The sequence below is a fragment of the Drosophila gunungcola genome, unplaced genomic scaffold, assembly GCF_025200985.1.
Source record: "Drosophila gunungcola strain Sukarami unplaced genomic scaffold, Dgunungcola_SK_2 000140F, whole genome shotgun sequence".
In the NCBI taxonomy this organism is placed as follows: Eukaryota; Metazoa; Arthropoda; class Insecta; order Diptera; family Drosophilidae; genus Drosophila; species Drosophila gunungcola.
Window position 1 is genome coordinate 26,694 of NW_026453301.1, and position 142,578 is coordinate 169,271.

A 142,578-nucleotide genomic window follows, 5' to 3' on the forward strand; every position below is an offset into this window, starting at 1 on the left:
ACATTTAGTAATGGTTAAATATTTCCGATTTACGGATTAAATTTCATCAAAGTCGGACGACTATATCATATAGCTCTCATAGGAACAATCGGAAAAATAAATGAAAAAAATTATAACTTTTCTGTTTTTTAATTTTTTGTTTAGTTCTTCGACATATAGCAATGGTTAAATATTTCAGAATTATGGTTTAAATTTTATCAAAATCGGACGTCTATATCATATAGCTCCCTTAGAAATAATAAAAATATATAAAATAACTATCAAATAATTGAGCTGCAAATCATCATAGCTTCAATGTTTTTAAACATATACAAAAGTAAATCATAATTTTAATGTTTTCAAAAATGTTTAATTCTTGCAATAGCTGCAAGGGTATATGAACTTCGGCTTGCCGAAGTTTGCTTTCTTTCTTGTTATTTATCAATTCATTTTAGCGCTATATGCTCATTAAGCAGATTTGAAGTTTTTAAATTGCTGATTGTTTTCTTGTGGATAAAAGTAGATTTCGCATTTAAGTTTTGATCCCTGAAGATAGTATTTTTTATATATTTTTAGGCTTTTGTCTTTAATATGCCTTAATCAACCGAATCTGCAGACCATTCATAACTCATGGCCTGGTTATGAAAATAGTCGGATGGACCATATTTTTGCGCATTGATTTTTCACTGTCCGACGAACGCCAAAGGACAAAGATGCCGAAGGTCCTTGCAAGATGGAAAATTTCATGGCAAATTGGCAGCGTGTCCATTGGTCAGCAGCTGCCTCGAAGAAACCTTCCTGGAGGACCACACCGATCTGCTTCAGATTCTGACTTTGATGGAAGACCAAAAGTGATCGGTAAAAGTGATCGAACCCTGACTGATTTGCATTCTCACGATCTGTTTGATCGCATTACGGAGCAGAATGCCCCTGCAAATGAAGTAATTTCATGTAAATTACGAGACAAGCGCCCTGTTTGCCGATCGCTAAACGAGCCATAAAAAATCCACAAGAATAAAGAAAACCCCGAAAAAAACAACACACAGAAAGGGAATGGAAATATAGAAAAAAATCACCCATAAGATATCTCATTAATCTCTGAGGTATTTACCTATATATTGGACTGGGATTTCGGGGTGGGGGCTCTGAGATATAACGATGGGATATGCAAACGCCGTGAGGGTCGAAGAAGTCCACAACAATGATCGCATCTAATAAATTTCCCTTTGATTTCCTATTAAAATCTGTTTGTTCTTGTGGTCAGCTCGCCGAAAAATTCACGCAACGTTGGGTTTTGTTGATGGACGAGGTGGTTGGGGATCCTTAGAGCCAATCCCGGCTTATGACAGTTTTCGGCCACCAGTTTATGAGGACTTCATTAAAAACGATTTAAGATCGCCGCGAGATCGCCGTGGGAAATGTGCCGAAATTCGCAGAATAGTTCGTCTGATGGCACAGAGTAGTTGCGGCAATAGTAATCGTTATGTGGACGTACAGTCCGCGCCGCAAAAAAAGATTAATGATGCAACTGCTCGGAACTGTCAGCAAAAGGTGTTAGTGGCAAGCTGCAGGAGGAAAGCAGGACAACCGCATCCACGATGTGCTCTGCTCAATTTACTAACAAACTTGTCACGCAATGCCACACTCTCCAGGTCATTAATCACTCCAATCAACCCGTCAGGGAGTGGAGTTTCGTTGCCGGGATTGTGGTGTGCCACATAGTGTGGGCTCTACTGTGGTGCTGTGGTGCGGTTTCCACTGCGGTGTGGTGTGGGTCGTCCTGCCTTGACCAGGACCTCGACTGACATTCTAATTAGTGCTCGTTGACAGTTCGCCCCGGAAGTGGACGGTGATCGGTGTGGAAACAACACTCGATTTGAGCGATTCGGGTTCGGATCAGATCGAATCACCAGATCAGGGGGTTCAAGTCGAGGTGCTTGAGTGAGCCATTAAAACCAACTCGTGGGCGGCAGATCGATCGATGGACCTACGGCTGATCGATCGATTGCGATGGGCATTCATCAACCCAGTGGCCAAAGGTGTGGGTTCATCTGCAATCGAAGATTGTTTGCCGATTTCGACAGATCTTTAACCTCAGGACCAAGCATAATGAATTGTCTACAAACGTTTTTGTATTTATTATACATTTCGATAGAAATGGAGATATAACGGATCTGTAACCTTTAATAAATATAATTTTGTCCGAAGTTTATTATCTGCACTGCATTTAGAATATGAAAATATAAAACATATTTTTACAATTTTTCATTTTAAAATGTATTTTTGATTTAAAATAAAATACAGTTAAATCAAATAAGAGCTCTCTTAAACTTATATTTTCCACTTTAATTAACATGTTTTAATATTGAATTTAATGTTATGATTAGTTTTTCCTATAATCTCGAATACTCTTTTACAATGTGCATTCAAAAGTTGTATTCTTATAGAAGAAATTCGGTCTAAAGACTAAGACTAAGACTAAAGACTAAGAATAGGATTGTTGACTAAAATCATAATATTAGTCTTTAAAATCTACCCATTCCCCTTTTATACAACATTTTAAATACGTTTAGATTGTATTGATTAGAGCCTGAACAAATTTCTATAAAAACCCTTTTTGAGGCAGTTCTGTTCTGAGCAAAGAATTTTTCCATTAAAATTTGGGCTTTATTTTTTTTTTTTTTTTGGGCTAAGCCCCACGGCGATGGTCTGGCCTCAAAAACTGCCGAAATTGAGATTCTGCCAAGGATCGCAGGCTGCATCCGCTATGCGATAAATGCGCTTGTGAAGAAAATCAGAGCCTGGGGCCTCGTAAATCAGGCTGCCAAATGTCATTCGGCGACTTGACATGCTGCATAACAAGTTTCTCCGTTTTTTTCCTTGGGTTTTTGGCTAAAAAAGTGAGCTGCATTATTTCGAAACTCCGTAGATTTTTTTTTTTGCGGCTGCTTCGTTTGGTTTTTTTTTTTTTTTTGTTAGCTGCCTGTCAAATTACTTGAGGGCGCCGCAATGTCTGAGAATTATTTGTGGGTACGAGGACGAAAAGGATGCAACTGCAGACACAAGACACGAGGGCCGAAGGATCTGCAGTGCAGACAACTCTTTTTTCGGGTGGATAAACCTTTTTTTTTTTACGGAGTCCGAGGAACCCTGTGAGAAATGCAAATTTGGAAGGAGAAAAGAAACAAAAAAAAAGACGGAAATTTGTTAGGGAATAAGAGTGGAAAAAAGCGCTGCACTAATTTGATTTTTAGGAAATGCAGTCTTGAGAAGGGTGCTGCCCACCCCCAGAGTTTTTTCCTCCTGGCAACAGTAGCAGCAGAAGCAGCAGCAGCAGCAGAAGCAGCAGCACGAAGTCGAAGTCGAAGGACCTTAAAGGACCTCGGAGCAGTGGCTGCCATTTTTTGGTCATTTATCAAATTTCAAGCAAAAGCAGATCAGTGTTTCAGTGTGTGTATCTGTGTGAAGTGAATATCAAAACAAAACAAGGACATCGGAGTCGTTTTCTTGCTCTCTTTGCGGCAAAGTCCTTTTTCGGGGCGCGTCCTGTCGTCCTGACGTCCTGTCAATCAAAAGTCCTCTTCGATTTTTCCCAGGTCCCCTCACTCTCTCTCTCTCTCTCTCTCTCTATCGTTCTATCGTTCTCTCTTCCTCTCTATCTCTTTGTAGGCTTGTCGACTTTCCCACATTTGCATTTCCCTTGTGCAACTTTGGCATGCAAATTTCTCGCAAATCCCCGAAATCCGCAATATTTATCGCTTACATGCCGAAAATCAAGTTTCGCACAAATTAGGCAAATTTCGGGCTTCGGGCCACCCATATATGTCAAGGGGTTTAGGTAGGTTTGTGTCAACCCAAAAAAGGCTAATGCCTAATGCATTCGCAATTAGTTGGCCAAACCCTCAACTCAACTCGACTCGACATTCAAATTGAATTTATAATCGATTTAGATCATTTTTGCAAAGCTGCTAACACACAAATGGCAAATCCACCCCGAATCATCGGAACGTAACCCTTCCATCAGCCAAAACGCTGTCTGTTGTTGTTGCTAATTTCGATTCTAATGAAGCGCGAATTACGAAAACATGGAAATCGTATCAATTACAGAGACAAAGATCAGCCTCAAAATCTGCCCTCGAATCTCAGCCAGCGGCCATGAAAAGCGCAAACATGGTTGAGTTTTTTCGGGCGCTTAGGGAAAGTCTTTTAGCAGGACTTTTGTGCCCTTTCATATGCTATGATTGAATAAAGGTGGGCTGAATCGGATGGCCAAATACCATTTGCTTACCTGGTGGATTAAATATAACAGACAGATTTGTTTTAATACACTTAAAATCTTTAAATCATTCAAATTTAATTTAAGCAATTCCAAGTCGTTTGATTTTATCTTAAATATATATAGAATTACTAATTTGATCTATTTAGGATACGATATGGAAAGCATGCATTTTATAACATGCAAATATTTGTTAAAATAAATAACAACCGAGTAAGGTAACTTATGAGCTGGTACTTCAACTTTGGAACCCTTTTTTTTAAATAACTGTGAGCCCTGAACCCATCAAGAACACAAAGACCTCGTTTGATGGCTCATTAAATATTCTTGTAGCCAACCTCCAAGGAGTCAAGAACTTTCCGTCAACAGTCAGCTGAATAAGCGACCGTCGATACAATGACATAACAGATCCACAGCTGTCCGACTTTTGACTTAAGAAGGACGACTTGAAGAGCTCGAACGGGGGTCTCAGCGGGATTGGGCAACCGTATTCTCAAGTACTCTCAACCGAAGTTTCGGGGAAACGAGGTTTTCCACGAAAACCCGACCAACCAAACTCCCCCGCAATTCTCAATCCTCAATCCACAATCCTCAAGGAATACGCAATGAGAATCGCATTGCCATTATGATGAGCATATTGAATTCTCTTTCGGGTCGAAAAGTTGATGGCCAGCTCGTAAAATGCCAAGATCGACAGCGGACGTCACATAAACATGGCCAACCGGCTGCTAATATAGGGCACGAGTCCTGCAAGGATGCGAGGATCCAGCCAGGATCTGAGCCGGACATCTGGGCAAATATTTACCGAAGCTTCGGCTCGTAAATTGCCGCCTACACACACAATGGCATTTTGGGCCCAAGTACAACTCAAAGTGAAAGTAATGACCGATATATCCCTGGACAGAGACATTAGGCTACTGTTTTTGTAGTCCCGAAAATCTATACTTCTGCTTCTGCTCCGGCTTCTGCTTCTGCTCCTGCTCTTGCTTCTACTCTCTACTCCCTACTCCTGCCGTTTCCATTGGCAATTGTTCCACATTTTGGACAACACACGAGACAAATCTGGGCTAAGACACCTTGCGACGTCGCCGTGTGGGTTTCCTTTCTTTTCCCACTTTTTTTACAGTTCCTCGCCAGCTGTCCGTAGACCGGAGATCATTGTTCAGGATATGGGCAGAGGCAAAAAGCAAAGTCTGGCCAAACAAAAAGGACCCATTCGACAGGGATTTACCTGCTTAGCCGAGCGACTGACTCTATTCTTTCACCGGAAGAGAGAGGAGAGTGTAAGGATGCGAAGGGAAACAGAGAGAGAGATAGAGAGTGATTCCGGAGAATGCTCTTACTTTTCACCCAGCGCCCTCTGGCGGACAGTGGCTGAAACTGAGATCAGCTGAGGTCCTGATGTCCTGAGACATAGAAGAAAATCTATTTGATTTTACTCTCTTAACTGTTTCTCCTTCAAGTAATCACACTTCTTAAAAATAGTGGTTCTAAATATTACCAAATTTGATATATCTCACTGTAATGATTATCTTTTCTTTTCTGGAGTAATATTTATTTCACCTTATCATTTTTTTCAACTTGCTTATGTGAAGTTTTATTATTAACTGTTATGGTGCCTTGCTTGTAATCTCCCCTTCTAAATCTTTGTCTTTATGATACTTGAATATTTTCCCACCAAAAATCCGCACTTGGCTCCCCAATTTGTTTCTTTCCTTATCACTTGCTTGCATATGAATATAATTCCCACACATCTATGATAAGGAACATGAGAAGCTACGTTTGTATTAATATAAGATAGTTTTCGATACAACCATAGCTTCTTATTTCTGTCTTATCTAATCTGTATTATTATTATTTGTGCTTTACATTTTCCCACAGCTGAGATTCCGTTAGACTGAATCGAGGCCAAAGAGAGTTTTGAGCCACTTTTGCGCACTCTACTCTCTTTTTAACGCTCTCTGGTGGTTGGTTTTCCACTTCGTTTGACATCGTGAGGACCTCGTTTTTTTTCGTTCCGCTTCGGGCTTCCAACCGAACCTTTGCCGAAACGTGCGCCTGCGCAAATCATCATTTCCGTTTCTGACCTCGTGCCAAGCAGACACGTGAACTGCGAGCTAAGAAATTCTACAAAATACTTTTGGCTTTAAGAACTTAATTGGCTTATTTTTTTTTTCTGTGCTAAAAATCTACTACAATTTTGTGAGCTACAGTTTTGTAAATATAACCAAATCAGTGCTGTAAATCAAATTTAACCAGAGTATACATCGAGCTGCAGTTATCCAGGCGACCTAGTCGCAAGCAGATCAAGTTACCAGGTAAGTCTACACCCCACAAGTCATACAATCCGTGCCAAGGCAGTGATCGATCCGATACGATCCCTACATTTAGATCGATCGATAGATCGCTCGATAAGCTCGGTTTCCGAAACGGCGGTACACCTGGAAGGGAAAAACAATTACGATCGCACCCATGAGGTAGCCGTGTTTGTCTTTGCTCTAGCTCTAATTTTAATTTAGCCAAAAAAAAAGGAAAGAAGGGACGTAAGTCCCTAACCCCTAAAGACAGTGAGATCCAGATCCAGATTTCGGGGCCCACAAGAAAAAGGGGTGGTGCGTCCTCTAATACATTTAATTTGTTGCTGTGTTGTTTTTTTTTTTCCCCTCAACTTTTTTTTTTTTTCCACCACTACCACCACCCCGAGCTAATCCTCCGGGCACAAGTCACACACACACCGTGCGAAGGATCTTGGGCTGGAAAGAAAATATTTTTTCTGCTCGCCTTTACCGGCTGCCCTTGCTCGTGCAATTTCGCCCGGCTTTTCATCTTATTCTGGGGCTGGGGTGACGTTTATGGATTACACGAAAATCCATTTTCCATCTCACTCTCGGCGATAGACAATGGCCAGAATCTCTGGGACGATCCTTTGAGGAGGCCCCTTTTGGCATTGCCATGGGTATTGGCTTTGGCTTTGCCTTTGCCGATTGCCGCATTTTTGCAAAATGGCATCATTATGCTGGGGCGTAATTGTTGCACGCACACACACGCACAGCTAAAAAGGATCGAGGATCAAGGATCGAGGATAGAGGATCGGCGATCGGCATAGAGCATCCTCGGAAAGACTCCTTTGGGCAACTAGGACCCGCTCAATTTTATGGTTGGCAACCGCAGCGCAGAAATCTGTTAGGGAAATTAGCATAAGTTTAATTTCAATTTAAATGCAAACCTGAAATTCGCAAGGACAGCGGCGAGGCGAAGGAACTCGTTTGCCGCAAGAACAATTTGCAAACTTCCTGCTTTGTCCTGCACTTTGTTTGCTGTTTGCCAGTTCGCCTCCTTCATTTGTTGCCGTTGTTTTGCTGCCTCGAAATTGTCTGGAAGAGTTCCCAAAAACCAAGAACGAAGGACAGCAGAAGAGTGGGAAAGAACGAAACCAGATCGGAACCCGTCGCTCTTATCCCCTTGTTTGGCAGCCAGCTGCTTAGGACCAAGAGCCAAAACCAAGGACCAAGGACCAAGGACCGAGGACCTTTCCGAGCAGACCCGATTTGCCAGCCAGATCCGGGAAATCATCGAGAGAATACTATTCTATATCAGCAACAAGCTATGACCAACAGAAGCGATGAGAAATATCACACGAAAAGTGGCAAATATGTAAATTAAATTTTTCTTGGCTTAACTATGTGGTATATTTCCTATTTGAAAATATAGAAATATGATTTAAACTTATTAACCTCTTAAATAGAACGGTTTTTTTCATAGCTCAGCCAAACTTTGAAAATTTTGAAATTTTAAGTTCATTATTTTCTTGTTTTTATTACCCAAGAAAGAGTGCAATCAAATTATATGAAAATCTGTAATTAAATTGATTTCTCTACTTGACAATTTATTGTTTTCTACAATTTTATGCATTTAAACAAATAGATTTCTATTTCAAATGTATTACATTTTGTATTGCTTATATTATTATCCTGAAACTGGCGATACAATTCGATATTCACTAGTTCCTGAATATTTATAAAAAAAATAGTCTTAAGCGTGCATGGGAAATACTTTTAACTTTTAGATTAACCAATCTATTTTCTCTAAAATGGGTAAAAGTATTCTGATTTTTTTCAATTTCAAGGCTTTGAAAAAAATCTTTAACTAGCTAAAAAATGTTCCAGGAATAAACGGAATACGCAGTGTGTTTTCTCTTTTTATATACAACCCAAATTAGAGTTGAGCAGACTAACCAGGTATTTCCTTTTCCTGTTGTCCTTTTCAGTAGGGACATGCCAACCATGACACGGATGCATCGCCACTCCAGTTCCAGTGCCGTGGTGGAGGAGTCGCGTGGGCGGCGGCGCGGAGTGGGCGTGCCGGGGGCAGGAGACGCCAACAAGGAAAACTTTGGGGTGCACTATGTGAGCAGTCCCTTCGGCAATGCCAGTCTGATTGCCCTGCAGGATCTGAGCAATGTGCACGGAAAGAGTCCGCAGCGCAGGAGTTTCAGCGAGGGCAGTGGTCCCCGGCAGGCCACGCCCCAACTGGCCGCCCTGCGATGTCTGCCCCGAACCACCGGCGGTGCAGTGGGTGGTGGACCAGTTGTGGCTCTCGAAGACTCCCAGCTTTCCTCATCGCGAATGGGTGACACCACGCTGGATCGCATGCTGGATGCCATAATCGAGTCGGCCCGAAAGGAGGTGAGATGTCCAAAGCCAACACTGGGCAACACCACTAGCACCGCCGCCACCATTCTGGTGGATAATGGCGAATGGAGCGAGACCAGTGTCCACGAAATGGAGGTGCGCACACCCACCCACTTGAAGCGGCAGCGGGTGGTGCGGCGCAAGAATCCACACAAGACCCACCAAACTACCACCGCCCAGGCGCAGAGCCACCACCACCAGACCAAAAAAATGGAGCAACTGCAGCTGATCCCAAGCACCAAACGTTGTCTGAGCTTCTCATCCAGCTCCGCTTCGAGTGATTTGGATGAGGATGAGCAGCAGGTGGCCAAGAGGAGTTCGCTGGCCTCCTCCGCCTCCGCCTCCGCCTCCTCCTCATCCTCGGCCACACCCCCCTCCCACAGTAGCGACAGCAACAGTGGGGCTGATTTGGATTTGGAGGCAAGCCAGCGGGGCAGCATCGATGTGAGCATTGCGTACGATGCCAAGGAGCAGCAACTCAATGTACATGGTGAGTTCCAAAATCCTAACTCATTTTCGCTTGCAATTGTTTATAAATCTCTGTGATCTTAAATTCTGTTAAAAAGATGCATACAAGTATTATATCTTTAATATTTTAACATAACCACTGAACATTCTTTAAGAAAATACTCCTAAATTCAATGAAAAATCATAACTAACTTTTTGCATAAAAAGAAAATAAATTGCCTCTTCAAGTTACATTCACCCACATTTCAAAACCCAACAAGGCATATTATTTACCCTTTCCAAGCCTTCAAGCATCTCAATAGAATTTAATATAGCCAGTGAATTGAATTTTATTTCCCAGAATAAACCATTAAAGTAGAAATAGTAGCCAAGGGCAAGGTATAAACCATCCAGACGCAACTCAATTTCGCTAAATAGGATTATCAGGGGAGTCGCTTGGCGGGATTTTAAAATCGCCGCCATTTTAACCGTCAAACTCAAGAGATTCATTACCCAGCTCACCTGCTAATTGCTCCTGCTTTCTCCGCCTTTCTCCGTTGCAGTGATTCGCTGTCGGGACTTGCAGCGTTCCCATGGCAGTGGCAACGGCAGCATAAATGCCTACGTCAAGGTGGCTTTGTCTGGCGGAATGCAAAACCAACCACCCGGCGCACACTCCTCCGGGGGCAGCATGAACTCCGGATACCAGCGCACCGCCGTCCATCGGCACTCGGGTCGTCCGTACTTCGATCAGCGCTTCAGCTTCCCGATTCCCAGTGGCGAGGAGGCCAATGGTCAGCATCTACAGTTGGCCGTGTGGCATAGGGATCGCCATTTAAAGTGAGTACGAGTACGGTCGAAAGCCAAGAAAACAACAAGAAAGTAACACCTAAATTTAAAGAGTGCACGTTGAAAAATACTACTAAAATGTAAGAATTCAAGTCAGTCCTACTTATGTTATTCAGAACTGGCAAGAGTTTTGCAAAAACCCACACACAAACTGGATTCCAATCAATAACCAACTATAATTAAAATTAATACAATTTCGTTACTATCCATAATAATTTTCCAATTCTTAATAGTTATTAAAAATAATTTGTTATTTACCACAACCTTTATAAATTACTAACTATATGTAATGCAATTTCGTTACTATTTAAAAATTTCAATAGGAAATTTTCCTAATCAGATTAAAATGAATATAATGAAATTTCGTTACTATTCAAAATATCAATAAGTAATTTTCCGAATCATAATAGTATTATCATTCAATAAGTCCAGTTAACAGTGCTAGATAGCTATAGAATATGACCAGATTGACCCCCGTTCGATATCCGTTTTTTGCGCGTGCCATCATCGTTCGCCGTTCTTCGTCCTGTTGTAAGTCATTCACCCTTAAACGTTTATCGGTGGCAGTTCTGGAAGGTAATGGATTAGATGTGGGAGGGGGTACTACTCCACAGACAGGCAAAAGACCAAGTCTGGTTAATTGTGGCGCTCTTCCTGGCCTCGTGGCACCTCCAGCGCCTTTCGCATTTCGCCTTTCGCCTTTCGCATGCCTAGTGCATTTCCTGCACATAAACAAGCGCTCGGCCCTCAACCCCTGCATTTTCCAGCCTTCCAGCGCGGGCGCAGTGGATCGGGGACGCCTTTCCAGCGACTTTCCCGGGCTGACCTGCGCCGCTTCGTGCTGCTTCTCGTTTGAAGCGTTTTCCCAGCTCAGTTCCCGTTACTTAGTCCGAGTGGCAAGCTCGCGTTAAAGGCGACAAAAAAAAACGGCGAACGGCAAAACGGCTGGCAACGCTCGAAAAAGCAGGAAATCGAGGCAAAGTAAGCCTTAAACAATAATATAATCCCTGCGGTTCCCAAAAATGTTGTCACAAATATCACACTTTTTGTTTAACTTTTTTTAAAGTGTTGTGTTTAATTAGAGTGCCCAAAAAGTATGCAACGAAAACTTATATAATGGTGTGTGTGTTTTTGTGTGTGTGTGTTTGTGTGAAGCATGGAAAGTGTAGCATAATTTCGGGCATGCTGCTAAACAAATTGCGACCAGGAAGTGGAAGTCCTGCGTGTGCGAGCGTGTGTGTGTGTGCGCGTTTGTGTGTGTTCGTGCCTTGGAGTATCTGTGTGAGGCCTTTCCGCAGCATGCTTCAAAGTTAATTAAAATTCAAGGACATTAAGGAGTTTAGTACTTGGGAAATAATAAAGAAAGTGGTCAAGTCCTAAGTTTAATGCCAAATCGATGCGAGTGGTTAAGGCGATTATGCAATAATCACCAGCTCACGCACACACACACACACCCCTTCCTGCCTTCATTCCTTCCTATCTTATTTTTTTTTTTTTTTTTTGGTTTTTTACTGCCAGCAGCTAATTGAAGTGGCCAACTAACTAAATGTACACCCGGGAACCATATCACCTATTCCATTTTCCTGCCTCACACGCACCTGCCTTTAGTTGCTGGCCATGCATAATTTACCATCCACCTCCGAGTTGTGAAAATAGTCTAGGCCAAAGAGGAACGTTTTAAGTCAATTTACAAAACGACTGGCGGCTGAATAATTTATGGTCAGCTTTTCGGCACAACGAGGAGGTGGTGGAAGTACGAAAACCCAACATTTTTAATGCACCTCCACGACTGACAGTTGCGATTGCACTCGCCCCCAAAAACAAAAAATAAAAACAAAAAAAAAAACATATAAAAACACCCGGACTCCGTACGGAAAATCAATAAAAGTGACCCAAATACGCGCGCCAACTTCAGCTAAAGTGGCCAGTGGAAGAAGCAGCAGACAGAGCCTCAAGCCACTGTCATACGCCCCACTTAGCCACCCACCGTGCCACCCACTCTGCCTCCCACTGAGCCACCCACTGAGCCAGCCACCCAACAAATTGGCCGGGCCAAGCGCATTTCCGGGCCACATGTAGTACGGTTATACGTACTTTGTGGCATGTGGAAATGTGGAATGCGGCAGCAGCTTAGGGCCGCTAATTGATTTATGTCACGTACGACCAGGAAAACTAGGTGCCACGGATTGGATCAGCTGCGGGCGGGCCACCTTCACTCACGTATAAATAGACAATGTCCATCGGACGTTGCAACGTGACGCAAACTGACCGAAATAGGTGGTTCTGGTTTTTGGTATTATCTAAAAGCAATTGCGAGGGGCCAAGGATTTCGGCGGACCAGCAGTTCATTTATATTTTATGGCCGAATTAGTTGTCTCAGTTTGTCAAATGCCTTCAACATGACCATTTGATCAATCATCTGCCGTCAATATTTCAGGGCACCTTGAAAAATTCTCAAAAAGGAGGAAGAATTGAGTTGAATTTTATAGCCGCTCATAGAACTAGCTCTTACAACATGAATATAAATTTTTTAAATCAATAATGGACTTCAATCCATGAGGTTATTAGCATTTAGGCTAATATACCAAGATTTTGTATATATTTAAGTTAAGCAAACTTTTTAAGAATAATCCAGGTAGATAAACGAAACTTATATAAATAAATAATTACTTCTTATTATTTAACAAATAATGAAGGGTGTATTTTAAAAGTCTTTTTTAAGAAGTCTTATTTATTTATTTCCTTGATAAGCACCCCAACTGATTTATTGTTTTTCCATTCATTTTTCAGACGCAGCGAGTTCCTGGGCTGCAGCAGTTTTCCACTGAATGAGCTAGTGCATCCTGAGGCGGGAATTACGGCCGGATCCTACAAATTGCAGGCGCAGGCATGTCCTCCGCCTCCTAATCACCGCCAGAGTCAACCCAAAGTCAACGCAGGCCAGGATCGGAAGCAGGATCAGGATAAGGATCAGGACGAGGACGAGGATCAACTGGAGAACTTTCCCGCAGAAATGGCAGCCGCCGCCACAGTCACGCCCCAAAAACCCGCAGCCACTGGATCCGGATCGGGATCGATTTCGGCTGCTATGCCACTCAACGACGAGGTGATCAGCATCAGCATCGACAGCATGGGCAAGGAGGATCCGCTGCTGCCCCAGCAGCCGCAACAGCCCATGAGGCTGAGCAAGAAGGCACTCCACCAGCGAGACGCCGACGAGAATCTCTTTCTGCGATTCCTCGAGCTGGATCCCCCGGCGGATGGCAATGCGAACAGTACAACCCAGGCGGCACCGACGACGGGCGGCCAATCCTCAGCCTCGAAGGCCAACGAGAGCAATGCCAATCACCTCAACGGATCCACCGGTCGCAGGCAGTCCACCATGCCGAACAGTGCGGGATCCAGCGGAGGTGGAGGAGGAGGAGCTGCCCGCCAGCAGCCAGGTCGAACGCCCTTCACGATGACCAAACGACTCACGCGAACCGAGGAGCGGGGCTTCGGATTCTCCATTGTTTGGACCCATCCGCCGCGCGTGGAAAAGATCGAGGCGGGACTGTCGGCCGACCGCTGTGGCATCCTGCCCGGCGACTATGTGATCTTTGTGGACAAACACAATGTGGTCACGATGCCCGAGGCTGATGTTCTGAATTTGATACGATCGCAGGGCTCGTCCTTGACGTTGGAGATATTCAGAAGGTCAGGCGCGGGCGCCACAACAATCACCACGGACCTGAGCCACCACCAGAGCAATGCCAATGTGAGCGCCAGCAGCAGATTGGGCATGGGCATGGGCATGGGCCTCGGCGTTGGTGTGGGCATGGGTGTGGGCGTGGCGTTGGGCCTGGGCAGCGAGGAGCACACGCTGGCCACCACCACCACCGGTACGACCACCGTGATGAGTCTGCAGCGGACGGCCAGCTCGAGGATCATCCAGCCGGTGGGCAACAGCCTGAGCCGACCGGCCACCGCCTGCTCGGGAACCACCTCCTCCATCGAGGCGGCCAAGAGGAGGCTCCACCTGCCACAGGTCACCTTCAGCAAGGAGGTAGGCAAAGGTGTCTTCGTCTAGGGATCATTTCTATTTATTATTATTTTTTTGCATTTTTCGTGTCTTTGTGTACATACTTATCTGTTAAGTTTTAATGTCTAAGTTATCGTGCCATGCTGGTTATCATTACTATTATCTAATTATTTATCCATTTTTTTTTTGCCTATCCAAGGCCTCTAATTTGTTTGAGAGTCCTTAACGCCCTGCGACCCCACACAACGCTTGACAATAAAATTTTTTTTCCATCCCAAGCTTTTGAGTTTTAATTTTTTATTGGTTTTATACAAAATATATGGGATTTAAGCAAACATTTATTTTTAGCCCTAAACTACAATGCATTTTTTAACAACCATACAGTTTCCTCCTTCAATGTATCAAAATGTAAATGTAATTAAGAAGAGAAATCAAACGTTTTATTTTTAAAATATCACATTTGTTTTTTGTGATTTCTTTTAAAATCATAATTGTATATTTAATAATTGTATAAAGCAGCTGAAAAACATTTCATTAAGTGGGTAGTGCTTTTGTTTCTATTTGTTTCTATTAAGACATTGCTAAATATAAAAGTTGTAAAGCATTTTTAGAAAAATGTTTACCATTTTGTGGCTGCAAAAGACTATGTACCTTTGTTTTTAATATGCTGAATTTAATTTCCCAGCAAAAGAACAATATAATTTTATTCCTTTCTAATGTCTTTTCTTTAAGAAAAAAGATTGTTTATATCGTCTAAAATAGCAAAAATAAATTTTCATTTAAATTTTATATTTAAGGATTTATTATACCTCTAATAATAGCCAACCAAAGTTTTATTTCCTAAGGCGAAGCATTTGTTTGAATATTTTTTGTGCTGCTGAATTTATTACATTGTTTTCATGCTTTTAGTTTAAAATAATACTCTAGAATTCTATTAAAGCCTTTCCTAAGCCGCTAACTGACCCCCTTTGACCCCTCTTAATGCCCCGCAGTCGATTGTGCCCATCACGGACAACCGTCGGCGCTTCCTGCTGCAGCTGATCAGTCGAGAACAGAACTTCACGGCTGCCCTGCACTTCGGAATGGATCGATTTGTGCAGCCGCTGGTGGAGAGGAAGGATTTGATATCGCCGAACGATCATCGCACCTTGTTCCAGAACATCGACGAGCTGCTGCGGATTGCGGAGGACATCCTGGAGCAGCTGTGCAGCAGTGATCAGCAGGATCAGGAGCCGCAAATGAACTTCGCGTCGCGTGTTTACCTCTCGAAGACCACAGCCATTTGTGCTGCGTACAAGAAGTACTGCAATGGAATCAAACGGGCAGACTGCGTTCTGGTGAATAAGTCCCGACAGACGGGGTCCGAGTTCATTGCTTTTATTACGGAACCGGCGGTTCCGCGTAAGAGGCCCGATCTCACCATGTTCATCCATCGACCGCTGCAGCATTTCCGGGAGATCCTCAAGCTGATGCAGTTGCTCGCTGGCAATTGCCATGTGGACACCGAGGAGCACAAGAACTTCAGCACGGTTATCAACGAACTGCAGGCTGCCTATCGCGAGATCACTGTGAGCAGTGGTCTGATGGAGCCGCTGGGCGAAGGTCGTCCTCTGTTAACCCTCCAGGATCTGGAGTCGCGGATGGTCTTCACCAAGTGCAAGCCCTTCACGTTGGCCGTCCAGGGTCGCCAGTGGATCTTTGGCGGCGACTTGTCCCGGGTCGAGGGGCGTTCGGTGAAACCCTACTGGACCCTGCTCTTCAGCGATATCATTGTGTTTGCCAAGGTCAGTCGGGATCGAGTGCTGTTCATCACGGAGGAGCCCATTCCCATTGCCAATGTGGTGGACTCCTGTTTCCACATGCGCAAGAAAAGTGAGTGAGAGTTGGGATTTGTATTGACCCTGACTTGATTGCCCCTACTTACCCCTTGCAGCCACCGAGTTCCGTCTGACAGTGGATCCCAATGGACGTCTGGCGGAGAGTCCCACGGGCTACTGTGCCCCCGATCTCACCCGCACTCCAAAGCGAGGAGCCCGCCGCAAGAGCCTCATTTTGAGGGCACCCTCGTTGGAACTCAAGGCCGTCTGGCAGAATCTGCTCCAGCGTCAGATGTAAGTCATCACTGCAATGGCTACACCAGCCATGAAATACCCATGCTAGTATATTCTTAAAATAATCTATAACGAATATTTTAAGGGGTTTGCCCATGTGAATGCTATAGATTTTTATACAGATGACATTATCGGGGATGCCACAGAAATCATGGCTAAAGAGGTGTCTAAGAGTATGCAACAATATATTTTTAATCGGAATTACGAAACATTCATTCCTATAGACTACGTTGTATTTTTCACTGCCTACTTTTAGACACCTTTATAAATGTTTTTTAATACGAAAACTTTTCTGCTTTATTTCCGTATAATTATAACTTTACTAAGTTTATATTCTTTTAAAGAGGTGGCGAAATTTAAAGTTTTTGCCAAGTTATTGATTTGTATGCAGTTTTGATCACATTTTCCAAAGATTTTTCTAACGATTTTTTTAATGATGATCTTTGATTTTAATTTATTTGCAATAGAAGTTTTTTTTTTTTAAGTTTCATCTATGTTAATATTTTTGAGCATAGGGTAGGGTTACTCCCTAATGAAATTACAAACAGAATGTAGTCACTTATGCCTCAAATATTCCCCCAGATTTCTAGTTAATGCCGCTCTGGGCTCCACGCCTTTGTCCAGTCCCTTGGACTCGCCGGACGTCCTCAACACATTGGTGCCGCTGAGCGATATTGGACTGACCACCGCCTCGATGGGATCGATGAAGCTGCCCTCGCTGGACAGCATCCACCTGAAGCAGCAGCAGAAACAGCAGGTGCGTCTCTTTCGCAGCAAGCGTCTGGACAGCGGCGATTCGTACGAGAATCTTCAGCGGCTGGCCAGTGCGGTGAGGCACCACTGTGCCAGCACCACCACGAGCAGCGCCACCCAGACGCAGTCGCATCCCCAGCCGCCCCTGTGCACCACCTCGCTGCCCTCGCGCACCACCTCGCCGGCCCGAAACAACCACCACCATTCGGGTCACCAAGTGGGTGGTCATGTGGGCTCGGGTTCAGTGCCCAATGGAGTGGGTGGTGGTGGTGGTGGTGGTGATGGCGGTGGTCGTGGTTTGGGTGGGTCGTTTTTGAGCAGCAGCGCCAGCTTGATCCAAACGCAGTCGCAGGTCCACACCCAGACCCAAACCTCCGTGCTGTCCCTGTCCAGTTGCAAGTGCCTAACGGCCATTCCGGAGGTCACTAGTGAACCGCCACCGCCAGCACATCCCTCCCAGAAACTCCTCGAATTCAGCCTGAGTTCGGTGGGTCGTTCGTTCATCGATGAGTCCATTGGTGGCGGAGTGGTCGGTGCTGGTGGTCAGGTGTCGTTGACGACTCCAGAGACGCCCACACCGAATATTTCACCGACCACATCGCAGCCCTGCAATTCGGATGCCTTCTCCAATGATTTCGTGGTGGCAAAAGCACCAAATATTCCACTGGCTGAATTCGGGGGATCCTGGGATCTTCTAGAGCTCGACCTCCAGTTGCACGAGGTCAATTTAGATCCCTGCTACGACACGGATGTGGAGGAGTGCATCTTCCTGGGCGACGAGGAGGTTGTCGAGGGTCAGGGACACAACGAGGACAGTGACGAGGAGGAGGAGGAGGAGGAGGAGGAGGAGGACGAGGACAGCGTGGTGGTGGACGATCCCTTCGGCATGCTGCCCACCAGACCAACGCCGCCGGACTCGCTGGACCTGTGATTTGACTTCTGGCTGCAGTCAGACCCCCCCGTTAACAGCCCTTTGCCGCACAATCTTTGAATCTCGACGAGCTTACTACTCAACTATGTTACCACTGATCTACCCAAGAACCCAACCCCCCCTCTTGATATCTTAATCTTATATCCCGCTCAATCGCCGTTTTGCTCTGCTTTTGCCTCAGCTTTTGGGCCAAGTTTCCCAAACTCACAATCGAAACTCTTTCAGTATAGTGGCAGCATTCTCTCTTTGAAAGATTGGGGATTGACTTTGCCAGGATATCAGAATCAACAGTATAGTGAGATAAATACAAGTGACACCCAAGTAGCGAAAGAAATTAAAGAATATGCCACCTGGATATTAAAATATTTTCAACATTTCGGAGGTGGCACAAAAATTTCTAGAGAATTGAAATTACTATAATGGTTTGCCTATTGTAAACCGTTTGAAGTGATTTCGTACCTCTAGGGATTTCTATTTGCTGCTGTCTAGAGGATTTCCAAGGTAGAGAAAGTTATCCAATTCCTGACATATCTTTAAATGTGAAAGCTTTTTAGATCCAGGCGATAAGCATATGCTTTTAATTGACTCTTAATGCGAGTGAGAAGTGACAATTATCCGTGGAAAATTGTACATAGACATATAGCCATCGCTCTCTACGTGTTTGTATCTCTGTTGTGTATTGTATATACTCGTGTATTGACATCCATACCATATAACCCTCCCCGTAAATGGTATTCGTTCCATCCAAGTCGATTTTGAATCGAGTGTAAATAGCAGTAAACCGTTGGACGACAGCAGAGACGAAGATTCGATGACGATTGTATGTGTGTAACGCTAGTACATAGCTCTTTTTAGTAATATATATATATGCGATTGAAACATTTTTGCCAATCCATCGAGAAAAACCGAAGAAAACTAAACAAAACAAAATGAGAAAAACCCCAAATGAAATTATACTAATGTTAATAATGCTTCCATTTTGTAGCCAAATTGAAAACCTATTGATTACTGTTATTGCTGTTGTTATCCTACATTAGCCTAGTCCTAGTTTAGCTCGACTTTTCCCAAAATCGGATCGGATCCTCATCGTATGCTAAGTTGAACCATTAGCCAAATTTCTTGTAGACTCGCTCGATTACTCGATTTACCTAATTAAGTTAACTCGATTGGCCAGAACAAATTGAATCAAAATCTTAATCAAAGTCCAAATCCAAGTTGTATATATACTTCCCTATATACAGACATTCGTATATATATTTGCATAGTATCAGTATGTGTATCTTGAACTCGAACGAAACTTTGCTCAGTCGGAGGACTTTTGGCTGGATGGCAAACCATATTTGCTACTTTTATGTATCTGAGCGATCTATCGATGTCAATTATCTATGACAAGCACTTTGTTGCCTTTGAAAACCTATCTTCAAGCTAACTACAAACATACATTTACGTATTAGTATATAAATCTGCACTTGATTGTCTTTGCACAGTGGGACGAAGTAAGCCAAAGTGGAAGTAGTTTGTTGGAATATTATTTATAGACATTAACTAGCATTATCTAGAGAACTTTTTAACTTAAACTTTATCGTTTTACCCTTTTTTGATTAGATTTTAATATTTAAGTGTTAGAAAGTTTAGTACTATTCCTATAAAACCCAAAATTTATCATCCATTTACAAAGATTTAAAGTTGAATCACATTTCTTAATGCTCTGCTATTTGGTCCCACAGTGCGGATTCGGTTTTGTGCAATAGCCATCCAGCCAGGAGTTTAAATATAGCAAATACACAGACAGACACACCAACAAAGCAACACCCACACAGATACACCCACACACACACCTGCACACAGACATCTATTGCAAATTTTAACTGATTGTTGAATATCAAGCATACCCCGCGTTGTCTTTTGCGGTTCGGTTTTTGTGTGTGCCTTGAGCAGTAAACAAAAAATAAAGTGTATATTATATATATATATTTATATATATATATATATATATATATATATATGTACTATTTAGATTCATATTCATATTCTGTAAACTTTATGTACGTCTAGAAGTTTTCGATTTATTGTTTTTCGACATTTTACATAACACGAGAGGATCGACAATCGACTATCGATTTATCGAGCCGTTTGAAATTGAGATTGCGAAGAGAAACGATGAATTCAAATAATAATAAAAACCAAATGATTCTTTGACTAAAAACGCTTGTGATGTTATTTTTATTTCACCTAAAAAAAACACTAAGGAAAAGAAAACCAAAAAAAATTTAAACCATCTAGTAACCCACCGAGCACTCACTGAATTACCATATAGATCCTGGTCAATCCTGCGATACAAGGAAAAAACAAAAATCTTTTTCAAACAAAGAAAAAAAAAAGATGAAAACAATCAAGAGCCAAAATTGAAAAATTAAAAATTGTGATGGACTCAATTTTAGTTTTAAGTTCGAATTGCTTCTTCCTATTCTAAAAACTGATTTCAACTTCCATTGCTTATTAGTTGTTTATTGTGTGACTGTACCCGTACCTCTTTACCGTTGTCTTGTGTCTTTTATAAAACTTTTATCGTTTGCAAAGTCCTTTAGTCCCATTTAAACCGAATTTCATTGTAAGCCAAGAGCAAGCGTTTTTAATCAAAGATGGACTGAGATTATTGTTTCCGTTCCGTTTCTCCGCTTCGCAATAAAAAGAGTTGTCTCAGCTAAAATCCAAGCCAACTGCAAGCCAAAAAGCAAAGCAAAGGCGAACACAAAGCAAGGCCCGAGCAAAGCAAAAGCAAAAAGCAAATGAGCCCATCACAAATTTTAATTTGCCAAATGTTAGACGGGTGGCAGTGGGTGGTGCTGGTGGTGCGGTGGTTAGATCAAGGTCAAGGTCTCCGGGTCCAGGTAACGTATTATTTATTTTATCCGACATTTTTTCAGCAGCGCAACAACCATGCCCATGCTAACGCCCACTCCGCCGGAGGAGTAGCCACCGAAAGATCCGCAGATCGATCCCACGGCCACAGCCATGGCGTCCATGGTGGTCACGTGGAGCAGATCGAGCTGCTGATCGACGAGAAGTGCCGCATTCTAAACAAAACGGGCACCCCCAAGTCGAGTGCTCTGCACCTGGCCAACTGGATGAAGGGCCAGCTGGACAAGCAACAGGAGCAGGCCCGCCTTGCAGCCATTGCGCGATCGCAGGAGAACGTGAGTGCCGAGGACGAGCAGCTGATTTTCAACAGCGACAGTGAGCAGGACGAACGGATCACCTACTGGACGCGTCAGCAGCTGGAGAAGCGCACCAAGGAGCTGAATCTGGCCAAGGAGAACGGCGCCCTGTCGGCGAAGCCCAATTTCGGGGGCAAGCGATTGAGCGGCGTGGAGGAGCTGAGCATGAGCGCCACCTCGGATATATACTCCACGTCAGAGGCGGAGGGCGTGACCAGCGTGATCAGTCAGTCGCACAGCACCACATCGGACAGCCAGGTGAGACGGGTGTTTTGTACGCTATTTGTTTGCCCCCAAAAAGTACGCTAGGAAAAACTGGATGGTCCTTCGAGACGGATAGTTACCGTTTTAGAGTTTCTGGCAGACAGATTCAGACACATTTTACTTATGTATGCTAGAAAAAACATGATCCTTTGAGATGGATAGTCACTACTTTAAACATTCAGTACAAAAAAACACATTTCACTTATATGATCTATTGATCCAAGTCCATGCTAACCATGTAAACTTTCTGGGAATCAAAAGACTACCCCCATTTAAAATAGCTGACATTTGATGCTTTAACATCAAATAGGTTTCGCTGCCAATTGCAATAACATTCAAAATTCACTCACTTGTTTAAAGACCTGCCTGCTTACTTGTAGAAGACCACGCTAACCCTGCTTTTTCTCCCTACCAACTTCTTCCCGTTCGCCTGTTATTCTCCACTGCCAGATCACCGTACGCTCGAGCCCCATTGTACTGGACAAGCTGGCCGTCTGCCGCCATTGCCACAAGAATTGCCAGCAGAGCGGACCGGGTGGAGTGCGTCCTGGCGGCGGCCCAGGTGGGGTGAACAACTCCAGTTCCGCGCCCGTCCTGCTCTGCACTTCCCTGAAGGTGCAGCACAGCCAATCCTCGCCGAATCGCTGTTGCAAGCTCAACAATGGCATTCCGGGGGCTGCGGAAATGGTTAGCCCAAGAGCGGGCAATCGAACCGGAACTGGTAGCGTGACCAGCATGTCCAGTAGCACCATTACGGGGGAGCTGTCCTCCAAAGTGGTGGCCAGCAGCAGTCGCCGGGAAACCGGTGACACCGAAAGCGATGTGGCCCAACTGATAACCGACGAAATATCCCAATCCCAATCAGAGGCAACGGATGACAGCGTCGGTGCGATGCCCAACAGTAGCAGCAGTGCCGGCGAAGGTGTCCCACCACCACCAACAGCCAGCAGCAGCGGCGGCAGCGGCATCACCAAACTACGTCATCTAGATCCACCAGTCACAGTCACAGCCTCTTCACCCATGCCCAATGGTCACTGCTCCGCGGGCGGAGGTTCACCCAAGCCGTTGCCACCACCACGTCGCACCCGCATCGTGGCCCAAATGTGCCAGGAACCACTTCGCCCAAAGGCCAACCAGCAGGTCAAGGCCATTGTGACAATTACGGAGACGGCCAGAATAATGCGGAGCAGTCCAACGAGGGGATCAGTGACGGGTTCGGTTTCGGGTTCAGTGAGTGGTGGTGGTGGTGGTGGAGGTGGTGTTGGTGGTAGTGGTGGTTCCCCTGCCAAATATGCCGCCTGCCATTGCCGCTGCACTCCGGAGGACTTTACGCATGCCCAACTCTCGCCGGATAAGATGGAGCACCAGACCTGCAAGCTACTGGAATCACCCAAACAAACGGCCACCAAGCTGCAGCAGCAAAAGCAGGACGATGAGCAATTGTCCCTGATGCTCATCGGTCTGGCTCAATTCGCACCGGCCGCCAAACTTTGTGGCCAGGAGAGGATCGTCGTCAAGGAGGAGATTGGTAGTACACCCACGATAGCTGTGGTCCCACCCACTCCCGACTCGGTGCTCACCAAGACCAGCACTCATGTGTGGGACAACAGCGGCTGCTCCTCGAATGGCTGTGGAACCTCAACCACCAGCACCGCCACCACCACAACGAAACAGCCCCGGCAGGCCATCATTGAGAACATTCCGGAGGATTCGTGTGATGAGAGTCCTTTGGACGAGGATCCACCCTATCGACCCATGAGCAGTGCTCTCCGTCGCTTTGGCACCATGTCCAGCTTAGAGAAACTACCCTCCGACGATCGAATGGACGAGGCCGATGAACTGGACGATGATCTAGAGTCGTATACACCAAATGGCCACGACGATGCCGATAGTCCTCAAAACGCAGGTGAAGATGACGAAGAAGATGCGCGGTCTGATCGAGCACTAGTGCAAAGTGTCAACGATTTGGGGGGGGCCTCGAGCTCATCGGGCGTGAGGGTCAATGGCGAAGTCCTGGCCAGTGGAGCGTGGACAAATCGGGCCGGAGCCTATGTCTCCGACAAGATGTCATTCTTTGAGGAGTCGCGGGCCTTTATAGATAAGTACTTGGGTCGCTGGAACGCCGGAGACTCGCAGCAGCAACAGCAACAGGGAACCGCTTCGGAGACGGACGAGCAAATGGACGAGTGCACCTCGGGAGCCACCAGCGGCGAAGAGGTTTGGGGCACACCCACCAGTGGCGGGGATAACGATGATCAGGACATGCAGCTGATCAATTCGGAGAACACGCATTCGGTGAGTTGTGTATTTCTATCGCCCGCTGTTGAATTAATGAGTACGAACGTATTTGTAGTCGCCCACCAAGTCAAGTACCTCTTTGAATGACGACGATGACACTGAACTGATGATGGACGAGCTGTTGATGGCACCTCCAATGACGGCCAGCACGATTCGGGGATTGCTGCCACGGTATGTAGGTTGAGGAGCAGAAATTCCGGGTTAATTCGGCACTCCGAGAGCCAAAGACACGACCCACCAATAATCACACACAGCTGGTAGAGAAACCCTAGGCAGCCGGACTCTCTAACTGTTGAACAACCATAAAATCGAGTATCTCGATATATATCTACCATATTTAGTATAGCTTAGTCTAGTGCCTCCATTGATCCTATTGTTAATAAGAATACGAATTTTCTTTTTTTCGTGTACTCCTTTGGAAACTTTCTTTTTGTAGCTTTTACAGGTGTTTATTCTTTCGTTTCCATTCGTTTCACACACTCACATACCCACACACGTATGTCACCCAATCCTAAAATCGATTCGAATCAATGTCATATATTGTATTCCTATCTGTAACCTTTATACATATCAATAACTAGTATTGCTCACCTATTTGCGGGCTTGTCTTAGACCTAGCCATAGTCATAGTCAGGTCGATATTAAGGGGAGGGGGTCATATCTCTGTAGCCTATCGCTCTATATTTACATATATTGTATCTACCGACGTATGTACTTATAACTTCAACTAAGTTTTGCTCAATTCAAAATTGATATATCATTTATGCCATCGACACACAATCAACACATCGATCGACTATTGCTAAATTCCAATTGAAATTCGTTTGCATACGCCATACACACGTATTATCGAAATCGTATATCGTATATCGTATCCGTATATCGTATATCGACGTAGACGTCGCCTTGAGCCCCTTTTTGAGGAGGAGACGGAGAGCGACGAAGAGAAGACGCAGCAGGACAGCGATGACATCAAAAAGGTGGGTCGTTATTACAGCAAATCCCAGACACACGTCCCAAAATCGAAATGCCACTGTACAAGTATTTCGTCCCAATCGAAATGCAACCGTGTTCAGTGCTCGCGTTCCGTTCCAATTCCGCATTCCGCTGCATGGCAAACTTCAGCGAACGGCGGTCAACTGTACCGAAGCACCGGCAGGAATTATCTCCCATCTGCTATAAAATTTTAGATATAATCTACTTGCATGTAGCTCTAGTCACTCAATGAACTAACCTTTGAATTGACCTTGGCTTGTCTTTCTATTTTATTTTTACTTTCATAAACCATCGACTGCAACTCGATCATCTTCATCTTCATCGAACAACCATCACCACCATCAATCAATCAATCAATCACGCTAACATGTTTTAACTCTGTATGTGTAAATTGTAATCTTTTTGCCTGTCTGCTCATTGTGTTTTGTAAATCGTTGTTGCTAAATACAAATACTTGTACTTGCATAGAAGGTCGTAGTGAAATTAGTGAAGCTTTAGCCCATCCTGCAATACTGCGAGCTCATCAATATCACACGTCCGGACAGGACTTACGACCAACCGCCACCTCCGAACTAACCCAATCGCTATCGATATCCGATCTGGCCCTCAAAATTCCGTACTGTAAACGAACCAAACGAACCATCACCGACACCACCACCTCCTCATCCACATCCACATCTACATGAACATTAAAGGGCGGCGCCAACCGCTAGCAGGAATCTCTATCCCAACCAGAATTGATTAGTTGAATTCTATTCCCAACAATTGGTAGGGGGAAGCAACGACCAATGGCCACTACCTAGAGGATTTGGCTGGAAGTTCAAGCGACAGCGAGGAGGCGGCGCCACCAGTCCCGCCACCAGTTCCTCGGCCAGTGGTGCCGGATCGGGAGGAGGATCCGTTGGAGGCGGACAACCAGGACTACCAGGAGGATCAGGAGGATACACACTCCAGCGTGGAGCGACTGCATCCGAATCTGGTAACGAGTGCGATGGGGCCGCGTCCCTTGCTCACCACCCGCCTGCTGCCCACCACGGCCATCGATCCTCAGCCGCCGGTGGCCCCGGAGTTTCTGGCCTCATCCTGCGAGTATCTGCTCGATCAGCGCCCCTCGAGCGGATCAGGCCGCGAGTCCGCCGGCGGGATCGGAATAGGGATCGGGATCGGGATCGGGAGCATGCCATCCTCTCGGCCGACGCCTCCCTCTCCGGCGAAGCCAGCAGTGACGACAGCGATGCCGACCGGGATGATGATGATGACGATGACGACGACGACGATGACCACGACAACCACGACGACGACGACAACGACGACGATGACGACGACGCCGAGTCGAGCTCCCTCATCGATTACTACAACAACCAGCAGCGCGAGCGGCACTACGAGCTCCGGCGGCAGAGCCAGCGGCAGGCCTCCGAGATTTGTGCCGCCGCCGCCGCCTCCACGTCGCTTACTCCTCACGCAGACCGATCTAAGCGCTGCCCAGGACAAAACGGTGAGTTCAACCACTTTTAAATCGGTCCAGCACATAGAAGTTAAGTTTTAAGTTAAGTTAAGTTAAAAAAAATTTTAAATAGTATTTAAAAAAAAAAAATATTCAGATTTTAAGTCTTTTTTTTCTCAACCATTTGGAAAAATACTGCATCATTAAAATCACAAAAAACCCAACAAGCCAAGATTAAACGCAGATATGTTTAAGAATTAAACCACACATTTTTAAAGATATACCACTTCGAAAACGGATATCCGTAAGAAAAGTTATGGCATTGAAAGAGCTAGTTAAAGTTCACTTTTCTGCAATGTCATTTTTCATACCATGGAAAACTTAATTAAAATGTAAAAAAAATATATTAAAAATTACAAAGTAATGTAGGTTTATAGAGAATTACATATTAAAGTTTCAGAGGTATGCCGTCTTGAAACCGGATCTAAATTGGTCATGTTATGTAATTTAAAAGTGCAGTTTTGTGTTATTTATAAGAAACCCATTTTTCTGAAATTCTCAATAGGTTGTAATCAAAAACCGACACAAAACTAAAAACGCAACTTTAAATAAAGATGATTAGGTATTGATATTAAAAATGTAGGAGGCGTGCTTCAGCTGTGTGCCGACAAGGGGTTCGCCCACAATCAAAACTAGAACATTAAGCAAACTTGTCTCATATTTTAGGAGCCACCTCGAAGAAAATCTGGCGCTACTGCTGACAGTGGCTCCTCGGCGGCTGTCGTCGACGCCGCCAGTGCTTCGGACCCAATCGCTACCGGGTCAAGGATAATGCCATCAACGCCGAGTACCAGCAGCTCGGCGGCGGCGGTGGGAGTGGCGGTGGTTCCAAAACGACCGTCGTCAACGATAATCGAGACCTGCCTGCTGGGGGCACCCAGGCCCGCCTCAGCCACTTCATCAGCAATAGTCTCGAGGATGGCAAAGCCGATCCGCCAGAGTCCCACCACCGCCAGCACCAGCACCACCACAACCACCACCCACCATCATCCATCGCAGCCGAGGGCGCAGATCAGCCCAGCTGCAGTGGCATCGGCACCACCGCCAGCACCACCACCAGACGCACCCGCTGCCCCAGCGCCCCACGCTGGATGCGGCCTAAGCCCAAGGCTGGAAATGCGGCTGGCCCTCAACCACGACATCCTCGGGGACGAGGACTTGATCTGCTACGAGCCTGGTCCCGATCTAACAACTATTCTGGGGTGAGTGTGCTGCTCTTAAAGACGATGAAAATACAGGGAAACCGATACAAATAATTCGAGCTTTTTTGATAGTCATTGTTAGGCCCTGAATCTTCAAGAAATATTTAACGATCTATAACTTAAAGCTTAAAAAAACATTAATTGTCAAAGACTGTTGCTGTTCCTTATGCTCCCAAAATTTTTATAGCAACAGCACAGTCAAAGAAAAAAAAAAAGCATTGAGAACATTTGAAGTTAAAGATATAGAAGATAGACTATAAATTAATGCTGGCTGTAAACGGTGCAGCAGTCGTGTTTAAGGCATTTTATTTTTGATTATTGAAAAGCTGCTGCATCGTTTACGACGCGCTTGGGTTGCTAAAGAAGTTTTAGATATAGAAGATTGACTATATTTTAAAGCTGGCTGTAAACGGTGCAGCAATTGCGTATAGGGCATTTTATTTTTGATAGGTTAAAAGTGGCTGCATCGTTTACAACCAGCTTGGGTTGCTAAAGCTGGTTAAGAAGTAAAGCTAATCCCCTTTGCAGGCACGACCTCTCCACATTTCATCGTCTGACGGGTCGCGATTTATTGAGTCGTTCAGCCACGAACCGGGTGCAGCCAAAAGAGGCTGTCATATCGTACTCTCAACAACGCAACTCAAAGATGGACACGCCGACGGTGAACCGCCGGCCCCGCCCCCTCTCAGCGGGCGCCTTGAACAGCAGCAACCACAGTCGCAGCAGCAGCAGCCACGGCAGCAGTCCGCTCGCCGGTGGTTTAACCCGTGCCGCCGTCGAGCAAATGGGTCCAATGCAGGTGGTGCAGCCAGGTGGTGGATCTGCTGGTCGAGTCGGCGGCGGGAGCGGAGGCGCCGGCGACAACAGCACCGCCTGCAGCTCCAGCAGAGGAGGGAGCAAATTAGGCGATCTGGAAATCTTAGCGAGACGCGAGAAGATATACTCCATGTCTCAATCGAGGAGTGGCTGTCGAGTCAGGGAGATGACATCCACATCCACAATGTCCGCACCGACGTCGGCCACCATGAACACGGGCACGATCACGACCACGACCACTCTGGTGGCCATGGCTACGGAGATGCGTTCGGGGATGGACTCGGCGAAACGCGACTCTTCCTGGCCCAAACGAGCAGCTGCAGCAGCCTCTCTGACGAGGACGAGGAGTACTACTTCGATGGACGGAGCGGGAGCCATCAGTGCCACAGCCACAACAACAATGACTGAGGAGGCATTCCTCGAGACCGAAGTGGGCAGATCGAAGCGATTGTGAGTATAAAGACCCTCAAAAAAAAAAAAAAAAAAAAAAAAAAAAAAAATATTAAAAACTAAAAATTAGGGAGATAGAGATAATAAACAGATAATTTAACAAACCTCTATGGATATATTTGTTAATTTTATTTGCAAACTAAAAATCTATATTTTGGCCAAACAAATTTATGATTTCTGTATATAATGAGACATTTTTTTAAAATATGAATTACGATTAACATGAAAACATTAAAAAAAAAAACAATGTCGTTAACACGATTGCAGAATGAACTTCATAAAGCGCCGCAACTCTGAGATAACCGCCAGTAGCACCAGCAGCACCCCCAACTTCTCCGACGGCGCCTTTGGCGAACAGCCCCATCCGAGCCATAGCCAGAGTAGCCTTCTTCTCCAGAAGCTGCCGCCGGGTCAGTCGCAGGCTCAGGATTCAGTGGAGATGGCCCAGATGTCGCCGCGCAAGGATAACGTAAGTGAACTATTAGTATCTTAAAACAGTCTATTTGTAACAAGAGATTGTTGCGCTTTACACTTTGCTTTAAAAAATTCGATCTCTTCGATATTATGTACACATGCTTACAACTATCTACTAATCGCTGAACATTTTAACTGGTTTCAGGACAAGCCATCACTGAACCGCCGCCTGTGGAAGCAGATCACCAAACGCCGACGCACCAACTCCGTGTCCCAAATAGTCGCAGGCTAGGGAACTATCACAACCACAACCACCACCACCAACCGTCTATCACCACTTTCCCCTCTGTTACTGTTACTAACTGTGTTCTGTGGGTAGATTTTAGCTAAGCATCTAAAGAACGTCGAATCGCGATGAGCAGTGATCGATGATCGATGATCAATGGTCGATAACCATTTGCACGGGACAGCCCGTCGATAGGCAGTAATCAACTGTAACCATATCACGGTGAACTTAGCGGGCTGTCCCACTGAAAGAACTGGCAAATTGCAAAACCAAACACTTAGTAGTACGTTAAGTTTTTTGATACGACTTTGTAGCTAGCGAATCCCCCGGATCGCAACGATCTCGGGCAGCTCTAGGCGTCCAATTGCGTCCAAAAACGATAAGCGATAAACGATAAATGATAAATGATAAAAAACGATTAAAATCGATTCTCCTGCCAGCAGAGCCAAGGAACCGAGTCCCAGCCAAATCAGATATAGACAACGAATGGCAGTCAGTTGGTAATACTGGGCACACTCACTCACTCCAAAATAGGCAATATAGACATTTTAGACATTTAAAACAAAACACATAACACTTGCAGTCCAGCCAAATGAATTAGGATCTAGCGGAGTTCGTACACTGAATATTTTTAGAGATCATGATTATGTCTTATAGCTTAGCAGTTTCGGGTTTATGTTGCGGGATTGAGACATTGAAATTGCCTTACGTATCCAATGAACTATTGTATGGGTAGCTTAACGTAGTAGTCTTTATACACATAACATTTACAGCCTCAGCAGTTCGTAGTAGTCAGTCGTTAGTTGTCGGTCGTAATACAATTTTTAGTACTTAAATTCCACGTTTTTCTCAACTATTTACAAACGAAACTTTTGCATCAGCTAGATCGTATATATACATAAATATATAGGGAAACTTGGTAGTTCATTTCACATTGAAATTGATATTGAAATCGGAATTAGAATCGGAATCGGAATCTGAATTGAGGAAACGAATAGCACGAAAATTGTTGAATGCAGCGCTGAGCTGGAAAAATGCTAACAAATTATACGAATTAATAACAAACGATCAAGTACATTTATCAGCTTTAATAGAAAATCTAATATATATACATGGATCTAAATAGTTCTAGATATAGTTATATAATTGACATATACGAATTACTTTTGAATAGTGAGTACGCGATCGAGTTATTAGGCATTTATCACTCACATTCACACGAGGCATTCATTGATCCAGCACCGTTTACACCACGTGAGATATTCAGTAATTTACTTTGTAACCTCAGACACACACAATGGACTATAAGTGTATGGCTACCGAGAGGTATACATAAACGTCTACGCCAGCCATACATTGATTTTTTTGGTCGAAATTTGTATTTTAGCAGAGTAGTAGAGTGCAGAAGTGAGTTTCTCTTGAAATTCGATAAGAAATTCAATTATTTAAAGAACAAATTCCAAAGACAAGCATCTAAATAAATTCAATATACAATAAACCAAAATCGAATGCATCACCATTGTGTTTTTTTGTATTTCGTATTACAGTCCCTGGGAGCCTTCATATATTCGTATACGTTCGTATATTTCTAGCGTGCGAAGGCAAAGCTTTCAACGTGATCAACAGCTGAAATTCAATTGAGAACCTTGTGTTTTTATTGACGAAGTTTGTGTACCCTTTCCGATTTTAGATTTTATGATTTTATTCTTGCACTTTCAAATTCTCTGATTTTTGCAACAAAAAGTTTAAGTCTGAAAATAAGGAAATACAGTTTTTTTCATTCCTATCACGATTTTTTTGTAAAGATTCAAAGGTTAATATTTTGTAATTGAATTTTTTATGATATTTTAGATTTCATAAAATTGAAATGTATTTTAAGGTTACATTATTTAAAATGAATATAATTTGATATATTTATTTATTTATTTAGACTTCATATTAAATTTGTGCAAAAAAATTTATATTAATTGAAATGCGAATTTGTTTCAATGGGATTTTAATTTGATTTTTCATTATCTTTATCATTACTATTTTTATTTATATCAGATATCCTTGCAAATTTGTACAAATACCTCTAGATAGCCTATTAACCTTTACCGCTCCTTCAATGGAGCATGCTTCATTTCTCGACTCGAAATTCTGGGTGCAAGGGGAGTCCCCTTTATGGGGAGGGTGCTGCAACAAAAAATGTTGGTCAAATTAATTGTAATTCCCGTGGAGCTGGGTAGCCGGGTAGCCGGGTATTTGGGTAGTTGAGTAGTTGGGTTGGGCCTCCGTGTGCGTGCGCCCGGTTAATGCACATTCCCAAGATCGGGGGATTGGGGAGGTGGCTTGTTTTCGGGGCGGGAGGTAGGCGGTCGGGCAGCTGGTTAGCTGTGTAGGGGGGTGGTTGGGTGGTGGAGCGGTTCAACGGCTCAGCGGCACAGCTCTCCCGCTCTTTGCCGTCGTCAGCTGATGACCGCCGGTGCTACGGAGCAACTGCAGCTGAGCCTCAGCTCCGTCAGTATTCAGCTGAGCGCTTCAGTCGAGAAACGAGTTTCATGCCGAACGGACGCTCTCGCTGCGTCAATTTCTCGCGGTAGAAAACTGGGGGAAAAGAATTCGAATTCGCCAACTTTTGTTTATTTACATACGTTACATGGCTTTTAATTGGCTACGCGCGAGTGTACGACGTGTTCGAAGTGCTCGAGAGTGTGTGCAAAATAATTTGCTTTATTTTTTTTTACACTTTTTTTTACGTTTGAAAGTGCCTACCGAAAAATAACAAAAAAAAAACCACTAAAAAAAATAGAAATAAAAGAAAGATAGATAAATAGATAGAAAAAGAGAGTGTGTGAGAGTGTGTTAACCTGGGTACAGGCATTATGGACCGATGCATGTGAACTGACAGGAAATAGAGCGCCATTAAGCCAACAGCACATCACATCAGAAGGCAGTTAGAACCATGGAAAGACGCGGCCCAAACAGATTTGCTAATTGAGGTCGTTGTCTGGGTAAGTTGTCAGTTTCTTCTGGTCTTCCGTTTTGCAGCAGCTCTGAAAAATTCACTTACGACCACTGCAACACCAGCAGAAATAGTACCACCAACTAACTACGATCTCCGATCGCCAGATAAAACTCCAAAACGGTAAATTATGCCGGTGTGCTGGGGGCAAAAAACTCTCCTGGGCTGCAAAATTCACAAAATTCACACGTTGCACAGTGGGATAAAAGAAAGGGTTTTACATAGGCTAAACATGTCCTTTAAGAGTAGAGCAAGTAAATTCTGTTAGACGGACAATTACAGATTTGTCCGTTTAACGAAAAGATCAAAGTTTTTATGCTCATGAATGTTTTAACTGTGACCTGTACAGTCAAGGATATTGAATTGTTTTGGAATCCTGAATTGCACAGCACAGCAACAACCATTGAAGCATCGACATTTTTTTCCACCTCAGGCGGAGTTTCTTTATTTTTTACTTTCCATTATTTTATTTGAAAACTTCACACGTTCCACTGTTAAATTTCCTGCATCTGCATACGTGCTTTTCAAAGTTTAGCACTCGATATATGTATAGATGTGTATTTGATCAGCCGTATCCGTTAGTTTCTCCGACGGTTTGCTATTCTAGTTTTGTTCTGTTTCGGCAAGGCAACAAATGTTTTGTTTTATTTTGCGATAATAATACCCCGTATTGGGAAAATATTTAACTGGTAGAGCATAACTGTTTTGCTCGCAAGGAATATACCAAAACTACAAATAGTTTTCTAAGCTATAAAACACAATAAACCTAAAACATTTTATTAAGATCTCGAACCCACAGCATGTGATTTCACCTGTATAGGTATACTTTTCTTTGGTGGCTGGGAAATTGCCCCATCTTTAAGTGTTGTGGCCCCAGGGTGCCCTGCAAAAGCGGAAAATCAAAATGACAGATAGTCGGACTTCGTCAGAAGAAAAAGCGTCTGAGTCAGCAGTGAAAGCAGCATATCGGATTGGATTGGCTTGGATTGGATTTGATTGGATTGGATTGGATCGAAAGCTCTTTCGGTCTCGAACCCACTTCCTCGTCACCGAACCTTGGAGATCATCTGAAGATTTGCGGGGTGAGAACCAGAACACCATTCCATCGGTGGCCCGCCTCTGATAATATAATTATCCAAATGGGCAGGCGGCCACATAACTGAGCGGCAATCAATGGTTTATGGCCATAATGATGCTGGTGCGATCGGCGATGAAAACCACAGCGGAAACGGCATTATCGCGGCTTTCAACTATCGATCAAAAAGGCAGGCAGCTAGCTATGTAAGGTCGAAGCACGGCGGCTAAATGCATATTAAGTAATTTCCAGCAAGTGAGAAACACGAAAAAAACGAGATAAAACGTAAATAGATACTTGTACGGCTCTATTTAGCGCATGTTTCCTTTTGGAAAACATTCGCAGCATGTTTTTATGGGTGTTTTTTTTTTTTTTTTTTTGGTTCCGCTAAGGCAAATGGCAAGTGCAAAAATTTGTTGCGAAAATTGATTAACATCAAACTGGTTGGCGATGGAGATAGTGAGATGGATACGTTTGGAGCACCCTCCTCTGCCCATAAACTCGCAAATTTATGAAATTGCTGGTCAAAAGTTTTTAATTGAATCTCACGTAAAAAGTAAAAAAAAACATTAAAAAAAAAAGTAAGACTGGGAAAAAATCAAATAAAAAGCAACGCAAACAAAAACGCGGCGACAAAGACAACAAACGGTGATGATGATGATTGGGACATGAAGCTCGAAACTGCTGAATTTTTGATTTTTATTTTTTTTTTTTGTATTTCTATATTTGTTGTATTTTTTAATTTTAATGTACACATACATAAGAGGGTTTATTATTTGGCAACTTTTGCCCAAGACTTTTCACTGAGAAACCAAGCTCGGCGATCAACTGATAAACTGGTTTCGCAGTTTATTGAATTTTATACAACATTTGCATCGCTCCAGCCGCCGAACAATAAACAATTTCAATAAGAAAACAAAAAGATGGTCGCTCGTTGAGTTTGCCCAAGGTATTTGACCCACCAGTGTGCGGCAGTAAAATCAGCAGTAGAATTGTTCTCATTCTCATTCAGATTCTGATTTTGATTCTGATTCTCACCGCCACGCAATAAGCAATAAGCTCGGGAAGAACAGAACCAGAACCCTAACGAAAAAGCGAAAAAGTGTCAGCACAGCAAAGCAGCAAACAGCTGCCTTGAAAAGGGGCTTAAGTACCCAGCGAGATTTTGAATGCGAACAAAAGACACAACAAATAAAGTCTAGGGTTACCATTCACTCAAGGACGCAGATTCCTTATTTCCCTTCCGATTTAGATCACTCTCTTAGGTACCACCCCCTCCCTCGAAAAGCCCCCCCTTGGGCGCCATTACTGTATCCCACTTTTTCTACCTGTCACTCTGCCGCGCGCTCCTCTCACTTTCGTTCGATTTTGGGCTGCCCGCGTGATATGAAGGGCCTTTCTAAATCTTTAATGGCCAGTCGCCGTCGATGATTCTGTGTAATGCGTTGTGTACACAAAACTGCTTCAAGCTGCGGAACAGATGCGGGAAAGATAATAGGACTGAAAGTTTAATCGTTATCTCTTTTGTATTTGGATTTTTAAATAAACTTAACAACGTAAATAAGCTGTCATTAGGCTCTATTAGAAGTAATAATCTTCTTGCCCAATAGGTTCTTATAAAATAATAATAATAACAAACAAATTAATAAGAAAATGTACAACTTGGACATCCAAGTAATTTATGCTAACTAACATATTAAAATATTTTAAAACTCATAAAGGTATTACAAGAGTTCTTGGGTTTTTCAACACCCAAATTCCCACCTCATCTGTTTTCTTTGAATCTCCGACGCTTGTCTAAAGACTTCCTCTATGATCTATGGATATCATGTAATGCCTCTGTCAGGGGGTACTTGAACTTCCATTCTCCATTCTCCGTTCTCGATTCTCCATTCTCCAACTGACGCTCCGCTGGCGACGCTCACCGAACAATGGAGTTCTTGTTGCTGCTGCTGCTGGATTTCCACTATTTTTGTTCTGGGGGCCCCTCCGTATACCGCTCCCTGTGCATTGTCTATATAATCCATGGGGCACAGAGCCCATACATAGTAATTAGAATCATGCACGAGCATACCTTTGGCTGTCGCTGTATCTATGTAACTATGTATCTATGTATCTATGTATCTGGTGTTCAGAGTTCGCTGACTGTGACTTTAACCGTTGGCGTCTGCGCCTCAGTCGTTAATTTAGGCTCCGGTAATAATGAGCGACAGAAGCGGACCATTTCCCATTTGCCCCAAAAGCAAATCGAGTCGAAGAATTTGATTCGGGATTGAAGATAGCCAACTCTGCTGTTCTACTGCTATTAATCACTGGAGTTGGTCAGTTGAAAATTCAATTTCGTGGCCACAAAAGTCGACAAATTAACGTCTTTTTAATTGCTCGTGCTGTTGCTTTTGCTTTTGCTTGTGCTTTTGCTTTTGCCACGACAAAACATTCAACAGGCAACAACAACAATAACAACAATAACAGCAACAGCAAGACCAACAATGGCCAATTGTCATGTGAAGTCGTTGAACTCAAGAGCCCCCAACAACCAGAGTTTATTTTTCCCCCTTTTCCGTCCGAGCTTTATATGTTTTCATTTTTTGTGGTTTATCCATGTTGGTGTTAAGAGCCGGGGACATCACAGTTATACAATAGATCAGCTGCTGATCCATCATTTTACCCCTCCATTAAGTTGTGAAACAAAAGCTGCAGTTTGCCTCTGGTAAGACCAAAAAAAAAAAAAAAACAAAAATCAACAAAATAAATGTACAAAAAAGAGCAGCATTTGACTGGGCATGACCTTGACAAGGGCAGCCGCTCAGCAAACGTGTTTGCTCTCTAAGCAAACCGGTATGCTCCCATCATCCCCTCCACTTCCCCCAGCAAACTGCTGATATTTTAGACTTTGGTGACGCTTCAAAGATTTTCCAACGCAAAAATTGTCACACGAAACAAAAATAGGCGAGCAAGGAAACACAATTTTTACCACGTGCCAAGTCGGAAAACTCGAGGATGAGCAAATAGCAGATTGGCAGCAAAGCAGACTTGCATCAGACCATCCAAGCAAAGCACAACAGATGAAATGGAAATAAAAACTCTCAAATAAACAGGCATGCATGAATAAACAAATACAATTACATCAACAGCAAGACCAAAATTAATTTAAAGAAAATTATGGGCGTTTTTGCTTACACATCAAGACATATATTCTTGCTTTCGAAGCATAAATACTATGTTTCACTCTTGCTTTAAAAACAAAACTAGTTTTTTTTACTGTCACGATTTGATTTTAGTGGCCATATTAATAAGTTAACTACAAAATCTTTATGTGAACCTTAAGGCTATGAAAGTAAGCTGGCTGAAATGAATTGAGAGAGATACAAAAAAAATATGCGATCAAAGGCAAAACTTGCTTAAATAAAGAATAATTGAAGTCAAAAAAGTAGGCAATAAATTATATTAAGTTCGCTTTGACCAGTAAAACGAGTTAAATTTCCTATTAGTATAGCTTAAAATACTTCGCAGTTCTTGAGCAGTCCAACAAATTGGCCAAATAAATGAAACTGATTGCAGGGTGCAACACTCCATAACACTAAATCTAAGGAATTTAGTGCTATTGGTGTGCCCCCAGCTGTGTGCACACATGCTTGTCTAACAATTGCAGTTGATTTCTTGCCGCTTCTCGTTTTTCCTTTTCAATTTGCAATTCGACTCAATTGTGCCGAGTACGAAAGCGTGAAAAACTCAACGGATCCAACCAGTAATAATGGGAGTTGACCGGCCACTGACCACTGGATTGTATTGGCTTTTATTTGACCCATTGGATCCGTAGTGCTGGAAAAGGCAGTGTTGAAATTAGCCCTAAACTGGGTTTTAATTTGAACTTGAAATAGGCGGCGATATTACCATCTTACAGTGGGGGAGCCTCCAAATCACCGAACCATGATTTCTTTCGCCAGCCGGGACTTGCATAATTTTATATTTTTACCTTTCAGCCTTTGTTTACTTTGATTTGTGTTATTACTTAATTGCTTTGAACCTGAAAACTGCTGACGAAAATAAAACAAAAAAACTCTAATTTATAGCGCGTCTTTATGCAAATCTTCGAGGGCATTTACATATGATTTTGTGTAAATTCTGGTTTTCGCGGTGATTGTTTTCTGTTTTGTTTGGCTGAAAATGCAAAACACGCGCGTTGTTCACAAAAAAATTAGACAAAAAACGCGTCCAGCTCCAGTTGACTTCATTGTCACCAAAAAAAAAAATATATATAAATAAATAAAAGCGTGTTGACATTGAAAATGGTCAAAAAGAAAAAAGGGGCAACAAAAAATGAAAAGAAAGAGGAGAAGCCCAGAAAGCCGAAGAGTTGAAATGTGATCGCATTGGGGCAAGTGGGTCAGCATGAAATCCATGAATGTTGGGCAAGGGCCGCAAACACCCGAGAAGACTGCGGAGAAGACTGCGGAGAAGACTACGCAGAAGACTGAAGAGAAGACTAGGGAGAAGACGTGCGTGAAATACGCCCCAAATGCACAAAACATATATAGCCATATATTGTATAATCATAGCAAATATCGGTACGTGATTTGGCTGAAATATTTGTATATACTAGTAGGGGGAGGTATTCAAAACACTTGGGTAATGCCCAAAAACAAAAGTTCTGTTGTTGATATTGCCTTGTTTTCAAGATAATAATCACTCATAATTCCAAAACAATGAGCTTCATACAGGAATTCAAAATGTGCCTATTATTTTCCTGCAATATGTAATCAATGAAAGTTATAGGAATAACTATTTGATCAATCAGTAAAGCCTTCGAATTCCTAGCTTTTTTCTTAGGGAAAAGTTTTTATTAAAGGTATCATTTGTTTAAGTTCCCTGCTATATGTGACTTATCAATCTAATTTTGTAGTTATACCCCACCATATATGAGCTATGCCCCTGAGAAATCCATGCACTCTCCCACAATCGAGTGCACATTTCGCCATCGAGGCATTCGCACATAATACAGATAGCAGCAGGGCCCGATCGATTGAAATCCCATTGGGTTTAGCTAATGTCCAATGTTCGATGCCTGAGGACGTGCCTCACATGAGCGAGAGACGCTCCCAAAATACACATTTCAATCATTGTATAATCTCGGGGACGGAGACGGAGACGGAATAGGGGACTCCAAGACCTGGACACTTGGCGATATCTTGAGCCGGGAGCTACGTGACATGACTGAGGCATCGGCGGGTCTAATCTTTTATATAAGTGCTGGCTGGAATTCCATTAGCCAAACTCCGAAAAATAGCGAAAAGACGAAAAACGAACCAGAGCTCAAATCAAGCGGCGCTTGCGTGCTGCAAGTGTTGCAAGTTGCTAGTTGCCAGTTGCCAGTTGCCAGTTGCCAGTTGCAAGTGCTTCCTGCTCGAAGGAGGCATGCAACACGCATCCAGTCGGGAGCGGAGTGATCAGTGATCGGGGGGCCTTGGCCAACTTGTTTGGCCAGTATGCGAATCCGAAGAGAGAGACTTGTTGTCGATACTTTACACTTGGGGAAAAACAATTCCTTAACATAAGTGTTCATATAAATAAAATGTTTCCTGACTACATTATTTTCTACGTTTAGGTACTAGTGGTGCAGGGTTCAAATTAACGAAAAGAAGCTAAATATTTAAAAACATTTAAAACTGAACCAAAAATTTGATTTTGTAGCATCTTAAGAGTTTGTTTCTCAGCAAAGAACGAATGTTCCTTAAATTAAGATAAATTATACTTTAGTTCAAGATTTGTTCTTAATTTTAAAATTGATTTTTCCAGTGTAGGTTGGTTTTTTGGGGCAGAAAGTAAAACCCGCCACAGCTGTTTTTGGCCAGATCTGTGTTTTTTTGTTTTATTTTTTTTTTGGGCCAGGTCCGAAAGTCTGAGTGCCTTGGGTGCAGGTGACATACTTTTCTCAGCGGCCTGTCCTAAAATAATTTTACTTTTTCTTAGCCGACAACTGGTTGGCTAACTACTTTCTCTGCCCTGATGGTGGATGGTTTCTTGGCTGGTTTCTTGGCTGGATTTCTTAGTGGTGGCATTTCTTGGCGGATTTCTTGGCTGGTTTTCTATGGGGTCCATTTCAAGGTCAGCGACAGTCGTGCCCGTAGTTTCCCACAATCGAAAAGCTGTGACTTGCATTCGCAATGAATCTTAATGCCAGCCAGATGATGGCCATTATCCACGGATGCAAATATATGGCTGACAGTTTTCGAGTCTCGAATCGAATCCGTTTCCAAGTCCGGGCAATGACATTCGTCTGGGTTTGTTCCCCCCTTCGCTTTTTTATACACTTTGTCTCGCTTTATGTGTACTTTGGCTTTTTTGTTTAGCGGAATCAGAGTCCGAATCGCCACTGCATTCCGGTCGGTGTGATCTCATCCACTTCTCGACTGGTCATCCGGCTTCTGGAGCGGATCGCCTGGGTAATCGGAGATCCTCCTCCCGGGAAATGTTGCTCTGAAATCGATCCGAAGGAGGTTAGCAGGTGCTCACGGCTCGGAACTGGGCATGGATTTCAGCAGAAAGCAGATATCACAGATCATATGGTTGCCCCAAAAAGGGGATGGATCATCTAAACTTAATTAAACGAACACTTGCAACTTAAAATAATTAATAACACTGTACTGACATTTATTTCATTTCATTTACAAATTTATTCAACCATATCCGTTATATCCGTTATCTAACCAAAATTTAAAATACAAATTTGAATGATCATTATGAAAAGGGAAAGCCAAAGAATAAAAATGTACATATATTCAAAATCCGTTTGTTAAATTTTGAGAAGTTTGAAAAATGTTATCTACCCTTAAGAAAAGCACTTGAGATTTACTTTAATGGAAAATTAGTGCACTATTTAATCTAGTTCCGTTTCGCGACACATTCCATTAGCTTCGTATTTTTGTCATATTTGGCCAGGCCGTGTTCACCCACTAATTGGTGGTTCGGCGGTGGCACCTGGCCACCTAGTTACCCATTCAGCTGTCCAATTTCATTGATAAACATTTGCCCATTTGCCCCACCCTCCCACACACACAAACACACACAGATATTTGTATACCCCTTGAAAGAGAGAAATAGAGAAATATCTTGAGCCAAGGTGAGCCACATTTGGTCGATTCAGTTTCGATTGGTTCAATGCACTCCACCCAGTGGTGCAGTGGTGCACTCAGTGGTGCAGACGCAGACACTCCACTCCACTCACCTCCACTTTGCCACTTCTTTCGGCGCCTGTCCATGTCCACAGCCACCAATCCATGATCAATCGGTGCAAATGGCCAAAACGAAGTTAGCCGCATTTTTGCCCCGGCTGCCAAACAGATGCAGATACTTGCACTTACGGATATACAGATTCGAAATACTGATTCGAATTACAGATACGTGCATGGCTGGATGGCATGGGCGGCAATTGTTCAATTCAAGTGGCAACCGGTTGGATGCGACGCGCAATTAAAAAGCGCGACCAGCCAAGGCAATCTAACTACAGTTGAACATCTTTAAGTGAAACTAATTATTTAAATATTGAAGAAAAAAACTTTGAAATTGTCTTAAGTTATTAGAAAAGCCTTGAAATCCCTTTGAAATAATACAAATCCCGTATTTCTATCCCAATATATGGGCATTTTTTGTATTTTAAGCCCTGTACATCTTTGAAAAAAATAAACCATTTAAAAATAAATATATTTTATGATATTACAGTAAAGGAATAGCACAACGAAATCGGCTATATTAAGCATTTTAAGTTGGGCTTGTGTCTTTTCTCTACTGAAATTCTTTTAAGAAAAAAAAAAAACAAAATTTATTTACAAAATACATATTTTTCTGTGTAATTGTCCTAGGGCTTGTCAATTCTTAGAGGTTGCACTGTACAACTAACTTTAATAAGGTGAGGCGAGCTCATCTCTGTGTGGGACTGGATTGGATTGAAATGGAATGGTTAGCTTTGATTGTGGATTGGATTGGCGACCGTAGAATGGAGACGGCAGATTTCAGATTGCAGATGGGATTGGGCCGCGCACTTGTCGACGATTTCCTGTCATTAGTTTGGCTGCATGTCAAGGTTGTTCGGCAAGGTAAGGCAAGCCCAGCAGCAACATACATATGTACATATATATGTAGCAACGTTGCAATGTAGCGATGTGGCAGCAACATGCTGCATCCGATGGATGCAATTGTATCTGGCTGCCACAATGCAATTAAGGCAGTGCGTTAAACGTCTTTCAAATGAAATGCAAGCCAGTTATTACCGAAGTAAGAAAGCCGCTTTAACCAGAGAGAGAGAAGCATAAGTTGCTAGTTGCAAGCAGTTGCTGTTGCTGTTGCTGCTGCTGTTGCTTTTGCTATTGCTGTTGCAGCTGCATTTCATTTCGCTTCACTTTCTTTCAGGCAGCAGTTTTCCAGCTCGTTTGGCTGGTGGGCGGGGTTGGGGCTGGGGTTGGGGTTGGGGTTGGGGATTTTAAAAAAACCGGCATCTCCGTTTGCAATGTGGAAAATGCACTCTAACAAATTATTATGAGCAGCACTTGGCTTGCAATTGGTTGTGGTTGTGTGTGTTGCTGTTGTGTATGTTGCTGCTGTTGCTGCTGTTGCTGCTGCTGCTGCTGCTGTGGTTGCAACACTCAAACACCCAAAAAATAATCATAAAAAAAACCCGATCTTGACAGGTTGGTTGGCTGGCTATGCACCGTTGCCGTTTATTGGGCGGCATTTTCAGTGCTCTGCAGTTCCGATAAAAAACACTATAGAAACACTTGCAGGTGGTCAGGTCCACAAAAAGTTAGCCATTTATTGAGGGATTTTCATAGGCAGAGAGTTGCAGTTGCTATGTGCTATTTGTTTAAAGGCAAAGATTATAAGAAAAGGTTTTATTCTATACTTTATATAAAATATTTACAAGAGAAATACTATAACTTTTAGAAATTATAAGTTCCTAATAATATAGAAGTTGCTCTGATAAAATACCACCATTTTAGCTGCGAATTAAATATTTGTTGGAAATTTACACAAAAAGAAATACTATAACTATTTGATTTTTGAAGATTCTAAGTACCGATTAGAATTATAGAATTTTCTCAAACAAAATTCCCGAAGTATAACTGCTGTTATTTAAGTTAAAGCGATCTTTGGATAACTCAATTCTAGTTATAACGCTCTTATTACTACAGACCCTAGCTAAAGTCCACTTAAATCAAAGTCGAGGAGAATCTTGGCACACAGCTGTGCTGGCAAAAGATCAAAGCTATAAATATTTCATAGATTAAACTATATGGACGAAAAGTGTGACGGGGGTAGCATTATAGGCGCTATAATAGTCGCTATACGTATATGTTATACAAGATGTGTAACAACAACATGTGTAAGTGGATATCTCCTGTCGCACTCCACATTCGCTAGCATGTGTGTACGCAAATGTCTGTCGCAGATTGAGCCACATTGAATTGTCCGGACGGCTGACTGCACTTGCAAACGCAATTGCGACCGTAATTGAATCAGCTGCTCGGATCTCGAATCGAAATCATCGCAAACGCATGCAACTGTCAGTTGGGTTAAAACTCTAAAAAGATCGAGTGCCAAGGGGCTCCAGCTCCAGTCTGCATACTGCATACTGCATACTGCAATTGACCCCATTCTGCAAACTAATGACTGACGTCAGAGTTGGAGTGCAAGCCGGTACACAGGAAAAAAATGTGTATCTGATGATATGATATGAGTTGAGATGACATTATGATCGATTTAATGGGTGTACTTATAATTATGAATCGATTTAATAGCACAAATTTATACTTTCTAGAATATCTATTAATTATTTCATTCAATTTCACTTTATGAAAAGTTTTTATGGGTTAAATTTGTAAGAAAAGGGCAAATATCATTTTATTTGAAAGAATAATGTATTTTCCTTAGGGGTTTTTTTTCTGACATTTTTAATACATTTTTTTCCGGGGGTACGACTTTGAAAATTGAAAGCTTTGTTTTTACTTATTTCAATATTATAGTTACAAATTGATTATATTTTCTTTTTGACTATAAAACTGATAAATATTTTCAATTCTGACTGCCATGAGCTAATAAGCATTATTTTTAACACAACAATATATGCAAGGCTGAGCTTTTTTTTCAGTGCAGTATAGCCATTAAGCCACTAGGGCGCTGACAGTTGCCTGTGGCATTGATTGAAGTCTAATTAAAGCGAGACATGCAAAAAAAAAAAAAGAAATGAATAAAAGGGCCACGGCTAACGGGGTTTGTTGTGGCCCCGGTATGTAGATCAACTCTTTTCTTACCTATGCCATGCATTTTTCTTCAATTTTTTCCCCCTCCCCACGGGAAAACAAAAAGCAAAAACAAAAACAGTGAAAATGAGGGCTCCTTTTTCCTAGGCGTGCCGCAAAATATTTATGAAAGATTTGCCTCGAAGAAATCTTTCGAACCGAACTGAACCGTACCTCCAGCAGCCAATGATCATAACTATTATTACGCTGATCATATGGTTCCATTGTCGAATTTGCCATCGCGAAACTTGTTTACGGCTTGTTCTCTGTGTTCTTCTTGCCGCTTGAGTTTGTGCCACTTTTCGCAACAACTACGAAAAAATGAGGCAAAACAAAGAGAGAAGAGCAAAAAGAAAAAAAAAAAAAAAAAAAAAAAAACAGCACAAGAATTCCCTCAAATCGGGGTCACCAAGTACCAGAGAGGAAGTCTTTGTCTGCTGGCTGGAGAAATGCCTCAATGATATGTGCTCGCTATTGCTACACATATCGAGATCTATATGGCACACGAGTGATAGCAACGCCCCCGTCTGCGAAGAAACCTTCGCGACGACCGAAGACACGACTGTGTTAAGGTTGAGGTTATCACAGACCCCAAAACGTGCCCAAATAACAACAAATAAATAGAGAGATATAGCTACAAGTACATGTACAAGGGTGTTTTGATAATATAGAACCACTAATATGCGAGTCAAACAGGCCTTAAGTGATCAAGATATTGGCAGAACGAGCAAGGATGTCATGCTAGATGCCTGCGATATCAGGTGGGGCCTTATAATAATAATCGGAGCCCTATAATCGCCAAAGTCCCAAATAACCCCTTGAGCGGGTTTTTACTACCCAAACAAATCGATGGTTTGCCATTGAACAACTGGGTATTTATATAGCTGATATACACCTAAAATCGATCAAAATATATAAAGAACATATTTGGGCATATAAAGTACATATTTGGGTATATAAAGTACATATTTGGGTATATAAAGAACATATTCGGTAGGACATTTTGATATAATTTTTGAAAGTATTTTTAAGTATATCTAACATAGGTTTTTTAAAAGCTTTATAAATCTACGGGGCCCTAAATCTTAAAATGGAAACACCATCATTTCTATTAATACTATTTAAAGTAAGATTAAGCCATAGTAACGAAAAATTAAAATTAAAGAAACTTAAATGTACAACACCAATAATTTCTTCAGCATTTGATTAAAGTTTTTGCCACCCTCCATCGTTTGGGCGACCTAACAATCAACTAATTTCGGTTTTTTGAGATGTTTGACTTTGATAAAATGTGTTGCACATAATTAGAAGTCAAATAGAAGAAGGTGGCACACACCCTATAGCTAAAGTCTCTTGGAATGTCCATTTATGGTGGTTCACCCATGATGTCATAAGAGTGCTAGTGTGCGTGTGCGTTTAGGTGAGGCTTCCTTCCTATTTTTTTTATTTATGTATTTTTGTCTTTGATTTCTTGTCGATGGGTCGAAAATGGTCACGCATTTAGACGCCGCCACTCCTGCGAGTGAAAAGCGTTGGCGGTTTTCTTCTGCTTATTTTATTATAAACGCAAGGAGCGCCATCATACCATTAAACCATTTAAAAACTAAAAGGAGGTGGTGGAGCACCCACGCCGAATAGTTAACTGCGATTGAAGGTCGTCAATCAGAACGCGAGACTTGCGCAATTCTGCCGACGCTGCAGTCGACGCAGCTCATCTTCATCTGTCTTATGCAACGCACTTAGCTGGAAGTTTTAGTTCAGTTGGCCCAAGTGCGGCGACAAGTGAAGATACAGATACAGCGAGCAACAGATACCAGATATCGGAGTGAAATACGAGTACAGTAAAACTGCTATTCCAAGAACCATCGAAAACTTCATTTTTCTAAAATGATTTTTTTTCTAAATGATTTTTCGAAGCCTTTCAAAATTCAAGTCTTCAGTGAAGGATACAAATTCCGTGACACCACAGAATCTAAAAATAAATATTTAAATAAACTTGTTAAAATTTTACACAGTTTCCAGTTCTAAATTTTAAAAACTTACTTCCAGTTAGAAAATGGACACATTAACCAACAATTTTCCAATCAGAAAATTTGAAAATATTTGGCATGCACTTCTTTGTTATTCCTTTCACCTTACGTTTTTGTTGTTGCTCCTGCTATCATTTGGCATGGTCTGATAAGATAAAGCAGCAGCTCCAATTGGGATTGCTGAGAGGGAGAGCGCAGAACAACGCTCTTTTTTTGCTCTATTATTAGAGAGTTACCGTTGCTTTATTATTGCCACTATTATTGTGGTTATTGGTGTATGTGTGTTGGTGTTCGGTGTTCTGTGTGTGTGCGTGTGCTTTTGTGTTCTATGCATAATGTGCGCGTTTTTTGTTTTCAGTTTTGTTAACGTCGTCGTCGACGCCGCCTCGCAAGGAAAGAGAGAGAAAGCCAAATCAAAAAAAAAAAAAAAAAAAAAAACAAAAAAAACAATACCGCTAGCACCGCAGTTAGTACGCAATTTTTTGTTGTTTTTCAAGTTTACCTTAATAGCAGAGTTCTAGTGTGAGTGCATTAATTTATTTCTGTTTATGACAACGTGCAATTTGTCGAACAACAACACTGCATTTAATGGCAGCAAGTGACGAGCAAAAGAAAGCTACAAACAAATGCAAATTGTGAAGTGCAAGGAGTGGTTCGTCACGTACATCGGGATCCTAACCCGTCCGTGGAAATAACTATGTACGCAATGCCACACAAATAGCTGTGTGTAAAATCATGGTGGTAAAAATTCAGTTACATTTGGAATATTTCAAACATGAACTTTCGTAAATAAACAGCAAAATGGGAATTTAACATTAATTAGAAGCAGATCCAAATCCAGAAAGTTTTACTTAATTTATACAAATTCTACTTTAAAAAAGTTTAAACATTTTTCCAAAAAAAATAATTTTGTTTGCATATTTGTTTTGTTAGCTTCAAAATCATGTTTTTTAATAACTTGAAATTGTTGCACCACTATAATTTTTACCACAGCTGTATTTGTTTGCCACAAACGAAACAGTAGTCACAGATGCAGTTGTTATATTGTTATCTGTGTGAAATTAACGGAAAACTTGCTATTAGCCAAGCGTCGGGCGATTTGTTTTCAATTAGCCAAGGAAGTTGTGCTTTTAGCCTGCGGGTAATAAGCGCAAGAACGTGGCTAATATTGCGGAAAATTGTCCGCATATCGATTTTTACTACCTCACTTCTTTGCGGTTCCGTCATATTTAAACTTATTTCAACCCCGTGCCGTTGCCTACTATGGACTCTCAAACCATTACCATTTCCTTTTTGGTATCTTCTTTTGAATTTATTATGCCATCAATTCTTTTTATTTTATTGTTCTTTATGGTTATTATTTAATTGATTATTTAGCTTTGCTCCCTTATTTCTTTACTTTTGGGCTTTGAAAAAGAGAAGTAAAGTAAAGTAAAAACTAAAATTGTTTCTTTTGTTTGGAATAATTACATAAAAATAATTAATAATTGAATATTTTATTTAATACGATTGCAGAGAAATAGGTAATCATATTTTTGTGAGTAAGGGAGCTGGTTCTATAGATCTGTTAAACTTTATCTTTCATTGCTTTCTATCTTTGCGTTATAACTTTTTCTAAGAGATATTTCACATTTTCCTTCGCAACTCTATAAACGAGTACAACCAACCTCCATATAATGCATAATGTATATGCATATTAATCGTTTGAATGGGCTTATATGGTTTCTAAAAAATAACTACACACGTCACAACCCGAGACATTGAAGGGTGCAAAGTACCATTGGATCTCCCAATCGAATGTCGAACGTACAGGTGCCATCTTCTGAGCCATTAGAGCTTAGCAGCTTAGCAGTACGTGATAACTACCATTCATATGGGGGCACGAAAACCTATATATATATATGTACAATATATATATTATTTGTAGTATATACTGGTGAACCCGAGGATCGGACATTGCAGAGCGAAGCGGCCTAATCAAGTGGCTCAAATTGCCGCACAAATTGAAATAGATAATGGCCCGCAAGTGACAGCGGCGACATAACGACGACGACTACGACTTAGCATATTCGGTATTAGTCATGCGTATCACTCGGCTGATAACTCATAACAAACCAAATACAAATACAGGCAGAAACAGAAACAGAATAAAAGAACAGATAAAGTTGTCGCAAAACAGGCAAAACGGTGACTCGAGAAAGTCATTCCACAGGTGTTTCTGGCTACATCGACTTACCAGTCTACCAGTCCAAAGAAAATTTGCATAGCCGTCTAGTTGGATGGGTGATGATTATCGAGAAACAATGATGAGCACAGGCACCAATAAAAAATTCCCTCACGTCGGTAATCCACCATGATATCATCGTCTAACTTTGAAGCAACCTCAAGTCGAATCACTGAATGCAATGCCGAACTTCAATGTCAGTGTCATCCAATTGTGCTGCAAAAAACGAAACATCTATGTATTTAAGTCCATGATGGAGCGATCCCCCGACATTCCGGCATTTTTCAATAATCACATCCGAAGCCACAGAGCCACAGACCATTAATCATCTTTTATTTGCACTTCTGATTCGCCTTATTTAAACATGGAGCGGTACTTCAGCCCTCCCCCCCCTCCCCCCCAAAATAATAATGCCTACGTTTATTTAGGCACATGTGTAACGGTAGAAAGTTGCCAATTTTAAGTGTACACATAACGGTGATACTTCTCCAAATGGCTGAAGATATTATAGCCCTGAAATTAGCATTCGATTATGGGAGTCTTAGTCTCTGTCAGGGTTATCTTACCCAAACCCCCTGTTGCAGAACCATAAAGATCCAAATGGGGAGGGCTTTAATGGGTTCTATTCAGAATCTTAACTAAGGATCTTGATATATTCCGAACCATAAATAATAATAGGTATAATAAAATCGTAACTAATTCTAGCTAATTGACATAAGTTATAAATAAGTGATGATGTGTCATTAGGTATTATAATTAGTGTGTCGTTTATTTGGGAAAACCTTTGGTGACAGCAAATAACTGTCATAAGCAGAAATCCCTTTAAAACGAGTAGTTCTAATTCTTATATTCATTTGTTTTTACAAGTTATACTATACTAATGTTAGATCTACTTAGAACCCTTCCCTTGAGATTCACATTTTCAAAGTCAAAGATATAGCTAACTCGTGAGTCCTCAATGTTGCTGATCAATCAAGTTCACACAACGATAAGTGGCGATCTGATTTCGCCAAGTTTTAAAGACCTTGTTTCGGGGCGATCGAATTGATAAGCGCCGGAATGGGTATCGCTCCGAATCATTCGTATTCCACGTTTTTACTGCACGTTGTATCACTCGTGTGAGAAGGGAAAATCGATAGAGGGTTACTTAACCATCTCCAGTTCCAATGTGCCAAAGCAAATAGTTTAATTACGTCTGATTGTTCAGCTGCATTTCACAATTGGCTCTGATTCATCGACATTTAATAGCTGTACGCCATATAGTAGGCCATATATATATATAGATAATCGAGAGCTTATATATGGTCATAAATTTGAGCGCACTTATAAAGTTATTTGCAGTAAGAAATGCGTATATCCCAACCGTATAATGGCGATAATCAAAGTATAAAGTTCACAGACCATCCGAGGGCAATTTAATTTTTATTTCAATTAGCCGGTTCACAAAGGCCCCCAAACACTTAACGCTATTAGCCAAGCTCATTATTTTTTGGCAACACCACACAACACAACCACATAAGCCATGTTTACGGAACGTGATGATTTAAGGCGAAAACCAAAATAAAAAACATTTTTCATCGTCGCCTCATGATAGCTGAGGAATTTCGACTTACTCATGTTTATTTCAAGGGGAACTTTAGTGACTGACTATAAAAGCCTTTGGGCCGAAACAAAAACAAAAACAACAACAATGCGGTATTGATAACCCGAAACAGGTTAGAAGAGTTTGGTAAACCGACTGGGAAATACCCATTGGATAGACATATGGGATCAATGAAAACATAACGACCGCTTTAATGAATGATTACCTTTAAGATAGGTAAGATAGGTTTATTGCATATTGGATCAGCGAGAAATGGGAGGCACTCGATCGAGGTAAAAGGTTTTTATGAAGAGTACCATGTAGATCTCAAAACCCTATGGGGTATTGACTCTTTTTGGCGAATCCATGGGGATCGACGTGACGACTTCATGTCGAGTTTTATATCTAATTAGGCTGCCTAATAGTTCGTCTAATTAGTCGGGGCTGCTCATTAAAAGGTAAACACAAATTGATTGGCCACAGGCAATCACGAAAAAATATACAGCACGCTTCATAAGCGTAATTCCATTGCGGTTTAGCGGATATGTTGGCCCAAATAATGACTTAATTAAAATCTTAAATCTTAAATCAGGTAAAACATTGCCAGTATACGAAAATCTGAAATATGAAAGCTTACTTTTTTTTATCAACCATCACCATCAAGTTGTACGAGTTCATTCTGAATTCAATTATTGCCATTTAGTGTCATTAAATCTGTCTTATTTGTCGATCAAAAGGTTATTTACTGAATTGATTTCTAAATTAAGGGAAACCATGCACTTCCTGTGGGAATTACTTGCGATTAACCTTACTGATTTGTAATGCGCTGTACGCTTAATTAAATTGTATATATGAACGTACCGAAGCACAGCAAAAAATGATGATTAATAACAATACATTTAATAATTAAGTATTTTTATCAAGTTTTTTTTTTGTTAGTTTTATGCATTAAATGCATTAAAAAAGGCAAGAGAATAATAAAAAAAAAATATTTCCTTGTGATTTTGAGTATCGATAGTTAGTATGATTAAGTATAATGACACTTTTAAGTGCACTTTGGGATATTTCTTTACTTTTTTTTTCTGTGTACAAACAATAAAACAAGTTGGTGCTGCAACAATTGCCCGTAATTTGCATGGTCGTACACTCACACCGCTGCACCACCTAACTATGTCATTAGAATTTACTACTGAGTAAACAGAGGCACGCCCCCTGCCATCCACCGCCCCCCTTTTTTTTTTTCCTATCTTGCCTATAATGCACATATGTGTGTAGAAGTCGCCTTCGCGATTCGCATTGTGTGCAAATGAATCGCACGCGACATAAAACGCCCGCAAGTCGCGCGCTTCTCATTGCCGCCGACGATTTCGATTTTCTTGGGCTTATCGCATTGCTGCTTCGCCAGTACTTGGGTATTTGTGTATAGGTGTGTAGGTGTGTAGGTGTGAGCCATTAAACAACCTGGCCGACAATTAAGCACTAAGCCAGGCGCAAAAGGCAAATAGCAGGCAACGGAAAATACAAAATTAATTGATAAAGCAAATACATACGTAACAGCTAAATCCATCAAGTCGACTTTGAAACATACTTTAGTAATCGAAATTGCCGTATATTTTCGGGGGCGACCAACAAAGCTCTTTTCTTTGGGAGAGGGTATTATGGATGTGAACCCAACTCGAGACAAAAAAAAAACAACGTATGTATGTGTATCTGGTGGTGTGTATGATAAAGAGTCAAAAGGAATGCCCAGCTAGCACCCCCCCACCCTCCATCATCCTTATCAACCTGAAAACTGAAAGCTGATAAGACGGAGCGGAGCGTCTTTTGTAATCGGGGCGCTTTTAACTCGTTTTCTTGCCTTTTTTTTCCACTTGCAGATTTCGCAGCGCACAAATCGCACGCTATTTTCTAGCATGCTCTAGGAATATTACGAAACCCAACCGAAAATTTAAGGCGAAACTAGAACAGCACAAGTTCAGACACGTTTGAAACGAAACCGGAAACGGAAGTTGGTGCAGGTGGAAGAAGCGGAGAACGAGTGAGAGAGAGAGGGAAACATTTCGGAAGCCACGCCCACAACATGAGCAGCATGAAGGGCGGCTTCTCCACACTAAATCGCTGGTTTGGCCGCAAAAAGGGTAAGTTATCAATAAGTCAAAACAAAACTTTTACAACGTCTTCAGCAATAACTTTTAATGAACCCTACTAAAAGTACCCAACCCTTCCAATAGCTACTTAGGTATACTTTTCTATTATCCATTTCATTGTTTAATAGCAACTGTAATCATTATTTACTGAACGAACGTTTGCGGTTCAAATAGTAAATAAATAATAAAATATGTTTCTAGTACCAATTATTTTTTAAGAAGTTCTGCTATTTAGAATTCATCTTTCCTAAAATTAAAATATTCAATACATTTTATGTATACGAAGTTTTAATGTTTTTTTTTTGTAAACCTTTTTGCTAGCTTGATTTACTTGTGAAAACCCCTTTATTTCATTCATTAAATCTAGAATTCCCCCTTTTTATACACCAGACAAATCCGGCACTGGCAGCTCCTCGATGGGCAAGCTGTCCAAGTCGTCGACACAGTTGCACCATTTGTCCACGGACACGGACATCAACGAGACTAGTCAGCTGGAGTACAACCGGATAACCCCAGTGCCCGCGGCCACCAGCAATGCGCCCTTCGAGCAGACCTTCCGCATCACCGTCCTGCTGCCCAAAGATCAGCTTTTTGTGGCCCGATTGGGAGCCAGGGTTCCTCTGAGTAAGCTCCTTTCGCTTGTCTGCGAAAACAAGCAACTGGATGCGGAGAAGTACGAGTTCCGGAGTCCAGGTAAGGGGATAAACAGAAAAGCCAGAAAAGATTTTCACTTTCGATTTGGGATTGGAACAGAACGCTTGTCCGTATATTAAAACGTCATCTTGTTGGGCATTTAAAACCAACTAAAGTTCAAACTCTAAATCTTTCTCATATAACTCCTGAAGACGGTGCAAAGACTTTCTATCTTGATACCAAAATTGTTTGTTAGAGATTTGAAGAAATGTGTACCAAGAAAAGTTTGTCCGGTTAAGAGATCTGTCCGCTGAAGAGAGTTTTAGGTACTTTTTTGGCTTTTAGATCTCTAGGAAAGCTACATTTAAAGATAAAGTCTAGAATGGTGAATGCCGAAGAAGTGTACATTCGTTATAAGAAAATAGTCCTATTACCCTCTATTAACAGAGAAGCCAGAACAGATTTTCACTTTCGATTTGGGATTAGAAGACAGTGCTTATCAGTATAACAACTTCATCATTTTGGTATTTAAATGCAACAACAATAAAATGTCCACATGTTATTTATATAATTCCTGGATATGTTAAAAAGTCTTTCTACATTGATCACAAATTTTATATTTGAGCTTTGACCGCTTTAAAGAGTTTTGTTTGCCATACAAAATCCCGAAATGTGAACTGCAGAGAATTGTAAATTCCTTACAAAGCATACTGCTATTACCCAGTACTAATGAGTTTTCCTCTTCCTTTCAGTGGATGCTAGTCAGGTGTACAGTTGCGAATCGACGATCGGAGCAGTGGGTCTCTCGGAGATCCGATTGTGCCACAAGTCGGAGTCGTACGACAACTTCAATCCGGATGTGATGCACAAATTCCAGCGCACCGGAGTCGCTCGAGATTCGTTGAGCAGCAGTTCGGACTTCAGTAGCAGCCGGCACTCAAAGGTGACGGCCAAAACGCCGAGTCCCTACAGTTCGAGCAACTCACTGAACTCGATGGACTCAACGGGGATGAACTACACGCGTACCCCGGTGGTGGTGCCTCCGGCAAAGGTATTGGCCCCACCGCCGCGCAAAAAGCGAGCGGCTCCGAGGCCACCAAGCCAGATTTGTATACCGGAGCAGTCTGTGCCGGATATTCCGGCCGCTAGCTTAAAAAGCGAGCCCGCCTATGCGGTGATTGTCAAGCGACCGCAGCTCTGCATGTCCACGCCAAATCTCTCCGGTCCTCCTCCGGAGTTGGACTGCAACGGCAATAGCTCAAAGTCGCCGCATGAGGACTCCGCCGATGGTCATTATGCCACATTGGATCTGAAACCTCCGGTTGCCGGTGGTCCGGAACCCACGCCCCGAAAACGATTGCTGCAGATCAAGAAGAAAACAGCTCCGGCTCCACCGCCGGATTTCCAAAACGGTGGTGATAACATATCACTGGCCTCACTCCCGGAACCGGTGACACCAACTCCGAATAGTATGCCGCAACCTGCTCCCAGGATTACAACACCTCTGCCAATTGTACCGACTGCCAATCCTCCACTACCGCAAATCAATGGGAATATGAATGGAAATGGAAACGGAAATGGAAACGGAAATGGAAATGGAAATGGAAATGGAAATGGAAATGGATCACCACCACCAATAAGCAATGGAAATGTGTCCAAAGTAATATTAAATCGAACTCCCACACCGGAACCCCGATCTTTGGGCAGTGCCACCGAGGATGATGACAACGATGCGGCTTCAAAGCAGGCGGATTCCGGCATTGGAGAGCCAGCCCCATCGCCATCGCCATCGGCCTCGCCTGAACCGGTGGCTGACACATCGCAACAGGAGTCGAGTTCCGAGGACGACGAAGCCATAAAGGTGTACAATTTCAAGCTGTGCCAGACCTCCAAGAAGGGAGAGCAGCCCATAGCCACCAGTCTGGCGGAACTGGCAGTGTTGACAGCCCACGATGTCGATGACGAGGAGGAGGAGGATGAGCACCAGGTGGAGCAGCAGCAGCAGGTGACCAGGACCAATGGACACATGGCCACACCCAGTAGCGAGAGCTCGCTCTCCTCGTGGAATTACTCGGTGCCCATATCGCCACCGCCAGACTTTTCCGACCAGCAAATGCAAAAACGCAATGCGGCTGCGCTGAGTCATGGCTCGCCGCTGGACGAGATCGTGGATGAACTGGCCACCATAATCAATCAACAGCGTCTGGACACGTTGATTAAGAAGCAGCCCGATCCACGGCTGGCTGAGATTGAGGCAGTGAAACCGAATCGATTGGCCAATTTCAGCATAGCCACGGCCAAGAGTACGACAAGGATTGGTCGGGCCGACTCCTTCCAGGCAGTAGGATCTGGTGGAGAAGCGGAGGTAACCTCACCCGGCGGAGTAGGAGGCTCATCGCTGAGCCTTCGCAGCACTTCCCATCTCTCCCTGAACAAACTGGAGCAAACAAATGGCATTGGCTTGGGTCAGAGACGCTCCTCCAGTGAGCTGAGCATTGGTGAATCACCTTCGCTGCAAAGTCTGGAAGTGATCAAGACCATCTTGAACTCGAGAAAGAACAGCCTGGCCGAAAGCGGGGGAAGCAGTGCATCATCGCCGTCGCCTGTTACAGAGCAACCAAAGATCGTTAAGGAGCTGGAGAACCTGACCAAAGAGAAGCAGTCATCAGTGGATGATGGCGTTAGGGCCATTAGTCCTTCTCCCACTGGCATTCCTGTCCAGAAACAGTCGACTCCAGCAGTTGAGAAACCATCATCTCCCGTTCTCAAAGTTGTTCACCAACCTGCTCCTATCCAGGATCAGAAACAGTCACCTCCTTCTCCTGTCCCAAAGCAATCACCTACTCCAATACAGAAACAGCAGTCTTCTTCAGTTGAAAAGCCATCATCATTGCCTCCAGTTGTGAGAACTGTCCAGGAGCAAGTGAATACCGTGGTTCAAAAACAGTCGCCGCCTGTGGCCAAGAAGATGTCACCTTTACCAGCACCGAAGCCATCTCCTCCGGCTGTTATCAAGGCACCGGAACCATCGCCTCCTCCAGTTCAAAAACTGTTGCTTTCGCCAACTGTTCAGGCGATCAAAGGGGAAGACACCATAACAGCTCCGAATTCCCCAGCCTCACCAGTCACCAGTCCTGTTAGCCTGAGGAACACCGAAGCGCAGCCAAGTCAGCAGATTGAATCCGCTCCAGGCTCCAAGCCTCTGCCAACCACATATCGCTATTCCGGTCCACCCAGCATCAACTTTGCCACATGGAGCGAACGACCCAAGTCAACGGTGGCCATCAAGAACGAAGGCGACTATATCTTTGGTGGGGCAGGCAAATCCAAAAAGGTGAACCCAACGCCACAGCCTGCCAAGCTCACCATCGAAGTGGCTTCACCCATTTTGCGGATGGGCATTCCCCAGCGGAAGGAGTACCACGTTCCCATTACGGTTAAGCCACTGAAGGATGTGAGTCAGGAGAACCAGCAGCAGCAGCAGCAGCAGCAGCAGGTTAAGCCGGAAGTTTCGGCACCGGTGGCGGTGGAAAAAGAGCAGCAGCAGATCCAAGAGGAAACCTTTTCGGTTCAAGTGAAGCTTAGGACGATAGTGAAGCCTCAGGAGAAGCCACAAGTTCAGGTCCAAAATCCAATCCAAAACACACAATCTTCTACGTTGCCGCGTCCAGCCAAAATTAATAGACTCACTCTGCCCGCTGGCCAAAGCAATTACCAGGTGACATCCAGCTTGGCCTCCAGTAACTCCTTGCCACGTCCCGTTTCGAGTTTGGAGAGAAATCGACAAGTGGAGGCCAATCCTGCTCTTGCTCCTGCTCCGTTTGGACAGAATACTTTGCGCCGCACGGGATTCAAGGAGCGAATGTTGGCTAGAGAGCAGCAGGAGCAGGAGCAGGCCTTGAGAACAAGAGTGTCCGTAAATGGAATCAACACCGCCACTCCTCCTCCTTCTACTCCAACTCCAGTGGCCACGCCCACGTCCCCGCCAGAAAACAAACCAGCACCGCCAGCGAAGAATGTGAACGTGGTTTTGAAGTCCACCAAAGTGGAGCTGAAGCTCCAGGAGCCGGAAACCAGGCCGGTTAGTCTACAGGTCAAACTGAAGCCCACATCCCAGGCGGCGACTGCCACGCCTTCGCCGCCTCCACCGCCTGCGCCACAAATGGTGCCGGCTCTGAAACCCGTGAAAACGAACGGCGCACGCAGTGGTCCCACAACGCCGGATCCACGTTCCCAACTATTGGACGCGATACGGAATTTCAAACGCGAGGAGCTCAACCGATCCTGAGTTATCGTACATAAGATACTGGCAACAGGCAACCCAGGCACAAAAACCAGCGCACAAAGTTATATATTTTTTAAAACGTTAACAATAAATTTTGTGTTGAGTTTGTAAATAATTTCGAAAAAAGCCAAGATTTAGTAGAACTTTTTTTTCACCCTAAAACCCGCGCTTTTAAAGCGTCTAATATCCCCATTTTTTTTTAACTAATCTTAGTGTTTTGTTATGAACTATGTAGTTTTTTAATACTTTGTTTTAGTCATTAGGTCACAAGAGGAACCCAAAAAAAAAAAAAAAAAAATACAACAATATAATGAAAAACGAAAAGCGAAAAATTAATCTATATATATGTATTATGCCTATATAATATTTCGTATGTCATAGTGAATTATAGTAACCAATTTTCTAACCAATGGGACTGGTCTACTTAGTCGTGTCAAACAAACAAAAAACAAATTGTAGCGAAAGCAAACAAACCCAAAACCGAGAGTTAATATGCTAATAAATTATTTTAAAGCAACAGCAGTTTAAGCTTTTAGCGCTCATGTATATATATGGCATTGTATTAAACTGAATAAAATATAATACACAATTTATAAAAGCTGTTTCATACTTTTCAATAAGGTGTCTAAAAAAGGTAAAAGGTTAAACCATGGCTTAACAAAACAAAGAAAAATGAACCATTTAAAAAATATACAACTTTCTTCGATTAAATGCTAAACAACAACTCAAATTGTTTGCAGTTTCGAAATCATCAATGGCCTGATAAGATAAACCAATAAATAAAAGAACAAATACCTTGTGTGTTACCTTTGTCACTCAACCACTTCATTCCTCGAAATTTCTTATGTAATTTGAGTAAAACAATTTAGAGCAAAGATTTTTCTTTATTGAAACATGATTATTGAATGGCGGCGAAAATCAAATGGGTTTGTTGATGGATAACGCATTATTTGAACAATGTAAACTAGTTTTTCGAATTTGTTAATAAATATTAATATTATTAAAACAGTGCAATAAAATCAATGTTTGTTCTAGAACTGATAATTTAATAAAAAAAAATAGTTTTTCTTTTATATATATATGTACCTTACTCTTTTTTGTATTAATTTGACAACTTACCTTTTAACAGTGACGTTTGATTTTCCCGCCTTTAACGGCAGCATGTTCTGTTAAGTCTTAACATCGATAACTGTGCTGTTAGCGCACCATATGATTTCACCGATCATCTGGCAACCCTGTCAGCCGAACAGAGAATTGTATAATTTAATTTGTTGTGTTTTTCCTTTTGATTTTCATGAATTAAATACTAAGTGAACTTAGGGAGATACCTGCGAATTATGGCGCTGCGCATCCTAAAGACCTTGAGGCCGATGGCCCACCCACTGGCAACGACGACGACCTTGGGCGTTGGGTCGAGGCAGGAGTTGATTCACACGACGCCGGCGTGCTGCGAAATCCGGAAATTGGCCCGTTTGCGGGTGGTGGACAACAGCGATTTGGGCAAAAGGGCGATGGCCGAGGGTCGTCCGCCCAGGTGCATCCATGTGTACAACAAGCGGGGCGTGGGCCTGATCGGCGACAAGGTGCTGGTGGCCATCAAGGGCCAGATGAAGAAGGGCATCCTCGTGGGACTCAAGCAGAACCAGAAGCCCAAACAGCCCAAGTTCGACAGCAATAATCTGGTGCTCATCGACGACAACGGCAGTCCGCTGGGCACCCGCATCCATGTGCCCATTCCCACGATCCTGCGCACCATCCTCAAGGAGAAGACGCTGGCCAAAGGCGCGGATTACACCAAGGTCCTGGCCATCGCCAGTAGATATGTTTAAGTTCCCTGGAGATCCTCCCTTTTCCTTTTCCTGTTGCTAAATGAATAAAGTTTATCCAATCAAATCAGTAAGACTTGTTAATGAGAGTTAGCCTAATCTTAGTTGGAGTTTTTTTCACAAATACATCATATAATCCCATTTTATTTGATTTTCAAAATAATACTGTCTTACTTAAAAGCAATGTTTGAATGAAGTTAGAGTAAACTAGTTTCCAAGATTTTTTTAAGCCTTTTTGCAAAAAAGTTACCTATTTTTGAAAATCCTACAAGTTTTGAAGGACTTCCAAGCCTTTATTAGAATACCTTCCACATGTTTTTAATCAAACTAGAAGCACTGCTGATAGAAGTTAGTATCCCAAAACCTTTAAAACAAATAATCTCTATAATAAGCCATTTTTCAAAACTTTCTGTAAACCAAAACCTTAAAGCTATCTGAATTTGTCGGAATACATTTCACATACTTTACTTTCTGTTTCAATGGATTCTACAGCTAAAAAAGATTAATGAGATCTTTTTTGTTGCAATGGCTTAAACAGCTGAAAACCCTAAGCCGTAATATTTTTTTAAAAATTTAAATATAAATTAATTTAACTAGAACTAAATAATGAAATTATACTTTAAAGATTCATATCATAAATAGTAAATACCAAATTAAAGCAAACAGACGTAACCGATTTAAAATGATAAACTAGAAACCTAATAAATAAAAATACCTGTATTTATTTTGTGGTCCAAACTGTATTACCCAGAATTTCGTTACCATTTGCATCTTCACTCCACTTTTGAACTCCAGAGACACAGAGAAACAGCTTGTGCTTCCTTTTTTTTGTAGTATAAGTATAATGTGTATAATGTAATTGCGATCAGCTAGTTTAGTTTAGTTTAGTTTAGTTTCAGTAGTCTTGCCTAACGTATATAAGTAATGATGCAGTTATTTACACATGGGCGTTGCAGTTTAGTTTACAGTTTTGTAGTCGTTTTTGTGGTAACAGAAATGCACTTTGTCAGTTCCAAGAAAAGCATCAGTTTTCGCTTTTGGGTCGGCAGGCAGACACCCATCGTCATCGTCATCTCCATCTTCATCTCCATCTCCATCTCTTTCACTTTGGTGGTCAGACCAAAGCCGTCCCGTTTCGCGAATCGCTTATATGTACAGAGGGACAAAAAACGGGGGGAAAAAACACCTAGAAATAGGATCACTTTGATCACGCAGGATGCAGGATGCAGGATATATGTAAGTACAGGTACAGCTTGCTGTCTAAATATTTCCAGCACTGCCAAAGAACTGAAAGTTGTTGAAGTTCACCGGCGTTTTTGGGCTGGGCAGATACAGAAACTCATCGTTCTGCAGCTGCGATTGCGTCAGGTTCGGTTCGCTGGCACTGCGATGGATTTTGGGCAGAGTGCGCAGCATATTCTCCAGCATGTTGAGCAGCGGCCGAAAGAGCGGTCGATCCTTGGGCGTATACTTGATGCAGTCCTCGGCCAAACGTTTCAGTGCCTGCGGCGCATCCGAACGCACTTGGCTCATATCCGGACGCAGCAGGCCTCGTCCCACCATAAACAGGATCTGATCCTTGTTGCTAATATGGCCGTACGGCAAGCACTCCGCCAGCAGTTCGTACATCACAATGCCGAAGGCATAAACGTCCGATTGAAAGGAGTAGGGATTCAGCTCCTGCATGCGAATCACCTCCGGAGCCATCCACAAAATACTGCCCGTGGGCTGATTGGCCTGCTTTTCGCCAGACCAACGAGTTTTCGCGGTGGCCAGTCCGAAATCGCCAATCTTCACGGACAGATCCTCGTGCAAAAAGATGTTGTTCGACTTCAGGTCTCTGAAAATGGTATGTTGTTCAACAGGAACTCATTTGAATGACGGAAATTGATGTTAGCCCACCTGTGTATGATGTTCTTGGCATGCAGATAATCCATTCCCTGGGCCACCTGACGACCAATATCGATGAGCGTGTTCAACTTAAACTTCGTTTCGCTGACATGGACGTGCTTGTAGAGGCTACTGCCCTCGCACCATTGGGTAACAATCGCCAGCGATGGCTTCGACACACAGCCCATGAAGAGCAGTATGTTGCAGTGGCGCGTCTTCTTCAGCATGGCCACCTCGTTCTTGAAGGCCTGCAACTGGGCAAGACTCGGTGTCTTCACGTTGAGCGTCTTTACGGCCACGGGTCCGTGCCAGTGGGCGCGGTAAACGGTCCCAAACGATCCCGATCCGATACGGGGCCCAATTAAAATCTCCTCAGCCAGAATGTTCTGCAAGGTAAAGGTTGTAGTTTAGGTTCAGGTTAACTAAGGTTAGCTGCTCCTTGGTTCCCCATCATCGACTTACCCAGTTCTCCTCGGAGCTCTTGGCGTCCCGCGAAAGTAGATTCTTGTTGCTCTCATCGGCGGATCTTGCCCTGGGACGATTGTGCTTCAACGTGCTGGTGGGCGATGCCTGCGTGGAGTTCGAGTGATCCGTACAGGGATGCTGGAATGGATTGAGGTACAGGTTAAAGCAAATATTTATGGGGCGGACCATTTTTGTTGGTGGAAACAGAGGGGCAAAAAAAAGGGGGAGAACAACACAATCAACTTCAGAGTTGGCTTCCCAAAAAGCCAAAGTTTTAGCAAAAATAAATCAAAGGATTTAACTGGGGATAACAAGGGCGATACTAAACGATAGGACAATCTGGAAATAAGCCTTCATACAAGAAAAATGCAAAGAATGTCCTTTTAAAATGTCCTCTACATGAGCTAGCCAAAACTGAGACAAAAGCTAAAGTGAATGGACAACTGCCGCCAAAGTTTTCAGTACTCAGATGTCTTCTTAGTTTCGGAAGTTCAGCGATTGTGAAATCTAAGTGAATTTGCACTGCAAACTGTACAGCCAACTACAACATATTGATCAAGTAAACTTATTCTTCTACTAGAGCATAATCCACAAAACGTACCGGCAATGGAGGCCTGGCCTGCATGATCAAACTGCGCTGCCCTTCGCTGGTGACCGATCGAATGTTGTTGATGCACACATTCGGCGCCGAATTGGATCGATCGTCCTGGCTGATCCTGGGCGGACGACCCTGTCGATGGTTGCCGGAGGACGAGGATGGTGGCTTGGAGCTGCTGCTGCTGCCGCTGCTGCTGCACCGCCGACTGTGGCTGTTCAGATTGAAGCGGACCGAGTTCTCCGCGAGGAGCCCCTGGTAATAGCTGTCCATGGGAAAGGGCTGGCACAGCATCGGCACCCGGTTGGCGCAGCGCTGATGGAATCGAAAATTGCACTGGCTGCAGTAGAATCCGGTGAACAGCAGCCTGCGACAGCCCTCGCAGAAGACCAGCGAGAAGAAGGTCTTCCTTATGATCTGGTGCTTGATGTGCGTCCTGATGGGGAACTTATCCAGCAGCCGCACAAAGATCTCCTCCACGTGCAGCGCGCCGATGTCCGTGTGCCACGGTATGATATGTCTTCCGGAATGTGTTGTGCTCACCTCGCACATGTCCGGTGTCAGTTGACGGAGTTTCAGGGCCTTCATCAATGCATCACACAATCGAACGCCCGAAATAACCTCCACCGAAGTGCGTTGCTGGTTGGGCAGGTGGGCTCTCAGCAGGATCTTGGGCTGGCGGGTCAGGGTTCCGCATTGGCTGCCCGGCTGGGAGCCCGTCAGACTGTCCGTCAGATCATTGCCATGATGCACTCGGGCCAATTGCTGCTGTTGCTGCAGGATTTGGGTTTGGTTTTGATAGTGGGGCTGCTCCTTGAACCGCTCAACCAAGCAGTTGGAGTCCTCCTGCTGATCCTGCGAATTCAGCCGCTCCATTAGCTCCTGCTCCTTGGCCTCCAGTTCGTGGAGCTTGCAGGTCAACTCCTGGTATTCTGTGTGCGGGAAAGGGTAATAGTTAGAATGGGTTTATATAGAGTATATTGATATACGGTTTAAGAGCTTTGCAAATAACCACCTACATCAAGGCATACAAATGTACTGATGTATATGATATGTACATCGTTTTAAGAGACTGTTTCCTAAGAAGTACTTCAATTTCAATACATTCAGACAGTATGATATGTACATCGTTTTAAGAGACTGTTTCCTAAGAAGTACTTCAATTTCAATACATTCAGACAGTAAAAGAATTAAAATTAGTAATCGTATACTATACAGAATGGGTTTAGCTACCGCTTTTGATTTAAATCATATTTTATTCTCTATAAATAGAGGAATATCGTTGTTATGACATCCTAACAAGTACATTAATCACAGTGAATACACTTAATAAAGTACAGCAATCAGCAATTGTATACTATTTAGTGATATCCATATCTGCTACAGGTTTAGCTATGGAAATATCCACTTTAATCAAAAGATTTGTACACTAATTTGTTAATGATATGCTATATATTAATAGCATTTAGCACTTGTAAACTATTTAGAATGGGTTTATATGGCGATATCCATATGTGCTACAGGTTGAGCTGTGAAAATACCCATTTCAATAATGATTTGCTATTCATATCGATTGTATATATGATATCCCAAGAATTGACAAATGGAGTTCTCCCCAGCGACTTCAGATGGGATGCCATGGACTTACCCGTTAAGTACATGGCTGGTGGCTCCTGCAGATTGGCGAACTTGGCGTTGAGGGCATCGATGTTCTCCCTGGTCACATGCTTCACCAACTGGACATTGTGCAGCTCCTCGGCCACGGGATCGTACAGATCGCTATCGCCCTCGGTGGACGATTCGCTGGACATGATGTTGGCGCTCCGCTGGTGCGGCTATATCCTGTCCCCTATATATATCCAATGTCTTGTGACCATGACCCCGAAAACGAAGAAGCCTTGACTCCTTGAAGGAAAAAAACTCCTGCGCTTGCGTTTTAGTGGAGTTTTAATGGGTGAGCCACCCACAGCCACTCATGTGGGCGGGGGGCAGCATTGCGTCCGTCCTTGACTTTTAAACGGGCTATTCCGGGTTCTGCCACTTTTCCGGGGGCCAACAAAATATCCTGATTTTACGCTGATTTTATCGCCTGTGTTTTTGCTCTTCCACTTCCAGCCTTTTTTCCAGTGCACCCACACACTCGCAGCAGGCGCACTCACACACACGCAAACGCACGAAGAACACCTTGTATATGCCGTATGTATGTAAAGTGAAGGTCAATGTGTGTAAAAGCAGCTGAACTTGAGGATTTTCCAAAGGATTTAGCGCTGTCAATTATCCGATAACATTGGATAGTGCCGGCTACGGGAATCATTAATTGTATCGGTATCGGTATCGGCACAACCTGCTCAAGCTATTATTTCACATTAGTTTTAATAAATTATTTGTTTTCCGAGATGTTTTGTATACTTTCGTCGCCCTAAGACATTGATTGGAGGCATGAATTGGCCCGTTATATTGGGTATAGATATTATCGATAGGACGTGGTATTTGTCATGGCTACCTGTTGTTATTAAAACATTTGTTTTCTTTTTTTTTGATCAGCTCTCAAAGTTCTCGATGTTAATGACCGTCTAGACGACTGAATATCAAGTTTTATTACAGGTCGCGCCGCGTTGTCTTGACCGATTTTACTAAACAACCAACTAAACTAAACAAACAAAAAAGGCGTAGAGGTGAAGAATTATCGATACCAACATCGATTGGTGGAGAACGTGAGTGGTTGAGAACTTGGATGGTTGAGAACTTGGGTGGTTGAGAGCTTGGGTTGTTGACAACTTGGATGGTTGACAACTCGGACTTTCTAACAGAATTACAATCGATTTCCTTCCAAAAATGTTATTTTACTTGCTAGAGGTGAAGAAACATTGAGGTCAGCATCGATGTTGATTTGCAGGGGTCATCGATGTTTGTCCATCTCCAATGATTATTGTCAATCTAAATTTAAAAAATGGTAACAACACCGAACAAATAAACTCCAGTTTTTGCTCACTTTTAATGACTCTGCACACCCTTTGCTTAAATTAGTTAATTAATTTCCGGCGAAGTGCACTTGATATTTAACACCACAAATGGAAAAACGTAAAAATTCTTTATTTATGAGAGTTTAAAATGTGATCACTCTGCAATTAAGCATTATTTTTGAATAAAGCACCATCATAATTTTGGCCCCATCTAAACTTGCAGGCAGTGATATAACAAAAGTCATTGACAAAGTATCATTGCTGCTACTACTTACTTTTTTTCTCTGTTTGAGAAAATAAATATGTTTTTACCTTTTACTTCGTTATGTCTAGAAGCTAAATTTGTATTGGCTCAAGAGATATGACAGTTTAGAATTGTATTTCAAACATCGGTGAAACATTTAAATTTTCCGCCAAAAACATCGATTTATACACCTTTGTGTAAGAGTGGTCACACTTGATGAAAATCGATTACCGATAGCACAATCGGTAATTTGAAACGGGAAAAATAAATGCCACTACGTTACAATGACCATCACTTACGTGTCCTTACGTTTCCGTTACGACTATCGTTATCGAATGTAAAAGGCGCAAGACTTAAATTATATTTAGGAGCTTAGAAGAATACCTTCTTAGCTTAATACAAAAAACTTTTCTGAACCACGCATAGAATGAAAGAAATTACAAATGTTCAATTACAAGCAACATTTCGCCAAAACAAATTTTGAATACCCAGCAACCTCTGAAAATAAAGTTAATGACAATTTATTCATTTCATAATTTTTATAGAATTTCTATAGTCACAAAATGTTTTGTGGAATATAACAAATAAATTTGTTAATTTTTTTATAAAATATATATAGGATACTTAAAACGTACGAAAAGCTGATATATCTGGTAAATATATTTAATTGACCTACAAAACCTACAAAAAGTCCCAAAAACGTATAAGCTATGGGGGTAAATAAAGTAATTGGATAATTGGGAACCGGTTAAATACAACGTTGGTATATATATTTACGCGTATCGAATTGATTTCCTCGTTCAAAAAGTTGTCTATATCTTCCAAAAATTCTTTCTCACCGGAAATTTGTTCGCACTCGGGTTTCATCGACTGCCTTAGCTTTTTCCTTTACTCAATTATTCAAAAAATATTTAGAATCATCACACAGCAGCTCCCACACAGACCCCTAACACAAAATCCAAACACACACAACTCCTACACGCAGTCTTTCAGTCCCAGTCACTCATAGAATCCCATTTCCTTCGTCAAAAGTTCACGTTCCTGGACGAAACCACGATGCTAAATCAAGGATCGTTAATCCAATATCCAGCCCGCCGCCCGAAGAGATCCACCCAGCGTCTCTTAGTCCAGCAGCACCTGCGCCATCAGCAGCAGCTGGAGATGATCTACAACCAGGACTTGCTGCCGTGGTGGTTCGACCACCGCGTCCATCTTCCCTGGCGGCGCCGCTCAGGAGTACGAAGACCCGGTGAGTGTTCAAGTCTTGTGCTCTTCCCAAGAAATTCACTAGTAAAACCGTCAAAATAATTGGTACTCTGGTACCGTACCCTTAAAAAACAAAACTCCTTAAATATAGAACAAATTTCTTAATTTCGTTCCTGCCTAATATATTTAAGAAACAAATATCTTTAAAATTATCCAGGCCTATATGTCCGGCTACATCGTCTTAAGCATTTTGTTTCGATATTTTTTTTCTATATATACATATATGGGAGGCTCGTCGTTAAGACAATGTTCCTATAATTAAGGAATTTGTGCAAAAATAAAGACATTTTTTTGGGTGTAAAAATCTTTAGGGTATTTGCTTAAGTTTAAATGTCCCAGCTGACATGCGAAACATTCAACATTTTGGGACCTAAAAACATGATTATATATATTTGTTTGTTAATAACTGTTTAAAACTATAAGTAAGGCTACACACAAATAAAATTATTATCCCTTATTTGATTTAATAGTGAAAAAAATTGTGTTGCAATACGAGTATATTGCAGTGATGCCATGTTGTTTTTTTTTTTTATATAAAAAAGGATAGACAACACTGGTTCTCAGCTGGCGAACAGCTGATTGAGGTTCAACGACCCAAGAGTTGACATTTATTTAGTGGCTTTTTGGTTTTACCTACGTTTGAATAAAAAACAGCTCCAGTTAGTTATTTTTTCCCATTTCCATATCCAGTGTCCAAATCGAGAACAACATGCCTTGAAAGAGCCGTACAAACTAAGACATTTGTTAAATAGCCAAGACAACTAAACAACTAAATCCTAAATCCTTTGCCACTAGCTATGACCACTGAGCAGTACCAGATGCGCAACGCCCACAGCCACGTCTACGAGGTGGTGGAGCCCAACATCAGGAATGTGCTTCCGGTGGTGAATCCCCCACGGATCGTGTGTCTCCGACGACGCAGCGTCCACACTCTGACCCGCTTGGGAGTGGCCGAGCATGTGACCCAGCCACTGTTCTATTTGGCCCTGGAGGAACTAAAGGAACAGCGCCTGCTGCACGGCCAGTGGGATGGCATAGAAAGTACCTCGCAGTTCATGGCCGAGTATATGGCGAAGAACATGACCCTCGGGCTCTTCAACGCCGGGAACCGACCGCGCTACGGTCCTTCATCCTTCCCCGATGCTTACGCCGAGGATCCGCAATGATCCCATGACCCCATGATCTCATGACCACAATTTCCGCGTTACCTGCAACCAATTTCAAATCTAATAACTAAATCATGTATACCCGAATATCCTTTATTAAAATTAGTTGTATTCACTGTGTATCCCTTAATCTGATAGTTCCATACATAAAATTTCGATTATTTAATTTGTTTACGTTTTAAAATTTTAGAAAAACTGGTGTACAAAAATATGACATAATAAATTTAGATATGTAATAAAACTAATATATATGAAACTATTTTATTACTTAATCTGATAGGACAACACTGTACTAAGCTAATTTAAAATTTTGTTTTTTTTTCTATTTGTTTACGTTCCAAAAATTGAAAAAAGGGTTTACGAAAAATGTTCTTATTGGTATATATGCTAACTTGACCTATTTTTATGTTGTCTTTTTATCCCAATTTATCTGCATATTTAGTTTGATTTCGTTTTTTTTAAACATTTTTAAGGAGAAAAAAGTGCGTCTGTTTAAGTATTGGGCAAATCAGTTAAGAACAATGGTCTAATAAGCTTTAAAATTGCCAGTTATCACTGATCATTGATAAGGATTTTAGAGTAAAAAAATAAAAAACTAATTTAGATTGCAGTGGGCTGCAAAAGTCAGCCACTAATGATTTCCCATAACGATTGTTGAGTAGCGACCACGTGGGAAATCGGAAAGATTATAAGATTGAGAGATTGAGAGATTGGAACCGGGTCACTCCGATACCCTTGTGCTCCTTCTTTCCCGCAACCCGAGAAACCCCGGACTTCTCCGGCTGGTTTTCAATAGTCTCGCAGCTCTAATCGCTAGCAAATCGGCTATAATTGTTATTGCGACTATTTGTAAAATTGTTTACAATCTGAATTCGCGTAATTATATAAAATATGCATGGCAAACAGTGCGTTTCGAAATGACAAGATCGTGAGGGTAGATAGCAGGCAGCCAAGAATTGTTTTTTTTTTTACTTATTAACTATGAATCGTACTGTCACCAGAATTGATGTCAATATTATACATTCATATGGTCGAAGATTGTTTTTTATTTCACGTACATATGCATGTATGTACATTGTTGGTTTCACGTTTTGTTTTTTGGTCAATGATTAATTGATGAAAATGATTGAAATGCGGTTAATGATTTATTTTGAAATCGCACTTCTCTAATCGCATGAATTGCGTGTATACATAATATATATAACATACTCTATATATATGTATATAATGTGTAGTAAGTCTGGCGTATATAGTAAACTCGATTCTGTTTACAAGTTGTGGGACCACGCGCCGTTTAAGTGATTCGCTGGCTTCTGTTTTATGGGAAATGGAAAATGGAAAAGGAAAGAGGAAAATGAAAATGGAAATGCCCGAGGTGAAAGTTCATCGGGACACACGCAATTATTGTGGGTGCAATGCACCGCGGATTTTTGGTTTGGGTTTGGGTTTTGGGTGTTTGGGTCTTTCGGTCCGGGGCGGGACTCAAGGTCACCAGCCGGCCAACCGGCCAGACGGATGGCAGACAGTTGCCCCAACTCCCCATTTCCGAATCCCGATTCAAAATTCCCAATTCCCGACCTCCAGATTACGCATACGAAGACGTCATGGAGGTTACGGAGTCGGAGAGTTTGGGAAAACAGATTAGAGATGGGTTTTGTGGGTCAGTGGTTCCTATTTCATTTCATTGACGGGTGAACTAAAATCAAACCAACCTTGAAATGGCGAGTAAACAAATAGTTTCTGCTTACACTTAGTTACTCCATGTAATTTAATTCATTTGAATTGTCAATACATTTATGGTTACAGCAAACGTTTAAGATTTCTTAAATTAATTTATTCATACTTCTTTTTGAAATTAAATAACATAATTATTTATAAATAATATTTCACAATAATAAGCTGAAATACATTTACAAATATTTTTAAATTAATAGCTTAATATTGTAGCCTCTTCAGGAATCTATTTCTATTGTACTAAATTGATGCGTTATTTGCTCTATCTCACAAACAAATTTTTAAATTTACAATTTATTCATACTTGCTATATTTTCGTATTTAAAAAAAAAAGTAGACCTAAATATTCTTATTGCTTAATTACATTGTTTAAAATGACATTTTACCATAGTAATATAACTCCTCTACGATATTATTATTAAATATTGAAGGTACAATTTGTCAAATATTTTAATAAATATTTTTAAATTAAAAGCTTGAAGCTGCAACCTTTCAGGAAAATTGTAGTTCATTGTACTAAATTGATGGGATAATTTCTTAAAGAGTCCCGGTGGACTCACTTAAAAATTTATAAATTTAGAAATTGGTCTTATGAATTAAATGAAAGAACTCAGTTGATTTGAAGACCCTAGTTGATTGGCCAATTTTTTATGTTCACTGAGTTCAAGGTCTTACTTTTCGGGGGGTTCAATTCCAGGTCAGCACTCTTTGAACCACTGCGTGGTGGCGGCGTTTTGTGTGCCAGACGTTGACCTTGAGGCCTCCCAGCCGATTGCAGTTCATTGGCAGCTGAAAGAGGCCGCCCAGCCACTTACCACTCACCACCCACCGCCTCCCAAAGTGAAGACCAGAAAAAAAAATGTAATAGACCCAAAAATGTGTGTCTATGCCCGCTGGTGGCTGTTTCTCTCGATTGTTGCTCTTTGCTCTTCATCTCGACCACCCAAACACCACCCACTTCCCCACCCACTTTAGCATCCACCTTCCATTGTTGTTTTTGCTTTTTTTGGGGTCGTTGGCGACAGTTTATTGACATCGGGCGATAATTTCGTGAGTGTTTTTTCACAACGCCACAATAAATAAAAAAAAAACGAAAAATCACATGAATCTTAATAATAAAATGCGAATGGAACTAGAAACAAAAAATATGCAAAGGTGTGTATCAAATTAAAAAGGAAGAGTATTTATAAACAGATTATCCAATATCACAAACCCAATCGAAATGACCAATAAATATATTGTTACTATTTGAATTTTATTAAGTGTTTAAAAATTTAAAATTCAAGTGAAATCTATTAATCTTAATTGCAATTATTGCGAAAAAGTTAAACTTTATCTTAATAAAAAACCATTCCTATTTATTGACTTAATATGAATTAAGCAAATGAATCACTATATTGATTTATTTTTAAAGCTATAGCATTTTGGTTTTTTTGATTAAGAATTACCCCATAAATTGCTGCATTTAATTCATTTTAAAGAAAAATATGGCAAGTAAAAAATTTTGATTATACTATAACTCATTGTATTAAAAACAGCACTTTAATCGGTTTATTGTTTACAGTTTGCGACCACCAAGACATTTTATCAATTCAAGGAATCTGACAAATCACGAATGGTTTTAGTGGAATATATTAAACTGTAATAGCATATCTAGGAAGTGTTCAAAATTAAATTTATTTAATTTAATTGGCATAAGCCACACAAATTTATTGGTACTTTTTTTGCATTTGAATTCTTCAATATTTAATTGCTATCTCCAACATCCATCTAGGAAATCCCAATAAAGCGTTAGTTCTAGGGAACTTTCAACTAAATTGCAAAGTTGAATTATAATTTATAAATAATTTAATATTAATATTTTCCTATAAAATCAATGGCTAACCCCGAAATTAAAAGAGAAACATGATCAAGGAATTTCCAACTAAGCGTTAGTTCGATGGAACTTGCAACTTAATTGCAAAGTTCAATTCAATAGAATGGGAATTTGATTTGTTATTGTTTTTGTTTTTGTTGTGGTATTTGTTGCCCACATATATGTATGTATATTACGATTGCAGACTGTTGTCGCCGATGTCTAGGCTTTTGGTATCAACAACAAACCTCCTCCACGCTTCTGGGTCAATAATCTGCGTCTGAGCTATAGCATCTCGGGCTCAGAGCTATAGATTCGCGATGTCTTGTTGTTGGCGCCCGATTGCCGTACATGTCAATCAATGAAGATCCAATTTTAGCACAAGTAAACAATATTCCCTCGATCGCCTCCTGGCAACCCCCTCCCCATCACCTCTTCTTTTTTTTTTGCCTCTTTCCTCAAGTGTAGTGTGTGAGGGATCGGGATCGGGATCGGCATCTGTGGCGCCTCCACTAGTCGCTTATCTCAACCTCTGGCTAGAGGAAAAAACCAAGAGGCCACTCTTGATTTCCCCGCTGGCTGTAGGTGATTTATCGAAAAAATCAATAGGCCAACAATCTATCGAAACTATCGATCACCTGTTTTTTATAGCTTATAAGTTATAGGAATCCGCCATTGTAATCTGTATCTATACATTTAAATATAAGAAAATGACTAGTAAATATTTAGCTAAACATTGATTAATCATGTATGTATTTTGAAAGGACTTATAAACTATTTTTTAATATTCCATAATGCTAAGATTCTTCAGATAATCTAATTCAAAAGTAAATCATTACCAATGAGTTTTATTTCAACTTCTTTAATAATGTTGAATCCTAGTGGGCAGGATCGTTGTGCGTTTTAAATACCTATCGATCCGATCCGATTTGAATCGTTGACCCTGACGTGGCGTGCTCCCCGTGTGGGTCTTCCCACCTTGGACTCTGCACCGCGTTGCGTATTGCTCATACCGCTGAGATCGATCCATCCAATCCAATTCATCCAACCAACAACAGCCCGCCCATTCGCAATCGCCGCCTTCTTTAGTCACTCCCAAAACAACAGATGGACAACCTACACAGAAAGAACATGTTAACAAATATATTTTAGCTTTATCATTAAAACAAATATTTGAAAGGATATTTTTTAAGGAACAAAATGTTATATTTACAGAGAACATATTTACAAACATATTATAGCCGTAACCCTAAAACAAATATTTGAAATCAATATACCCAGTATATATTTCAGCAAAATGATATATTTACACCTTAATGAAAAAGCGAACGATAAACAATTGAAAAGAATCGATGAGATAAAGATGTTTTAAAAGAACATCCATAAATTGGATTTTTTACGGTTTAAAAAATAGAAACGAACGATAAGCAATTGGTAATCGATAACATCTGGGGCTTAGAATCGACAAGATACAAATAAGTTATTTAATATTCACCGAATTTTGAACACTTTATTTTAAATGAAAATTACCTATGGTTTTAAAAACAAAAACGAGCAATAAACAATTGGTTATCGATATCGACTAAGTTTAAGTATCGATAGGAGGAACAGTTTTTTTTAACACGACTGATATTTTTGAAAAATGATTGATACTTTTTTACAATTTTTCTCGGCATGTACAAGCCTTGGCTTATCTCGCACGATGACTTAGCACACAGGGCCTCACCCTCCCACTGCCACCCCACCTCCGCCCACACTTCCCACCCTCTCTCTCTCTATCTTTCTCTGTCTCTCTCTCTTTCTGTAGAGAGATGTTGTTTTCCTCGCCGGAGAGCCAAGATTAATGCTAAAAATAGGGATCTTTTATTTTGAATCGAAACTAGATCACGACGAATTCACGTTGCCGTTGTTTACGGCTTTTTCACTGACGGACGGACAGCGTAGCGCCCCGCCACGCCCACCGCCCCCCTTTTGGGCTGCCCCATTGGCTTCCGTTCTTCATCTTCATCGGCTGCAATCGAAGTTGCAGTCGCCTTAGCTGTTCCAGCAACAAAAACATCAACAAGCTTATCGCCGAATCATTATCTATAAGCCAAGCCAAGCCAAGCCCAAGACCCCATACACAGGGTATATCTGGTCGTGTACAGGGTATATGCAAGGTACCAAATAAGATAAACAAATGGTTTAATTTTTATTTCTTCGATATAATGCGTATATCAAAGAAATCAAAATTAAACCGTTTGGTTATCTTTAATCAATCTGCGAACGACATAAATCTTAAACAGTTTATCTACATACATAGTTTTTCCATGGATTCCCATCTAATTAATCGCATCTATAGATATTTTAATGCCCATTATTATTTAAATTTCATTAATGTAACTTGTCGAATTGTGTGCAATCAATTGGCAACACATATTGTTTGTAAAAGTAAAAATCGTTTTACAAATACCAAACAATTTAACATACATATGTATGTACATACATATATTAATAAAATCAATTGAAGACTTACACTTCAGTTAACAATAATCAATTATAGTTGTACAGAAATTGGGGGCAAGGGGTTACGGAAATTCCATGGCATATATAATCCCATAATAGAATGGTTTGGAGTCATCTGTGTACAAACGACTGAACTTTGTCGCTTTGACGAAGCGTTACCGTTAATAAGGAAAATGAAAATCAACAAGTGCATACATACATATCTACATACATATATAGCGTGGATTGGATGCTGCTTTTCCACTGATGGATTCACTCTATTTATTGTTGTTGTGCTTTTTGTTGCTGTGTGCATTTGTCACTCACACACTCACACACGCACACCCACACACATGCAATGTTTGTGTGTACTTTGTTCAAAGACGATCTTATTAATGTGATTATTCTATTGTATGGTTATACAGTCCGACTTTCCTAACTCGAATTATCATCTTGTATAACAAGTTTTGGTTAAGGGTTATAAATAGAAAATATTTGTATAGAAATTTTTTAATTCTTAATTAAATAAATACATAAATACTTAATTTATGTTAAAGGTTTGTTTCAAGTTTCAATTCATGAAAAAAGTTACAAAAATGCGACTTAATTAATCATGTTTTAAATGAAACTCAAACCAGACTTTATCGACAGTTGAGAAACGCCAAATATTATACTCATAATATTCCCAACATGACTAATGATCGATAAAGCCTAAATTTGCTGACGCTGCAACCATGTCAACAATTAAAGGGGGAAACAGAAAACCGATGTTTAACTAAATAGTTGAAATTTTGTTTTTATTTTTCTTGTGCTCTCAGTTATGTTACAAAAGTTCTTAAACTAAGATTTACAACTTAGCTGACCATAAATACTATAAAACGTATCTTAAGGTAGTATAGATAAAACGTCGATGACAATAACCTTAAAAACATTAGGACATATCACCAGATCAAGTAATATTACCTGTTTAAAGTTCCAAGTTTGGAGATCATGCTCTAAAAGTCCCATGTAATTTAGCCGCTGTGAGTTCGGCTTATAGACTTTGGCCTGTATTAATGCTCTTAAAGACCCACACACCAGCAAACACTCGGCTCCACGGTGACCCAAAGTTGATTGAATGTGTCATGGCCGGCAAATTGTTTAATTTTAAGCATTTGTTTGCGCTTACTGTCTTTTTTTTTTCTTTTTTTTTTTTTTTTTTGCCTTTCCCAAGACACTGGACTTTGCCTTCCAATTGCTGTCGACTCGCTCGCACTTCCACCTGCAGTCCACGTGCTTCGCATTGGCTGCATTGCTCCCTCTCATTCGCACGCGCGTAAAGTGAGGCTTCGTTTTGCGCTGGCGTCGCGGCAACGGTTCTTTTCCAATTTGGCTGTGAAACAACGAAGAACGTTCTTCCGAGCGAGCGAGAAGAATTCGATAAGAGTGCAATTAAAAGCGTGGAAAGCGGAAGAAAGGAAGTGCGAAGTGCGTTCTTCCGAAGAGTGCAATTAAAAGTGTAAGAAGCCAAGAACGTTTCTCCAAAAGAGCGAGAAGAATTCACTCAGGGTTCAATTAAAAGTGTGTGGAAAGCGGAAGAAAGTGGCGGGCGAGCGAAATAGAGATAAGAAGCCTTCTAATTATAGAGGGTCTAAAAATAAACAACCACAAACAGCAGCAAACAATTAGAGAGAGAGGGAACGAGTTAAGCGCTCTCCCAAAGAAAGAGATAGAGATAAGGACGAACAGAGAGCAAGCGCAGCTCAATATATATGAGAGAAGAGTGAGAGCGAAAGAGAGGGGGAGATCGCGGGAGATGGGAATACGAGATACTGATGCTCCCAAGAAACGGCAGCTTTACGTTCCAGCATCCAAGCGTCCAGCTTCCAAAAGCGTTTCCAATTCCAAGCCAGTCGCAACGTCAGCGGAATACCGCTACAATTCGCATTGCCAGTCGATCAGTCGATCAGTTGCTCAGTCGCCTGCGGTCCGATAGATATACCCGCACTCTTCTGCTCGTGCCACAATACATCACGCGATGCAACAACAACTTGTGGGCGCAGCAGCAGCAGAAAACGCAGCAGCAGCAGCCGCAACAGCAGTCGAAAACGCAGCAGCAGCAGCAGAAGTTAGCCACTTGTTCGATTGCCCGCACTCCACCAAACGCCTATCGATAGCAAAAGGACTTTAATCGATCTTCAATCGCAAAGGATACAAATATTTATCGGCTCCGCTTTTTTTTTCATTTTTTTTTTTTTTTTTGCACGTACAATAACCCAATCTAAACCCACCACAAACAAGAAGGAAAATTACCCCTTATTTTTAGTCGTTTTGTTTTGTTTTTCGTCAATCAATTGTGATTTTGAAACTGTGTGATCGCAAAAGAAAATCTGCAAATTAGCAAAAAAAGAAAGTTCCTTAAGCAAGTGATAAACCCGTTAGAAACTCTATAGACGGAAAGTGAAAAGGGAGCCCCCGGATTTATATAAACACTATATGCCTAAAACACACACATTCACAATATATACGTTTTATAATCCGCGTGTATCAAACAACATATAAATATATACATCGAAAGCCTTGATTGTTATATATTAAGGACAGCAAAGGAAACCAATATATATATAACATTAAACTCGGAAAGAACAGCATGCAAATGTAAGTATAAATGAGGAAAATTCGCATCCTTTACCATATTTTAGTAACATTTGTTGTTAGCAATATTGGAAAACAAAACAATAACATAATATAAAAATATTCGATTCGAGGAAATATAAACTGTCAATTTCTTATCAGGCTTGTTTTTCAAATTATTATTAAAAATACTTTTAAAGAAAAACAACAAAGGCGTTTATTTTCGTGATTTTTTTGAACAAAACAAAACAAAACATCCACAAAATTACAATCTGTGCTGAGAAAGTTCACGGCATTTCAAGGATGTGAAAAATTGTAATATCTCAAACCCCTTGAATTACCCCCGCATCACTTCTACACGCATTAAGACAACCTTAACCTCTTCTCGATTCTTATCAAGATCGAAATAAAACTCGAGCCATGATCGGTTCTTCCCAAGAAAAAACAAACAAACTAACACCAACCGAAATCAGCCAAGTGGTGTTCAAGATCTATTTATATATACATAGATGCCATGGCATATCACTGTGAAAACGAAAGCGACAGAAGTGGAAAAACATTGAACCACATACTATATATAGATATCAAGTGTGGTTGGAAGTCGAGTTTCCAAAGGAGCGTCTACTCATAAAATGCAAACAATAACAATAACAACAACAACAATAACAACAACAACAATAACAACAACAACAAAAACAAAAGCCACATGGGGCATATGCCCCACTCCACTCCACTCTACTCTACTCTACTCAACTATACTATACTCCCCAAGTCACTCTGTATTTCTGATTGTGTATAAAAAGAACTCATGTTCCAAATGATAAGTGGGGAGCCGACGAGTCGATGGGTTATTTTTAAACACTGAAGTTTATGTAAATATATTTCCTGGCCAGCAAAGCACAGCTCAGCTCAGCGCCGCAGCCCAGACACAAACAATAACAGAATCGAATGGAAAATACAATAATATTTGAGAGCTGATAAGGGAGTTGAGCTGAGCCAAGCAAAAGACCCCAGACGCGTGTGCAAGGCGGAAGAGATGGGGGAGTTATCAGTCCGATTCCGAAGAAATGTGTCCTTATTACAAGCCACCAAAATAGTTTCGACGGGAGTATTGCATATTGTATTCAATTGTGGTTTAGCAAAGGTAGGAATCAGATAACTAGACTCGATCAGGATCGGTGACAAAAAAAAAAAAAAATACAAGTTTTGGGGCAAAGTCTTGATTCGATTAGGTTCTACATATGGACTTAGTAAAGGGAGAGTCGTAAAGATAGCCCATAAAGTTAAAAACGGTGGCCCAGCTTTCTTGCGGCTTAAAATGTTTCAAATGTATTTACCATCCCCATATGCGTATTTCAGATGATTCCCGTAGTGCCAACGTCCAGAATCCTGCTAGTCCTGGCAACCATAATCGCCGTGCTAGTGCTGATCAGCAGTTGGGTGCCCCAGGTGGCAAGTAGTCCGATCGCACCGGCGGACTATCAACAAAGACGAGTGATGTGCTCCACCAATCTCAGTGAATTCATACAGAACCTATGCGAATCTGGAACGATGTCCTACGGCGATCGTTATCGTAAGTAAACGACTTGGTTCGATTTCGTAGAACTGCGATTGCCTATCAATATGTGTTCTATGTGTAATCCATAGCCAACAGTTTTGGGAAACGCAGGAAGCGAGATGTGCAGTATGTCGCCGATCAGTGCTGCAAACCGGGGGGATGCACCTACACGGAGCTATTAAACTACTGCAAAGAATGATAATTTTCCCGAATTGGTGTTGAGTTGATCAACCGTTACTCCACAACACTCCACTACACTCCACTATACTGAACTTCACTCCGCACTCTACGCCTTGCACCTTACACACCCTACACACTCTACACCCAACACCCCAGACCATTCCAAACTCCATCATTCTTAAGCCTTAAGATAAAACGAGCAAACAGCAGTCTCCCTTAGAGTACACTAAGTATATTTTACTAATTTAAACTATACACTAACTCAATTCTGTACAATAAAAAAATGCAAATGAACGAGAGAATTCATATGGTTTATGGGGTTTTGCTTCAAAAGATTTTTGCTAGGTCTTAGAAAACGCTTAAAAATATGTCTAAAAGTATGCAATATAACGTATACTTATACATATTTAGGATTCTGTTATGGGTTTTAGGTTAATTAAAGCTAATATTAATAAATATCAAAAAGGCATTGTTAAATTAAGCCCACAATTCACTTGCCAATTGCATTTACAACTCTCAAATGACGCCTTGTAGTAACTTTTTTTTTCATTTTATTATTTCAATTTCCGTCACCGAACCAGGACCAATTTTGGGAAACTTTCATGCAAACACCCTCTCGAATTTGGACACACCCCGTTTCATTAGACTCCTCTATTGTTGGCATTATAAACCCACAAAGCGAAATCTATTCAGAGTGACACTCGACAAGATTGTCATGGTCTTGAGTTAGGGTTTTTTTCGGGTTCGAGTTTGAGTTTGGGTTTGGGTTTGGGTCATACAATATGCACACCCTTCGAAATTGAATGCCGGGCGTAAAACTTTTGAAAAGGACACTCACAAGCTGGACAGCACCGAATATGGGGGTCAACTGATGATGATGATTATGATGATGATGATGATGATGAGATGACTGCAAATTAGATTACAAACGCTGACGATGATGATTTTAATGATGGTGCAAATCAGCCACACATGGGAGTATGACTATCCCTTAACCCCATTTCAACCAACTTACCCCGGTTTACATGCCTTAAATCTCTATGGACAACAAGAAGTGCCCTCAAATGTGCTCTTGTTCTGGATAAAGAAGATAAATCGAAAATTTAGCACTTGCAGTTCGGTTGAATTCACATGAAGTGAACAATTTTGTACAGAGAACACCCCCTGTTTCGATTTGAAACCAGTTTATTCAACCCTTTAGTATGCAAAGTGGGTGCAATTAAACGAACCAATTAAACCTCATTAGGAACTGCACCTCAAATAAAAACGCCAAAATCGTTTAGTACAAAATATATAAAAGTTTATTAACAATATCAATTCGTTTCAAGATATCGGTAATAATTTAGAAATATTGTTGATAATATGAAAGCAACTGAGAAGATTTAGCACCTAACACAAAACTTAGCAAAGTATTTGGTTAATCGAAGTGTGCAAGTCCCATGGTTATAAAATTCATATTACGTTAAGAATTTAGAGTTGGAATTCGGCAATATACAAATATCCATTAACGTTTCATGTACAATCTGCGGTAGTAGAGGGCTCGACTTATAAATCCGTTTTTGGGTCCGGTACTCATTTCCCCGTCGATTTTTGGAATAGCTGGATCGCCCACATCACTCTTGGTTATTGGGACATCATTGGTTTCAAATGGGCACTTTTTAGACAACGACGACGACGACGACGGTAAAGGTTTGATGACAGTCTGCTTGGAGTACAGAATATACAAATTTTCAGGCTTCTTTTTTTCCCGATTAGTTATTATAACTTACCTGAATCCAGGAAAGGGACCTTTTGGCTTTATCTGTTGAGAGCAGGCTGCGTCCCATATCACGAATTTGAGAAATCCACAGATTTACTTTAGCTTTGGCCATGCTGACTGAAACGACAATTGGATAAAACCGAATAAATATTAAAGAAAAAAAAACTAACTTTTCGGAGTGATCAAATTTTGATTTCTATGATTTTTTACTGAAAAAAAAAAAATGTATTTATTTATTTGCTCCCAGTATGTCTGTTCTAGATGCGAACGAAATGGAACTGAGCTAAAATGGGCTGGAGCCAGTCAACTGGACTTTGACAGTTGAATTCGTTCGGTCCATGGCCTACTTTGTAATGGAATTTCAAAAATATATAATCTAAATATTTCAGATTGCTTTGATTTAGTTTAAAGGATGGAATTTAAATCAAAGACAAGATATATTTGTCATATTTTGGTCACTACTTTGGGACTTCAAAATGCTTAATATTCAAAGAATGTGCTTTCGTCAAAGTATTTTACGGGGAAAGATAGTTGATATTTTGAAAGTTATTGCTGATACTTGGTAGCAAATTGAAACGGAGTAAAATTCTTCACTCAGAGGAGACTTAGTACCTAAAAAAGAGACCATAATAAAACCCATTTATGGAATTTAAATCAAAGACAAGATATATTTGTCATATTTTGGTCACTACTTTGGGACTTCAAAATGCTTAATATTCAAAGAATGTGCTTTCGTCAAAGTATTTTACGGGGAAAGATAGTTGATATTTTGAAAGTTATTGCTGATACTTGGTAGCAAATTGAAACGGAGTAAAATTCTTCACCCAGTGGCCACTCAACGGACACGTGTGGTGGTGGTGGTGGTGGTGGAAGATGTGGGTGTTGCGAGGTGGGTGGTGGGAGGTGGTTGACAACGTCTGGAAAACGGAAAAGCAGGAAATGGAGGGAGACACACGAGGAGGATAAACGACACCAGACAAACTTCGTCGGCTTTTGGTTTGGAGTTCCGGGTTCACCATACACCATACACTATACACTATACACCATACAACATATACCAATACCAATTCCAAGCCAAGCCGAACCGAGACGAGACGAGCCAAACAAACCATCCCCATGACCATGCCCTCATCACTCGACATTGATGGAGCGAAGCCATGGAACATTAGCTAAATCTTATAGAGAATTTCGCACTACATGAGGAAGTCGGAGGGTGCAGGGTGCAGGGGGAAGGGTCCAGGGGCTTCCACCTCCCCAAAAAACCCACACCATCCGCACCTTAACGGGGTTGCAAGGGAAAACATAGCTCAAAGAGTCGCCATGCAGAGGAACAAATTGGTAAGACTGGGTCCTTGATAAGAGACTGGAATTCAAAGCAATTCTGATATATTTCAGTGATTTTTATTATTATTTTATTTTATTATATTTTTAAAATTTATTTTAATATTATTATTTATTCCGAAAGTCAAATGGCTTTATTATATATTTCATTGCATACTTTTCAGCGTCTTAAAAAGTGATTTCAAAACCCTAGTAATCAATCGCTATTTTAAATATGGTACATATATTTTATGTTTATTTTTAATTTTAATAAAAACAAGAAGCATTGCCTGAATTTACCTAAAATAATAATAATTCACAAGGTATTTTTTTATTGAAAATTCTTCAGTAAGAGCCATTTTTATACAATATTTTCCTGTGCAATTCTCTCTCTGCAGGGATGCGATGGTTGGGGATGGGTAGTGTCAACAGAAGTCGTATAAGGACACGTTCAACCCCAGAAGGGAATGGCAAACGGAAAGAACAGGAAAATCCCAGTCATCCAGGCAAGAGTTGCGAACTTTGGTTTGGTTTGGTTTGGTTTGCTTGGGCTCAACGATGGCCCCGTTTTTTGATTAGAATGCCCTCCCATTTCTGCATTCAGCTCACCCAAAAGGTCCAAGTGATGTAATGAACCAAAAAAGGAAATTCATCTGGGTAGCTAAATGTAACAATATATCAAACTAAAAGGTAGCAACAATGACTAAGATGATGAAAACACCATGCAAAAAGATTAGAAAGCAAACATTAAGAATCAATCAAGTGGAAAGGATCAAAACAAACAAATAAATAATAAATAAACTTAAGACGAGTACCCAAAAATACTAATGTTTTAAAAACTGTACACAAAAAGAATATTAGCCATTAATGAATAATCAAACGATATTGCAACTAAACCAAATGTAACTTTAAAGAGAACACTTTTAAAAATACATATTATGCTTAGCTCTAATAAAAATCCAGCTCCCAAGTTAATAATACTAAATTAATTTAATTTAGCTCTAGCAGTTCTTCGAGGTACAAAATTCAAAATCTAAAATTTCCTTAAAATAAATATATCTAAAGTAAAGAGCCATAATGCAGGAAAACGAATTATTTAAATAATAAAACCAAAATTAATCGATAATTTAAGAATTCAGAGGTGGCACACCTATGTCCTATTGCTGCTCCCGGAACATAAAGTCCCAGGGAATGCAGACGATGCCATCGGTGGGCACCGACCAATAGTTGGTGATGTGCAGACTGAGACCACGGCAGGATTGGACGCCGCTTTGGAGTAATTGGCGCAGGGCCAGGACCATTTTGTCGGGCGTCACCGAGTCGTCCTTGCTGAGTCGCTGCAGGCCCAGTTCCAGCTGGCATTGCCGCCACAACTGCCGCTCCACCTGGATGTCCCTGCGATAGCGACTGCAGCGGCCACTGGCCACCTCCAGGTTGCGGCAAATGAACTCAATCAGTTCGCGGCCCGAACATGAGGCGGGTGCCAAGAAGAGACCCGTTTGACTGACCTTGGGCGCATCAGTGTCCGGCACAACGGCCAGCTGGTGATCCTGCAGCGTGGCCGGCAACTCCGGGACACTCTCCTCCAGCTTCAAATGCTCACTGACCGCCCGTATCACCCGCCTGAGACTGCCGGCATATGCGCGAGCCTCACAGCCCGGCTCCGGCACCTTGCGCCTCTCGATCCGGATGCCAAGGAGTACGGCGGACAGGGTATTCTCGTACAGCGGCACCAGCTTCAGTTGCTCATCGTGCAGACGCATCTCGGCGAGGAAGGCCAGCCAGCCGGCGGGTGTATCGCCGGAGAAGAGCATCACATCGCCCTCCAGACTAATGCCCGTGTACGGGGCAAAGGCCACGAATCGATTGTGCAGAGCGCCCAGCTGATTGCTGGTCACACCCTCTTGCCGATCCTGGGCCAGCTTCTGAAGACTCCGGAGGCAATCGTGATAGCGCTCTATGTTGCAGCCGCAATCGTAGCGCGATCCTCGAATGCCCAGCAATTGGACCAAAGAGCCCTCCAGGCTCGCGATCTGGGAGCGCAGGCTGGTCACTTCGGAGGCCTGCGAACGGGCCAACGCCTGTCGCATCCACGTGTCCAGCGGGTGCTCCTTTCGGGCATCCCCAAACCATTCCTTTAGGGCATTACAGGGCTTTTCGACTGGCGCCTGCGGCGGTCGTATCTTTTCCCTGGCCGGTTTCAATTTGTTTCTCCTCAGCACTTTCTCTAGCTCTCTTACCATCTCCTGTCCCTAAAACGGAAAAGGCATTGAATTATTAATATATATTTTAGATACATTTATGGGAAATAATAGTTTTTCATCTCACTTTGTCCTTACCTATTACAAATCGATTGCTTTTTGTGATCATCATGAGCAAATTTTAATTAAAAAAAAAAAACAAATTTATTTTTATTAATTGTTTTTGAAAACGGCTTTATTTTGGATATTTATGCTTATATGTTTTAATACAATTAATTTTCCGATATATCCGATATCGTTGTCTGATTTAAATAGAACTATAGTACCGTTATTCTAAAATAGGCAGCCCTGACTACATCTCGAAGTTAATTCGTTAAAGTTTAAATACTCTTGTATTTTTTTATGATTATGATTTTTTCAATTTTTTCTAATTGTTTCAACTATGAGCTTTATGGTAAGTATTTTCCTTATATAATACCAGCAATAGAAATAAGACTTTTGGGAATGTTTCATCCAGAAAGATTTAAAACTAAACAAAATTTTAATAGATTTCCTTTAATAACATGTGAAAAAATATACATATTTTAACTTTGAATGTTTTGGCTGCGGTTGGAGATTTTTCCTACATACTTTTGACTAAAATTATGATACACTCTGCAAGGGTACTTTAAATAAAATATTTCGATGTAACACTTTATAGTTGGAAATTAAGATAAATGAAGTTTTCGGCTTAAATTGAATGTACAATTGTTTCTTAAGAACCCAACCATGATTATCAGTCAACCTACTCAGCGATCTTTATTGGTTGTTTACTGTACCTGTACCTGTACCTGTTCCAGATCCCGTTCCTGCTCCTTTGGCAGTAGCTTACAGGACCGCAGAATGTTCCGGATGACGGCTCTGGGATCCAGCAGACTCCGGTCCACCTGCACTCTCACCAGACGACTGGCCGCCACCTGACCACCGGTCTCATCCGTATCCGAACCCGAGTCCGGAGCCGAGGACATGTAGAACTGCAGCTGACCATCGGCGGGAAGAGAACTTCCGGATGTTCCGGTCAGGGATTCCAGATGGGAGCTAAGCATACGCAGTGATTCCTCGTTGACCCGCTTCTCCGCCGGATTGCCGGACAGGCGATCCGTCTGGATGGCCTGGTAGAACGGACGGAGGGCTGTGACCAAATCCGTACTCAGCAGACGTCGGTAAGAGTTGGTGATCCTTCGGCGACCCAAGAAGCTCAATGTGATGGCCATCGCTAGTGCTGCCAGATCATAAGAATTTTGAAAACTATAAAAACGGTGTTGTTCTCCAGTTTGTTGCTGACAAATTTTGCTGTGAATATCTGAAAGAAACTATTCAATTTCACTTGATAAGTAACAATCAATTTGCCATATTAATAGAGAAAATTATTAAGAAAATTTAAAAATCAGCAAACAGTTTACTTATATTTTACAACTAGCTAACGGGTTTAACCGAGCGCAACAAAATATGGCATATCTTCCAAGTAACAAAGCAAAACCTTCTTCAAACAAATTGTATAATTATATCAACAATTGACAAAAAAAATGTTAAATAACAGCGAACAATCAATTTATATTTTACAACTTAGTGAACAAAGTCAATGCAAAAAACCTGCACATACACCAAATAAATGCAGTTTCTTTTTAATAAAACATGAACTGTAGTAGCCCTTAAGTGTTAAAAAAAATAGCAAAACAGTTACCCATGTGTGAACGAAAATGGGAAAAAGAATATTGAGGCAATCCCAAAGGCCACATAAAATAACCCTCCTCCATTCCAAAGCGTTGACTACACCAGAAAAGCAAATAAAACTTTAGCACACAAAACACGCACACAAAAAGACCGTCGCACGTTAACCCTATAAAGCTGGTATTTGTTAAGTACAGAGAGAAATTTTTGTCCATACACATTTCTTTTGTCATGCACGGTGCTATGCGGCTAAAAGGGGATAAATAATATAAATAATAATACTTGAAGCCCCAGCAAAATGCAAATCAGCAACAGCAAAGTTACATCTGTGAAGACATTGGACATTTTTTTATTTTAAATGCGTATTTTCTCGCCTGGCTTTAAAGCGGATCTTAATATCGTTCATATGTGGTAAAAACCAGGATTTTAAACGTAGTTCAGTAATATCATTTTCAAATCATGGATCTAAGATTATATATATATATTTAATCTAAAACAACTTATAAACATTTGCAATAACTCCAAATCATTAATTAAATAATTAATGTATCAATGTTATAATCAATGTGCAACATAAAGAGAAAAACTTGTTTGCACACTGAAGTGAATAAACATTTTACACACCCGCGTTCGAAACTCTTTGAAGAGAGCAAAGAGAGTGGCGCAGGCCATTTCCCATTGCATGTGAGCAGACGTGAGAGCTTAAAAACAAACATTAAAAAGTGGAAAATAGTTTCACACGTTCGTTAAATTTGATTCAGCTTGAATCATAGTGCTCATTCTTTTCGCGTCGACGGCGAAAAAACAACCTGTCAAAAAGCGCACTGTGTGTGTTTTATTCAGTTGAAATACCTATGGGCAGGCCGCGACTCGTGGACACGTCCAACCTGGTGGTCCTGCTCCCAAATAGGACCTGTCGCTGTGTCGTCTGCGACAAGATCTTGGCCGGATTGCAGAGGAGCAACATCAAGCGACACTACGAGCGCCTCCATCCGGACATCGTTCTCCAGCGCCCGCCACGCCCACAAAGCCAGCCAAAACCACAGAGGCAATCAACCCGCAACCCAAGTAAGTACTGAAAAAATTGTTGATCCAAATCGGCTCAGCCATTCTAGATTGTTAATTTCTATACAATTTTTGCACACAATATAAGTATATACATAAATATGTAAATACAATTATTATTTTGGAGACACTGCTGTTATTATGAACACAAAATAGTTGGTAAAACAAGAAAACAAAACAAAAAGAAACCTTTGCAGCTGTGGACTTTGAACATGGAACTTTTTAACCGAAAATTTAATATGTGCATTAACAGCCTATCATATATTTTCAACAGTTGAATTAACATTTAAATTAAACACAGTCTTAAGAAGGTTTCTTTATCAATATAAATATTCAATGAAAAAAGACAAAACCTAAATTAATGGGTTAAAAAATTGAAAAAAATGAGTGTTTCTTAAAAAAAAAACCTTATTTATAGTTTTGTAAACTTATATGTTGTGAAACTTTACAGTTTTAGTGACCAAACGGCAATTGATTTTGAGCAAAGCGATATATTTAATTTTTAATTGCTTTGTCTGATGCCTGACTGTAGCTAAAACAGTAGTAATAACCACCAGAACGCCACTCAAAGCGCAAATAACAAGGGTAAAATATTGCATCTCCGGCAGCTGCAAAACATTTAGCTGCGCTCCTCGAACACGCACCCGCCTCCTCTCTTTCTTTCACTCTGCACCCCTCTCTTTCTCCTATCACGATGCAGTTGAAAATTACTTTTCGCATGTGTTTTTCAGTTTCTTGCTGTTTGTGTTTTTTTTTTTTTCGTTTTGTTTGCAGCCCCGTTTTCAACATTTGGCTTTTCACACATGCCGCTAGTTAACCCCAGAGTGGCGATGAGTACAGAAAATATTTAATTGAAATACATAAATGTGGGGTACCACTTACTATTCATTATTCAGAATTGCCCTTTCAGGCCCATGACTTGGTCTACCTCTGTTTCTAGTTTAATTGTCTATTAATTCAGTCAATCCTATCGTTAAATCGAAAAATAAATAAATGGTAATGTAGTTTACTGCCCGACTTTAAAGTAAAAAAAAAAAAATTTTTTTTTTTTTTTTAAACAAACAACGATTAACCGGATTAATCCTTACTTGTAGATACGAAAACGGGTCGTCCCCAGCTGGTGGACACCGGCAAATTGTGTGAGATTTTGTCCGACGGAAAACGATGCCGCTGCAAGCTCTGCGAAAAGGTGTTAACCCATCGGCCGGGAAATGTGAGGCGCCACTATAGTATTTACCACCCACACATCATCGTCCAGCTGGCGCCCAAACGTTGGGTCATCGCCGAGGACAAGCTCATTCCCAATCGCCAGCGACTGAACAATCCGGTAAGTAGTGTAGTAGTGTAGTAGTGTGTATATATTTCACGGTTTATTAGCACTAACCGAAACCTCACTAATCGAAACGAAAACGATAACGAAACCCAAATGGTGGGGGGCAGGCATACTTTGAATATTACATTTCACTCTATCCAGATGAGCAGCGTACAGCCTACACACGAAATACCATAATTAAATTAAACTAATTTAGAGCAACGTTTATTCCAATTACACTGGATTGTGCGCAATCAGCTGCATTTACATACTATCGTTTTGGATTGTTTCTATATCCAGAACCATCAGACTGGCTATTCCATTCCATTTTTTTTTTTGCTTATGCGCACCTTATCGCAAACATATGTAAATATTAAGCAATTCTCATTTTCACGTTAAACAAAACCAAAATAATGTCAAAATAAGAGTTTAAACAAATCAGCATTTAGTTGAATATTTTTCGATTTTTAGACAGTTCTTTGGAACTTATAAAAGCAAAAATACTCCATAACATGAATAAAACCCTCCTGAAAAAAAAGATATTTAAAATAGTAGTCTTATAGTTTGGGCTAGGCTATGATGACGTAATTCGAACTTGACTCCTTTATATGTAGGTTAAAATACTAAATAACATTATTCAGTTGTCAATCGTGGATCACGATATTACGACGCATAATCGTAATAACAACGAATGACCCTCAGCTGTTGAACCGCAGCCGAAACGTAACAAAAAATAACAATAGCAACAGTGCCGCCGGCAAAAACCGAAACCGAAAAAACAGACCGAAACCGTTTTAAACTGGTTCAAAACGCCCCTGTGTGTGTGGGTGTGGGTGTGTCTGTGAAACCGCTTTGAGTGGTGGTTTTTGCGCTCGTGTTCCGCTCTCTGAACCGCTCCTCTCTGAACCGCTCTCCTTCTCACTGGTTCACAGAAAGACTGTTTTTTTTTCCCCGTTGATTTTTTTGCGGTCTGAGCACGCAAATTGGATTTAGTAAACGAACGTTACTCAAGTACGGCGCAGCGCGTTCGCAGAAACCGAAAGTGAAATAAAACATTTTTTAAACAATTTAAGCCGTAAATAAACATCAAATCGGAGCGATGTCGAAAAGGCACCCAAACCCGGTGTCCAAGCACTTTATCTATAGCGAACAGACGCGGAAGAGCACCTGCAAGGAGTGCCGCTTCGACATGGCCGGTCGTCACTCCGAGAATCTGATGAGGCACCTCAAACGTAAACATGAGGATGTCTACGAGACCGTCGTCGCCGAGAAACGTGCCATTCGGAAGCTCCTCTGCCAGCAACAGGCAAACAAACAGTCACCCACAATGGAGTTGAGTGATTTTTTCCCATCGGAACTTAAGAAAATTCGCCTCAGTAAGGTACATACAAACACACATACAAGAAATTGATATCCATTTCAATTCAAGATGTAGTAACATCATTTGTATCTCTTGAACTCTTCACGTAACTAGTTGTCATTGTACTCATATGCTTTATTAAATGAAAAAAATCGATAGCCTTTAAAAGCATTCTTTCCTGTACATTAGATATGCAAATAAGATGTTTCCAGGATGCTCAATTTGTAAATGAACATTTCTAGGACAACCATTCTAGGAATCTAAATCTAAAAACCCGAAACCAATTGTTCACTGTTTTTATTTCTTTCAGGACGCCTCTCATTTGCCGACCAATAGCACCATCGAAAACACCGACTTTATGGAGGACGATGAGGCGGGCGACGGCGATAACGAGGACAACGTTTCTGGCAGTCAATTTGATGGCATCTTCAAGTCGGAGCTGCCGGACGACGAGGATGATCAATCGGTTGATTCTAGGGACGTCGAACTGGAGACAATTGAAGTAACCATGGCTAAGCCATCGATTTCCTTAAAGCCGGCGACCACCCAACCCGCCCCCAGTGTAGCCTCCAGTTCAACGTCTGTGGTCCCTGCTCGGGCGCCAACTGCTGCTGCCGCCGCAGCAACACCAACTCCCTTGATTCGGGCACCTTCCTCATCGGATTGTCCGCTTGCCGGCGAGGATGCCTTCTACCTTCAATACCTGGGCAACAAGCTGAGCAAATACTCCGCCCGCACCAAGAACACGGTCCAGTTCCAGATAAATCGCATCCTGTATAGAGCGGATATGGGCCGCTTCGAAAATGCAGATCCCAAGGAAGCCGATTCCGATTTGTATTTTTAAGTCCTGTCCTCCAGAATGTCTATGTTATATGTTATGTTATGTTTCGGTAAGCTGTAAATAAATTATCCCACAAGTTGTCAAACACCAAAAAAATCAAAAAAAAAAATCTACACATTAAAAGGGGTTGCAGGCAAAGTTGAAGGGGTGGCAAAGATTTGTTTTGATTGGTGCTTGAAGAGTAACATCCATATGATTCAATTATCAGACTTTAAGTCAGATATATGCTCTAAATGAATTAATTTTAGATTGCTTGTTTAAGATCAAGAAGTTGATAAATGTAGGAATAGATAGCTTATATAACACTTTGAGAGGGCAAAAAGCATGCGTTTTGACCATATTTTTCAAAAACATTTAATCTTTCATAACAATAATACAAAAATTACAATAAATAGATTATTAAATACATTTATAATATTTGATATTGTATATTTTTTTTATTTTTTAAAATGGGCTTATCATTTTAATTCGTGAGCTAAATTTAGTTGGAATTTTATTTAGTTTTCGCTATCGATTTCCTTGACCCCGTGTCTGTTTAGTTAAGCCTTTTTGCATTTGATTCTTAATTCCAGTGGGGATATATGTGTGTGTATGTATGTATGTATGTATTTGTTACCTGTCACAACAAAAAGCATTAAAATGTCCACAAATCAGGTCACTTACCCTTTTTGAGTTTGCCAACATATCGAGAACATTCAGGCAACTCAGATCGTTGGCCCCTCGTCTTTTGTTTATGTGCTAAGAAGTCGGTGGCAAGTTTTGGGGCAAGTTCAGTACCCGCACAGGGTCAACATCTTCGAAAGTCCCTTCGGTATCGGTGTATGGTGGGTAAAAAGTGCGTAGAGTTGGGATTTTCGCTTCTCACTCTAGTTTAAAAATTTCTTTTTTTTTTAACACCCCCCCCCCCCCCCCTTTTCGCTTCTCATTTTTCGCCGAGTGTTTGTGCTCTTTAAAGCGACGGAAAGAGCAGCATAAACTCTTCGCTGTGTCGGTCTGTATCTGTGTGCCGGCTGACCGGCTTTGTTTGTATCTCTCTTCCTGCTGAAACTTGGAAACGAAACCTGCAACGTCTGTTTGGACGCCCCTCCTCTTCCTCTCCCTCTTCCTCGTCCTCTCCCTCTTCTTCGTCCTCGTCCTATTTCTCGTCCTCGTCCTCGTCCTCTTCCTCTCTCCACCGTGCCACCGACGACCCTTCTTCATCCGTCTGCTCGCATAGGGGCGCCCTGTATACTCGTAATCCTCCCCAACTCCGCCTCTCGATGGAATAGCGCTTCAACCACCCCCCTCCCACCCCCCCCCTCAGTCGACCTTATAGCACTTCGATTTATGTGTGGGCTATGCGCTCAGCGTCCTTTTGGCGTGCTATTAAAGGTTCATTACTAAATGCCAGTGAACTTCTGTAATGCGATGAACCATCTGCCACTACATCTGCATTAAAAAAAAAAAAAAAAAAAAAAAAACATAAGCATGCAAGCTTTGTGTGCGTTACAAATTAAAAATAAATCCACAATTAATATTTTTAAATTCTTTTCAATGAATATATTTCATTAACTATGATTCATTGAATTCCATAAGTTCTTTGGTATTTCAAAATTAACCCCTAGTTCATTTTTAAATACCAATGCAATTTGATTAAATATTAACCACCAAAATATCAATGCACTTATGCAATTGAATGAACCCAAGTACTGGAAATATATTCCTTAAAACCAAAAAATAAATATTAAGGCTCAGTTTAAAAATAGTTATAGATTTGCTTTTTATCTGTAACACCCAAGGACACTTGTCATACTCTAGATAATTATAAGACCTATGAAAAAATGTATATTAAGGATACTTTAGAGGACTTTTCTAAGCCGGTGGACCATCTGCTAGAGTCATTATACATATTAACTTCCTTTTTTATAAGCTTTAGGTGGCTAGTTTAATTTGATATTTAGCCAGAAACCAATTAATTTCTATTAAATATTAACCTACGGCAGTTTTTCGTCCTCTAATAAGGAAAAAGGAAGCCCCAAAAGTTATAAAGAAATTCCAGTCAGGAAAGTTAAAAGTTTGTATTATGGGGATGAAATTGTGTGAAGTTTGGTCGCCAAACTCTAATGCCACTCAATTATGTTTAAGTTACTTCAGATTCGAGTTAGGGAAAGTGCGACACAAAAACAAGTTGGAGCGCTAAATAGGGTTTGTTGTTTTGAGAAAAGTAAAAGAACCTAAATAGGTAAGATAGAGGATGAAAAGAGGGAGTCCTAAGATGAGTTTACTTGCACACACACCTGCCTTTTTCCCATTTCAACACAGTTTTTTTTGTTTCTTTTTTACCCTGCTTTGTTTCTGTTTCTACACACAAACACACACTTTCTTAAATGAAGAAATGGCAAGAAATATGTACATACATCAAAATTGCACTCGTTGGAACCTTTTGATTAGGGTGGGAAATTCCGTTCAGGAATTAATTACATTTCAACCAGATCTTTGCCAGGCGCAATTGAAATGTGCTTGCCACATGTGGGCGTGTCGCTGATAAGGCGGTCGTTTTGCAGGACCCTTGGGGAAAAGTTGAGGTTTCATCGAATGAATGATGATGATGCCTGTATGACGATAAGAAAATGGCAAAGGGAATCTGAGCCTGCAGGGACCAAGAAACAAGAAACAGTATGGTCAACCATATGGTGAAACTGGTCGAACATGGGAATGGAAAGCAATAAAGCTCCATTTTACACATCCTTCAAATGCAAGTGTCACATTTCTATCTCTTTACGATACGATAGAACCAAATTTCATTGTAAATTTTATCGTGGAAATAAAGTTATGGGGGGAGATATGTATGTACAAATTTTTATTTATTTAAGATTTAAAACTGATCGACCCGAGTTGCTCCAAAGAATCCACAGCATAACCAAAAAATACTTCTTCGGGGAGTTGCAACGCCCAAAGAAAATAATTAAAGGACTTTTGCCATTGTAACCTTACACAACCCCAACTGTTTTTGGTTTTTTTTGCCACACCAAAAAAAACCAAATCCAAATCCACATCGACATCTTCGTCCTCATCCTCAAGAGATGTGGATGTGTTGCTCCAACCGCCAGACGGATAAGTAAACAAATTCAGCTTTATCTTCAATAGAAAACAAGGAAAACAGAGTTTCCCGTCGAGGTTCGCCTTTGATATTTAACAATCTTTGAACAGCTGAAAGATGAGAACAAAAACACCAACTCCTCGCAATGGATACACACATATGCCGCACACTCACACAGATACAAACACACACACACAAGCAGAGGTGTAGTGTATGTGTAATGTTTGCAGACAAAGGCCAACAACAAGTTGCTATGGGAGTTGCCACCAAAATCTTTCGTTCGCACTCAAGCCAGTAAAAAAAAAAAAATAAAATAAAAAAAAAAGCAGCAACATCAAGAAGCGCAACAAGAAGCCGAGGAATAGCTATAAAACCAACAACAGTAACGGGTGTACCGAGAACAAATGAAGAACAGTGAACACTGCCTAAGGGATTTCACTCAAAATGAAGTGAGTTTTTTAGATCATAAAAACCATACACATGATTATAAAATTCCGAAAACCCTTATTTTGAAGCTCTTTATATTATTTACAAAAAAATATTTTAAGATGTATATTAAATATCAGTATATTTGTAACCATGCATATGAAACCCTTTAAAACCAATCTTTATTGTCCAAGGGCGATTTTCTTTAAACTTTTGATCTAGACATCTTCTCATAAAAAACCTATTTTTTTCTTAAGCCTTAAAACGTAATTAAAATTTTCTAAGGCGCTCCCTAAGCAATATTCACTGTACACCAGCTCAAAGGCGATAACGTTTAACGAGAACACCAGCAGAATGAAAGTAGAAGGAGCATCAGGGAAAGGAGCCACAAAAGAAAAAAAAAAAGTTGAAATGAAACAGCAACATCCCGGAGGAGAAGAGCTCACATATGCGACAAGGCTAATCCCAATAATCTTTTAGTTTTCACAAAGATAACAAGATATGTATAACCTTTCGCAATTTTCCCTGTCTCTGCCTCCTTTATCACGCTGATTGATTCCACGAATTGTGGGGGAGGGTGGGTTGTAAAATAGGGAGTTATGCAAACTAGGCACAAAACATAAAACATACATATGAGAGGGGGGATGGAAATTCGGGAAGGTATGACACATACATACATACAAGCACAAATGCAGGCTGCCTGACATTTCTCCCGCTGCTTCCGTGTAATTCGCTTTACTTTTTTTACTTCTTGGCTGTTTCCCTTTTTTTATTTTTTTTTGTAAATAAAATACATAGATGAAAATCAATTTGACGTGTCTTGAATTCTGTTTTAGGTTTAAAGAACTCGTTTTACAAAAGATAAAAAGGCGAGCAACAGCGGTGTAAAAGGGAAGGAAGAGAAACGAGTGGGGGACACAAATGGAAATAAACTCGAATTGTGTACACGCAAAGCGAAAAGAGAGCAGGGGGTTACACAGGAAAGAATATTTATTTAAAATTTTGAGAGGTTTTCGAAATAAAAAACTCTTAATCAGCAAAGCCAAAGAATATTATCACTAAGTTTGCCAGAAAAGGTTTTGGATCTTACTTTAAACAGGCATTTTTTTCATTGCCTACATATTTATTTAAAATTTTTTATTTAAAGCTCATTATTTTGTTCTGTGTAGATGTGGAGAACAGACCGATACAAATTTGAAGTGTGGAGAGCAGAATAACAAGGAACGCTGGGGAAACCTACATAATTCTTATAAAACAAACACACAAAAATACAACAAAATGCCACAGAATGTGAAATGTGAGGAGAACTTATCGAATTTGTCGCTGCCCATCATCATTTAAGGGTGGCAATAATTACATCAATCTTTTTACCATTTCAATTTGAAAACAAATCGAGCCACTCGAACGCAGCAACAACAATGGATGACGACCCCCCAGGGCAAAAAAAAAAAAACAAAATAGGAAAAACGAAGGAATAATAAAAGCCAACTGAAGCGAACGGAACGAGAAAAGAAATGAGGCGAGAACTGCAGGAAGGTCCCGTGAAATAAATACACATTTAATATGGATTGTCGGATCCAATTTGGGTCTACAAACAATGACACATGCACTCAAAATCTAGATCAAGAAATTTGCATACGCTTGTCTCCAAAATCCCGTTGGAACTTACATATAAACCTCAATGCCTTTGACCTATTCACAAGCGGAATTTACTAAGAACAAGGCAATTGTTAAATATTGGATCGATGATATTGATATATTGTAAAAAAGTAAGTAGCTATCAATAATACAATATACAAACATCCCACAAAATAGCAACCACTGAACATGAACCGGTTTGTATTCAATTTTCAAAAGGATTCTTTGAAAGCAAGTTGTTTTATGTGGCAAATGTTGAAGGGTCGACCAAAAACCTCTAGAGAATCCAAAACAATAGCAAGGGCTCAAAAGTAGACTTTAAAATTGGTGATTTGGACAGTGTAATGAAAAAATTAAGGTTTTATATGTCGGGTATTAGAAAAGGATGAAGTTAAACATTTTAATCCGTAAAGACACTAGAATTTAAGGTCTCAAGAGATTTTTAGGTAATATTAGGGTTCTATAGTTAACACATCAACATCGAGAGTTTTGACGACTTGTAAAAATTAATGTCGAATCATTAGTTAATAAACTCATTGCTGAATCATCTGTTTAATTAACTGAACTCAATCGTGTACACTGCCCTGCATTCATTTGCACCCACTTATGCAAATCCTAATCGCATTTCCGAGATCGGTTCAGAATCGTTTATCGATGACACAAATGGATGTCTAATCGAATCAATTTGCCGCCTAACCCATATTCCCATATTCAGGCATCCCGAGCGTCAGACATCTAGCATCTCGACTCATCTCGTCTCATCTTGACTCAACTCAACCCATCTCATCGCCTGGCCGAAGGGAGTTTTCCTGTTTTTCCTCCACTTTTCTACTTTTCCACACACGTAAGTATACATATGTATGTATGCGGGGTGTACTCGTCTATGTGAGTTTTGTGACGACAATGCCCCTCGAAGGTAATGGAAACGACGCGACGGGAGACGTCAACAGAAACGCTAACGTCCACCGCCACCGCCTGTCAGTCAAAATGGGAAAATCCGGGAAAAAGGAGGGTGGGAAAACATGAGAGAGAAGTCCTCGTCCTCATGCAGTCACAAACAACAGCCACCGAAACCTCATCATAACCATTATCATCATCGCCGTCGTCGTCGCCCTGAAAAAAATACAAGAAATCGTAGAGAGAACATTGGGCATTACGTTAACGTATTGCGATAAAAAGCTGCTCGGTATTTGAACACCTGGATCTCTAGAGATTACCATATATATAAGACCCCAAGACAAATACAATTTGCCGAGTGACTTCCGAGTTTGGGCACGTGTCCAAAGTTTGTTTTACACTTATGTCCACCACCCGCATAAATTAATCAAAATTTGTAAAATGAATAGAAATCTTCAAAAACATTCCTAATTTTATTTAAGATCTTTCCCAGAGAATGTTTTCCAGCCATTTGTACCATTATTGACTACACATTTTAACAGGTATACATAAATTTTGTTCATAATAATCCCCACCATTAACCAAGAAGTCATAAAAAATTGTGAGTACAGATTTTTCAACAAAGTCGTTTTGTATTTGAACACCTGAGCGCCCTGCTAAAATAATACAATTATTCAGGTTGACTTAATTATTCATTATTATTATTACTTAACAAATTTCCACCCCTGCAAATATGCTTTCAGCCGTAATGATTAAGCCGCCAACCAGTATTTTAGTACAAATAATCTGGAGAATGTACAAGGGGTGGAAAGTAATTATATACGATTTTTGTCACCTTCTTCACCCCCTATTTATAATTATTAACCTTTCGCACATTTTAAATAAACACCTTTTTTGTATGCATATCTCCACAATGAAAACCAAAATCGATCTATTTTATATATAAAAAAAAACATCGGTTAAACACCAACTATTACTGGCGCTTCGTGTCACTTTTAATTCCATAAGATTATATTATAATACCTATACGCTTTCAGGAGTGAAAATGACACAGTTATTGAACCAAACTCAATTTGGCAGCATTGTGTCGCAAAAAATTTCTGTAAACGTACATATTGGTTACAAGCTTCTATTAGATCAATTATTATGCTTTCAAAAAATCCGGTGAACAAGAGTACGTAATAGTATTGTTTATTTTTAATAAACATACATGTACATACATATATGTATATTGTAAAGTACCCGTACGATGAAACGCACTTCAACTAATTAAGCCCCTGATTGCCGGGCAACCATAAAGAGTAGACAATAAGTACAGGGTGTAATGGTAGAGAAAAGCCCCGTAAACGATTTTGCGGGCTGCTGCATTAAAATCCATCAACGAAACGACAATGGGAGTATTGAAAAGCGCATCGCTGTATCCCCTCGTATTTCTTCTCGTTCTCCAAATCTTCAGTTTTGCTCAGCGGGGGTCGGTTGCATTCGAAACAGAAATAATATAGTCATGTGCTTACGACTATGAGATACCCCCTAAACTGTGTCCTATTATAAATATGTTGCATACCTAAAAGATGAATTCCGAAAAAGTAACCATTTATCTTAGCTTTGTGTCTTCGTAAAAATATAAAGTCAAAAAAAAAAAATGTTTAATTTAAAAATTTAACTTTTACAGGTTCCTGTTCCATACCTTTCCCCTAACACAACACACCCTTTTACTTTTTGAGTACCGGGTACAAAAAGAGAGGGTTTGTTTGCCGACCAAGTGGATTTGTCCACGCCGCGTGGTGAACTCTTGTGGGACGGAGATGGAGAGTCTGGCGGGATTGGGGACTTTTTTTGAGGGGGGGTAGGGGGGTTTTCCGCACGGGTGGTGGATGTGCTATGCTTCGTTTTGGCTTGGTGATGCGTTCGAGTGCGAAGAATCAACACATTCTCCACTGGGCGCCAGTTGCCACGCAATTAGTTCCTGGTCAAGGGCTCCCAAAAAGATATTACGTAATTTCCGGATGAAAAGTGGATGCTATCATCAAGAATTCTTAATTGAAAATCTCTTGCAAAAACGTGACCATTTTGATGAGAACTTTTAAGGAACAAATGTTTAATGATATGTTGGGCTTATCTTGCTAGTTCTTAAAATATATACATAAGTTACTTTGTTAGCGGAAAACTATTGTTGATAAAAAAGTTACTTAACATAAACACCCGAATAGCAAATATTTGGGAAATCCATTCAAATTTTCTAACAAAAATGCTGAATTTGTAACATGAATCAGCATGACTCTTTATTCAAAAGTGGATATTTCATGTGGGTGTTGAAATTTCAATTATGACACTTTAAAAATCTAAAATCCAAAATAAATAGTTTGTTGAAATTGGTGTTTTAAGGTTTTTTTAAAGAAAGAAATATGTATTGACATTAAAAATATAGATTTTCCCATGACTGTGAAAATGGGAATCCCAGATTGCATGGGTAAATGAGGCCAGGCAGTATAGAAACCGCCAAGCTCAAAATGTGTTTTTTTGATTTTCAATTAACAATCACACACAGAGAAAATGATTTCATCAAAAGTGATTGGAATCAAAAAGCGTTTTTCACTTTAATTGCTTTTCGAGAAGAGAGCGAAAGAGAGGGAGAGTGAAGCAACCCCCCAATGACATTTTTGTGTTTTCTTTTTTTTTTTCGTAACAGCAGCTGTATGAATTTTGAACAGCTGATGGGCATACCAAATTTATGATGACGTCGAACTCACACAAATCTCACAGACGAACTAAAGAGAAAACTCTTTCGAGTAGATTCTCTTAATCTGTTCTCTTTTTTATTTTGCTTCGAGGGGGATCACACTTCCGAGTGAGCAGGACAGGAAGATTTTGGGGGAGCCACGATCTTGACAAGTAACAGTTGTTCTTGTCGGCCTCCCCTTTTTTTATTCTCTTTCATCTCGTGTTCTTCTGCCCCTCACTTTGTCTTGTTGTGTGTTTGTTCTTGAACTGATAACAGCTGACAATTGAGTGTGCGTGTGCTTGTGGCTACAGCTGCGGCCAAAATAATGGCACTTTCTAAAAAATTGGGAAAATATAACTTAATCTGCAAACAGATTTACAAACGTCTTTGTTTTACTTAAAGCTGAAATTTTATTTAAATATGCATTTTTAATATTAAAATTACTCAATTTGTCGATCCCAAAATAATTACATTGCATTTCTCCTTAACTATAAACTTAAGTTAAAAAAAAAAACAAATCAGTGCTATTTTTTCTGCCGCCACTGTAGCTTTGTGAGGCTACCTGTGATTGTGATTGAATTGATGAACCAAACAGCTGCACATGTAAGATGCCAGGAGCAAAGCGGGGAGAGGAAAGGAGAAGAAGAACAGCAACAGCAGGCTGAGAGGTCAATGCCAACAGAATCCTGGCGATCTTTCCATTTTTCAGAATGGATAAGCATACATACATAAGTCTTATAAAGCATACTTATTAATTATGCTTCATTTGGTAGAAATCCCATGGAAACCAAGTTGACATTAAAAAACGCGAATTCTTCACAATCAGAAAAGTAATATAAATTCCCCGAGAATGAAAACCATACCTGTCTATTACAGTAATCTTTTGTTTGGTTAAACCTTATCTCACGTTCTGCGTGTTAATATTTATAGTTATATATATTAAGTAATATTTTTACATTCAGCTTTTGTTTAACTGCTCTTCCAAACATTTTTACCATGACCGATTCGCAGAATTGGTATCATTTCCATACATACAGCGTAGGTAAGTAGGTTAGTTAGTCGTTTGATAAATAGTATGACGCATATTTAGTTCATTCAACTACTCAAGGCTTTTATGTGTGCTTGATAATATCATAAATAGAAACTTATTGTTTTGACTTATTATATTCATAATTTTAATGATAAATAATTGTACTCAATTAGCTGAGTTTGGTAGGGTATGAGATTCCAATGCTAAGGTATGATGTGTTTTGGTCTTACGTCGCTTCTGTCTATTGTATTCCCTTCTTTGGGATAGTGTTACCTAATGATTTTACATATATTTAAATTGACTTCCGAGGGCATGCAAGGGAATTGAAAAGCAACGAGTTCTCGTTGACTTACAAACCTAAAATTCGACCGTATCGCTATTAAACGATTTTGCCACTTCCTGAACAACAACCCCCCGAGAAGAGGAAACCCTCTTTCGACATATAATCCCTGCTTAATTGCTGCCCGCTTTTGAGACATAGCCAATGACAACCCTGCCAAAAGCAACAAACCGACACACAAAAACGCATTCTCAGCTACACACAACGAAATGTTTAGTGAGTTGGCCAATAAGGATGGTAATTGAACTGAAAAAAAGGCATTTTAGTAGATACCATACCATTTTATGAATACCATAAAAACGTAAGCTTGTATGTGATTACATGTATTTGTGAAATTCGTATTCCTTTAAATGTTTTCTGTTGTTTTTTCTTTTTAACATATTGTATAGTTTTTTTACCCAAGAAAGGCATTTATACATAGCTCCTAACTATTAATTTGATGTCCAATGAATTGAATTTGATTGAAAGAAAAAAACTTAAAGATCGAGCATCTAGATAATTATATTGGTTATGGATTTTTTTTCTTTGTGTGTGTGTGTGTGTGTGATATAACCCCGTAGCCCCCTGGTAAAGCGGGACACCCCTGCCCCTGTTTTGTTTGCAGCGCCTAGTGCCTTTGGCCCTTTATTTTATTGCCTCTCGTCGTGGTTGCCAAACACGGATACACACAAACACACACAGTCAGAGACAGACAAAAATAAGGGAGGGAGGGAGATGGCCAGTGCTGAGGAGAAAGAGATGGCGAGAACGAGGCACCGCGTAGAGATACAGAAAACGTTGATTATTAATTATGAGACGCTATGGCCGATAACTGTGGGCTAGTTCACCATTTTATTGGGCCTTATGGCCAAGCCCAGTTAGCAAAAATCTCGAAAATGTATGTTTGCAAACTGGTTACAAATGAGTCTCAAAAGTTTATAGACTCACTCCACTTACTTATCCACTTGCACATTATCCTTTATAGAAGAGTGGAATCTTGGAATCAATCACGCATTTGGCTTCCAATTAAAGAAAATAATTTTGATTATATTGGGTAATAACACAATTTCACTAACTCAGTATGTTGAAGGACAATTCTTTTGACAAATGTAGCAATGGAGTCGGTCTATTAATCGAAGCATACATTTACTGTTTTATTTGCTAATTAAGTCTACTAATCAGTCATAGCTTGGCTATTTGTTTTATCTACATATATTAATAAAGGTCTCTGGTGACGGATTTTCCACGAACACATTGTGAAAGCGGTAAGAGGGTGAAGTGTTCTTGTAGATACATACATACATAGATGCATATACATACATACATATATGGTTTGTCCATATGTAAAAAGATTTTTCTATTAATATGTACAACATTTCAGTAAGCATTTGTGTACATAAGTGCCAAATTATTGAAAACGTTTTAAAACTTTACTTACAATTAGTAAATGTCGCGATTGCGAAGCCGTAGAAAGTTTGTTATTGTATTTTTTAGAAATTAATAATGGGATGGTAAAGGACTGCTTTAACTTCCACCTGACCATTTCAAAGACATAAGGATTACGCGAGGAGTAACTCAATACCAAACACAAAAGTGTGCAAATCCATTTAAATGGTACAACTTTAGTTTTGTGGGGCACCTGGGGGTTAGGAGGAAGCAAGAGAGAATGACAAATGGAGAGAAAGAGAGAGAGAGAGAGAGAGAGAGAGAGAGAGAACATATTCATTGCACTTCTCCGGAGGAAAAAAAAAACATACAAAGCCAAACAAACAAAAGCATAGACAGCAAACACAAAAAGTCAGCAAAGACAAAAAGACAAAAAGCAAAGACAGAAAAACAACGCCAAACGACGCCAAACTCAAGCAACATTTGATTGTCGGCCATGCACAGCAAACCAGTATAATTGCACAAACACACACACCGACACAATCGCAAACTGTCGGGCTCACACGTATGCACACAAGTGCGGTCAAAATATTAGGTGGTTCCTGGCAATTAAGTGGCATAGGGATCGCTCAATTTGTCACCTTTCTTTACATACACATATACATAATCAGGACAAGGCTATTTCTCAATTACATTGGATCTAAATGTACATATGTGTTTCATTAAGATGTGCAAATGCAGGAATGTAGCCACCAACTTTATTTAAGTACCCAAATAATTATATATGTATGTACGTTAGTGTGTAGGAATAGTTTGATAAGGCATTTGAGTTCAAAGCCAAAGTAAATTACAGCTTCACATATATACATATTACATAATCTAAAAAAGTGTATTTCATATCTTAAAGTTATTGGCTATACTTATAGCGAGTGGTTTTTCTTAAGGATAAAAAGGTTTAGAACTGTAGTTTATTTATAGGTGCAGGACCAAGAATGGGGTGGGTACGGATTTTAACTATAGCTTTCTTTGTTCATTTAGTATGTAAATATAGAAGTTTTCTATGGCTATACATATGTATGTAATATATCCAGAATCGAAATCAGGCCACTAATTAAAGAATTCCCGTATTATTTAGCTATTATTTTGACCTTTGCTGTTGGGTTAGGTTTTGAGTTGAATATGTTTATATTTCGAGTGAAGGGCGCTGCGCTCTCTTTTTGTTCGCTTATTTATTTTTTTTTTTTTTGCTTCTTGGCCAGCAAAATTAACAAACAAAAAAGTAATAATCAAATGGGAAGCTAAAGAAAAAAACGACAACAAAATGTGCCCGCTCGTTTTGTTTTATTTGTTTGTGTGTTTGACCTCGTCGGTGCCAATGCGCTCTTTCGACTCTCTTAGGCTCTCTGTTGAAGAGAGAGCGCATTGACTTGCGGGCAGCGACGTCGACGGCAAAGTCGTTGTTATTGTTGCGCGGCCGTTTAACTTTGTGTGCCTGAGTGTGTGTGTGTGTGAGCGGCACGTGTGTGTGTGCCATGGTCTCATTTCAAGATAATCGCTCTTCTTTTTCCTTGGCCTCTCTTCTTCCCCCCTTCACTTCGTCAATATTGTTGTTGCTGTAATTTAGCGGTTGGCTTTTTGTTGTTGCCATAGTTTTATGTTTTTTCTCGTCTGCTTAATGTTATTAGTTTTGTTATTGGCTTTTATTGAAATTGTATTTAACCCATTTTAAAAGCGTGTGTGTCAACAGGTTTTGACCCCAATTGCAAAAAAAAATAAAGGTGTCAAAATGGTTGATAAGTGAAGCATGTGCTCTATAAGGAAATAAAAGCAATGAATAATGGGTGCTATTAAAAATAAAAATAAAATGTAATAATCGTATTAAATTTGCACTTTTTGCTCGAAAGATTGTAACAAAATTACAAGAGGTACAAAAGTATAAGAAATTTAGAAGTGATATTAGGATACAAGTATCACAAAAATGAAACACATGTTGCAAAACAACTCAAGGAGAAACCGAAACTGAAACCGAAAAAAAGAAATTACTTTCCCATAACGAAGATTTCGGGTTATGCGATTGTGTTTGCTTTTGGCATTATCAAGATATTTTTGTCAGTTCCCCTTCTTTTTTTTACATTTTTTTTTTATTCCAACCTCCAAACTTAACCAAGCTGATCTTGAGAAATCCCAGACGCAAGATCGAAAACAAAAACACACGCTCAATGCGAGAAAAATTGAATTTGTTTATGTTTAAACGCAATTACGCGTGGAATTTATACGAAATTAAACGCAGCCTCACCATTTGTTACTGCTTGTGTACATATGTATGTATGAATGTACATACATACATGTACATACATACTTTTGCATTAACGAAATGGAAATCAAAATTGACAAAAGCAGGGGAAAATACATAAAGTAAAACAACTTTTGTTGTCTTTACTGAACTTCCGGCATTTTCTTGCTCATCTGAAATGGTTTTTATTTTGCTTTTGTTATTGTTTTTGTTAACACGACACGTACTGCAACAAAGTTGGAAATGCGTTTTGCGCAAAACCAGTTAGGAATTTACGAAAGACGAGGAGAGCGACAAATTAAGGAAAATGAGAAACATAATTAGAGGCAAATACGAATCATGCAAGGCTCATACACGGTGAGAAATAGATTTTTAGGTTATACATATTTGAATGATTTCAACCCTTTCCTATTTCCAAAAATAGGATTTGCAGGAAGGTGGCCCATAAAGTTGGCCCATTTTCATTTTTGGTGACCGTGACCCCAAAACATTATTTGTGAGCTTTGTTGAAATTAATGACAGAAATGCGTTCCCCGCGTTGGGGCCAATTTTATCCTTTTTGTTTAACCAATTACATACATATTTAGATATTTAATCATTTTTTCGTAAATGAAATGGTTTGAATTGGAATACGAATTCTTTCGGCGCACAATGTTCATTACTATGAGCCAGATATCATCAAACGAAAATATGCCAAGAATTTTCCCAATGGAGGAAGGAGTTGAAGTTACTGAAAAAGCGAAAAGTCGTGGAGAGGGCGAAACAAATAAAAATCAGTCGAAAAACGCATTTAAAGACACTCCAAAAGCTAAAACAGAAGTCCATAAAAATGTTTTCTTCACGGCACTAAAAAGAGGAGGAGAGTGAATGGAGCGAGCGAGAAGGAAGAGGGCATTTCGTGTTACAGTTTCAATTTAAAGGGAAAAACGTTTCCCACACGCACGAAAAAAAAAAAAACACACACACACACAAGCGGCTTCATCATCAATTTCTAAATGCAAAACCGCAATAAAAAAAACGAGAAGCGTGGACACAGGCACAAACTACGCAACAATCTGAATACGCTGCGAATTAAAGTATTTGGCCGATTTGACTGAACCAATTGTTTAGTACAAAGAACCAAGATTTAAAAAACGCAAATAAATATAATATAACATAGAATATATTATTTACAAACTTTATTATTTATAATTTAAATTTCTAGTTTTTCAATAATGGGAATTCTTTAGAACAAGACGATTTTATAACATAGACATTATCAGATAATGTATAATGTAATTGAAATGCCTAATTACTACTAATTATCAATTTTTTCCAAATGCTTAACACTTACCCGTTAATCGATGACTAAACTTTGGTCATTTTCCAATATCAGGTAAGCAATGTTTTTCACGAAAGGGTATTTGTTAATCGACTAGCTCTCTGCACGGAAATCCGAAATCGAAGCGGACAAACTTTGGCGAGAGAGAGCAAAATGCTCTCGCCATTTGTGTAGTGGGGCAAAAAGAGATAGCAACAACGACGGCGCACGTGTAACCGTTAAAAGAGTGAAATAGTAAGGGGCGGGTGGGCGTGGTAGGCGTGTGTGCGTCAGAGTGTGTGTGTGTGTGTGTGTGTGTGTGTGAGTGCGTGTGTATTTACTTTGCAAAATAACCACCCAACTAAAAGATGGTTGACAAGATAATTGTTGCCCTCTGTCCTCTGCCTCTCCCTCCCATCTTTTCGCCTCCCCCCCTCCGGCCCTTTATCACCTCTCTATTTTTTTTTTTTTGAGTGTTCAGTCGGAAATTGGAAAGCCCTAGATATTAGATTTCACCAGAAATTGTTTCTGGAATTAAAACAAGTAGCGTAAATTAAGTAATAGATCGGTGTAAAAACTTAACACCGGAAATTGCTAAGATGGTCTGTGTACAAAAAGGTTCTTATAACGAAGGATAGAACATTAGTAATCTCTACAGTGCTGTATAACTAGTTAAGGGCAATTTGGGGTAAGATAATAATGTGTAATAGTAAAAAAAAAACATATAAATTTTATATTTGGTAAAAATTTGAGTGGTATGAACATAGTTCCAGAATTTGGAATGCGTAATGCTACTGAGAAGTCTGAATTTCGATTCGAATTCGGGACTACTGTCGCTGGATATATGTACATACCATATTAATATGGTAGCGTCATCGTCATTGGATACCTGGTCGCACCTGTGGACTCGCGATTAACCGGCGGCCAAAATATTTTGACTCAGCACTTTAAACCCAATGTCAGATAGACAGAAACAGAAACAGAAACACGAACTCGAACTCACCTCACACTCGTTCACTCGAACAATAAATATATTTGTGGGGCATTAGCCTCTAGATATTTGTTTGATATGCGCTTTAAAGGTTGGCATTATTCAAGGTTGTGTTTATTTCGGCCGCAAATTATTTGGGGCATTGTCCGCTCGCGACCATGATGGTTTAAGTACCCCGACCACCCTCTCCACACAAACATATGTACATATGTACATATATTTTTCTCGGTTATCGCTCAGATAATTTTCTGTCGTTGAAAGTAAAGAGAAAATTTGGAAGCCTTGTCGTTCGAGGGGGAGATACTAATGGATTTGGAAAACCATTGACGCTTTCTATAGATGGACACTTTCTAAGTGTCGTTTTTGAACATGTTTTTAACGGGTGCAAGTTCAAAGATTTTTTGAGAATTTCGTCTTTTTTCAATAACATCTAATGATAACCTCTACTATTTACCTACATTAACAACGAGATTTCTTATTAATTTCCATAAAACAAATTAAAATAAATCACAGGCTTCATTAATGTCGTTTTACTGGGAAAATGTTCGAATAAAGGATAAGGAAATAAAATATAGTATACAATTTTTTATAGCCATAGAGAGGCACTGAGAAAGGGAGAGAGAATTTTGGATGGTGACGTGACCATCAATCAAGTGCCTCTTGCTTTTGCGGATCGAATCGGATTGCTTCCAATGCAACACAAAAACATTAAAAACCAAACGAAGGCAGACGTCTTCGTTTGAGTTTCAATTTCAGTTTTGGGTCTTTTCAGTCCGCCTGTCTTTTTCTTTTTTTTTCATTTTTTTTTCTTTTTGCTTCTCTCTGTGGTGTTTTTAGGGCTCTTCCCCCAGACAGGCGGACAATTTCATCAATGCCTTTGCCGCCACTGTAAATGCTTGAGAAACAGACACACATGCCCATTTACCTACAGCGGCGGCCAAGGCAATAGAAGTGCGGTTATGGTGACTAGTCACCGTAAATCACTTTATATTGTCTAAAAATATTCTGCGTTTGATTTTAATCAAATTTTAAGTTTGTCTACCTATGTACATATGTATGTAGTTTCAGTCAAATTTTAGTTGTTGTTTAATTACTTAAAAGACACTGTTCAAATAGAATTCATAAACAAAGCTGAATAAGTTAAAGACACATACATAGTTTATACTCAGTAGAGTTGTTAATATTTTAAGTACCTTGCCCCTTTAACACTAGCAATTTGAGCATGTTTGTATGCATTGAAATACATTTCTAATACAACTTTGGTGCTTGTGAAAACTTTCGTGTGCCCCCTGAACTTCTTTACATTTTTTTTTATTATTTTGTAGTTTTTTTTTTTTGTAGTTTGCTTTTGCTGTAAGTCCCAAAAAAAAAGACAATAAATTCCCCTAACACAAACACAATGACAATTTGTGGAGCTCCCTGTGCACGTTTTTATGTATTTATGTTCATAAATACGTTTGTATTGGGCTATGTAGCATACATTTTCAATGTCACATATTGCCGTTCAATTTTTGTTGTCATACAAATACACACAAGCATAAACACACACGCGCAGACAGGCAAAAGAGTGCGCGCGTCTTCATCAGCAACTTAATTATTAAATTAAACGCGCTAAATGGTAGCACACGCAAGTGCCAATAAAACAAAATACGAAAAATTGAGAGTGATGAAAGGGGGGCCGGGTGTGGGGCGTTGGGTGCCGAAAGGGGCGGAACGGGGCGGGATGGGGATACGGGGGGTGGCGCCACATGCTGCTTACAACCTTGTCCGTTAAACGGCGTCGGTGCCGACGTCGCTGCTCCACTCTTCACTCGAAAATCCTACTCCAAAATGCCAATTCCCCCTCCTCCTCTGTTTCGCTTCCACTGAAATCAGAAGCATGGACGTCGTACAAAAAGTTTGAGTGTGCGGGGATAGAGATTCATTAGTGCAGTAGACGCCGATCTATGTATAGTAAACTTTTCAATTTGGATGGGAATTTTTGGATTATGAAATCCCCAGGATCTGTACGTTTAATACCATAGCAGCTAGATCTTTATCTTTTAACGTATTAAACCCTCAATAAATAAAAAAACAATCAGGTCATGTTGTTGATTTGATATTTTTATTTGTAAAATTTCAAATCTCTAAAATTCCTGTTTTATTTTTGCAATTTTAGCATTAACATTACAAATGTAATCTTCTTTGCCAAATATTAATTACGTTACAAAACCTTAACCTGCTGTTAAAGCCACCACTCCCTTGTTGTCACGCCCATGGGCAGAACCCTTCGCAAATCAAATACAACTGTCTCGCGCTCTCTTTTTCTTCACTCGCTCTCTTTGGCTCTCTTTGTCTGATTATGCGCCGTGTTTTTCTCTGTTTTTCCGCTCTCTTGGCGCTTTGTCGCTCCGTTTGGCCGTTTAATTTTCTTGGCTTGGCTTTGAGTGACTTCTTGGCATCTTCAACGCTTTTTTATGGCTTTTATGGCCATAAAGCCGCTTTTGGCCGCCAGCTGTTGTTGGCCAAAAAAAAAGGCAAAAGCAATGCGAGTGGGTAAATGGCAACATATGTATGCACCAGACCCAGACTTACACACACACACTTACAAGCTGATGGGTTGAATGCAAGCCTACGATACACACTGATATTTATTATAGAGATGGCATAGTTACACCTGCGGCCGATGGCACTTCATATAATGCTTCCTAATTACATTTTTTTGTTCACTATCATTAAATTTCAAAGGCTCTTTAACTTAAATATTTTGTTATTTTGTTAATATTAACAGCATTAAATACATCCAAATATTAATACAAATCACATTTAATAAAAAATTGAAAATAAATACAAATTTAAAATTAAGTACTAAAGTGAAAGCTTCAAATATTTGGTGATACCAATTCATTTTTATTTAAGCAATGGTCGAATAAAATTACATACATATTATTTTGGCCACAGCTGTGGGCAAACACATGTGTAGTTGTTGTTGTTGCTAGCAGAGGGGGAACAAGAAAAAACCAAACGTAAAAAGCGCGCGCGAATACAGGTCGACGCTCGTTTACTTTGGGCAGCGCTGCTGACGTCGACGCAAGCAGCGTCGCCGACGTCGGCGTCAGCGTCCATTGCTTATGATTTTCGGAAATTCCATTTTCGTTCAGCAGTTAAAAGGAAAATGTTGGGGAAATACATTTAAACGAGATAAGCCGATCGGTCAGAGATTATACCGGCACTATATTGACAAATAAAAACGTTGGTGAAAACATAATTGTTGGCCAAAACCTTTGAGTGACTTTAAATAGGAATGAAATTTAATCATTGATAAAGTTAACATCACTGATTTTCACAGTTGCATTAATATTATTTAGATTGTTGGTACAACATGATATTTGATTATTAAATATAGTTTTTGTAAACAAAGTTAAGTTTTATAATTTAAGTTGATGGATAAAATTCGTAATATAATTTTATTACTAGCAAAAAAAAAATGGTATGACCCAGAACTCTCTTCTGTTAAAACTTGTATGTATGTACATCATTTGTTGGAATGGACATACACACATACATACATACATATGTAAATATGTATGTACATATATGACGTTCATTCAAATTTAGATCGAATTTCGGCGGATGAAATTTCTGTGTCACCCTCGACTGATTAAATTAGCGGATAAAGTTTTTTCAGATTTCCATAAACTCAACACCTACATACTGTGTGTATATATTTTAGATTTCACAAATATATATACATACATACATATACATATAAATATATAGTTCTTTTTAAGTGATTGTTGATGAATAACAAACGTAGTCGATTTGTTGGTAAAAAGTCTTGAAGGAATGTTTCCTTGTACCCCGTGACCCAAAAACTACTCTTATTTTACAACCTAGTTATAATTGTTTAGAAAAAACTAGATTATTTCATTGTTCAATAAAGCAATTTGCAAACTGTCGTATTTGCGTAGTATTTTCTACATTTTGTATACGATTGTTTGCCAAATATGGTTCAAGGTTTCGTTTTCTTTTCTTTGCCATATTTATTAAGAAGCGTGTGGACTTTGTTTTGCGCGCTGATTGTGGTTCGTTGGCTAATTATAGACTTTTAGGGGTGTACGTAACGTATTAGCAGGTCCGCTTTTTTTTTTTGTGTTTTCTTTTTACTACTCCACTTGAGTGTCAAGTTTGTTTACGTTTGCCAATAATTCGGAATCTTTGCGATATTTTGCTATGATTTCCATTTTTACATGTCTGCCTGATGTTTTTCCCCCGATTCAAACCCGTTTTTGCTTTGTTTTTTTTTTTTGACTTTGAAATGCGAAAAATAGCTATGTACATACATAAAAAAAAATCCAACGGCGAGAGGGGCATAAAAAATAAAAGTCACACTTTTCACAATTTTGATATCGAAAATAGAAAAAATCAGTACGCAAATTGATAAGCCATTTGCGACGTCACAGCTTGTAACGCGCTTAGAAACGCGCAAAAAAACAAAAAAAAAATCAAGATAGTAAACAAAGCAGAAAGCTGACATCATTAGACTGCAAGAAATTGAGAGCTAGCAAAACATACATATATGTACATACATACATAGGCTTATTCAAATTTTTAGTCAAAAAAAACTGTAAAATAAAGATTATTACCAATAGGTACTTTTTAAAGACAAAGTTGCGTTATAGCACACATTTACATACATACATATGTATATTATAACAATATTTCGAATTCAACCTCTAATTCGAGTATAATTTATGTGCTATAACAACATAGTAAGCCCGCATTACGTTATCTTAGTCTTACGTTACGGAGATCACCTCAAATGCTGCACAAATCAAAACTCCAAATAGAAACATGCTGCACAAATCAAAACTCCAAATAGAAACGTGCCAAAGCAACAAAAATAACAATAACAAAACTGCATTTGCTGCTCAACATGCACACATACAAATGCGGGTCTACGTATGTATGTATGTATAATGTACATGAATGACTGTGTCTATACGATGGCAATATCATGAATTGAAAGAAATCCTTCTTAATATTTAACATCTTATATAGAGATGTACATTAAGTCAGGGAAATTTAATAAAAAAATGACAAACTTTGTCTATTAGTCAACTAAATTACATTAGAAATTAATTTAAATTTAATTAGCCAGTAAATTTTAACAATTTCACTGAAATATTTTTTAATATTTCATTAAAATTCATCTCTACTTGTTCAGTTTTATATTTCATAAATTAAGTAATATATCACGAATTCAATAACTCGTGGATTTTCTATCATAAACAACGTACTTAGACTCACACAAACGCGTGGAAATAGCTGATTATGTGATGAGTGCGAAAGAGAAAGCGAAACGATACACACTCAACCCCTCTTTTTCTCACAAACTGCACTCGCACGAAACTTCGAGCTCGACTTCGACTTTTAGATTGTATTTCGTATTTGTCGATCGCAGGCCACAAAACCTAAAAAACAAAAATAAAAGATGACGAACAAGAAGAAATAAAGATGAAGAATGCCCTTGGGCCGCAGTTGTTGTTGTTAACCGCTTTTTGGTAGCTAAATATTTGAAGGCTTTTGAGGTTATTATGCTGCAATGCATTGTTTTGCCGTTCAGATCACTATATGGTAGGTACTTAAACAAAAAAATGTACTTACCGCAAAACGAATGTACAACCAACAAGAAAAAAACATTGCGGTTTGCTGTTCGTTTCCAAACAAGTTGCGGTCTTTAAAAGACAATTTAAATACATATAAAATATCATAAAGTGCTAAAAAGGCAATACGCGGGAGTATCCAACATTATTACACAAACAGGGTTGTTTCTGCTGTTTGATTTCCCTTTTAAAATAATACCGTTACAGTTTTTAACTAGTTCAAAATTGCAAGCGAAAATCCTAAAAAAAAATATGGTGAAACCTTATAATATATCATCAAGACACATGAATCATAATGTTTGAACAAATTCCTAATCAGTGAGTTTAGGAATTTAGTATTTGTATAACGTTAAATTTAAATCTGTTATTTGTATAAAATATCACCGAACAAATACCAAAGAATGCGCGTTAACGCAAGTGAAGTGATGAGTCAAAGTTTTTCCGACAAAACACGAGGTCTTCACGTTTAGGGTTCAATATCCCAATGGCCCGTCCGTGGTATTTCCATATTTCGGTTCCTACCCTTACTTTTTTTCTTGTTTTTCCCCTCCCCAATTGAAAGGCTAGCAATTGGATATTGAAAGTGGCATCGGAATTAGCTGGAGAAGTGCGCTTTGAATGGGGATCATCCCACTCAATTAGGGTCTATCCTCCATGGCGTAGTAAGAACTGCAACCGGGGGGTATAATATTTATTTGGATTTATAATTTAATGCATAACAAATTTTATAACTTAATCATCTACATATGTACATATGTATGTAAATAAAAATTAAATGAATAAAATATTAAATTTGAACAAATGTAAATACATACATACATACATATGTAAGTAAAACGTTCGGCAAACTTATCAATTAATGAATTATTATTTGTCTACCCTCTTGGAGTACCGGTCTACGCCCTTGTAATAGCCCCCCTTATTCCTCACTTCACTCCGTACCCCCCACACACTGTAATTACCGTTAACCGAGCTAAGCATTGTCTTTGGCCCTCTGTAACGTAACTGTAACTGTAACTAGCGCGCTTTCTCTGTCCGTTTTCGGGCTACTGGTAAGTACAGTGGTCACTGTGCAAGTGCGAAACATTTAGGTATGGTATTTTAGCTTCATACTACTAAAACAAAACCGAAAATAATAAAGTCAGTTCAACCTTCTTAGTTTGAATATTTCTTTCCATAAACAGCCTTTTTGCCTTACTCTTTGGAGCTTTACTTGCTGGGTTCGCTGTACAACAAAAAGTTTTTTTTAAGTAGTTTCAAAGTTCCTGCTAACTAACGTCCCCTGTACAACATGTGAGGCATGAATGGAATGGAGTGCAAGAGGACTGGCGACTAGACAAAGAGTAGGCCGATGGCCCACCCTCTCAACCAACCCCCCCACCACTTCCCCTGATAAGACGGAAATCCCGAAGAGAGTGGGGAGAAAAGAAAACAAACTGTTGGCGGCTGCTTTCTCAACGAGAAGAAAAAGAGGAGGTAACGCTACGACAGGGGCCAGAAGGAGTACGAAGCGAGGGGGAGGCAAGGCCGCAATTAATTACAAATTTACCCAGCTGTCCCCACACGTAGTCCCATGTTTCTTCTTGTACTTCCTCCTTTCCCTTCTCCTCTCTCCCGCTTTGTGTCTGTATGCGAAAAGTGGCACGTATCAATGTTGAAAGCATAAAAACACAAAGAGACCAACAAAAGTCTCTCTCGAAGGCAAAAAAAAAAACAAAAAAAGTAGGAGACACAGCAGAAGAAGCGGAGAGAAATGCAAATGCCTACGCTGAAAAAAAGACTTTAATATCAAGTCGAGTAGTATGTAGTTACTTAGCAATGTGCTCAAATCCCATTGCTTCCCCATGAATTTTAATATTTTTCACCCTAGTAAGTGTAGTTTTGATACTTCTAACACGTCAAATTGTATTTTTATCTGGTCCAATCTGATCGTTATATACATACATATGTATGTATGTATGTAAGTATGTATGTATTTATGTATGTACATTACCCTTTTTTCTTGTTGCTTGCTTGACCAAATTATAAATACCCGTACAAACATGTGCTCAAGTGTAAGAAACAACAACCACCTTGGTAAAAATGGCAACTGTCTGTATGTACACACATACATACATATGTACATATGTATGTATTAATGCATGTTTTATTTTGTTTTCTGGTAGACAGATGAAATCCCCTGAAAATAGAGTACTAAAAAATCTAACAATGCTCCAAACACAAAGTCATTTCTTAAATGCAGCCAAATCAGCAAACATAAAGGGATGTGCTTGTGTGTGTTTGCGAGTGTTTGCAGGCCGACAACCATGCGCAGGCTGAAAATCTGCTGACGACGCTAAGGCGGCATTTATCACTCCAAAAAACGGGGGACTCCGAGGGGTACGCGCATTGGGAGTCATTGATTTTCGTTTATGAGTCGAGCAGGCGACGCTCTCACTTTTTATACGTTCATTCACACGCGGCACGGTGGGGCAAAAGCTAACAAAAAGAATGACATTTTTTGTTAGGCAAATGCGCAAATGCAAATGAATCGCTTGTACGAAAATTATTTTTTAAGTAACGACGAAGTAAGAATTAAAGAATATAAGCTAGAATTGACAATTGGTTACCTTTAATGCGTATGTGGTAAAAGGAAAATTTCAATGTGTCAGTCCGTGGGCTTTAAAATAGGGTTGATATTGACCTAGGGTTGTTCTCAACTCTACTTACCTGTGGCTTAACACTCTTGCCAGGTACATATTGTAAGTGCAGTATTTATGAGAGCACGTCTTTAAGACGTTGGATAATCCGTAACAATATCCGTCATAAAAAATAATCCACTCATATGTTGTTACTTTTAAAAGGGTTTTAGGGTAACTCAACGTAACTTATCTTAACTAACAAGCTAAGCGAAATTTATTTAAAAGTCTGGGTTTTCTGGTACTCTGGATTCTTTAGTTTTATAAGGAATGATAAATACTAGAAATCATTTCATTTTATCATCATCAAAATTATACTTTTTCTTCTTTTAGTCCTGACTATCCTTCGAGCTTACGTTTTTATCCCACTGTCCTCACCGCTTTAAGTGCCCAATGCAAAGAGAGCGGCTTGGTCAAAGAGAGCGAAAAGAGCGCATTATAGAGACTGGCAGGAAAAGAGGACGGAGAAAGGTACAACGGAGAAGGAAGAGAATGGGGATTTTAAATATGTTATTGATAATTAAAATTGAAGCCGAATGCAATTTGAATTTGCATATGACTGGCTGATAATCGTTATCGTTTTCACTTCCCCTATTTTGGTTTTTCTTAGAGTGTGATTTACGTTTACCTGCGAAATAAAATGAAATAAAAGCCAGGTCAAAAGCGCGTGCTAAAGAATTAAAGGCAATACACGAAAAACATCTCGAAATGGAATTCAAACAAAATGAAAAAAGTGAGGTGCTGATTTCGCTGCCGGCGTCGACGTCGACTGCGCTGCTCGCAGGTAGCAGTTTATGTATTTGTGTGTGTGTGTCCGTCGGTTTTTATTTACTTTGTTCTGCTTGCTTTTCCAGTCTCTCTGTTTTTTTCGGGTTCTTCTGTTATCGGGCAGCAAATTGAAAGCAATAAATACTTAATTGTTAGCTTGTTGTTCTTGTCGTTGTTGTTATTGTTGCCGCTTAATTACGTAATTCCGAAATTATCTGGGCGACTTGAAGGAAATGCAAAAGAGCGCCAAGCGTGTGTAAATGCAGTGAAAAAGAGAGGGGAAAAGGTAGAGGAAAGGCACAAAAGAAATCAAAATGGCTTGTTATTAAAGCACAAAAGGCCAAAATGAAAAGATGGGGATAACACAAAAAAAAAATGGCCAAAATAATAATAATTGTTTAACTAAATAAATCAATTTAAATTATGCTACTGTAAGTCCTCCTAAACATAGAATAAAATAAATAAAATAAAGAAAACCTTTCAATGTTAAATAATTGAAATAATATAGGGAATATCGCACAAAGAGTTTCGAAATTGTTTTCATCTATAGTTTATTCCATCAAAACCAACAAACTCTTATCTTAACAGGGTAAGAACATTAGAAAAAATAATCCTAAAAAAATGGTATATGTATGTATTTACAAATATCGGTACTAACTCATTTAAAAATTTCAAATCAGGCAATAAAATTAATAGTTCCTTCTCATTTTTATAATAAAACAAAGAGAGAGAGCGAAGAATGCGATCAGGGAAAATGTTTAGAGTTTATTTGCCCACAATTCTGAAACAATTAGCTGATTGAGTTCTTAAATGTTTTTCCCCGCAGCCTCTGTTAAATGTGAATCATCATCATTGGAACTTTTGTTCCGGGGAATTATAAATATAAATAAACCAAAACAAAAACTATACTGTTTTTTGATAAACATTTTGCACAAACACAAGCAAACAATATGTCGTCATCGTAAACAAGAAGAAGAAGAGCAGACGTCATCGTCATCGGCGCCTTAATAATAGTACACAAAAATGATAAACAAAGATCTCCCCACTCGCAATCCCATTCCTCTCCCTCTCACTTCCCTTTTCCACCCACAACGCACGCTCATGAACCCTTCCTTCTCTCTCGCACTCGCATTCTCTTTGTTCAGTGCAAATTTGCATTGTCTCTTTGTGCCCGCACACATGCAAACATAATATGTATGAAGCATATGTATGTGCACACATAATCACGCACACTGATGAGTGCCAAAACTGACCTCACAATTGTTGTTTTATGATTATTTGTGCCTGGATTGTTGTTGTTGTGGAGCATTTTAAAACTGTAAAATGAGTTGAACTTGTTGGGGGATTCAGATTCAGATTTAGGTTTTGATCTTTTAGGATAATCCCCTATAAATCTAGAGTGTTTTGTGTACCTAAAACAATTACAGTTAACTGAAGAGTAATACATTTTTTTTCCTGAAATTTATACCATAAAAATACAATGTAAAAGTGCCACAGGAAGATGTGTAAGTGACAACTAATATTTATTTAATCTAATCGCTAAGGTAAGGGGATATCAAACTATTTTTATAGTTAAACTGATTCAAAATCTAGATAACATATTTTTTTTAATTTTTAAGACAAGCATTTCTTATATGGCTCTCCTAATTGTTACACCAGAAAAAGTAATAGATTTAGGATGAAACTATTTAACCTCCTCATGATTTGGACTTGAATTATTTCATTCTATTCGTGTCTATCATCTGTAACTTAGTAATTACCTCAAGTGAGGATGATTGCTCTAGGAAGTCACTTTTTTTTACATAATAAAGATCCAGCAACAACTATGTATGCGGATTATGCTCACCACCCACAACCACCCACAATAACACAAATACACCACCCACTGACCAGCGTTTTGCTTCCGTTACAAATAAGCAAAAATCTTTTCGACACATACACATACATATACATAGGTCTACAGTGGAGGCAGTAAAAATAGTAATAAAAAAGAGTATAATTTTTGTGTCAATTTAGTGCTTAATGTGTTTTTTTATTTTGAATTACTGTTATTATCCTAAACTTACTAAATAAAAAATAAGCTTCTTATTAAAGCAAGCAAACAAACTCAAACAATATTTTGAGTTGATAAGAATAACTTTTAACAATTAACTTTAAGCTAAAGATGATATTTAGTTTGAGTCTTTTAAAACGAGATATTTGAATGTTTTGCAACGACAGAGATGCTATTATTTCTGCCGCATCTGTGTATATGCAGTACGCACGTAGGCCAGTTGCGCTCTTGCTCTTAAGTGCTCTCTTAACAGGCTCTCTTAACGCGAGAGCGCCGCCACTTCCGTTTCAACGGCGAACATCTGTGCGCTCTGCTCTGCCGACGCGAGCAGCGACTGCGAACAGCGAACGTCTTTCATTCAGCGTTTGCGTTTTTCACAACGAAAATTTCATGACGAAAATTTCAATTCGTTTCGAACGCGAGGACCGTGCGGACGTGTGCGGCTGGAAAAGCAACGGTGGAAAGCCCATTACTGACTTCTCTTACGCTCTCGCCGCCGTAGATTCCCCTCACCTCTAACCCTCAACAGGCGGCCAAAAAAAACTTTAAAAAAATATAAACAATTAAGTCTGCGACGCCTCCCCGCCTTTGCTGTTTTGACTCAATTGTGTGCCTAAACAAAAATAACCAACAAACAAACAAAACAAAACTTATCTATTTTTGTTGAATTTTTTTTGTGTTACAAACGAAAGCGAAAAACAAGTGCAAATTTTGATCAAACCCTACAAATTCAAAAGTCCTGGATTATTTTGAATTTTTGGCAAAAAAAAAAAAAACAAGACAGCAATAAATACGGCAGCTTCCACTAACGGTAAACAGCCAAGTGAAATCTCAGGCAAAAAATCAAATGAAATAAAGAAAAGAAAAAGCAAAGGCAGACAGAAGAAGAAGAAGCAGCACCAGCAGCAGCAGCAGCAAGTGCAAGAGAGCAAAAGCAAAAGAGCTGTAAAAAGAGAGCAGCCAAAAGAGCGTGTGTGTGTGTGCGTGTGTGTTACTTCCTTATTTGTAAAAATTTATTTTAAATAAAATAAAAAATCTAATTGAAAATCAAAGTAAGAAAAATCAAAGACAAGTCAAGGAAACAAAGTAAGCCACGCTTGCTCACTCGTTGAAAATAAATAAACGCACAATGACCTTGCCCACAAACACACACGCATCTGCAAACGACGCCGGCAGCGGCAACCACAACAACAACGGCAGCGGTAACAACAACAGTGACGAAGATTCAGACATGTTTGGACCACCCCGCTGCTCCCCGCCCATCGGTTATCATCACCATCGATCCCGTGTGCCCATGATCTCACCGAAATTGCGACAGCGTGAGGAGCGCAAGCGAATCCTTCAGCTGTGCGCCCACAAGCTGGAGAGGATCAAGGACTCAGAGGCGAATCTGCGACGCAGCGTCTGCATCAACAACACATACTGCCGACTGACCGACGAACTGCGTCGCGAGAAACAGATGCGATACCTACAGAATCTGCCCAGGTGAGAATCCAATAACTTAATTTAGAATACTGCATTCCCAAAACCTACATACATCATAGATGTGTTCATAAAATAGTGGTGCCTATTACAAATTTATATAAAAAACTGCAGCCAAACTCTGTGATATTGTTCAATAAGATATAATATATTCCAATATATATCCCTAGAAATCTTGATATTTTTCCATACATCAATTCCACCAAAGTCATTTAGTTTAATTAGTCAGAAAACAGAAGATACATTCTCTTAATTACTACCTGTACCCAGGTAGTATTTATAGAAAAATGGAAAGCATAAACCAGTGACCTTAATTAAAAAGCTACTAAGATTAGTAAAACTAACTAGTTGCTTAACATCGTCGGGAAATTAATGGTGTTACAGAGAAACAGTGTCTATAAACAGCGATCTTACATGAAGAGCAAAATTAATTAGAGAGTTATAAGGTAGTTTGTGAGAAAATCAATAGTATTATCAGAGATATAATTAATATAACCTGTGATATAGCTTGTAAAGATAGTATTATTATTGGAAATTATTGTGACATTTATTTTTTCTTAGAAGCTTAGTTATTTTTCCGATGAATATATATTGTTAGCTTTTTTAAGTGTGAGTTTAAACCGTCTTAGTCAGCAGCGATACCTGATTATATTTTTAAATTCAGCCACTCGAATGAGATATTGGTTGAAAAGCTACGAAAAAGCCATTTTAGTAAGTTACTACATCCGACATTTAAAATATAAATCTTTAATGACCTTTTTTTTTACAAACGCCGTTACTAAAACCATCCGTTGAACTAGATTTTCTCGGCATAAGTAATTTATAGCAAATAGTTCCCTAAATGGACACTTTAAATTAAATAGATGAACTCTTTGAACTCAAAACCCATTTAAACCAATTTTATTTACATCTCCCACACACCATTCCAATAATTATTTGTAAAAGAATAGAAAATGCATAGCCATTGTTGAGTAGTTATCCGCAAACAAAATGGATTTGCAATTCAGCAATTATCCCTTCAAGTCAGTCCAATTAAGAGACAAAATTTCTGGTTTATTTGTGTTGCGTTTGTTTCTTATTCCCATTGCCTAAGCTATACAGCCAATAACCAAAGCCAAAAGCCGTCTGAACCCGACACATTTGACCAAAAACCCTTTGATACCTGATACAGTATGTAAATTTTGCCAAATAAATTAACTCATTATTCGAGTGGGTGGAGTGTATCTCGCAATATTATTTCAACCTCCAGTGCAGGTTACACTCAACATCATCACGATGAGCTTAACAATGATGATGTGTATGTCATGTGAACTGTGAACTTGGGGGCGACGCCCACGCGGCGGATGCTTGATTTGTTTTTGCCCTTTTAAAGTGCGTGGTGCGTATTGTGCCTATATATACACACATCTATATATCCATATATATATACATATATATATGCATATATATTCGTGCGGTTGCCTGGGTTTTAAAGGTTAAGAGTTGATAGTGGGCGACTTTGCTCTTTTCCCCAGTTGCGTGGCATTTGCGGCAGTTAAAACTGAAAGCTGAAAACTGAAAAGTAAGCAAGCACGATAATGCAAGGTGTCGAGTTATATATATACGTATATATGCACCATATGTGTGCGATGCGCCAACCGATTGTTGACAGATAGTGACCGTGCAAGGGTTTTTGAACCCTTCAAATAATCCACTGATTGCCAGTGTCGAATTAGACATTTTAGTCAAAACAAGATATATTCATTTATGTGTCCATTTATGGTTACAACTGGTTTCAGTTTCATTTTGCAAATTATGCAATTATTAAAGCCTTCAATGTGATTTCAAATGTGATTTATAGCTGTTAACGCAATAAGCAATGTTCTTTTAACGATACATTGCACAATATGCAGTTAGGACTTTGATTTCATGGTAATTATTATTTTATTAGATTTAACTATATTTCCTACAATTTGTATCTGTGCCTTCGACTAGTACAAAGTGTCATATTTGTGGTGCCAAGCCAACGATGATGCAATTATTATTCAGGCCCAAATACAAATACTAAATAGCATTTTCTATGGCTTCCATAAGGACTATCTGTCCGTCGTCGTCGTCTGCCCCTATCCACACTGACTCAATGTCGACGATACTGCAATGTTGCAGCAACAATCCGACAGATACGAATATACTTGTGAAGATACAGGGGGATATACATACATACATACATTCCTACATTCATACATACACACCGATGCGGATACAAACACAAGGAAAGCGGCATATTTCATAGCCCACAACATTCAGGCCAAGCTCAGGCCAAAAACCAAAGAAAACCCAAAGCAAAAAGCAAAAAAGCAAAAAGCAGTGCAAAACGAGCAGCGAACCAAAGCAAAGCCAAAAGCGAAGCAAACCAAAGCAAAGCAAAAGCGAAGCATAGCTAAACGCAGATACTCAGAGACATAAAAACGCGACACGAAAACGAAACTAAAAACGGAGGAGAAGCCCAACGGAAACAATGGAAAAAGTCGTTGGGATTTTTCCAACATTTTTCGGCCAGCAATTGGGGAAAGGGCCAACATAATATGCGAAAATCCAAATAGCCATAAAACAATTGAATAATTCGAGTTTAATTGCTATTAAATAATGATAGATTATCCAAATGAGCCACATATCAAATATCAATTTATCAAAAGATACTTTTTTTTTTTCAAATCGACAGATCCAAAAACTAAAGATCTTTTACCTTAATAAAAAACGGGACTTAAAATTATTGTATAATAAACGGAAAAAAGTAATATTTACAGAAAAAAAAACTTTTATAATCAAGCAAATATCTACAGTATGGGTAAAAAAACAAAAAATCAACCCCAATTGATACGTTAAATATTCAACCAATAACCAATTGAAACCCCAAAGATAACAGCAAACATTCCACTTAATCAATCAAAAAAAATAAAATACAGGAACAAAAATGCACACACGCATCGGCCAAAACAAGAAAAACAACAGGCGAAAAAAAATAAAAGAAATACATAAAGAAATCAAATCCAGCAAATAGGAATCTTTACATACATATAATACATATGTATATATATATAAACAGACAAATGCGCGTCTGTCTCTAAATTTTTTTTATGTTTTTTAATTTTTGTATCTGCTGTTGGTGTGCGCTAAAAACAAAAACAAAACAAGAAAACGGTGCGCTCGTTGAAATAATCACGTTCCACTTGCAACAAAAAAAAAAAAAAGAGCAGCAGCCACAACAACAACAAAGAGGCGATGATAGCCAAAGCAATTGTTGTTGTTTTTTTGTGGGCACATGCCATCAACATCAACAACAACAACAACGGCCAGCAGCAGCGAGAAAAACAACAACATCCAGTGCACTAAACCTTCAGACTTTGCCAACACATAAATGTTTGTATCTGTGTGTCATTATTTTCGTCTTGCCTTTCCACACGTTCGCTGCGTCTTGAACGCTATTTTTTGTATAATTTTTTTAAATATATCTGCATATATATATTTTTTTTAGGTTTAAAGAAACACATGTTGTACATTTTCGGACAATTATATGGTTATATGGCACTATTAATTCAAAAGAAAAGAAGGGGTACTTGCTTATTATTTTGTCAGCTAACAAAAGTAGGTTTTGAGTTCAAAGAAATAACACGAAATAAAAAATGTATCCAAAGTGTATGCTTTTTTAAATGTATCCGAATGTGAAATAACAAGATGATGAAAATATAATCATACGTAAATATTAGTGGGATTATTCAAATCAAGAGCACTGTAATACCATTTGCTTGATTAATCAAATGAAATGAGATTTACATATATATGGGGGCATCTTATCTTTTCATTTCGCTATATGAGTAATTCCTTAACCGTTAACTGTGGCACCACGCCCCCTTTTTTTTTTTTTTTTTTTTTGACTTTTTGGCCTACCTGCTCTTGGCCATATTTAATCTATTTATCTCTCTATCATCAGCGAGCATGCTTTCTTTATTTCTTCTTCTTTGTGGCCCGCTCGTGTGCTTTCTTTCATCAAAGAGCCAAAGGAGAAAACAAACAAACAAACAATTCAACATACCGTTACACGCTTTGCAAAGTTAATTCATCGCCGATTTTCCTTTTGGTCAGTGCCTCGCGTTTCCGTTTTTTTTTTTTTTTTTTTTTTGCTTTTGCTTTTGCATTTGCCATTCTGCTTTTGCTTTGTGCCTTGTGCTTTGTTTGACATGTTTTCTCTTCCCCCCTCTTTACACAAAACACACACGTACGCACACGGAATATGTGGAATAAAGTGTGTATGGTGTATTTTATGCTCATGTGCTTATTATTACCCTGTAGCTTTCCTGTAGTTGTAATCGATAATTTAATTACGAACAAAAATATGTTAAACGGTGAAATTGAAATAAGCACAGTGGCTTATAAGTGGTGTTATACGGTCATGGGTGGAATATGGTGGAAAAGCGATTGAAACGGGGGGAATGAGGATATGCTGGAGATAGCGATGAGCGATAAGTTATCGCTCGCTGTTAGCCATGCTCTAGCAATGTGGCAATCAATATTGTTGATCGATTGAATTGCATGCTGTTTTTTCCATCTTATTTAGACGACTAGATAGGCTTAAAACGAAAAGATTGTTATAACAAGAAAAGTTATATGTAAGAATCTGATAATTGTTAGATCTTATAAAAAGAAAGAAAATATATCTGGCCGTAATATGGGGGCAAGATAAAGCATGATCTAAGGACGTTTAACTACCAAGAAGAAAATAAAACAATATAGTAATTTAAAGCACTATAAAATTAATGAAAATACAAATAAACATCTCTAAGCATGCAAATTTTTGGTTTAAATTTCAACTAGCTTAGCTTATGTCAAACTGTATCTAAATAAGTTGAATTTTTTGATTATTGTTGTTGCGTTAGACGAAGACAGTTTAGGATGTTTATCTACACAATATCCACTCTGCTCATTGCTTATGCATCCGCTCGCTGAAATGAAATCCATACAAATTGCTGCTGCTGCTGCTGTTGCTTGTGCTGCCTGCCTGCCTTCTTTTTATGCATTTTAAACACTCTCGACATAACGCCAAGCAATGCAACAGTCGTTGGCTCTGCCGTTCACTACAACAGCAGCAACAGCAACAACAGCAACAACAGCAACAACAGCAACAAGGGCATTAACTACAACAATAACCAGAGAAACTACAAGAGCATTAACTACAACAGGCAGCAACAACAAATACAGCTTAAACCAAGCCACCGCACAGCAACAGGAAAAAGAATAACAACAACGTCGAGAAAAATATGAAAAACTGGTGGCAAACATAGAAAAAAATAAAACCTATATATAAAAAAAAAATATTTTTAAACTTAATAAACTTTAACTTAAATATACCAAATGACAATAAAATTATAAAAAGAAAATGACGTCATAACATTAATTATCAAAAAATTAGAACAATAAAAACACCATATACATATATCAATAACTTCAATAAATATATTAGCAAAATCAAAAATTGCAATAAATATTACACCAACCAAAAAAATACTCCAATGAATATAAAATCAACAAAAAAAAAATTCCACCAATGAGCCTAGCCGAAGCTGAAGCTCCAAAGAAGCGCTCTTATTCAATCGCTTACCAAATCCAAATCTCCGCTCCAATCTGTCTTTCAGACCCCCATTTTCCAAGACCCCCCCCCTTTTGGGTATTCCGCCCCGCTCGTGCTTCCTCTTCCACTCACCATATCACAAATACACCCAAATACACCCATACACCCGCAGAGCGGCAGACATCATCGCATAGTATATATAGTATAATAGTGCATAGCATTTTGTGTAACCCACTCAGGCCGCCCCATTTTGTGGCGTCGTCGTAATAATTTCGCGACTGCGACGACGTTTTTATAGTTTTCTGCTTTTGCTTCTTTTTGTTTGGTGGGGAGCTGGTGCTATCTTGTCTCTTTTCCCCCTGGGGTTTCGTGTTTTTTTTTTTTTTTTTTATTCCGATTCGGATTCGGATTCGTGTAATGCCGTTTTTTTTTTTCATCTCATCTATTTGGTAACGCGAATTGCACCACCAACTATTCGGCATTCCCTTTTGTAAACCATCCTATACAAACTATTTTAGTAGTAATTATAAGTGATTATGATCTTGCTTAAAATTACATCAATATATGAATAATATATGTATTTATTTCTTTTTTGGAATAAGATTTTTTTTAGATAAGATTCAGATCAATAAGATACCGCTATTCTCAATAACAAGGTCTTTCTATTGCCAACACTTCTTTTCTGTGTAGCATAGTTGCATCTTGTTATTGCATTTTTTTCTTGTTGTTATTCGTAAGGCCATTGTTTTTTTGTGAAATATTTAGAACAATTCGATTATAAAATGTTGAGAGAGAGAGAGAGAGAAGAGAGCTGGCTGGTGGGATAGAGATGGGTGAATAGCAACTAGTTTACCCACCTTCCCGCCGTTGTTATTGTTTACCCGCTTATATTATTTTTAATTGTTTTTCAGCTCCCGCCCACCAACCTTGCGACACGCGCGCGCTTTTCCCCTCTTATACACCTCACCCCCCTCAACGTTTTTACGTATTCCCCCCCCCCCAATTTTGCGCCAATCGAGTTATCAGAGAAATTCACGAGCTGATAAGCAGATTGAGATACACGACGTGTGCGGATGGATGGTGATAAAGCTGAGGTGTTGCTGGGGATATATTCAATTCAGGTGCTGCTGCCAGGGTTTCGACTTTATTTCATTTTATTTTTATTTTTTTGTAATTGAATTTACAAACGTAAACGAAGTGTAACGAACCGAACCGAACTCAAGTTAACTGAGCTGTTCCGCTTTTTTTTTCCCCTCTTTTCTTTTGTGAATAAATGGTATTTCTTTATACATTTTTTATTAGTCATTCGATTTATAATAAGTATTATGTATGTGTAGTCCCTCACCAATCATTTTAATAATTTATTGGAATTTTTAAACCACATGTTTACTTAATTTCACAAGTTGGTTTTCCATTTTATTTTATTTTGCATGTGTATTTGAAAGGGAGACTGTGAAATGAAGTTGTCTTTGACACGAAACTGCTGCCGTCGCTCCATATGGCTTTGCCACGCCCCCTCTTCAGAGGCCCCCGCCTCTGAATTTTTGCCCCCCCCCCCCCCCCCTCTCCCTCTCTCTGCCCATTTTCCACCTCGTTTTCCGCCCTCCTTCCGCATACACGGAGCAAGTCAAAAGCGCGCTCAATGACCCCCAACAGCGTCCTACATTCGCGACTTGGCGCCTCTTTTCCACCCCCTTTTCGAGCCCCCTTTCCCCATCCCCCTCCCCCTGAACTTTTCCACCCACAACACCCCACTCCCCCCTGCTGTTGCTCCCCTTTTTCCATTTTTTTTTTTTTTGTCTTTCTTTCTTCGCTTTTGTGTGCACTTGTCGTTTGACAACGTTTTCGTCTTTCTTTGCCGCTTTCGCTCTTTTTTTCATCGCTGTTTTTTCCCCGCTTTCCCTTGTTCATTTTCCACCCTCTTGTCAAGTGCAGCAGCGAAAATCCCTTTTCCCCTCGCCTTGCCTCCCTTTTGAGACCAAATTTCAATTCGATTAATCAAAAATAAAATTCAGGTCAACCTTGTTTAAATCGCAGGATGGATTAGAAAATTAGTGAAACCACTGAGTTAGGTTTTTAACTATAAAAAGTCAATATTGATCATAATCTATACTCATTTTGTAGTAGTTAGGCCCTGGGAACTGGTTATATTATCAGGAACTGACTGCATTAAATAACATGAACCTTAAGTCTTAGATCCACTTAATTGTTTGCCAGTTAAACAAAATTCGACGTATGGCCTATACGACGGACTGTAATAACACAAATAAAAACATTGGCTAAAGAGCCTTGAACTGGAAACCCCCAAAATAAATGAAGTGGGTGGCTGGGGGGGTGGGGAGGGGTGGTAAGAACAAACAAAACCAAAGGTTGGTTGACCAAGTTTACTTTTCCGGAGGGGGAGACAAAAGAGGGATTAACGCGTAATAATTGTGCCCCAATTTCTGCTTGAATTCAGCGAGGAAGTCGCCACATATTTAATGTGAAGAATGGTAGGGGGGAAATCTTGGGGGGGGGGGGGGGTAGTGGTTAACACAAAAACGACCAAAAAAAAAAAAAAAAACATCGAAAACGTGCGCAAAACGAAAAGGCAAGATAAGACAGCGAGGCGAAGGACAAAGAAAGAACACTACAAGTGACAAACCCCCAGTTTTTTTTTTGTATTTATTTATTTATTTCTTTTTTTTTCTTTTTTTTGTGACCAGTTATCAGCCGCATGCCACACTAATATAAATGTGTTGTTGCTACATATACACTCAAACACATGGCTCAATGTCAAAAAGCGATGATTTCTTCTCATTGTTCGGTGAATAAAACGTTTGTGTGTACAGCACTTTAATGACGTCACAAACTGATCATCAGTTATATGTATTCGCATTATTCTCGCTTGGCTTATGATTAATCTGGCTTATAAATAGCTTTGAGCTTCATCCTCGTGCCTCTGATTAATACAGGATACCTTACTCATCTTGGTTTGTGGGAATTCTTAGTACAGATATATGAGTATTTCTTTTGTATTTCGTATTAAGTATTTAGTAAGTTGTTTGATTCATTGTTAATTTTAAGTTATTTGATTCAGGCTCAAAAATGTTGTGTCATTTTTGGATTACTGAAATTGTATTTAAATATGAATTAAACATAAATCTTTCTACTGTTCGAAAATTTCTAAGCTTTAAAATGTCTTACCATTAGAAAAATGTATAAAATACTTTTCCCAGTAACTGCATTTTCTTGCGTCTGAAAATACCTTTAAAGTGTTATCAGATTTAGCTATTAAACCGGAACTGACGTGGTGCAAAAATCACCTTCTACTCGGGAACTTCACCTTCTGTTGTTTGGTAACAATGAAAACTCAGATATATTGGTAACTATGACAAATGCCGCTTTAAGGTTAAAGGTTTTTAATTATTATTTAACTTGGAAAATGTATGCAGTGTACATATGATTATTATTTTTTTTTTCTGATCAATCCAGTTAAGCGCTCCCCTGATTTGTACCCCTCGTTGGCCCTTTCTAACTCTGTCTGTTTTGTCTCCGTTTTGTGGGCCACCACTTGTGCAATCCACCGCTCCTCTCTTTTTGTTGGCCATCTTCTCCTCGGTTGCCTTTTGGCACCTCATTTGGCCAGCAACTACTACTACTACTCTCTTGGCTGCTTTTGCTGCTTTTGCTGCTTGCTGCTCCCATTTTGTTTTGGCCGTCCATCATTTCAAGTTAACGGTTGCGCGTGCATTAAAAGCAACAGCAACAACAACAGAAACAACAGCAACAGCAGCAACAACGAAACTAACACACTTTTTGCCCCCCCGAACCGAACCGAACCACCATTCCCCCCCCCTCGTCTTTGTTGTACGCTTTCTGGTTTTTTGGTTTCTATAAGTTGAGCGATTTTTTTGTTGCTTCTTCGTTTGGGTTTCGTTTCGTTTTGTTTTTGTACAGATTCCTCCATACTTTCGCTTTTTTTTTTTTTGTTTCCCCCCCGTAAACACCCTACCCCAATATTACATTTTTATTTATTTATTTTTTTTTTTTGCGAGTCCCTTGGTTGTGCCGCTTTTTTGGCATTCTTGTTGTCAGTTATATTGCTTTTGTTGCGTCGCTTTAATAGTCAACATTGACATGCTCAGCTGCGCATTTTAATGCGTTGTGCCTGCCATTCCACCACCCATCATCCCTCCCCCCCCTTTTCAATATATGTACATATACCACCTGTACACGGCTATGAACTTCCACAAATTAGGTTATTAATTGTAGACTTGGTTAAATAGGAATTATATAGATTTTAAATTGTTTTCCTGTTGTTTACATAATACGCTATTGAAAACAATATAAATATATGTTAAGGAAATCTTTAAAGAACGTTGAATCGAACAAATAAAATGTTGTCCAAAAAGCCATTTGTAAGCCCTATTAAGGTTTTTTTTTTTCTACCTGTACCGTGGCATTTTCTTCAACCTTATTTTAACGTTATTATTTTGTGCTCTTTCTTTGCCGTTGTGACTGCTACGTTTTTTCCAACTTTAAATGGTTGGCATATTGGCTGAAGAAGCAACAAGAAAAGTGTGGAGAAATGAGGGGCGGAGGGGCGCTCCCCCCCATTATACACCATACACCGTACACCATACACCGTACACTGTGCTTTTATTGAAAGAGAAATTAACTGAAATTTACTTCGCTGCTGGTCACCGAGAAAAGCCAAAAGGCCCCGGTGCTGCCACAGTTGTTGGCCCAGTTAATTAAAAGCGTACCCCCCGGCTACCCACATTTCCACACAAATCCACCCGTTAGGCCACCACCCCGTGGAAAACCCCTTGGAAACAAACACTCTGATGTCAGGGTTGAGTTGAGTTCTGTTTTGGGATGGTTTTGTGGGGGAGGGGGGGTGGTGCTATATTATCGATGGGCGTTGAAATGTTTATGGCAAGATTACACCGTTTACTGATTTGACACAGCTCGCTGTCGTGTGTCGTGGGCTTTCGTGACGTCGATAGGTGGGATAAGGCCAGGAAGAAGGGATTTGGGTTTATGAGGTGTTACTCACCTTACCGATGGTTAAGGATTGATGTGAGGTCTCTGGATCATGGATTTAATATTGATTAGTTTCTAATTAAACTTTTAAAATCAGCAAATATCAATTTTAGATCAACTCAATTTTATTATAAAATTTATATCTTAACTCGCAATAATTGAAAGTTTAATTTGTACAATGCTATCGACAGCAAGCAATATCAAGTTTATGTCGACTAATTTATAACTGAAATATTTTTACGATAATCTTTAATCGATTATTGATCGTTATGGCCTAGCTATCGCTTAAAATCGAAATCCCCTCAAAAAGAGCCAAGTTGGCCCAATTGTATCATTTAGATAGTTGCATGCCCTGCCCATTGTATATTCCCTACATTTATCTGTTGTTACCACCGAGCGTTGACTAACTTTCCCTTCCACTTTCTCTCTCTTTTTGCAGAACCAGCGACAGCGGCTCAGCCACCGAACTGGCGCGTGAGAATCTCTTCCAGCCGAACATGGACGATGCCAAGCCGGCCAGCAACAACACTAGCAATAATAATAATAGCAAGTCCTCGTCGTACGGCGATGCCTTTAGCTCCTCGAACGGATCGTCTTCGTTGGGTCGCGGTGGTGGAATGTGCTCCTTGGAGAATCAACCGCCTGAGCGTCAGCAGCTGGCCACACCCGCTGGGGCATCCGCTCCCGAGGCGGCCAATTCGGCGCCACTTTCCGTTTCCGGTTCGGCATCGGAACGGGTGAACAACAGTAACACCAACATCACCAACACCACTAACAACAACAACAATAACAACAACAACAACAACAACAACAACCGAAAACGCCACCTATCCAGCAGCAATTTGGTCAACGATCTGGAGATTCTCGATAGGGAACTAAGCGCCATCAATGCGCCCATGTTGCTAATCGATCCAGAGATCACCCAGGGTGCCGAGCAGCTGGAGAAGGCGTCCATGTCCGCCAGCAGGAAAAGATTGAGGAGCAATAGCAGCAGCGAGGACGAGAGCGATCGATTGGTGCGCGAGGCCCTGTCCCAGTTTTATATACCGCCGCAGCGTCTGATCTCCGCCATTGAGGAGTGCCCGCTGGATGTGGTTGGCCTGGGCATGGGTATGGGAATGAATGTGAACGTGAATGTGGGCGGCATCGGTGGTATTGGGGTAACAGCAGCAGGCGCTGGCGTCGAAGTTTCCGGTGGCAAACGGATGAAGCTGAACGACCATCATCATCTTAACCACCATCACCATTTGCACCATCACCTGGAGCTGGTCGATTTCGATATGAACCAAAATCAAAAGGATTTCGAGGTGATCATGGACGCCTTAAGACTGGGAACGCCGACGCCGCCGAGCGGCGCCAGCAGCGATTCCTGCGGACAGGCGGCGATGATGAGCGAATCGGCCAGCGTTTTCCACAATCTGGTGGTCACCTCGCTGGAGACATGAAAGTACCAGTGAATCCCGAATCCCGAGCAGCAGACAAAGATTAAAGAGTTTAGATTTTATATTAGACACCACTTGCATAGTGTTTTTAAGGAAACATTTAGGCTATGACACATATACTAACCTAAGCTATTATTACATATAGAAAAGAAAGGAAAGAAGAGGAAAGGAAAGGAAAGGAAGATCGGGCGGATTGGCCAGTATTACTCATTAATGGCAGTCGCGATTTGTACAAACAAATACACAAAAAAAGATAGTTGTAGGCAAAAGAGAAAAACAAAACAAAAATCAAAGAATTTGTAGTCAATACAGCAGAAACAAACAAAAACAAAAAAACCAGAACAATCTATAAGTTAAATTTAAAGAAAACAAAAACAAACTCCATACTTGTAACACATCAACAAAAATTCAGTTGTGGTTTCCATTTCGGTTTCGTAGAGAGCTCCGTTTATATGAAAAAATTAAACAAAATAACTTCCAATTTAACAAAACAAAAAAAAAAAATTAAAAAAAAAAAAACAAAAAAAAACTGTAAGGCAAGCACATTCCACATTGCTAAACATTATATCCCTAAATTGTGTTCCTACTGGATTTTTGTTTTATTTTTCCACCATATATCTCACATGCGAAAGATATCAAAAAGTTATATTGCATTTAGAAAACACAATTATATATTTTTAAATGAAAACACTTAGAAGTTCTCCTAGTCACAAAAAAAAAAAAAAATTAACAGGAAAACAAACAAACGAAAGAGAACACAACACTATCCTAAAGAAAATTATAAAAAACAATGCAAGAAGGTTTCATTTATTTAATTCAAAAATAAACAATAAATTCGTTTAATAAACTTGATTTGTTCCCATTTTTAGCCTCTGCACAAACACACAAGATGATGACAATGTTCTGACAAGAAAACTGAGACATGAAAGCAAATTGAAATAGCAATTTAAATAAAAAACAAAACACAAAAATATTATACAAAAAAAGTGCAATTAGAATTTTTAAAATATTGAAAGCAAGCCTCAAAAACAAAAACAAAAAAAACCAACAAAAGTGCATTCAAAAAGATTTAAACAAAAATCGGGCAAATTAACAAATTATGAAAGTAATAAGTAGTAATTTAATAAACAATTTAAGGCAAACAAACAAAACAAAAAAAAAACAACAAAAAAAAAAACAATTTTTTCTTTGAAAAAAATTACGGCTGTGATAGAATTTTAAGTTTTTTGGCTAAAAAAAAAACAAGAAACCACAAAAAGTTACCATTAAAAAGGAAACAAAAAGTACTACAAAAAAAAATACCAAGCATAAAATCATGAATATTATGATCTATGTGTGAAATGAACATTTAGTATTAGAAAAAACAAAACAAAACTAATTGTGTAGAAGAAATCGCGAGCTGTACTTTCTTTCAGCAAAAGAGAAGCGAACGAGAGTATCTCTCAACTTTCGCTCGCTTGGCTTTCATTGATTTTATATATATGTATACAGATATAAAAATATTTTTTTTTTGCATTTTCTATAAGTCGCCTTGCCTCGCCTAAGCTTTCGTTTTCGTTTCAAGTCTCTCGCTTTTGTTTTCGTTCGCGTCTTTGGCCCAAAAGAAACCAGACCACATCCCAATCTGTTCCCCCAACGGTAAAGATATATATATTCTTTTTTTTTTTTAAGCGGAACATAAAGGGCGGGAAAGTCAAAGACTTATGACTCTAAGAATCTACAGAGCAGGTCCTTCATCGATAACCATGTTTTTACTGTTGTCCCCCCATTAAAACACATTTTATTTAATGCTTAAGTTTTTTTATACGATTATTTTTGATATGATTATGTAATTATTGTGCGTTTTTAACTAGAAGAATTATCCATATGTATTTCCATTTTAGTTAATATTCCTACATACAGATATACATTATATATATATATAAATATATATATAGTGTTCTGCCCGATCCCGTATTGATCGCGTCGCAGACAAACTATTAAGCATTCAAAGCTATGCAACAAAAGCAAAATAAATTATAAAAAAAAAAATTACAAAAAATTTATTTTTATTTCATTTTGTTAATTTATTAAATGGTTCATTTTGCAAGGTGGGAAGGAATTTTGGTTTGATATGCGTTTTTTATGCTCCATTTTCGCCGTTTTAGTTTTGATATCGATATTGTTTTTGTTATCGGTTTGTAACTCCTTAATTTGGCGTCTCTTGGTCTCATACGATGGTTGTTATCGATAACGCTTACCCAAAAGCTGTGAGATCATCGTCACTGCTTTGAGCGCCGAATATTCGTCTGTGGTTGACCCAACTCAGGGTTAAGCCAGTGGCTTTTGTTTTGTTTATTCATATTTGGGGGTCAAATGTATTGAAAGCAAAACGATCAACACACTCGAAATTGTTCCGTTGACTGCATTCCGCTGGATGTATTTTTGTATTTTCGCTTTGAGTGCCAAATTTTAGGACCGACGCTCTCCGGCTTATAAATGGGTCTCTGGCTTAGCTTTCGGTTTCAATTTCGCTTTATTTTGTTTTTGTTTTGGGCTTTGGATTTTTAGTTTTTTGGCCAATGCCGCACTCGTTCAACGACTCTTGATTATTGGCCTTGGCTTAAAGATTTGTGGCTTCCAGTCCGATGGATCTGAATCATTATAATGGTCTTAATGGGGGAGTTTTGTGCACTGCTAGATCTTCAGGCAGTAGAAACAAAATTCCACGACTTCCTATGTTATTGAACCAAATAATTGCATTTATTACCAACATATAAATTCTTTATTTTTTAAAACCCGAAAAACAAATGTAATGTAATGTATGTATGGCAAGAACAATTGATTTAAACATTAAACATTTAAAAATTAACTTATATTATATTAAAAAAAAATATAATGGATAATATAATATAAAACCAGCCAATTTATTTTGTCAATTAAAGAGTTCATTTAAGTTTTTTGAAAACGTTAACCTCTAAAATATTAATTATACATGTAAAACAAGAAAACAAATCAATTAATTTCAATGAAGATGTCATTAGATTAAAAGAAGAAATGGGGGAACAGAAAATAAAAAAATGTAAAGTGGGCCATTTATGATTTGCCAACTGAATAATACCTCTTAATCTATGGACCAGTCTCTCTAGCACATACACATAACTATATTAACTTGATTTTCGATCAATGAATTGTAGTCACAAAGTTGGAAAACACGGCTTTCCACATTCGTTTTTAATTTGAGTGTTCCAAATGATTTAACTTCATAGAGATTATATATATATATATATATATTTAGTATATACATACATGTAGCGGAGTTAAGGATACATAAGTGCTTTTTAATGGAATATATAGACCGCAACAGAGAAATAACAACTCACAACGTGAGTAACAAGTAACATTGTATTGAACGACAAATGACATATGAACTAAATATACAGAGCCTAGATGTACGTATTTATTATGAGTTGCTTTTAGTGTGATAATTCATTATCGAAGGACATAAGTGAACAATTTGCAAATAAATTCTAAGAAAAGCAAGTATATATGTTTTCTTCTATAATTTGTTTCATTCATTCAAAAGTTTAGTATAAAGATTTATCTGTGCTGTGTGATCATAAAACGTCGATTTTAGTGTGATGCTAAAGTGAGTTTTCCAAGTGGCGTTTGAGCATTTCGATCTGTGGAGGTAACAAATGGAAATTGTTTATTGTAATTGGAAAGTACGCTACTTTTAAGTACCCACCATTTGGGCTTATAAGCGTCACCAAGGAGGTCCATATCGGCCTCGTAGAGAATGCGATTGAACTGAAACTGGACAGAACTGCGAATGCGAGGCGGATAGTTGGCCAGCTTACAGGCCACATACTTCATATAGAGGGCTGAATCATCGTTTTTACTGACACTATCCGTGGTATCTGGCTCCCCATTCTCCGACTTTTTCTCTAGCTTCTCATCGGCTTTCTCCTCTGCCTTTTCATAAAAATTTTCCAGCTCCTCGGGATGACTACTACTGGAGGCTTGCTCTTGAACCAAATCCTCGGTTGAGTCCTCTATCAAATCCAGATTAATTTCCTGGACCGCTGATCTCTGTTTTTTTGCTGGCTCGAATTCGGCTCGAAACTCTCGAAACGCTGAGCGATAGGGTCTTTTACGGGGATCCTCCTCCACGAACTCGCAATCACTGCTCAAATCCTCCAATTCTGCATCGGAAAACGAGCCAAAACTGTTCTCCGAAAAATTACACTGAAAGGTTAGAAAAAGTATTACTTTTATAGTCTTTCAATGTTGCGTCACCAAAACATCCTTCTTTTTTGTTATATCTTGGCTATATAAATGGAATGTTATATTTTCAGCTCCTAGTGTACAAAATATTTCAACTATTTTTCGAAAATTTTGGGCACCTTAGTACAGATTGTATAAAACATTAAGCCTTAAAAGTCAGGTTTTTTCGTATCTATTTTTAAAGAATAATTTGAAAGAATCTTATTTGAAAAGTAAAACAAAAAATGTTCGAGGGTATGCAACTGTGAATCGGGTTTCAATGGGTTACGTTATGTAAGAAATTAAGTCAAGAAACGGCTACTGATAAATGTCTCTTCCGTGTGTCATTTTACATAAGTCATGGGTTATTGTGCGTTCTCAGTTGGAAATTAACCTCAAGCTCTCTGTTTATATTTCATTTTGATTTGAGCTGAAGAATAAAGTCAAGATTACTCTCTTTCTCTCTCTCTCTCTCTCTGTCTCTGTGTTCCTTTCTTCGCTCGCGCTCTATTCTTTTATCTTATCTGGCGCTCTTTTCTTGTTTTCAATTGTGGTTGCATTGCAACACTGATAACTTTAGAGTGGACCTGAATTGGCAGTGTGAGATCTTGGTTTAAAAAACAATTAGGTTGTGTATACCAATAAAATTTACAAATAAACCTTGCACTATAAACATAATACTTTTGTAAATCTGTATAATATTTTATATGGAAAACGCAAATTATTGAGTAATGACCTACTGATCTACTGGCACATGAATTTAAAAGGTTTGGTTTTTGGGATCTTTAGATTATATAAGTCATTTCAATAATAATTTTTTTTTTTGTTTCCTGTTTCTTTTTTAAAGTGCAATGAAAGTAAACTTTAAATGTTGTGAGAGTCTAATTTATTGTTATTGATATGTACTAAAAGTCAAGATGAAAAGGACCAAAATAGGATTTTCTTTTTTTCCTAGCTGAATATAACTTAAAAAGGAGTTATGTTGAGGTTCACCCTGGAGCGAGCATACCTTTTTAGTCTTTTCGCTCTCCTCAGCTGCGGCATAGTGGTTTTTGTTGGACGGCATTAGAAAGGCGAAGTGAGCGGCCCACCACCTTCGGCAGGAAGTTCCGCGCCGCAACTGCGATCGGTGGACCGCTATCATGGAGTTCATCTTCCGCTTGATGTCCTGCACCCGCATGTCCATCGCGGAGGCCACCCTCATCCAGGCATCGATCCTGTCCTGGCGATGGGTGTGTGCCCGATGTTCGGTGTTCCATAACAACGTCTGATTCTGATAGGCCCGTATCAGTTTTATTGTGCTCTCCTCGTCCCACGCGACCTGATACGCGTTCCCAGCCAGTGGGGCACTCATTTCGCAACTGAAGAAAACTACTTTTAAGAGCTAAACAATTTACGACTACGAACTGTTCAATAAAAGTCGAAAAAGCTTAAAATTGTACTATCCGCTCGTGTCTTTCGGATGTATCTACCTTCGAATGCACTTTGAAATAACAACGTTTGAGCTCAGCTACGTTCTTTTTTTTCCCTCTCTCTGTCGCTCTCTCTTGTGCTCTTTTGGTGTTAAGACTGCACTGAAAATATCATTTGATCAATTTCAATATCGTTTTTTTGTGCTCTAAAATGTGAAAACATTTTTTTTTTAGAGAATATCAGTTGGATATTATAGAATCAGGAATATATTTTTATAATATTAAACTCGTTTTTAATATCAAATATATTATAATATTTAGATAATAACAATGCAGTTTTGTCACAAAAAAAATCTTCAGCAGCGGGATTCGAACCTGGTTCTTTTGCGGGTAAAGATGCTTTATGATCCTACCACTGATTGACCAAGAGGACTAGAAGAGATTAGTGTTCAGATTTATAACCTTTAATATTATTTACAATTTTATAAGAAAGGCTTTCTTTTCTGTGTATACATTTTTCTCTCTCCTTGAATTATCCACTATTGTTGAGCGAGAGCGTAGAGAGCTATTTGCTCTTGTTTAACAAAAAAAGGCAGTTGGTTATGTAAATGTTTTGCAACAGCGGAGAGAATTTTTTTTTTTGAGAAAACGGTTGCTTAAAAATCTTGTACCTAATTCCTCGCTTTTAAGCTTAACATGCATATATATATTTTGGAATGAGAGGTCAACAAATCAATGTTATGCGAAGAGAGCGATCTCTGAGTAAAAAAAAAAAAAAAAACGCTGTTGAGCAAAGTTTTTTAATGTTCAAATGCTTTAAGGGTTGCTGAATATATTATTTGTTGACTTAATAAGCAAATCATAAATTTGTACTTAGTAGACGTCACTATGAGAGAAAACTCCTCTTTGCAAAACTTTTTCAAAACATTTTCAATGCAAGTCCGCTTCTGTACTTTTGTATAAAATCTGTCAATTACCAGAAATAAAATTTAAAATAAAAGCACAAAAATATATATATTTTTTATAGTTTCATTTTTAAATTTTATTAAGATCCAATTCAAGTCCAAAAGACCTTTAATAACCGTATCCCTGGCTGCAAGGAGCTGGAGTAAAAACGCTGCCACAGCTGAATACATAATTTTTGGGGCACGGAGGCGAGGGAATCGAGGCTCCGCCGTAAGCGGGCGCCGGAGCAGCAGATCCGTAGCCAGCAGCTGTCCTTGCCATACCAAGAATATGATGATCCATTTCAGAACGAGCGTATCCTGACGATTTCGAAGCTGGTGCTGAATAACCGGACTTTGCTGGTGCCGAATAACCGGTAGATGCTGGTGCTGAATAACCGGAAGATGCAGCAGAGGACGAGGACTTCGATGCCGAATACGAAGGAGTCGCAGGTACTGCAGGTGCTGAATAGCCAGATGATGCTTTTGGTGCTGCAGGTGCTGAATACGCCCGACCTGAATGTCCGGCAGAGTAGCTTGATGATGCAGGTTGGGAATAAGACGGCGCTGCAGGCGCTGAATAGCTGGACGAAGCAGGAGGTGCGGAATAAGAATGAGCTGGAGCTGAATAGCTGGATGAGGCAGGTGGTGAGTAAGAGGGAGCAGCAGGTGCGGAATACGATTGAGCTGGAGCTGCAGGCGCTGAATAGCTGGATGATGCAGGTGGTGAGTAAGAGGGAGCAGCAGGTGCGGAATACGATTGTGCTGGAGCAGCAGGCGCTGAATAGCTGGATGATGCAGGTGGTGAGTAAGAGGGAGCTGCAGGTGCTGAATAGCTGCTTGGTGCAGCAGGTGCGGAATACGATTGAGCTGGAGCAGCAGGTGCTGAATAGCTGCTTGGTGCAGCAGGTGCGGAATACGATTGCGCTGGAGCCGAATAGCTGGGTGATGCAGGTGGTGAATAAGCGGGAGCAGCAGGTGCGGGATACGATTGAGCTGGACCCGCAGGCGCTGAATAGCTGGATGGAGCAGCCGGTGCGGAATACGATTGAGCTGGAGCTGAATAGCTGGGTGATGCAGGTGGTGAATAAGCGGGAGCAGCAGGTGCGGAATACGATTGAGCTGGAGCTGCAGGCGCTGAGTAGCTGGATGGAGCAGCAGGTGCGGAATACGATTGAGCTGGAGCTGAATAGCTGGATGAGGCAGGTGGTGAGTAAGAGGGAGCTGCAGGTGCTGAATAGCTGGATGGTGCAGCGGGTGCGGAATACGATTGCGCTGGAGCCGAATAGCTGGGTGATGCAGGTGGTGAATAAGCGGGAGCATCAGGTGCGGGATACGATTGAGTTGGAGCCGCAGGCGCTGAATAGCTGGGTGGAGCAGCCGGTGCGGAATACGATTGAGCTGGAGCTGAATAGCTGGGTGATGCAGGTGGTGAATAAGCGGGAGCAGCAGGTGCGGAATACGATTGAGCTGGAGCTGCAGGCGCTGAGTAGCTGGATGGAGCAGCAGGTGCGGAATACGATTGAGCTGGAGCTGAATAGCTGGATGAGGCAGGTGGTGAGTAAGAGGGAGCTGCAGGTGCTGAATAGCTGGATGGTGCAGCGGGTGCGGAATACGATTGAGCTGGAGCTGCAGGAGCTGAATAGCTGGATGGAGCTGCAGGTGCTGAATACGATTGAGCTGGAGCTGAATAGCTGGATGATGCAGGTGGTGAATAAGAGGGAGCTGCGGGCGCTGAGTAGCTCGATGATGCAGATGGTGAATACGCCGGAGCTACAGGAGCGGAGTATCCTTGGTTTTTCGGCGCCGAATAGCTGGACTTAGAATTGTAAACGACCGGAGCGGCATAGGCCTGCGCCGGAATTTCGCGAGTGTGTCGCTCCTCGTAGTCAAACTCCGATTCCGGCAAACCCTCGTCGAACTCCTCATTTCCGGTGGCCGGAAGCGAAAACGCTGTGGCCCAGAGGCAACCAAAGGCCGCGAAGATCAGCAGTCGTTGTCCACTCATTGCTCACTGAATTTTGACTAGAGTTTCGTAGAACGGGACGGGTTTTATATGGCCAAGAGGAAAACAGATCAGCAAAATCTGAATATTGCTCAATTGCAGTCTGTTGGTAGTTTGAATTTTCGGTGGATTGTCTTTGTGCTATTCTGCATTTGGAGTGGTTTCATTTAAATTTGCTGGAATCGATCGTTTTGCACTCTGCACTCACTTTTATTTTTAACGTGAAGAGTTGAGTCGGCGTGTTGAACGGAAACCTTGTTAGAACATTTTTAATACCCTTTTCATTTATTTACCTAGCTTTAAAGTCATGCCAGCTTAAAGTCATTTTAATGTACAGTTTTGTAATAAAATTTTTCTAAGATATAGGGCATTATCTTTTTTTTTTGGTTTTGATATATATAACGATAATAAAGCTTTAGGAATTGGTGTACAAATAGTCTTTGCATGTTTAAAGTTTATAGCTTTAAAGTATAACATCACTTTATCATTATTTGAAGCCGCAAAATTTTAAGCTCGTCAATAACTTCAAGAGAAAAGTGTATGCAAAGTAATTAGTTTAATTATGCGTCAGCACTTTCGTTAAAAAAAACTCGGTCATCGATGGAATGCTGAGCTGTCAATATGTGGGTTGAATTGCTGCTTGAATTACAAAACAAAAAATAATAATTGTAAACTACATATGTAATAAGTTAAGCATTAATATGAGAAACGAGTTTTCACTTTCGTACCCAAGCGAATTTAGGTCAAACTATTTTGATTTAAAACCCCTCAAAAATATTTGTATTAAAATCGATTTGAAACTAACAAACTATTCTGATACCAAAACAAATTATTATGATTTTTTAAGGCACTTTTTATTACTTTGATAAATAATAAAACAAATTTGTAAATGTTTTTCAAAAACTTTAGTGTTGCTTGCTCTTTTCAAGCATCAGCAGATACATTTTGAAATTCCTTCAACAATTAATTCAAATTGGTACTTTTTTATTTGTTTTCTGTTCTTGGTTTAAATAACAAGAAACCTTCCATTTAATAAAAGACCTATTTAAAAAACTCGATAATGGACCATACCAGTTTGTTTTTATTTATTATTTAAAAATTAATTTCGAAGCCTGATTTTTAGCCATAAAGGCTCTAAAACTGTAAAATTCAAAATGTCGCGCCATTTCCAACACTGTTTCGTAGTGTGACCGTGCTTACACAAACTAAGCCTTCGGTGTCGGCGTGGGACGGGCACACTCGCTGCCGAATCAACACGTCAACGCGGCGACTCGACTCGTTTTATTATAAACCGCACTCGAATTTCACGTTGTGAATTGAATAATTAACAATAATTTGCTCTGCTGAATAAAAGTCGATTGGCGAGTGGAAGGAAAGTCGCGAAGGACAGCTGGAAGCGACGAACAAAACGGGACACGTAAGTGGAAAGCGGCACTTGGCTGGAAAGTTGAAAGTATGGGCGGCGGGGAGAGGCGGGGGCCACAGACAGCTGCTTGCGTTGCAAAAAAAAAAAAGGAAAAAATAGAAGTAAAAGAGAAAGAATTGCGGAAGAAATGTGGAAGTAAAGGAAAAGGTTATTGCTCTTTTCACCAATTTACGTCAAAAACCTCCTGGAAAAGTATTTCTCCTCCGTCAATATTTCACCGGTAAACTATATATTTCTCGGCTGCCACATGAGCATTACTTAAAACTTTTTACCAATAATTCAGTTTTTAGTGTTCAGTTCCATATAGGATGTGTACAATCTGTTAAAAATCGAAGTACTTATAAGTAATTTAATTTATTGTGATATTAAATCTCCTGGACACAAGAAGTATATCAGCATAATTCGTGAATAAAGACAGATTTGTATTGGAAGTATAAAAGTAACCCATAGATTTCTTTTAATTAATCTGTAAAAAAGAATTAAGGTTCCTTATAATAAATATTAAGCGGGCAGATTGTCATTTTAATTTCAGTACAAGTTTTTATTGTTCTTTAGATTTTTACTTTTATTCATGGAATTTGTGAAATTGAGTCACGAAATTTAATATTCAAGTTCCAATTTCGGGGTATTTATTTTATTAAGTTTTAGAAAGATCTCGAAAGATCTACCAGATTCGTTATGGTCTATAAGATATATTAAAAAAAAGGATGAAAAAAAAGTTGTGATTCCTTCCAATGTTACCACATTTCAAACAATTCATTGGAAAATATTTAAAAGACATTAATAACTTTGTTACCAAAGTTGTATCATATTGTATTTATTTTTAGAAATTCCTATAAGAAATTTTGTCCTTATAAATCATACCTAGCCGGGTTTAAAAAATGAGCAAATAAATTATGAAAAACATTATAAAAAACTGAAAAAAAAAATTTTTTTGGATGAAAAGCCTGCAGGAAAAACTCTTAATCCACCCAATTTTAACAGTCATATTATCTACTAGTTTCTATAAAAAGATCTACAAAACTAAACATATTTTATGAGAAATCTTTAAGAAAACTTAAAAAATATGATTAATTGCCTGCAGTAAAATCTCATATGATACCTTTTTTCTATAAAAAACGATGTCCATAAAAATTGTACATGCAAGATTAAAAAAACAAAAAAAAAAAAATTTTTTTTTGTAAAGCCTGTAGGAAAAGCTGTTAATCCACTAAATTTTACCACATTTACCTACAGACCATGAAACTCGTGCTCTTACTGAGCGCCCTGCTGGCGGGGATTGCCCTTTCCCAGGGCGCCGCCGTGATGTCCGTGGATTTGGGCACCGAGTGGATGAAAGTGGGCGTCGTTTCGCCCGGAGTGCCAATGGAAATCGCCCTGAATCGCGAGTCGAAGCGCAAAACCCCGGCGATCCTGGCCTTCCGCGATGGCGTGCGAACCATCGGCGAGGATGCCCAGACCATCGGGATCAAGGATCCCAACTCGGCCTACGGTTATCTGCTGGATTTGCTGGGCAAGACCATAGATAATCCCATTGTGGATTTGTATAGGTGAGTGTAGTGTAGGTTGGTGGGCCACGTCATTGCATTGCGCTCTGTAATGAATTATCGCCAACGACCAATCTGTTTTTATTTTTTTTTTTGTTTTTTTTGTTTTTAGGAAACGCTTTCCCTACTACAACATTGTGGGCGATCCGGAGCGCAACACTGTGGTTTTCCGCAAAAGCGAAACCGAGGAGTTCTCCGTGGAGGAGCTGGTGGCCCAGATGCTGGTCAAGGCCAAGCAATTCGCCCAGGAGTCCACACAGCAGGCCATCACCGAGTGTGTACTCACAGTGCCCGGCTATTTCGGGCAGGCGGAGCGTGAGGCTCTATTGTCGGCCGCCCAGTTGGCCAATCTCAAGGTGCTCCAACTGATCAACGACTATGCGGCGGTGGCCCTCAACTATGGCGTCTTCCATCGCGGCGAGATCAACGAGACGGCGCAGTATTACCTCTTCTACGACATGGGCGCCTACAAAACGTCAGCGGCTGTGGTCAGCTATCAGCTGGTGAAGGACAAGCAGACCAAGGAGATCAATCCGGTGGTTCAGGTCCTGGGCGTTGGCTATGATCGCACCCTGGGCGGTCTGGAGATTCAGTTGAGGCTGCGCGATTACCTGGCCAAGGAGTTCAATGCCCTCAAGAAGACGAAGACCGATGTCACCACCAGTCCGCGTGCTCTGGCCAAACTTTTCAAGGAGGCGGGACGCTTGAAGAATGTCCTATCCGCCAATACGGAATTCTATGCCCAAATCGAGAACCTTCTGGAGGACATTGACTTCAAGCTGACCGTGTCGCGTGAGAAACTGGAACAAATCTGCGAGGATCTGTGGCCCAGGGCCACCAAGCCATTGGAACAGGCCTTGGCGTCGTCGCACCTCAGCTTGGATGTGATCAATCAGGTGATACTGTTCGGCGGCGGCACGCGAGTGCCACGTGTCCAGGAGACGATCAAGGCACTCATCAAGCAGGAGCTGGGCAAGAATTTGAACGCCGATGAGTCCGCCACCATGGGTGCGGTTTACAAGGCAGCCGACC

At 39.9% G+C, this 142,578-nt stretch overlaps 12 protein-coding genes across 35 annotated transcripts in view; 8 read left to right on the forward strand and 4 right to left on the reverse strand.

The window, feature by feature from the left end:
* Nucleotides 1-6,349: 6,349 nt before the first annotated feature.
* LOC128265608 (serine-rich adhesin for platelets) lies at nt 6,350-31,012 on the forward strand. Of its 13 annotated transcripts, none has more exons than XM_053001757.1 (16): nt 6,350-6,573; nt 8,523-9,436; nt 9,957-10,233; nt 13,033-14,287; nt 15,256-16,135; nt 16,197-16,374; nt 16,957-17,131; nt 20,986-21,534; nt 21,991-23,835; nt 23,894-24,009; nt 24,737-24,818; nt 25,607-26,329; nt 27,005-27,540; nt 28,069-28,806; nt 29,074-29,275; nt 29,426-31,012. In XM_053001757.1, exons 2-16 carry the CDS (start codon nt 8,530-8,532, stop codon nt 29,510-29,512), a joined length of 8,550 nt encoding a protein of 2,849 aa, XP_052857717.1. In that variant the 5' UTR covers nt 6,350-6,573; nt 8,523-8,529; the 3' UTR covers nt 29,513-31,012. The 13 variants fall into 13 exon arrangements, with proteins under 13 accessions (XP_052857717.1, XP_052857718.1, XP_052857719.1 ...); XM_053001758.1 differs by having other exon boundaries at nt 20,989-21,534; XM_053001759.1 differs by lacking the exon at nt 24,737-24,818 and having other exon boundaries at nt 23,894-24,013.
* Nucleotides 31,013-32,043: 1,031 nt separating this feature from the next.
* On the forward strand, nt 32,044-57,376 carry LOC128265606 (proteoglycan 4). 6 transcript variants are annotated; one of them, XM_053001750.1, is made up of 4 exons: nt 32,044-32,499; nt 51,591-51,851; nt 52,251-52,553; nt 53,246-57,376. In XM_053001750.1, exons 2-4 carry the CDS (start codon nt 51,794-51,796, stop codon nt 56,779-56,781), a joined length of 3,897 nt encoding a protein of 1,298 aa, XP_052857710.1. In that variant the 5' UTR covers nt 32,044-32,499; nt 51,591-51,793; the 3' UTR covers nt 56,782-57,376. The 6 variants fall into 6 exon arrangements, with proteins under 6 accessions (XP_052857710.1, XP_052857716.1, XP_052857711.1 ...); XM_053001756.1 differs by lacking the exon at nt 32,044-32,499 and adding an exon at nt 45,695-45,713; XM_053001751.1 differs by lacking the exon at nt 32,044-32,499 and adding an exon at nt 46,272-46,373.
* Nucleotides 57,377-57,987: 611 nt separating this feature from the next.
* Nucleotides 57,988-58,671, forward strand: LOC128265611 (39S ribosomal protein L14, mitochondrial). Its single transcript, XM_053001773.1, has one exon. It carries the CDS (start codon nt 58,116-58,118, stop codon nt 58,605-58,607), a length of 492 nt encoding a protein of 163 aa, XP_052857733.1. The 5' UTR covers nt 57,988-58,115; the 3' UTR covers nt 58,608-58,671.
* Nucleotides 58,672-59,304: 633 nt separating this feature from the next.
* Nucleotides 59,305-64,214, reverse strand: LOC128265610 (raf homolog serine/threonine-protein kinase Raf). The gene is made up of 5 exons (XM_053001772.1): nt 63,203-64,214; nt 61,561-62,486; nt 60,957-61,097; nt 60,507-60,880; nt 59,305-60,444 (listed from the first exon to the last, which is right to left on the reverse strand). The coding sequence occupies exons 1-5, from the start codon at nt 63,363-63,365 to the stop codon at nt 59,865-59,867; spliced, it is 2,184 nt and encodes a 727-aa protein (XP_052857732.1). The 5' UTR covers nt 63,366-64,214; the 3' UTR covers nt 59,305-59,864.
* A 1,060-nt stretch (nt 64,215-65,274) lies between these two features.
* On the forward strand, nt 65,275-67,323 carry LOC128265613 (uncharacterized). Its single transcript, XM_053001774.1, has 3 exons — nt 65,275-65,414; nt 65,794-66,010; nt 66,823-67,323. The coding sequence occupies exons 2-3, from the start codon at nt 65,818-65,820 to the stop codon at nt 67,191-67,193; spliced, it is 564 nt and encodes a 187-aa protein (XP_052857734.1). The 5' UTR covers nt 65,275-65,414; nt 65,794-65,817; the 3' UTR covers nt 67,194-67,323.
* A 7,316-nt stretch (nt 67,324-74,639) lies between these two features.
* Nucleotides 74,640-77,919, forward strand: LOC128265622 (probable insulin-like peptide 6). 4 transcript variants are annotated; one of them, XM_053001790.1, is made up of 4 exons: nt 74,643-74,764; nt 75,572-75,903; nt 77,239-77,452; nt 77,527-77,919. In XM_053001790.1, the coding sequence occupies exons 3-4, from the start codon at nt 77,239-77,241 to the stop codon at nt 77,634-77,636; spliced, it is 324 nt and encodes a 107-aa protein (XP_052857750.1). In that variant the 5' UTR covers nt 74,643-74,764; nt 75,572-75,903; the 3' UTR covers nt 77,637-77,919. The 4 variants fall into 4 exon arrangements, with proteins under 4 accessions (XP_052857751.1, XP_052857750.1, XP_052857749.1 ...); XM_053001791.1 differs by lacking the exon at nt 75,572-75,903 and having other exon boundaries at nt 74,640-74,764; XM_053001789.1 differs by having other exon boundaries at nt 74,659-75,903.
* Nucleotides 77,920-81,749: 3,830 nt separating this feature from the next.
* Nucleotides 81,750-114,262, reverse strand: LOC128265616 (T-cell activation inhibitor, mitochondrial). 2 transcript variants are annotated; one of them, XM_053001779.1, is made up of 3 exons: nt 114,218-114,262; nt 83,716-84,249; nt 81,750-82,948 (listed from the first exon to the last, which is right to left on the reverse strand). In XM_053001779.1, the coding sequence occupies exons 2-3, from the start codon at nt 84,148-84,150 to the stop codon at nt 81,854-81,856; spliced, it is 1,530 nt and encodes a 509-aa protein (XP_052857739.1). In that variant the 5' UTR covers nt 84,151-84,249; nt 114,218-114,262; the 3' UTR covers nt 81,750-81,853. The 2 variants fall into 2 exon arrangements, with proteins under 2 accessions (XP_052857739.1, XP_052857738.1); XM_053001778.1 differs by lacking the exon at nt 114,218-114,262 and adding an exon at nt 110,913-110,927 and having other exon boundaries at nt 83,728-84,249.
* On the forward strand, nt 85,295-89,277 carry LOC128265620 (uncharacterized). 2 transcript variants are annotated; one of them, XM_053001783.1, is made up of 3 exons: nt 85,295-85,675; nt 86,767-86,999; nt 88,655-89,277. In XM_053001783.1, the coding sequence occupies exons 1-3, from the start codon at nt 85,462-85,464 to the stop codon at nt 89,186-89,188; spliced, it is 981 nt and encodes a 326-aa protein (XP_052857743.1). In that variant the 5' UTR covers nt 85,295-85,461; the 3' UTR covers nt 89,189-89,277. The 2 variants fall into 2 exon arrangements, with proteins under 2 accessions (XP_052857743.1, XP_052857744.1); XM_053001784.1 differs by lacking the exon at nt 85,295-85,675 and adding an exon at nt 88,058-88,365 and having other exon boundaries at nt 86,915-86,999.
* A 2,541-nt stretch (nt 114,263-116,803) lies between the features above and the next one.
* Nucleotides 116,804-132,750, forward strand: LOC128265618 (probable serine/threonine-protein kinase cdc7). The gene is made up of 2 exons (XM_053001781.1): nt 116,804-117,895; nt 128,965-132,750. Exons 1-2 carry the CDS (start codon nt 117,540-117,542, stop codon nt 129,968-129,970), a joined length of 1,362 nt encoding a protein of 453 aa, XP_052857741.1. The 5' UTR covers nt 116,804-117,539; the 3' UTR covers nt 129,971-132,750.
* Nucleotides 132,751-133,399: 649 nt separating this feature from the next.
* On the reverse strand, nt 133,400-135,690 carry LOC128265621 (uncharacterized). 2 transcript variants are annotated; one of them, XM_053001787.1, is made up of 3 exons: nt 135,222-135,690; nt 133,695-134,194; nt 133,400-133,629 (listed from the first exon to the last, which is right to left on the reverse strand). In XM_053001787.1, coding segments are annotated over exons 1-3 (846 nt in total). In that variant the 5' UTR covers nt 135,567-135,690; the 3' UTR covers nt 133,400-133,628. The 2 variants fall into 2 exon arrangements, with proteins under 2 accessions (XP_052857747.1, XP_052857745.1); XM_053001785.1 differs by having other exon boundaries at nt 133,717-134,194; nt 135,222-135,689.
* Nucleotides 135,691-136,680: 990 nt separating this feature from the next.
* Nucleotides 136,681-138,607, reverse strand: LOC128265615 (uncharacterized). The gene has a single exon (XM_053001776.1). It carries the CDS (start codon nt 138,574-138,576, stop codon nt 136,699-136,701), a length of 1,878 nt encoding a protein of 625 aa, XP_052857736.1. The 5' UTR covers nt 138,577-138,607; the 3' UTR covers nt 136,681-136,698.
* A 1,178-nt stretch (nt 138,608-139,785) lies between these two features.
* Nucleotides 139,786-142,578, forward strand: part of LOC128265614 (hypoxia up-regulated protein 1) — a 4,864-nt gene continuing 2,071 nt past the window's right edge. Inside the window, exons 1-3 of the mRNA XM_053001775.1 lie at nt 139,786-139,990; nt 141,236-141,549; nt 141,659-142,578. The exon at nt 141,659-142,578 is cut by the window's right edge and continues 2,071 nt beyond it. Of these exons, the coding sequence (XP_052857735.1) occupies nt 141,239-141,549; nt 141,659-142,578 (1,231 nt within the window). The 5' untranslated portion in view covers nt 139,786-139,990; nt 141,236-141,238. The remainder of the gene's footprint in view (nt 139,991-141,235; nt 141,550-141,658) is intronic.

Bases quoted from the DNA above. Each gene is read 5' to 3' on its own strand.
- LOC128265608 (XM_053001757.1), top strand. From the start codon at position 8,530: ATGCCAACCATGACACGGATGCATCGCCACTCCAGTTCCAGTGCCGTG. The intron at 17,132-20,985 runs GTGCGTCTCTTT...ACATTTTTTCAG, and splicing joins AGCAGCAGCAGAAACAGCAG to CAGCGCAACAACCATGCCCA. The intron at 28,807-29,073 runs GTGAGTATAAAG...ACACGATTGCAG, and splicing joins GTGGGCAGATCGAAGCGATT to AATGAACTTCATAAAGCGCC.
- LOC128265606 (XM_053001750.1), top strand. From the start codon at position 51,794: ATGAGCAGCATGAAGGGCGGCTTCTCCACACTAAATCGCTGGTTTGGC. The intron at 51,852-52,250 runs GTAAGTTATCAA...TTTATACACCAG, and splicing joins CTGGTTTGGCCGCAAAAAGG to ACAAATCCGGCACTGGCAGC. The intron at 52,554-53,245 runs GTAAGGGGATAA...TCTTCCTTTCAG, and splicing joins GTACGAGTTCCGGAGTCCAG to TGGATGCTAGTCAGGTGTAC.
- LOC128265611 (XM_053001773.1), top strand. From the start codon at position 58,116: ATGGCGCTGCGCATCCTAAAGACCTTGAGGCCGATGGCCCACCCACTG.
- LOC128265610 (XM_053001772.1), bottom strand. From the start codon at position 63,365: ATGTCCAGCGAATCGTCCACCGAGGGCGATAGCGATCTGTACGATCCC. The intron at 61,098-61,560 runs GTACGTTTTGTG...AATCCATTCCAG, and splicing joins AGGCCAGGCCTCCATTGCCG to CATCCCTGTACGGATCACTC. The intron at 60,881-60,956 runs GTAAGTCGATGA...TTTACCTTGCAG, and splicing joins AGAGCTCCGAGGAGAACTGG to AACATTCTGGCTGAGGAGAT.
- LOC128265613 (XM_053001774.1), top strand. From the start codon at position 65,818: ATGCTAAATCAAGGATCGTTAATCCAATATCCAGCCCGCCGCCCGAAG. The intron at 66,011-66,822 runs GTGAGTGTTCAA...CTTTGCCACTAG, and splicing joins CTCAGGAGTACGAAGACCCG to CTATGACCACTGAGCAGTAC.
- LOC128265622 (XM_053001788.1), top strand. From the start codon at position 76,916: ATGGGGGAGTTATCAGTCCGATTCCGAAGAAATGTGTCCTTATTACAA. The intron at 77,024-77,238 runs GTAGGAATCAGA...TGCGTATTTCAG, and splicing joins TCAATTGTGGTTTAGCAAAG to ATGATTCCCGTAGTGCCAAC. The intron at 77,453-77,526 runs GTAAGTAAACGA...TGTAATCCATAG, and splicing joins GTCCTACGGCGATCGTTATC to CCAACAGTTTTGGGAAACGC.
- LOC128265616 (XM_053001779.1), bottom strand. From the start codon at position 84,150: ATGGCCATCACATTGAGCTTCTTGGGTCGCCGAAGGATCACCAACTCT. The intron at 82,949-83,715 runs GTACAGTAAACA...TTTCCGTTTTAG, and splicing joins TGGAACAGGTACAGGTACAG to GGACAGGAGATGGTAAGAGA.
- LOC128265620 (XM_053001783.1), top strand. From the start codon at position 85,462: ATGGGCAGGCCGCGACTCGTGGACACGTCCAACCTGGTGGTCCTGCTC. The intron at 85,676-86,766 runs GTAAGTACTGAA...CCTTACTTGTAG, and splicing joins GCAATCAACCCGCAACCCAA to ATACGAAAACGGGTCGTCCC. The intron at 87,000-88,654 runs GTAAGTAGTGTA...TATTTCTTTCAG, and splicing joins GCCAGCGACTGAACAATCCG to GACGCCTCTCATTTGCCGAC.
- LOC128265618 (XM_053001781.1), top strand. From the start codon at position 117,540: ATGACCTTGCCCACAAACACACACGCATCTGCAAACGACGCCGGCAGC. The intron at 117,896-128,964 runs GTGAGAATCCAA...CTCTTTTTGCAG, and splicing joins TACCTACAGAATCTGCCCAG to AACCAGCGACAGCGGCTCAG.
- LOC128265621 (XM_053001785.1), bottom strand. From the start codon at position 135,566: ATGAGTGCCCCACTGGCTGGGAACGCGTATCAGGTCGCGTGGGACGAG. The intron at 134,195-135,221 runs GTATGCTCGCTC...CTAACCTTTCAG, and splicing joins AGAGCGAAAAGACTAAAAAG to TGTAATTTTTCGGAGAACAG. The intron at 133,630-133,716 runs GTGACGCTTATA...TTACCTCCACAG, and splicing joins GGCCGATATGGACCTCCTTG to ATCGAAATGCTCAAACGCCA.
- LOC128265615 (XM_053001776.1), bottom strand. From the start codon at position 138,576: ATGAGTGGACAACGACTGCTGATCTTCGCGGCCTTTGGTTGCCTCTGG.